Source organism: Orbicella franksi, chromosome 10, assembly GCF_964199315.1.
Source record: "Orbicella franksi chromosome 10, jaOrbFran1.1, whole genome shotgun sequence".
Lineage (NCBI taxonomy): Eukaryota > Metazoa > Cnidaria > Anthozoa > Scleractinia > Merulinidae > Orbicella > Orbicella franksi.
Window position 1 is genome coordinate 18134435 of NC_138154.1, and position 132647 is coordinate 18267081.

A 132647-nucleotide genomic window follows, 5' to 3' on the forward strand; every position below is an offset into this window, starting at 1 on the left:
AGAGAAAGGAAGTTTGCCAGCAATTAGAATGTTTTAAAAATGCATATGTATATTGGTTACGTCGTATCAAATGAAATCTCCCCAATTGGTTAGTTTTACGTAACACTCCCACCCCCCCCCCCCAAACAACAACAACAACAAAAACCCAGCAGCAACAAAGAATAGAGCAAAACAATAATAATAATAAAAAACAAACAAAAAAAAAGGCAAACATAAAACAGCAACAACAAAAATTACACTGAGGATGAGTCATGAAAAGGGAACACATAGGGGGCCTTTCCCTTTCACAATAAAAAATCAATGAAGTCACGCCGAGTGACAAACTAGTGAAAAAAAGGCAAAATTTTTGATCACACATTAATCATACGCTCCCATCAAACTCTCAGCTACTGAAAGACTGAGTTCAGGTTGCGATTTTAATTTCGAAGAAATTTAAAGCAGTGAACAAAATGTGAAGTAGAACAACGTCATAACAAAAGTGAAACACTTTGGGGTTTCCCCCTTCGCAACTGAAGTCAATAGGGTCACGCAATGTAATTTGGTTCCTTCTCTGTCGGTGCGCAAATGAGCTTTTTAAAAAGGAAACGTTGGAGACAGATTTCAAGCGTATGTCGCTCGTAAATTCACATTCTTTTTAACACTGGGCTATCTTTGATGAAGGTATACACTTGAATGGAAAATTTAAATTTCCTCCTTTAAAGTTTTCACAGGTGGCACAAACACCTCTTCCTAGCACCAAGGTCACCAGGGCATCAGTGAAGCTTGTATTATGACGCGCTCATTTAACTCTTAGAACTGAACGCCTCAGTGGATATATCGATTTAAGATAGAACAATTAAATTTAAAACCCTCAACATAACTGAACGGTCGAACCAAAACGAAAATAATTACGTTATGTTGGAATGCACAATGTACTCATGTTTTGGTTTGTATATTTGACTATTTGTTACTTTTAACATTACACTAAACAAAATTCAAAAGCTCTTTACCCCTGAACACATTTAATTTTATGATAATATCTAATGACGGGAATAGCTTGCAATCCGATCACGCGTTTTAAGATGGTACGTGGTCAGCAGCGAATTGTGAACGGCAGTCTCTCGCACACGGTCTATCCGTTTAAACCGCCAACGAGTTGTCTACTTGTGACTTCAGTCTAGTTCTATAACATTTTGCTTAAGTCTTTGACGCACGCGCAATCGACAGTATGTCCCACAAGGACACGATACTCTTGCCAGGACAATATAAATATCTCACTTCCACATATTATCGACCGAGGACCGGACGGTTGAGGGTTATCAATCCAATTCTTTGAACTACCCCTCTTCCACTCACTTGACCTCAAGCCACTTTTGTTCTCGTAAACAACAATATTTAGTTTTTTTATTCGATAAAAAAGATTATTAAACCTTCAATAAATATCCCCTGTGATTATAAATAACTAATGAACGGAAGGTCCCCTGAAAGCAAGATACATTAAAGAAGAAGAAGAAAAAAGATTATTGATTGGGTAAAGAAAGGTTTTAGAGCGTTGAATTAAACAAAGTGTAGTAGTAAGTTATCTTCACTGCATATCTATTGTTGCGATCACGTTAGAGTAAGTTATGGGAGGAACCCGCGACCGCCTAAGCAAAAGATATGTGGCAAGGCCGGGTAAACTCCGGGTGAGAGGTGGTCACCGCCACCAGGGGAGGAGGGAGGGGCGCAAAACGTCTTCCCACGGTAATCTCGTCAAACTGCGAAATTTCGCACTGCGCAGTCAGATTTTATGTTCGAAAGGCCGCGAAGGATCATTCTAGACGCCACTAACCTAGACCCTTGGAATTAGCGGAATGTAGCGCGTTATCGCGATACGCTTATTAGAAATGCAGCGAGAATACTGCGAATGATTCCCTGCAGGTATACATGCATGGAAAGAATAATAAACCAAGAATGGTTTCACGGCTCGATGCATATGCTCGATGCATATTGGAAAGCAGGAAAAAGACATAACAAAGGTGAAACACGTCGAGGGATTCCCCCTTCACGAAAGGGTCAGTTGATATATATAAGTCACGCAAAGTAATTTATCTCGTTCTGTCTCGGTGGACAAGGGGAAATTAAAAGCACACAAAGTTAATAAGGATTTCTAGGGCATACTGCTCGCTTTAACAGTGGGCCATCTTTGATAACAGTTTACACCTAAATTTTCTAATTAAACGTTTTAAAAGGTGGCACAAGCACCAGGCGCCAGCTCTAAGGTGACCAAGGCTCAGCAAAGCGTAATTATCACGCGCTAATCCAACTCGCATCAGAGGAGGTTGTGATTTTAAATATAGGACAAACTTAAAAAACTCAACAAAGTGAAAGGTAGAATACAACGGAACGAGAGGAGCGAGAAAAGTCAAGTAATAAAATTAGGCAAAAGTAGAATGCCACAGTTTAAGGTCCGGTAATACGGGCAACATTTTTCTTCAACTTGTCTCGCAACATTGTTGCATTGCAAGTTGAAACACATTGTTGCGCGTATTACCACGTTTGTGACCAACTTGTCTCGCAGCAAAATACAGTGTTGCAAGTTGAGGCAACATGCTGCCCGAAGTAGACTCGAGTCCTACTTTCTGCAACAAATTGTAGTTTTGCTGCTCGTATTACCACTGAAGCTACAACTTGTCTCGCAACAAATTTGAATTCAACTCATAGTCTCGTTTGGCCCTTCAAAACAAGCAGCAAAAAATTCGAAAGGCGTGGAAGAACTGTCGCAAAAATACAACTTTTCGCCTAGGTATCTGAAACGACTGAGCTTCATACTGAGAGAACTTCGCTGGCACGGAATATCAAGAAAATGACGTCCAGAAGTCGAAGTGGAAGCTCGTGGAAACGCTAAATTATATGGAAGAAGGCGCCATCTTTATTTACGCACGACTAACCAAGAAGGATTCCGCAGACTAGCGGCACTGTATTTTGCTCCGAGACAAGTTGGTCACAAACGTGGTAATACGCGCAACTGAGGGTTTCAACTTGAAAAATGTTGCCCGTATTACCGGACCTTTACTCGCGTTTTGGCTCGTATATTTAATTGCTTGCTTTTAACATAACACTAAATGAAATTCGATAGCTCTTTACCCCTGAACACATTTTAGTTTTCTCATAATCATATAACAGCTTGGCACCCGATCAAGTGTTTTAACTGACGGTACCAGTTCAGCAGCGAATTAAGAACGGCAATCTCACGCACACTATCCGTTCAAACCGCCAACGACTTCTCGGGTTGTGACTTCAAACTAGTTCTATTCACGTATAACATTTTGGTTAAGTTACTTACGCATGCGCAATCGTTAGTTTAACCCACAAGGACGCGATACTCTTGTGAGGACAATATAAATATCTTACTTCCGTGTAATAGTCACCGAGGTCCGGACGGTTGAGGGTTATCAATCCAATTCTTTGAACCACCCCTCTTCCAATCACTTGACCTCATCCTTTTTTTCCTAATGTGAACAACAGTATTTAGTATTTGATTTAATAATTAAAGATCGGAAAATAACTCGTTCAACGGTCAATACATATCCCTTGCAAATAACCAATTAACAGAAAGTCACCGAAAAAGAAGACACATTAAAGGAAAACATAAGTTCATAGATTGGGTATAATAGAGGTTTTAGAGGGCTGAATCACAGAAAGTGTAATTTCCTGCGAGAGATTCCCTGAAGGCTCAAGGTCAACACTAGAAAACAAAATATAAGGATGCTTTCACGGCTCAGCTCATGTCCAAACAGTAACGCTTTCCCGTTTTTTATTGTTTATGAAAACAATCAAAAGAGAGCTGATGGTTTTTTCAGGAAAAGTTCCAGTTTTGAAAATATCGCGGTCAGGCACGAGAACTCTGCGAAACTCTTTGGAATTCACTTTGTAATCATTTACTTTGTTTACGAACTAATCAGATGTAAATAGTAACCCGTCGGCGAGAGTTCAAAGTGAAACTGACCTTCTGGCTAAAAAAATAAATTCCGTGTTCACTACTAAATTCGACATTTCCTATGTAAATCCGTGGTTTTTTCCGTAAAATCTGGAATCAGTCACTCTACTGTAGTGCTATAGCCGTAAAATTGTATGTGGTTGCTGAACTACATGTGGTTAGTAAAGCCTCGTTTTCACTAGCAAAGCAAGCACAAACGCAAGCATAACAGCTCTCATGTCACAGTGAAAACGGTAAAATAAAAATAAAAAAATAAAAAAAATAAAAATCTTAAAAGATAAAAAAAAAAGAATGCAATGAAGAAGATCTACTGCAGACCTTCTTTACAGCTTGGAAAACTCTGTATTTTATCCATGTGGTAAAAAAACGAATACAGGTATTGCATAACGCGTGCGTAGTACAGTTTCATGAAAAGCCGACCTCAAATTATACAAAGGCGAAAAAAAGTAACAGTGATACGTGTTTCTTTTACGTGCTTCTTACGTGTTTCTTCTATCTGTGAATGGAAAGGACTATTCAAAGAGAAACGGGACAGGTGAAATGTAAAACGAAATACGAGTAGACACTGAGTACCGGACATCGGAAGTGGCACTAATAAAGTCATGCAACATTGAATAAACCCGCGATCGATTCAATGTCTCCTCTTATTCACATGAGTTTGAGCTCAACACTTTTCGATCATTGAAATTTGTATGCCCCTAAATAGAATTCTTATGTGTGTAAGAATTATTGAAATAGTAATGATTATAATAATATTTATAAAAAAGTGTTTTCCTGTCTCATGTAACGGTACTCAAGAAATAATATATTTGAAAGAGGTTTAAAAGGCGAAAAAAAGTAACAGTGATACTTTTTTTTTTTACATAGAAGTTTATCTGTGAAAAGAAAGGACTATTCAAAGAGAAACGGGATGGGTTAAATGTAAAACGAAATACGCCTAGACACTGAGTATTGATTTTAGTTTGAGGCGCGTTTTCATGAGTCTGGGCTCACAAAGAGTTGACAATAACTTGGACCGCGTTCTTGTAAAAAGCATTAAATAATGCTAAAATTGGACATTTTTAATCCCTCACTGCTCCTTAACGAGCATGGACACTCCCCTTTTTAATTTTATAATTAAAGTTCTCATATAATAAATGTTCAATGGACAAAGTTTGAACAAAAATCTATTGGCAGTTTTATTTCAGGAGAATTAATATATCTTGCTCTTCGCTGCTAATTGGATGTTAAAAATGCAAGGAAAACGTTTCTTGATCAGATAAAAAGAGAGGTCAAGTGGATGGAAGAGGGGTTACAACAACCAAGAATTCGCGCCGGAGAGAGAATTCTAAACTGGTAACCTTCGACCGTCCGGGCCTCAGTTTGTAGTGAATGGAAGTGCGACTATTTATATTGTTTGGATTAGAGTCTGCCATCTTTGTGGGAAGGTGTTATCAACTACGCATGATTCGGTAAGCTTAGCAAGAAAGATGTTTTTTTTTTTTAATAATAATAATAATAATTAATTAAAATTAAAAATAAAAACTTTACAACCCTTATAAATTTGTCTATTATCATTTGTCGAAAAAATTTAAAAAAGAATAGTAAAAAATACTCTACACATTTAAATGGCAAAAACTCTACTTTAAAAATACACTGTAACTATATGCAGGTCCACTTCTTGGCTCAGTGTTCGTGGCTTCGGCTAGAGTTCCCCAGAAATAGCATTCTCAATTGCCTTAACGAATATGTGCATGTCCTTTTTCGATATCTAAATCAATGTCCGATAGTTCTAAGTGGACTCTCCTAGGAGCTCGCGAGCCTCCTAAACAAAGTAATGCTGATCTCAGCAGCGCAAAAGATACTCTTGCCCTGATCCATGACATGGTAGTCGCATAACTTTCGCCCTTCTTTGTAGCAACTAACTCAACAAGTCTACTATGGTATCGGTTACATTCCACTGCCATTCCACCCGTCTTGCTAAAAACTAATGGCGTGAATGTAGCTTGCTCTACTTCTAACACACGGCTGGCATACTGGCGCTTCTTCTCTGTTTCGTGCTGCCTGAATATCTGGTCTGGATCCAAATCTCTATAGGAGTCTGGATTCGGATTGCATACTCTGACATAAAAAAAAGCCGACCTCTGCCTCTCCAGAATCTCCTAACAACTATATCCAGCCGCGCATCAGGGGCGGTGTTGGCTCCCCTATTCAACTCTTCTCCTGTGATGTCTTGCAAAACTGGTTCGGTTTCGACACCATTACATACCATGCTAAGCAGGTCCGCCTCCAAATCCCTTAGTTCACTATGGCGTTGGATGATAAATCCGCCTCTTTTGAATATCATAGCGTGGTCCACATTGAATATGTCCCCGCAAACACAAACAGAGGGAGTATCAGGAACTTCCCAGTCGTACCTGAGTTTCACAGCGTCTCGGAACTCACTCTTGTTTAAATCAAAATTCATATCTCTAATTGGCAAAACAGTAAGCCAACTAGAAGCACCTTTCTGAGTGGCAAGGTCGACAGCTCTCAAAGTTTTTCCAGAAATCGAGCCCTTCACCTCATCAAGTTTTTCCTTCAGATACTGATACTTCACTTGGCTCATCTCCCGTTGCACAGCGTGTACTTTACTTTCGTCTGGTGGCTTATGCGACTATGATTTTATTTGATGGGCTAGTGGACCAGAGATGTTGGCTGATGCTGCATACTCTAAAGCTGCTGTTTGGCTCGGATTTATTAGGCCCATACCTCCCATTCTCACTGGCAGCGCCAATAGCTCACGTTCAGTTTCTGTACAATTGTGACCTGTAATGGACGGTATTAGGGCATCAGCTATTGCGCGCTCCAAAGGAGCGAGTACATCTTCTATATCAGGCAGAGTTCTCATAAAGTACGTCCAGCGGTGTTTTAATCCAAAAGTGAATGCTGCGTAGCAAGTCTGGGGCTGCAACAAAGCAAACTCTGCCAATTTTGTCACCTGCCCCACCCATTCTTCGACTTTACCGTTAACGTACTGCTCAAGATAAGACCTGGAGCCCAGCGTCGCACCCAGATGCTTCCGTCCTTCTGTGGTGATGTTGATTGCTGTTTCTTCAAAGATACTCCTAGCGGTCTGCTCCTTATTAGGCTTCGTAACAAGCCAGCATTTCCCAGCATTAGGGTAATATCCTAAGTCCGGTCCGGCCATCGTCAGCTCATCCCACCACATCCGGATGTTCTGTAGTGATCCACATCCTGTCGCATCATCTGCAAACCAGCATTGTTTGGCTTCACTCACTGCCTGTAGACGAGCGATGAGCGGCTGTAGACTAAGAGCATACATGCACATTGGTAAGGGATCGCCTTGCGTAGTACCCTCCGCGGAAATTAGCTCTCTACCCCCCGTTACAAATAGTCGTGCTGGTGCTCGGTAGGTGTTGATTGCAAATATAGCTAACGCTGGACAAAGAACCCTAATGTTATGAAGGGCGGCGGCACGGTTTAGTGTATTGAAGGCGTTTGACGCATCCACTAGCAGTACAGCATCGGTTTCATTGTGCTGGAATAAACTGTTCATTTCGTGCACTGCTGCCTCACTCCCAGATTTGTGTCCAGCGCAAACCTGAAGCGAGCCACTCGACTCTAATATGTCTTGTATGTCTAATATGTAATAATAATAATAATAATAATAATAATAATAATAATAAAAACTGTTTAGATTAAACCACTTGCTTGATAGCTCGGTTATACATGTAAAGTGTATCATTATCATTCCACTATTACCCCTTTTTACGATACTTGGACAGGAGAATGTACAAAATAATAATTATGTTGTCTTTATCATTCGCACGCGCCTTATGCAATCGGTATGCCTTCAAAAACTAGAGGCCGAAATACTAAAATATGGCTAAATAGCGGAATAATAAACCCTTATTCAATGGTAGTAGTCAAAAGCGAAATTTCATATGGTCTCTTTCACATAGTGTCTTTCTTACGCTTTGATTAAAATAAACTTTGAGTAACGGATTACATAGTTAATTAGGGGGCAGAAATTACTCCAGTTAACTCCAGAAACAAGTACGAGACTACCTCAGAGACTTGCACGCTTGTTAACAAGTACTCTACGGAAAAGAAGGAAAACAGGTGAGGTCAAGTAAGTGGAAGAGGTGTGGTTCAAGAATTTGGGTTGACAACCCTCAACCGTCCAGACCTCAGATTACAGTGAGCAAAATAGTGTTGGCTATTTATCTCGTTCTGTCAAGTGGTACACATCTTTGTGGGACGTTCTTTCAACTGCGCGTGCGTAGAAGATGATTTAAAAACGACGACGCCAAGAAAGGAAAACGACTACTACTGTCAAAACGGTTGCTGTTATAGGTCAAAAAGTAGTCAAAAACATTAAAAGTAATAGTTGTTTCGGCCTTACTCCGGTTACTATCACATGAACATGCAGATAAATACATCTCCTATGAACATTTTGACTCGTTATAAAAGATCAGCTCAAACTAACACGTAGGGGCCAAACCACCCCCCAAATGTTTCGTCAGTTGTTGGGTATTTCACATTATTTCGCATTCCTTAAAAAGTATTGACTCTTTCTACACCAAACTTGGCAGATGGGCAGGAGACCTATTGCCAATTATACTCACGTGAAAAATGTCAGTAAATGTCAGAATTGTGACGTCACAGTGATGACGTCATGTTTTTTGCCACTTTTGAAGTTCTTAATATGCATATTTTTTACACTGTGTTCGAAAGAGCACATCAAGGGGAGTTGAAACCTGAAAACATTTTGTCCATATCACAAAAATTAAATGAAATATGGCATTTTTAAATATGAAAACTAACTCTGCAAAATTTGGGGTCCCCCCTTGAGAAAAATCCCCAAATTAAAGCCGTAATTTTGTTCCAGCAAATGCAGCTATGTTGCACATGTGATGTGCCAGATGACTAAACCAAAAATAAAGAAGAAAATCGGAATAAAAATTATCCCTCTAGTGTTCTTGCGTTAAAATTAGTTTTGTTACGTCATAACCTGTGACGTCACCCGTTTTTTACGGTTAATACCATCTTAACAAAGCCGAAAATCAAATTTCTAAAACCATACGATTTTTGACAACGTCAAGCCTTCCAGTTTTCTAGATTATTAGCCTTCCTAGAATAAAACTGAAAAAAATAAACCAGAGAGACTGACATAAGAAGGACAGTATGGTTAAGCAAATTCCGGGGGGGGGGGCAGCAAAAAAATATTTTATTTAGCATATCTCAAAAAATAATCATCATAGCAAAAAAACGGTTTTCGGCATTTTACTCCTCAAGTCAAGGCCTTTACAATGACAATCTTTACATCAGATTTTAGAAAAAAAATATAGCAAGTTTTGGTGACGTCATCAATTATGACGTCATAATCTGACATTTTGTCACAACTTCCAAACTAAAATAAACTGGAGAACAAATAAAGCTCATCTGCCAAACTTGGTTCAGAAATATATAAACCAAGCAAATATAGCCTTCATGAAACATTAGGGGGGGGGGGGGGGTTTGGCCCCTACGTGAATGTATTGTCTAGGATGGTTTGTCCAAAGCTTCAATTGTCTTTCTTACGTCATTTGACGAAATCTGCATCTAGTAGATAACGCACAAAGCGTGAAATAATCGATTGATGAACTGACGTTCTTAACTGAACAGCACTTAAGATTCGTGGTATTCCATTTATCTCATCAGTCAGTCAGATTTTTGAACATTTCATTTACAACCACTTCTCTGCGATAACTGAAATTTTCCTTAGATGGCTAGTTCAACTAGTTCAATTTTTTTTGCAATCAAAATTCTGTTGATCTGGAATTTGAAAGAGCGGTTTCATTCGCTGGAGGCAGCGTTGCCGAGTCGGGCGTCGGATTTAAAATCCGTAGGTCCCGGGTTCAAATCCAGTTCTGACCGCTAGCTGATGTTGTTCTCGGTAACCCCGAGTTCAAATTCTCGGCTGTGCTTGTAAATAGCCAACTGGTCTGCCTCCCGCCAGTTGGGATTCTTAACCTAGTAATTTATTTATCATTGTTTGTTTACATTGGTCCTGAAAAGCCCCAATGGGGAGTGGCCAATTAAGTAAACACTTACATTACATACAATAGTTGTTGAAAAACATATGGAAGAGAGTTGGTCTCAGAAGTAAAACAATTTTCGTTCAGAGAGGCATTGACTGAAAATGAGGTCAAGTGAGTGGAAGAGGGGTAGTTCAATTTTGACTGGTTGATAACCCTCTACCGTCCGGACCTCGAGCCTTGTCTCATTAACCTAACATGTTTATATTATTTACACAGACAAATGCCTTCCTTGTGGGGGACTGTGGGATACATGACCGCCTGCTCATGCTTCAATAATCTTGGCTTCGCTTTAAAGGCACCTGTTTCTGTTTTTTTTTGTTGTTGTTGTTTCAAGTACTCTCAACAACGTTTGGAGAGGCCTACTCAATATAATTATTTAGCCTCAAGAAACCTAACTAAGTAGAATTAGTAATATTTTTGTTTTTTGTTTGAATGAAAATTAGATGAAAAGGCAGAATCGTGTTACCCTTGAAATAGAATGTCTATTTCAGGTCTATAAAATATTTTAACAATAATATTTTTGACGAGCTACGTTTATTTTAATGCTTGTGGTTAAATCAATAACCTATTGTTAAGAAGTACAATTTATTCTCTTACTTCATTGGTTATTGCTATCCTGTTTTGTCTTACGTCACCCCGAAAGCGACAAAAAACTACGAAATTTGCATACGCACATAAACTCATTCACAGCATAGAATAATTCGAGCACAAGGAACAGTCTGAATGACCTTTTGGCATCATAATCTGTTTGTCTCTCCCAAACCTAGCCCCTTTGACCGGCGAGAAAAGCCGTTAGTGGTGATCTCGACCTGCCGAATAGAAGCCGGTGCGTGTTGTTAGAATAGAAAAATTTGAGGACACGCAAAAATGAAAGACCCTCAAGTATGATAATCTGTTTATTTTTTTCAAAACGATTACCGGCGGAAAAAACCACTCGTTCAACCCGGCCGCTGCGGTGTTCTTCACTCAGGGTCATTTCTGTTTTATCCAGAGGAAAGCGATGTGTTTGGGCCTTGATCAAAAGTTTGTCTTTGTACTGTTTAGATTTAGGAAATGCAATATCATTGCCTCGAGCGTGGTATTTGTTTTCTTTAATTTTCTACAAAATTTACTGTGATAAATAAATCAATTTTCGTAAGTGAGGTGAAGTCTGTGGGTGAGGGATCTGAGGCAAAAATTCTCAGTTAATACTTGCAGTCTTAACCACTTCGATGGTTACCTGGCGTCAGCCGCTGGGTTTAGAGAAAATTGCATATTTTATATAGCTCAGGTGAAAGACGACCTTTGTTGTTTGATACCATACGCAGAGAAGACAAACCATGGAAACTCTTATATAATAATAATATGGAAAACGTTTTCTTTTCCTTTCTATAACATCATCAGTGTAAAACTGTCGTTGTGAAGGCCTCTGATCATTGAGGTTATCTCTGTTTCGATCGACCATTGAACTGAGGCTTTGCAGACTTGTTCAAAATGTGACCTGCTTTTGGCCGCTACTTATTTAAAAAATACGTAAAATTATTCTTTATGACAAAATTGAGGTCAAGTGATAGAAAGAGGGGTAGGAACAAATCAGATTTGTTTTGAAACAATGCTAGATTGATAACCCTCATCCGGCCGGACCTCGTATTATGTTAGCCAAAAGCGCGAGTATTTATATCGTTTGGATTCGAGTCTGCCTTCCTTGTGGGATGATATTATCGACTGCGCATGAGCATGCTTCGTGTGTTGTTTCATATTGTCGTCTGGACTTCAACGTGAAACCAATTGAGCCACACAAGACCGATCAGTACGTCTTTCTTGTCAGTAAATCTATGGATTGCATGCTACGGAAGCCACCCCACAGTTTCAGAACGTTCATACACAGTTGGATGATCCTTCTTTTCTGACATTTCATTTCATTTTTCAAATTGTATTTCTCAAATATATTGTAGCGGAAAAACCCACTTAGGGAGCTTCAACAAAGTTTGTATGTATGTATGGAAGTGAAGATTTTATTTGAACTCCAGGATAGCCTGCGTAGCTTGGCGGTTTAAGCAATTTGAGCGCGAGCGCACAAAGCGGCGAAGCCGCGTTTCTCAGTTGTTTCTTTTCCAGGCTGCTCACGGCTTCGCCGCTTTTTGACGCTCGTTATCGCGGCTTCGGCGCTTTCTTAGGGCGCTAAAATTGCGTAAAAACCGCCAAGCCAAGCAGGCTTACTCCAGGAGCAAGGACTAGAACGCTCTTAAATATTGAAATCCCTAGATTTTGTATGTGAAGCTCTGGAGTTTCGCATAGCAAGTCTGGATGGATTAGTTTGTATTAGTTTCCTTCCCAGTCGATTGTTTCTAACAGTTTCTAATAGTTCAACGAGCTCTTCTTAGAATGGCAAGCAAAATATTTTACATGTCAAACTTTCGTAGTCCGGTATTTGAAGCCGTTCTCATGAAACCTCCATTCTGATCTGATGGTTAACGATTAGTTAAGAGCCTGAGGAATATTTAAGATAATTTATTCGAATACAAATAACGCACAAAGCATGAAAGAGTCCCAGGGTAAATCGAGTTACCTTACAGCGTTTGATCATGGCATTTTCGCATCGTATTTAATCAGTCGATCCGGCAGATTCTTCAAAATACAATGTTACATTTCTTATGGAAAATAATTTTTTCAGTGTTGCATGAAGTATGCATTTCAAATTTGTTCAGACGGAACATGTCAACAAATTCCCGTTAATTATTTTAAATTTTACAATGAATATCGACGCCAAAAAACGATATTTCCATGTCATCTTGACATCACTATCAAGTTAGGAATAATAATGTAATAAAGATGACATCAAAACACCATCTTTTAGCGTTGATACTGATTCATCGTCAAATGTGTTACTGAATTTTGGCAGATTATTTTAAAGATAAATAATTCCATTAGGCTGATAACTGTTGGAAAGCAATATGGAATGAAATAAATTAATTTTGGAAGTAACGCTGATAAAAAGTGAGGTGAGGCTGATAAAAAGTGGAAGAGGGGTAGTTCAAATTGCTCTAATCGATAACCTCAATCGTCCGAAACTCAATTCAACTTTGTACAAATTAAAATATTTATATGTTTCACACAGGAAATTGTCCTCTTTGTGGGATGCATGATCACCTGCGCATGAGTCAGTTTCCTTTCACTATTAATGTTTCCGTTATCTACCATTCTTTACAAAATAGCGTAACTGCTAGGTGGTTTGCTTCAAAGATAACATGAAACTGATGAAATTCGATAATTTCGGTGTAAATCTGTTGATATCTTCCACTAGATTTGTGCATCATTCATTCTGCTTTTGTAAATGGTGGAGTGCGCCATACTTGCACTACATTTGGTTTTTGTTACTTTATGTGTATGCCAAAGTTTGGACATGCACCGAAAGGCGAAAGCATCCGTAAAAGGATCAAGAGCTGTTTCCATGGTGAAGAAAATTAATTCATTGTGATTGGCGATTGGCTTAGAGAAGGCAAAGTTTCGGTTTAAGTTTAATTTGCAATGCACTACAAATTACCTTATTACAGGAATATAACGAAGCATGCTAACAACGCGAACAAAATTTACGCGTTATAAAATTAATGCGTATTGTCGAAAAGTTGTGTTTACATACATTTTATTAACGCGAATTTCCGTGTGGTACGTTTGAATAAGACGCGAATTTGATATTTTTCGCACTTATCTCGTTAGAAAACAACAACTTCCATAAAGAGAAAAACTGCTTAGGCGTCTGTGAGAGCCTCTCAAAATTCAAATCGTGCGTCGCCACGCTTCAACAAGAGTTTACATTTGTTACATGGCAAAGCCCAGGGGGGGGCTGGCAGCTACCTTTGATCTCTCCGCTTTTCTGGTTTCTATGATCGCCCCAGTAAAGAAATCTGTCAATCATTCGAGAACCGTAACGAGCATGCGCACAACGCGAAAATAACACGAGGTAACCGAAACATGTTTCGCCGCCATTTTTGTTCAGGGTTTGCCTTCGATTCGATAACTTTTTATTCGCTGTTAGCAATTTTTAACGACAGCTCTGAGGCAATCAGGACTAAGGGAATCCAGGACCAGCTTTGGGCTATTTTCCTGGCGAGCGTGGTTGCATTCTTGGTTGCCTGGAGAGGTTTCTCCGTCTCAGGAAGAAAACGAAGCTGAAGTTTTTATTTTGCTGTGAAAATTTCAAGGTTCATTACTTTCCATCTTCACACCGAGCAATTATTCTTCCCAAATTTCTATGGAAAATACCGATGTCGAACTGTTTCATGTCTGGCATTATATATCGCGAAGCCTCCGAACGTAAGTCTTAATATATTTCTCAACTGTTCAGAGTTGTACATTTAAACTTGAGCTTACATTGACTTCATTAAACAAGCTTTTCTGTCTAAAGTTTTTTCCGTCGTAACTTACTTTCTCATGAAAGACTGCATTTACTGTATGATTTTCCTGTAGTGTGTTGAGTCTGAAGACTTTCTTTCGCGTAATTTAATTTAATCATGAAACTTGAAGGCAGTTGCAGATCAGTCAACAACATTGAAAATAGCTACCAGTTTGCGTGTCTCGATAATGCAGTGATAAATTATGGATGTTTTGAAACCTCCATCCCTTACTGTTCAGTACCAATGTGAACTCGCAAATTTGAAATCATTTTTCCGCTTCTGCATATGGGAATGTCCAAAATGGACTGTTTGCTAGACACAGACTCAATGTGAACCTTTACTGGGTTGAGGTATTTCATTTACAAGTTATTTACCCGTGAAAATAAAGAAAGCAGCTTCTGCTCACATGCTTTGGCATAATTTGTACTGGTGATAAACATCAGTTTTATTTGTGTGGTGGGAGAAAGCTCTGTAATACTTCTGGATATCAAAATAGGGCTGCCATATACTCATCTGCTGAGGGAGATAATTTATGAAATAGACCCAGGGAAGGAAAATGAGGCCATGTTACCTGTAGTTGAGTGGTAGTAATGAGGTAAGCAGGTAAAATGGACATTCATCCAGATTATTAATTACTAACTTTAACTTGGGTAAACCTGAGTCAAAAGAACCTCCACAACAATTGAAATAGGCCAATTTTGAGACTTGGCTTTAAGGCTTTCGAAAATAACAAGAAAAGACGTCGAGCACAGGGATCTGTAACAGTCATTTAGCCCCCAAGTCTATTAGCCCCTAAACATTTAAACTCCAACCAGAAGTCAATAAGCCCCCAACCAGAAATAAAAAAACTGTATATATTTTTTTCCTTAAGCATGAGTAAGGGGCTAATCGGCTTGTGGTTGGGGGCTAACTGGCTAGGGGCTAATCAAATGACCGGTAACCAAAGCATTTGTTTTATTCCTCTAAGGCAAAAAGATGAGTAAGGATGTTAATATATCAACTCATGATTTGGCCCAACGTGTTGATTATCAGTGGCTTGTTCCTGTAGTGGAAGGATAGCTAAATAAGACAATAAGGCAGACTAATATAAAGTCAGATGAAGAAGTCTTTAATAGTACTTGTCTCAAATGACAATTCTTAGTGCAAGAGAGGAGCATGAACCCTTTGAAAACTGATTGAGAGGTGACATAAAAAATTAGTCCAGAAAGAGCAACAAAATGAGGTGGTAAAGTCAAACTTCCTGCACACTCCCCATGTCAACGACTTGAGTGGACCCATTATTTAAGCCGTTAAGTCAAGAATATTAAAACAAAAGTCTAAGGATTATGAAGAAACAAAAACAATCAATGACGCAACTATTGTGTTGTAACAGCAAAGAGATGGTGATGAATTCTCAATTCTGCCGAGGGACCTATCCAGTATTCGCTTTCATAAATAATGCCAGATGCTTTGCCTGAAACTGAAACAGACCTCTTGTAGTAACGTGACAGAAAAACGCCGTACCCACTGCACTCACTATGAAACCTACTTTAACCCTGTCAGTTTAGTAAGTGCAAACAAAAAGGGTCACGAAGCTGTTAAGAAAAAGCAACCCTTACCATCAGGGAGTCCGGAAATAGAGAAATACTTCAGTTTATCCCGTTGATAGGACACCCAAAAATGCTCGAATGAAATATTCATGCCTGCAATCTGGCTCACACTGTGGAGTTCCCGCTCGCGAGGGCTCACAGGTTTACGTTGGAATATTTATCACCGATGCCTCGATCAAATGTCCAAGATTTAGATGCAGGGAAACTGAAGCTTTTTCGTAGATGTTTGAACGTGAAATATGCACGACGTTTACAAAACTTTACAAACGCATCGCGCTCACGGAAGTCCGCCATGTTTGTTTTCCACAAACCAGTACTTAGTCTTGCTCGGCCAAATTTCTTAACTGGGGCGATCATAGAAACTCGGTTCCAGGCCTCGCTGCTTGCCCCCCCTGGCAAAGCCTATCAAAGTGTTCTTTGATAAGCGCCTTTCAAAGAGTTTCTAGTGTTTTAGTGCATTGATATAGAAATACGAGGCAGAAAATGAACCTGACAAGAAATAATATGAAATAAAAGCGTCATGAAAATAGTCAATTGTGAGTGATTTAGTGAAAGGCAATCTGCGCACGCGCAGAGAACAGCACATGCGACAGGTATACCACAAAGAAGCGACACTATAACCATAACAATATAAATACCTAATTTCCCCCAATGCGTTGACCGAGGTCCGGACGGTTGAGGGTTATCCCATTCTTTGAATCAACCCCTCTTCCACTAACTTGACCTCAATTTTTGTACTCCGCGTTAACACCTTTTTGCTTCTTTTTAATTTAAATATTTTATGCTTTAAGCCAGAAAAAGTAGACCTTGGCCGAACAGTTATCTGGATTATTTTTAACAAAAGGCTGGAGGCTTGCGGGAGAAGAGGACCAGCTCAGGATTATCGTTCGTCTGCTTGTAAGAATATTTTAACAGTTATTCTTTGAAATCGAAGTAAATCAGTGCTCTGCCTTTATTCACCGAGATTGAGAAAAGAAAATATTGATTTTAGTGTATGCACAAGAAGTGATCTCAAAAACAGACGAAAAGGAAGCCATTAAAAGTCGATTTGATCGACCTCGCTATTCATGCGTGGAGAACGTGTAAACGGCACGCAGGCGCGAAACTATTTACAGAATTTTCAAACATGGCAGATCGGCCTGGAAGATCTAGTTAACCTTCGATAAAATCCTTGTCGCAATCTAGCACAATGGTCTTTTAACACGTCAGTTCAAATACGGCAATCTTAATCGAAAGTCTGCTTGCAAAACAAATTCACCGTTCCGTCAAAGTTTTCATTTTCACTTGAAATGAAAATTGAAAGAGCAGTTGGCGAAGGGTCAACCTGAGAGTGTGCGCAGGACTGTGGTGCAAACTGAGTGTTTTCTTGCACAAAGACGTGGAGGTGCTTCGTTGAAAAGCACTCAGTTGATGCTTCTGTAGATGAAACTTGCGGTATTCATTTCTGCCAATGCCAGGTGAGGAGCAACTTGGCGGTCGGGTTTGCTTAGGCTGATGAAATCTGTGATTGCCAAGGACATGACCTGAAACTGCTCGAAAGTCGAACGTCGCTAAGTCTTTTCTTATACCAGTCTTGCAATATGCAGTGCCAGTGAGGCAGGGTTTCCTATCTAATGAAACTTTTACCACAACCTTTTTTAGGCTGAATGCAATATCATCCTGTCAACGTTAATTTGAATTTAAAATGTAGACGTTTTGGAAGCTGGTGGCTAAATCTATTGCTGACAGATAGGACATTTTGATTAATATTTGCTGAGAGAAAGGAAGTTTTCCAGCAATTAGAATGTTTTAAAAATGCATATGTACATTGGTTACGTCGTATCAAATGAAATCTCCCCAATTGGTTAGTTTTACGTAACGCTCCCACCCCTACCCCCAAGCAATAACTACAACAACAAAAACCCAGCAGCAACAAAGAATAGAGCAGAATAATAATAATAATAATAATAATAATAATAATAAAAAACAAACAAACAAACAAATAAAAAACCAAACATAAAACAGCAACAACAAAAATTACACTCAGGATGAGTCATGAAAAGGGAACACATTGGGGGCTTTCCCTTTCACAATAAAAAAATCAATGAAGTCACGCCAAGTGACAAACTAGTGACAAAAAGGCAAAATTTTTGATCACACATTAATCATACGCTCTGATCAAACTCTCAGCTCCCGAAAGACTGAGTCCAGGTTGCGATTTTAATTTCGAAGAAATTTGAAGCACTGAACAAAATGTGAAGTAGAACAACGACATAACAAAAGTGACACTTTGGGGTTTCCCCCTTCGCAACTGAAGTCCATAGAGTCACACAATGTAATCTGGTTCCGTCTGTGTCGGTGGGCAAATGAAATTTAAAAAGGCAACTTTGGAGACAGATTTCAAGCGTATCTCGCTCGTAAATTCACATTCTTTTTAACACTGGGTTATCTTTGATAACGGTATACACTTGAATGGAAAATTTGAAGTTCCTCCCTTAAAGTTTTTACAGGTGGCACAAATACCTCTTGCTAGCACCAAGGTCACCAGGGCATCAGTGAAGCTTGTATTATGACGCGCTCATTTAAATCTTAAAACTGAACGCCTCAGTGGAGACATCGATTTAAAGATAAAACAATTAAATTTAAAACGCTCAACATAACTGAACAGTAGAATATAATGAAACAAAACGAATATAATCACGTTACGTTAGAATGCACAATGTACTCATGTTTTGGTTGTACATTTTTTGCTTTTAACATTGCGCTAAACGACTTTCAGCCCCTGCACACATTTTAGTTTTATGATAATATATAATGGAATAGCTTGCAATCTGATAAGGTGTTTTAAGATGGTACCTGGTTAGCATCAAACTAGTTCTATTTCCCCTGAAGAATTAAATTGAGGGACATTGCCTCTTAAATTGAAATCGTGACTCATTTCAATCAATCTAAGCAAAATTTCGTGTTTTTCTTTTAGAGAAGGTCTTTGATTTTAACCGAGTCAAATTGACAGACTGAAAATTCGAGACGATAGGAAACGCTAACGAATAGATAAAAATCAATAAAAAAGGTTGTCCTGTATAACATTTTGCGTAAGTCTTTTACGTATGCCCAATCGGTGGTATATCCCACAAGGACACGATACTCTTGCTATGACAATATAAATATCTTACCTTAACCGAATATGTAGCGAGGTCCGGACGGTTGAGGGTTATCAATCCAATTCTTTGAATCACCCCTCTTCCACTCACTTGACCTCACTTTTTTTCTAACGTAAACACCAGTATTTAGTATTTGATTCAATATTTAAAGCCACGGAAAATAACTTATTCAATATTCAGTAAATATCCTTTTTAAATAACTATTTAACGAAAGGTCCGCGAAAGGCAAGACACATCAAAGAAAAAAAAAATTATTGATTGGGTTTTCGAGCGTTGAATCAGACGAAGTGTAACTTACTACGAGCGATTTCCTGCAGATGTACATTGGAAGAACAATAAATATAGAATGGTTTCACGGCTCGCCGCAACGAAACAATCCTAACAATCGAAAGCGAGCTGATGAGTTTTGAGGGAAATTTTCCTTTGAAAGTTTCACGGTCAGTCACGAAAACGATGCGGTAGTCGCAATCATTTCGCTTGTTTGTGAACCATTTGGATGCCAATAGATAACTTGTCCGTGTGTCAGAAGAATAAAAGCCCGAATAATAGATTCCACGTCCAATACTAAATTTGCTATTTTCTCTGTAAATCCGTGGTATCTTCCGCCAAATTCGGGTATCAGTTTTTTAGTTGGAGTGGCCGAATATTGCTTGTCTTGTCTGTGATTGCTGAACTACACGTGGTCCGTGAGGAAGCGAAAAAGGTGCTTTATGTTCACGTCAGAGCTATAGCTAATTAGAAAAAATGTACCGAACCGTGAAAGTATTAACAAGTCAGGCATAACTGGTCGAAAGTTTGTATCAACCTAATCTCAAACTTAAAAAAAAAAAAGAAGTGTAGTTATGAAGAAGGTTCGAAGGGAACCGTCTCCATAAGTGGACAAAATGTCAGGTCCAGTCAATGCAGTGAATTTATCGCTTATTTAGACTGCTTCAACCTCCGTGTTTAATCCATGTGGTAAACGGCGAATACAGGTATTGCATAACGTGTGCGTGGTACTGTTTCATGAAAAAACGATCTCAAATTATACATAAATATGTTTTTTTTTTTCTTTTTAACGCGGAAGTTCATCTGTCAATGACATGGACCGTTCAAAGAGAAATAGGACGGCTTAAGTGAAAAACTCAATACGACGAGATGCCAATTATTGGAAAACGGAAGTGGCATATTGAAGAGTAGGAATGAGACATAACAAAAGTGAAACGTGTCGGGGGATTCCCGCTTCACAAGAGGGTCAATTAATATAAGTCACGCAAAGTAATTTATCTCATTCTGTCTCGGTGGACAAGTGAAAATTAAAAGCGCACAATTTTAATACAGATTTCTAGGGCATACCGCTTGTTTTAACACTGGTCTGTCTTCGATAACAGTATATATCTCTGACGGAAAATTTATATTTTCTAATTAAACGTTTTAAAGGTGGCACAAGCGCCAGGCGCCAGCACTAAGGTGACCAAGGCTCAGCGAAGCGTAATTATCACGCGCTAATCCAACTCACATCAGAGGAGGTTGTGATTTTAAATATATGTCAAACCTAAAACACTCAACAAAATGAAAGGTAGAATACAACGGAACGAGAGGAGCGAGAAAAGTCAATACAATTACGCAAAATTGGAATGCCTGAGCTTGCTTATCTTTTGGCTATATTTAATTGCTTGCCTTTAACATTACACTGAACGAAATTCGATGACTCTTTACCCCTAAACCCATTTAGTTTTCTCATCTTGACACCCGATCAAGTGTTTTAAGTCAACAGAAAATTAAAAACGGCAATCTCACGCACACTATTTGTTCAAACCGCCAACGACTTGTCGAGTTATGACTTCAAACTAGTTCTATTCATGTATTCATGTATATCATTTTGCTTAAGTTACTTACGCACGCGCAATCGATAGTTTACCCCACAAGGACGCGATAATCTTGTGAGGATAATATAAATATCTTACTTCAGTGTCACACTTCCCCGAGGTCCGGACGGATGAGGGTTATCAATCCAATTCTTTGAACCACCCCTCTTCCACTCACTTGACCTCATTTTTTTTTCCTAATGTAAACAACAGTATTTAGTATTTGATTAAATAATTAAAGCTACGGAAAATAACTCATTCAACGGTCAATAAATATCCCTTGCAAATAACTGACCTTCTGGTGGAACAATAAATTCCGTGTTCACTACTAAATTCGACATTTTTCTCTCGTAAATCCCTCGTTTCTTCCGTAAAATCTGGCGTCAGTCATACAGAATACTATAGCCGAAAAATAATTGTGTGTGGTTGCTGAACTACATGTGGTTAGTAAAGCCTGGTTTTCACTAGCGACGCAAGCACAAGCGCAAGCATAACAGCTTTCATGTCACCTTGAAAATGGTAAAATAAAAACGCTTGTGCTTGCGTCGCTAGCGAAAATTAGGGACAAGAAAGCCAAAAAAGGTACTTTATGGCCATGCTAAAGCTTGGACGCGCGCCGAGCCTTGAAACTATCCGTTTTACGAGTAAGGCATAACTGAACTGCGTTTTCATTAACCTTTAAGGTGAATCTCAAAAGAAAATAAAAAAGGAAGCTATGAAGAAGGTCTACTGTAGACCCCTACATAGCTTGGGTGAACCTCGCAAGGATGCGAGATCCGCTTGTTTCAAGGTAACTATTAGTTATTTATAGTACTTAAAACTCTGTGTATCATCCATGTGGTAAAAATCAAATACAGGTATTGCACAACGCGTGCGTAGTACTGTTTCATGAAAAACCGACCTCAAATTATACAAAGGAAAAAAAGTAACAGTGATACGTGTGTTTTTTTTACGTGGAAGTTTATCTGTGAATGGAAAGGACTATTTGAAGAGAAACGGGATGGGCTAATGTAAAACGCAATACGACTAGACACTGAGTACCGGACATCGGAAGTGGCACATTGTATGGTTATTTTCCCTAATAAAGTCATGCAACATTGACTAAACCCGCGATCGATTCAATGTCTCCTCTTATTCACATGAGTTTGAGCTCAACAATATTCGATCATTGAAATTTGTATACTCCTGAATAGAATTCTTATGTGTGTAAGAATTATTGAAATGGTAATGATATTAACAATATTTATAAAAGATGTTTTCGTGGCTCATGTAACGGTACTCAAGAAATAATATATTTGGAAGAGGTAGCCTGCATGCATTATTATTATGACAATTATTCACATCACCGTAATGTCACTGTCCATTGTAATAATTTTACAGGCATGCAAACAACCATTTTTAGCATTAATTAAACCGAGCAGCACCTGCTTCTGAGGCCGACTCAACTCTTGTCAAATTTTCCCCCTCCGCAAATAACTTGAATTTCACGAAGGAAGTCGGTCAAGAGTTTAACAAGCTTGACTGTGGCTACAACTGACTTCAATTTCGTTTCTGTTTTAATTCAAGCTCTTTCTTTTATTGTGAAAGCCAAAGAAGGCCTGTAAATTAACAATCAATGTTTTCCTTTTATTTCCATGGCTGCTGGGTTAAGGCTATTAATTATTTAACGCGAGGAAACATTTGCATATTTTTGCTTGTTTTGCAGACAAGAAGCACTTCGCGAACGAAGGAAATTATGTCCGATATCTTTTATTCTTCTTAAAGATACGAATTTTGTCAATAACTTAACTCTAAAGAAAATGCGGATCTCGCTAGTGGTACTTTTCTGCCTCTGGAAGGTAATTTTGACTTCATTTATTTTAAAAACTTTCGAAGCACTCCGGTTAAGCATTTTCTAATGTGAAATGAGTAACGGGGTTTTTAATGTTCACATTTTATAGGCTGAAAAGGTACTTTCTGACGCAAGCACAATTAGTGGTAAGTCAAGATGGTAATGGTTAGAAATTTAACTACTTAGTTTAAAATACAGTATTTTATTTATCCGCAAAACCCACTGTTATCAAGACCGCTTTCAGGCATGAAGAGATAACACTAATTCCACTAAGCCACACGCTTTTAATACAGAATAAAAGTGAAGTACTATAGAATGAAATAAGGACGTATAGCGACAATTTTGTTTTAAGTTTAACTTAATCTTGCAAGGAATAAACTGCTTCTAAAAATCTAATTCTTTTTCTAGTTCATACATTTTGGTTGTTGCTATATCAGTGGTTTTGCGGGGTAAATAAGTTTCCGCTTATTATTCATTATTAGCTCTCGGTTGGTTATCGCGGAAAGCTTTATGACGGACAGACCGGACGCTATGTCAGGCCTGACCTGCCATAACGAAGCACAAGTTTACCCTTTTTTCTTATTTTCACAAACCTTGGATTTTTTGTCGAAAACAGCACGGACGTAGCGGAGCAATTGAATCCGCGCTCCACAACGAAAGCGAGTTAAAAACGGTGTACAAATGTTACGTTTCCTGGTAGCAAGCTGGTATACTATCAAGCTAGATTAATCACGAATAAACGTCTTGCAAAATAAATATATGGAGGCTGACAAACCTAAGAAAGACTGATTGAGGATTGTTATGTGATTACGAACGCCATCCTGAAAATTCTGAGCATTTTCTCGTGTTCAGGTGTTTTCAAAATTATGTGCAGTGTCGTTGCTATGCATATGTCCTTGCGTTATATCTAACGCATATACCTCGTTTTCCCAGTAATTTTTTAACCTGCCGTTTCCTGGTAACTCTTTTCGGCCCGATTCTCAATACAGCGCTTTTTCAAATTGTCGCTCTAATGCATTACAATTGTTAGAAGAGTTTGCTCAGTTTCAAGCTTTTCTCACTGTTAAAATAGACATATCACCGGTTAAGACATACATTAAGGCCCCGTTTCCCAGCTGGGGAATAAGCAAACATTTTGCATTTGTAAAGCAATAAGTGTGAACTTGCAGCTTTTGTGTTTCTCCTTCCATAGTACTGCCAACTATGCCCATTCTAACTTTATAAGCGTATCTTCCACACATATCTTGATACAATTAGACATTGCTAGTTGAGGAAATGTGGTGACACATTTAGATAAGACTGATCCCTGTTCCATTTATTTTTTTTAATTCTCTCTTCATACACTGTCTGCTTGAAAACATGTCTCTCCAAAAATGACGATAAATGTACATGCCCTAACCAACATCTTGAACATTGTTTGTGTTGTTCAAGAAGACATATTCTGTGATATCTACCTGTAGCATCATCATATACGATCTTTGCTGACGTAGAATCCTATAAAGGGCCGACCTAATCTTGATAAGTTACACTTGTTTTCAGAGAGCTCGATCTCAGTTTCTCCGTCAAGTTCCTCGGCCAGTCTAGCATCAAGTGCTTCAACGAGTATCTCGGTTGGCCTAGCAACAATGACACTGGATCTGAGTTACTCCATGTTCAATAATGTTCCTAGAAATACCATTGATCCGACGGCAACTGCTAACCCCAAACAACCCTTACAGACTATAAATTCGTCTGAGACGGGTAAGCTTGGAGTTGACTCACATTTTACGATTTACTCTCTGTATATAAGCTCTATCAATACTATTACCTAATGAACTATTGGGTGTTAACTTTCACAGAACGTAAAATATTCTAATGAAATTTTCGTTATAACAAATACCATAGATTCTGGATAGCAGTGTTTGTGCCAAGACATGGCATCAGAATTCTTGTTACGTGACACCAATACCTCGTTATTCTAAGTTTTATTGCGTTACATTTACACTATTCCAGGTAACGTCACTTCCAGGATGTCACGCCAACGAAATGTTCACTAAAGCAAAATTAAAGATTTTTGTCGTTGCTTAGTTTTCCAGTCCTGTCAACTGGAGACAATTTTGACGACACTCCACTCTGGTACTTTTGGATTTTTCAGAGTTATTTAACAGGGTTATATTGTATTTGTCGTGTTGTTCATTTCCAGTCACTCCTAAAAAGGATTGCAATGACATCAACTGGAAAAACGCCCAATGCGCTGATACAGAGTGTATAAAGGTAGGTCAGCAAAAATAACGAAATGCAACGCTTTACTTATTGAACGACAGTGCTTTCCTAGAAATAAAATCGCCAACACTGGATTATGAGAATTACCAGAGTGTCCCGGATGCCGCATAAAAGTCATGCACATTTTTGAAAATGTCCAATAGGTTACTGGCAGCTCATTTAAAAGAGCTCAATCACAGTATTTTAGGGTTATTTTGGCCACGTACAAAAATACCTTTAAATAGAAGGAAACCTGATAATAATAGTTTACTAAGATAGGAAAACAGCAAAGAGATAATAATAAACCACGAAGGAAAAAGGATGGTTTAGGATGGAGAAGACTGACATAGATTACAAACGACGAACTTGAAAACTTTAGGCTAAACTTTTAAAGATGCGCAAACTGCGACGTTGCTCCTTTAATTATGTTCCTTGCGCTTTCAGAAAAGTTCTGAAATATTCAGGTATCCTCTGAAATAGGTCGACTATTTGGCATGAAAAACAAATTGGGTTATGAGTTAAAGTGGAAACAACACATACATTCAAGTGTAGAGAAGACTACAAACAAGGAAACTTAAATTGCCGGAGGGCTGGGGGCTCGAAGGTTAAACTTTAGCTAACGTTTCCCGTTAAGAATTCATTGATAATGCAAATTTATGTTTTTTGGCGCACTTTCTCCTTAGGAGCTGATAAATTCGATGTCGACCTGCATCAAGGTAAGATATGAACCACACTTTATGGGATCCTTATGCACCGGGCTGCCCGGGTCGTGTTGAAAAGTTCCATATACAATATACTGTACTTCGTGCATATACAATGTACTATACTTCATATATCAAATTAATTGGGCACACAAACGTATATGCAAACGAGCAAGAACACCATGAGCAAAAAGTAAAAACAAGACGATACTGGTCATATTTTTTATGCCATGCTTGGAAACACACTTTGAACTAAAAGATACATAGAGAACTTTACATGATATCGTCTGAGTAAATCAACAAATAAAATAACCTGAATATTGATGTAAGAACTGTAAAAAGAGAATTTCCCCCCCCCCCCCCCAAAAAAAAATGAAAATAAAAAAAGAATTCGTGGATTCGTGGACCCTATTACCTTACTAAAAATGTAGTCAGTTATTGCAATGCATACAACACAAATACAAGAAAAGACAACCAAGAGGTTTGGATAAGGTTCAGTTAAAACCTCTGAAGTTGGCAGATTTTAACCATCAGGTGAGAGAGTCTGATTTGAAAATGATGAAATGAGCTGAAATTTTACTGGTCGCTGAGAAATCACCGATTTCTGAGTTATTGCTGATAACTTAGATTCCTGTACTCCCATCCAGACCCTACAAATGAATACAATTACAAAAACAACAACAACAGCAGCAGCAGGAACAGCAACAAAAACAACAACAACAACAACAACAACAACGAAAGAAACAAGAACAACACGATTATTTTGTATTTATAGGAAAAGCCAGGAAATTTGTCATTCTCAAACATGGATATTCCTAAACAAGCCATGAAACTGGGACGGTCCCTCGCTGAAGAAATAAACAGAACACTGGAAAGCGGTGACCCTAATGTTACTGCCACTGCGGTTATTATTACAGAAGGAATGGGTGAGCCAACTGAATTTTGTATTTTGATTAAAAGATATACGTTAGGAATTACCACGAGACGGGCAAAACAAGTATTTTCACTGTTAACAATAAATTTACTTAACGAAGACAGAAAGAAATTTGAATGTTGATGTTTGCTAGCCAAGGAGTCTTAATTAAGTTTAGTATGACAGAGTATAGTACAAACTGTATGTTTTTATATCTTGATCACTCTGTCTCAGATGTCGAGGTGCATACTTGGCATGGTGCCTCGGGCGCTTTTTGGATGCTCCCCTCTCCAATCCAAGTTTAGACGGTTCCTGTAATTTTTTACTTGGCATTTCTTATGTTGTGTGGAGTAACAAAATAAAATAAACAGGGAAAGTAATTTGGAGGAAAAATCTAAGGTGTGTAGTAATAAATTGTTGTCTCTCCTGGAGGATCTGGTTTCCCTGCACTAGCACTGTCACTGAATCTGGGCCTTACTAACTCTGCATAAATCAGGGTAAAGATATTCTGTTGGGTTCAATGTTGCATCTGACTGGTTGAAAAAGCTCTACTGCGATTGGCTAGTCTTTTTTTCAACCAGTTAGCTGAGCCAGCCACAAAGAGTAGCTCCTAGCTTGGCAGCTAAGGGTCACATCAGAAAAGTCTCACATCATATTTTAATGGCCTTGTCCTACCACACCTAGATTATGCAGATATTGTCTGGGGTGACCAGCCGGGTCTTACAACACAGATGAAACAATTACAATCTTTTCAAAATCGCTTTGCGAAGAAGATCGTTAAGTCGAAAATGCCATCAGCAGAGGCTCTGACGTCGTTGCGGTGGGTGTCTTTACATGCGAGGCGGTTTGGTCATCGGTGTTGTGTTGTGCAAGATGCAATGAAAGGTAGCATCCCCGAACATTTCGGTGTATTCAGATCCACCATGAACTAACAACACGGTTATAATACCCGAAATGGCTACATGCCCAAAGTCAGTAGGCCAAGAACGGAATGGGGAAAAAGCAAAACATTATAAAGCCATTAACGACTGGGCCACACTACCAAGTGCTTTAAAGAAACTGATGCCGAAAACTATATTTAAATACAAACTGAAACAGTTTTTATTGAACCATTTTAGCCTTAGTTAGTAGTATTTTAATTCTTGTTTTAGTTTTTAATCTTAGTTAGCTTACCGCATAGGTCTTTGTCCTCTTTATTGTATTTTAGATTTTAATGTATTTCAAAGGTTTAACATTTATTTTCTCAGAGGACCTTCCTGAAAACCACCTTATGGTGATTGGAGGCCTCCTCTTAAAATATTATGTATTATGTATTATGTATTATGTATTATGTATTATGTATTATGTATTATGTATTATTATTATTATTATTATTATTATTACATGAACTGTTTTTCATAACCATTCGATTATCATCTCTTAAATTTGTCAAACATTTGGTTCAATTGACTAACTTGCTATTTCCATCATTCTCTTTTTTCTTTCAATTTCCTGTATTTCTAGATACGTTTAATCATAGCACATATGCATAGTATAACAATTTACACGTTCTACATGACGTCTAACGACAAAGGACGTATTACTTTGAAGAGTCACACGAGGAAGCTGTTCAGTTTGTGTAAAACACTAAAGCGTGCTAGATCGCTAGAGTCAGGCTTATTGATTAATGAACGCTTTTTCACTTGCAGCAATGCAAGTCGGTGTTTTTGATAGCGCAGACTATGTAAACAACGCCAAAATGAAAATGCTCACTTTTCCAAACTACTCGGACCCAGCCTTCACCGAAAAGTGGAAGAACATGGGCGACTCTGTGGCTTTCCCGGTGGAAGAATTGCCTTCAGAGGGTGAGGAAAATAACATCCATGTTTTAACTTGGAGAGTTCATATGAGGGGAACACCGAAATGTGTTTATCGCGTTTCAAAATTGAAACTGTTTTTGGGTAATTTTTACACGTATTTTATAAATTTTATTCATCTGCAATTTGGGGTATTCTTGGTTTTCATGTGACGTAGTCATATTCCAAAATTAGAAATTATCCTTCCTTCTGAGGTTTTAGTTTCATCAGATAAAAGGCCCTGTAGGAACGTGACGTTTGGCAATGTTTTAGCTCGACAGAGTTCTTCTTTTTCTAACAGAGCACTCCAAGCTTTTGCGTTGCGTGACATGAAAATGGCGGCCAGAAAAGACTGTCGCGTAGGTCAAAAGACGAGTTATCGCTTTAGTTTTTTGTTAAATAAACGGTGCTTGCACTAGAAGAAACATTTATTTCAATGTGTCGGAGCACTAGAGTAAAAATGTTCGTTTCAATAGCAAAACTCAAGGACGGATGTTTTTGTTATTTTACGGTCGCCATGTTTGTGCCCCTCCGAAGGGCACAAACATGGCGTCTCCATACAAAGCTCTATAAATTTGGATGACACGCTTCTGCGAATAACGGGCGAATGAACAACAGCAGAAACCTGATTCTTGGCGAGGTTGTTTATATAGCAATCATCTATCATATCCTAGATTCTTGAATTTATTTATTGAATGGTTACGATTTTTAGTTTTGATCACATGACTGATGAAAGCCAAGAATAGTTCATCGTCAAAACATTTCCTTAGAGCCGCTTATTTTGTCTTTCAATCATATTGGTTTAAACGTTTTCTAAGGGAATCCTCGGACAAATATTGAACTTGCACAAAGCTTAAAAAAGTTCAAGGCTGAAAACCTAAACTGAGTAAGATTTGCCTTTTTCGTATACAAGGCCATTCTGTTGACAAAAAGAGAAAGACACAGGATTATAAATTACAGGAGACACGTCTTAATCTACTTGATGGTTCCGCCCTTAATTCCTGCTTGGCCGGACACCTGCATCCGTGGCGAAATCACTGTAAAGTAAAATAACGAGTGGACGCTTTTCTCTTTGCAGGAAAAGTCCTTTACGCTGTCGCCATTTTACCTGATGTACTCGGTGATAAATATCTGGACAGAAATGAGATGGCCTGGCACGAGAAGTGAGTGTCGATTAGTTTCCAGGTTCAATTGGTTATCAGTAACAAAAAAGCCGCCATCTTAAATTTCGTTGGCAAACAATTGTGAAAACTTACGTAATTTCAAAAGAATATTGCAGACTTCCAAGAAACAAACAAACAAAATACTACAAATCCTACATGTTTGTTTCTTCATTAGTTTTAAGCTAATCACTTGCTTCCTTTAAATTTATTTCATATCGCAAATATATGATTTCAACTTAACATCTCATCATCCAGTCGTCTCGCATTATGGGGCACACCTTTAAGGCGGAGTGTCTTTCATTTAACACATGCAGAATTAATTGAGTAAACTTCAGTATCTTGCTATTACGTAGATTGCAAGAAGTAGATGTAACAAGCTCTTGTTGTTTTTGTGCATCACCAGGGTAAGCGGAAGTATAAAAGCAGACTAATTTCTCTAACTGTTTTGACTTTTTGTCCTACCCTCTATCAAGCCACATTCCAGATTCAGACATATCCGAGCTGTACGTTGTTGGTGACAAGCTCGAGACTCGTAAGAAGGTTCCCAAGAAGCGAATCAACAGCAACTTGTTAGCAGTGGAATTTGTTACAAACACAGGACTCCAGTTGAAAGGACCACTGACCCACCCAGCAGTGATCACTCTGAAACACCTTCATGTAAGCTGTAACAAATGTGGACTTACTACTCAAGATTCTGATTTAGACTAAGTTAGACGCTCTCTGTTCTCGAAAGAAAAGCATCACTTGTGAGACGATGGCAGCGGGAGAAATAGAAAAAAAAAACTACAATATCATGTGTTAACAAAGACGAAATTGCCAGTTAGGTACCGCCAGGGAAAGGACTGGAAACCAGGACAACAAGGGAACGGAAGCGAAAATTCAGATACTCACTCTCATCCCACCGGAAACTAAATCAATGAGAAACGTAAATGAGCTCTTGACTGAACATGATCACTATTTTTATGTTGGTGAATGGCGTTTTCTTTTTTCCTTTTTTTTCTCAGGCGGACCAAGACCATTTTGATCCAGCTTGTGGCTACTGGGACGAAAGGTGAATTTTTCAAAAGTTGAGATGATTTCAGGATTCAAGATCATCATTGATATTAGTAATTTTACGCACCTGCGTTGCCTTAACTAACGACCCGTCATCTATACGAATTTATTCATTCTTTTTAATTCTCTTTTTCGTTCTCAGCATGTGGGCCAAAGACGGATGTAAAGTCGATGAAACTAGCGTGTCAGAAACTGTCTCTAAATGCACACATTTTTCAACTTTTGCAGTGATAATGAAAGTGGAGAAGAAGGTAACGCAGTCAAAAGGCCATACCTGTATTCCCGGTACTGGACTGGAACTAGCTTGCAAGTGAGGCTAATGCGGGGAGTCTTTTCAAATGCAAATGACTTTAATCTCTTTTTAATGATATTCCTCCGCATGAGCTTCCTTTACAAGCTAGTTCCAGTCCAATACCGAGAATAAGAACATGGCCTATTCTTGCCTATGCCATCAGCGGTTGCTCCGTTCAATAAAAACAATGTTCAAATGTTTTTGATAGCGGTAAATGCACTTAGCTACACCTAGCTACTAGTTCATAAGCATGCCATTTAAACTGAAATAAACAGATATATCAGCTAAACATAATAGGCTTAAAACTCCCAACTGACGAGAGGCACACCAGTTGGCTATTTACAAGCATGACTGTGGAGCTGAACAAGGGTCTACCGAGGAACAACTTTCAGTTCGGTTTAGTGGTCAGAGCGGGACTTGAACCCGCGACCTCCGGATTTCAAGTCCGGCGCCCTAACCACTCACCCACGCTGCCTCCTCAAAGCCATCTTCTGAAACTTTCATGGCGTTAACTAATTGAACCTCTGTTGGATGTTTTTCACTCAGGTGGATGATTCAGATCGTGAAATGGTCGTGACTGTGGCTACTGTGTTTGGATCATTCTCCATTCTTGGTCTTCTAATCTGTGCTATCGTCGCCATTGTTATCAAGTAATTTAAATATCAAATAATTTATAACGCTAATACTTGGAGGCTAGCTGTGTAAAGTGCGCATGCGCATATAAAGATCACTTCTCAATGAATCTTCACTCTAAGGCCTTAAGAGCAAGCATGTTTTTCTCTACAACCTCGAATTAGTTAATAATTAGCTCTTATTAACCGGGCAGGAGGTCTGTATTGGAGAATCTTGACCGAGGTCGTGGGTACAGACCGAACGCAGTGAGGTCTGTACAAACGACGGAGGTCAAGATTCTCCCATACAGACCGATTTAGCTCGGTTAATAAGATATTTATTATATGGCAAACAAGAACAATTTAATTCTTTGAATGTACTAACAGACATTTTGCTTGCGAACAGCGATGAGCTGGACTTAATTCTGCCAAAGTTTGCTTTTTTCTCATCAGGCTTTTTGGCACTCCATGAATAAATATTGTTAGAAGAAAATTGTCAATAGTTTTGCATTTTAAGTTGCAACTTTTTCTCCGCAAAATGTAATCGGTCTAGATGCCGGTCTAGATGGGAAAATCTGGACCGCTTTCAATATCGATTTCAGCCAATCAAATTCGTGAATTCGGTAGTTCCCAGTCCTTGTGAGACATAGCCATATAATAAATTAGATAAATTAGCAGGTTTAGAAACGTTTCATCACAGTTACTATTAAGCTCACAGTATTATTTTTCAGCCACACTGGAATTTTTGTAGTGACGATCATTTTAAGGTGACTAAGCGGAAAGAATAGTGATATAGAAAACAAGGTTTTGCATTCAACACTCTATCATTAACTCATACAGAATTCGAAGACAGAATTTCGCAAAAAATAGAAACATGTTTTAAACCATGATACTTCTTCAATTTGACAATAGCATTGGAGTTTCATTATAAGGCTTACAACATGTGGGAAGAAGATCGTATGTAGTTTACAGGAATATAATTAGTATCCTTCTACTAATAGTGCCCTGTCAATTGCTTCAAGTGTGGAGCTTTTCTCAATTCTTACTGAAATACCTAAGTTAAAGTAAAACACTAACCGCTCAATTTGCCATACTCCTGTTTTTCAGTTATCACCAGAAAGACCACATGCGTATTGCTTTGAACATTGACGTCGCTCTTCTGCTGAGCCAGTTGGTTTTCTTTATCGGATTGTCGACAGGCGATAATATGGTGAGAAAGTTCGATTGCTTCTTTTACCTATCAAAAGTGTGAACAATCGCGAGGGGTGACGGGTATAGATTTCTTTACATCCTTCGTTTTCAATCTACAAGCCAAAAGTTACAGGCACGTCACTATAACCAATTTGACGCCTTGCGTACTGGATGGCACGGCATAGCATAGCCATAGCCATAGCGTGGCATAGCGTGGCATAGCGTGGCATAGCGTGGCATAGCGTGGCATAGCGTGGCATAGCGTGGCACTGCGTGGCACTGCGTGGCATAGCAGCTGTATTCGCCGGTCAGCTTCCACACAGTGGCAGAGTGTCTGAGATTATGCCAAAAGGCTTCAGCCCCGACTCCTGTCGCGAGAGATGGAGAACTAGGACCATTTGTTGAGTATCTGATACAGTTACTCACGCGTAAAATTACTATCCAAAATTTCTACTGTCACGTCTGAGGTGTAGTTAGTAACTTTAATCTAATTTGATCTCTCCTAAGTTCTTCTCCAAGCCCGAAACTTGTGAAGTCGTCAATCCATTCGTTCATTTTTTTGAGCTGGCGGCTCTAACTTGGTTGCTGATGGAGGCATTGTACTACTACTCGACCCTGAAACCGCTGTTCAACGAGAAAAACACCGTACCCATTGTGTTTTACTTCGCTGTGGGGTGGGGTGAGTCAGTGCAACTATCCCATATATTTTCATGGCAGACGCATCATTATAAACAGTGAACGTGTGAATATTTTGTGGAAGAGTTGCTTTGTGTTTGGAACCTAGCCTTACTTCTGTGAGAAACCTTACGCTTTATGTTATGCTCATATGAGAAATCTTCGGAAGACACTAATTGCCAATAAGGTTTTTCAATTTTTTGAAGGTCTTTAACATTTATATACTGCCCTTTAAATGATTTATCACGTAGTTGCTTGATGGAGATATCTATGTAGAAGCTGATTAGTTTATTAGAAGTTATTTTTTGTCTTTTTCATATTTCTCAAACCATCAGGTTTACCCGTAGCGTTTGCAAGCGCATGCGCAGAGTATGCCTATCCTCACTTTGGCACTCCAGAGAAGAGCGAGTTGTAAGTTAATAGACAGCTTACTGTTAACAAACAAATAAAAGAACGAACAAAGAAACAAAGAAACAAATAAACATACAAACATGCAAATAAACAAACAAACAAGCAAAGCAAACAGACAAATAAACAGACAAACATGCAAAAAAGAAACAAACAAAACAAACAAACAAACATGCAAACAAACAAGCTAACGAAGAAAAACAAACAGCAACACTGAACGAAAACAACCAAACAAATCAATAAACAAACAGGACACTAGATTCTCTAAGGAAACAAATGTGCATGTACACGGTAACCAGACATTTAAATTGTAAATGTTCCTCATGTAGCAGGAGCATGCAGTTTAATATATTGGTTTGTTCAAAGATTTTTTTAAATAATGACTTCAAAACTGCATTTTCCTGATCTTTAACCATAATTAGTCATGACGAGAGCTTTCTAGTTGTGGTTCACAAAAATTGCGTGAACAAAATATGTTTAATTTGGGTATCGTTATGCATTTTGGGTGTAAATAAATTGTAATAAATAATAATATGATTTTCTTTTGTTTGATTGGCCACAGCTGCTGGATGTTTATTGGTGGAGGTGAGGCCTGGTTCTTTGGAGGACCTGTCTTGATTCTTGTACTGGTAGGTCCATAGATTCCGATCAAAAACGTTTTTTCGTTATGATACCAAGAAGACAGAGTAAAGAAATCATCAACCAGAGGATATTGTCTTGAAGTCACCAGTGGTAGAGACCCCATGAGGTCCGATCCAAGATCTTAGCTGTCTCGTACAATTACCTCCAGAATTAGGTTTTGATGTATTTTTAATCATATACTTTGCTGCCCATCATTTCTACAGACGTATTCGGTTATTTTGGGCAGCTAGTGCCCAATTGAAATTTCCTTTTTCCCGAGTGGTACAAATAAATGTTGTTTTTGTAGCTATTTATTGTATTGTCTGATCAATGCGATATTTTTTTAGCTGAATCTTCTCGCCCGAGTATTTGTCGTGAAAGAGATTGTTTGCTGGCAGGATGACCCCGATGATATCAGGATCGAAAGGGCCAAGTAAGTAGTAATAAGTTAATAATAACAACAGAAGATCAATAAATTATACGAATCTCATTATTTTCTTTTGTAGTATACCTAGCTATCCGGAGCTACCTTGTATTCCGTGAATCTTGGAAAACTTACCCGAAATTTCCTTCTCTCCCTCATCATCCAAGCATACAGTCTGTGTTATTCTTTCCTATAATCTTAGGCATCCTTTGTGGTTTTCTACTATAGTAATCCATCAGCCTGATCTCTCTTTAAGTTCGTAGAATTTATTTATTGAAACGAGGAGCACAATTTGCACAGTTTAGGCCACTACTGTAAGCTAATTTCTTTGATCTGATTTGGCAGAACTCGTCTGATGACGTCATCAGCGATGATGGCGGTGATTGTGTTGACGTGGCTATTTGGTGTCCTGGCAGTGAATCACACCGAGGACAAAATCTATCACTACATCTTCATAGTGTTCTACACATTCCAGGTTAGCAGACTTCACTTCTCGTGAAAAGACGTCTTCTTAGATTGGGTGGAGAAGGGAAGGGTGGTAGAACTCTTAAAAAAGTATTACGTAGCCTATAAAGATGACCTGTGTTTATAATAATCCTGATGAATTTTATTTACGTTGAAGGGTCTTCTTGTCCTGCTCTTCTACTGCATTCGCAACCAAGAGGTAAGCTATGTTTTTGTTTGGCACATAAGTCCCCAGAGATTTTCGGGAGCGGGTAGCTAACATCATCTTTTAATTTCACAGAGCAATGTAATGATTTTCTGTGGTAGAGACCAAGAAAATGACTTTATGAGAAGGCTGGCACAGAAAACATGTTTTAAAACTGAACCCGTACTTACATACGTACATCGCGTTGATCATGTGCAGATGAATATGTTTCTCTTATTATTGTAGATGTGGGACTATCGTAAGGATAAGAGGGACGAAGAAGAAAGAGAAAAGGTACAAAAAGCTTATAAATGTTACTACTGTTTTGAACAAAGCCACGTCATTACCACCGTTAATTTGTTTGTTGTTTTACCAATAGATTGGTTGGTTGATGTTAAAGATTTTCGTGTATGCATTTTGGATGATAGCAGTGTAGACAATTAACTCATTTTAGCTAACTTATCCTCAATTGCGATTTGCGACACACAATCAGTTGTATTTCTGTGAATACTGTCAATAAAAAATACGTGAACCAAACAATTGAACCCGAATTGATTTCCTCTTAATTAAATCACATTGGTCATTTTCTCTTTCAGAACAAAACCTACGACTTCGTGTACCACCCATGAAAGCGACAGGAGCTTCGTGTTACGTCTAATATGCTTACAATAATTAATAATAATTAGAATAGCTCACCTGAAGCAGAATGCACGTTGCTAAGACTCACTAGTTTTCTAGGCCAAACAAGAAAAAACAACAAAAACAAAAAAACAAAAAGCTAAGCCACAGAGTGGTAATTTTGCTTAAACCTGAGATTGTTTAGGTAGGTACTTACGAGAACTACTGTCGAACCTCCAAATGCAAACGCCAGATTTTAACGGATTATACGCGGACACCTCACTTACTGGGGCTCCCTTTCTGGTCCCAAAGGCGTCTGCTTACGGGAGGCCCGACTGTATTTGAGATATCAATGATTAGATAACCAGCTCTGTTGAATGAGAATCTAACTTACTTCTCCATGATATTCACGTTTTATAGCATATGTTCGATCGGGCATTAACTGAACACACTGATTTCATAATGTTAATTATGTGAGTAAGTCTTTAAAGAAGGACAAGATTTACATATAAGATAAGAAAAGAAAAGAACTTTATTAACGTGTCGAAGTCGTTAGCATACAATGTATACTATCTGGGGACACCTATATAGTTTAATAAACTTAAAGCCTAGGAATAAAACGGCCTTGGAACAGTGGCAATTTATAATAATCTCTCCGGATCAGTTAAAAACAGAGGGATGTACGTAGGCGAAGACCTTGGCCAATCTATCAATATCAGATCCACTGATGACTACAGCCAGCCTCGCTTTGGGAAATCTGACAGTGAGGTTGAACTATTGTCCTTAACAAAGAACTCTCGCCAGGTCTCCTGAGTCTTCTGAGTCTTCTGATCATTCTCTTGACCTGGGAAAATGGCGAGCAGAGCGTAAAAGCCGTGATGTAACGGGCAGGGGTAAAACTCGGCGAAGAGCTGGTACGGGTATCCATTTACATGTAGTCATCTGTGCTGCCTGTGGATCTATTTTCTTGGCACTTCTTTTTAAAAACGGAACTTAACATACATCAAATTGTAAATGGCGTATCATGTTTTCATGGACAGACTATTTCAGTCTGGAATTTCATAGCTTTCCTCTGTAGCATCCACATAAAATAACTTGTTTCAGGCTTAAAGTTCAACAAACACATTGATTTTATTGCTATCGTTTAACTTAATCACTTTTATACGATATAATACAATGCAATAAAAAACAGAAGCGTTAAGTGAAGCTTGGGAGCAGATCAGATGGTTATTAACTCAGCTGATAAAAACATCACGACCACATTTCTTGCTGGTCCCATGTCGCATCAAGTCGGGGCTCATGGCTTTGTCATATAAAGAAGTCTCTCGCTCACCGTTGTCTTTTCTAATCCCACTCTCGACAGGAATTTACGTGAGAACGTTTGTGAATTCCCTGCATATCTAACTACCAGCCACAATATTTCGATCGAGACATGGTGGTACTTTACAAAATGCAAGGCACATTTTGTCGGGCTCCTTTTCGAATGGTCTATCGATATGACAATCTATGAGAAACAAAAACACAAACCGCGGTGATAAACATGCAACCAAAACGCATGTTAAACAAAGTTAATTTCCTTGACGTTTCGTATGTACAACATACATCTTCAGAAGTGACCGTTAACTAGATTACAATCGAAATTTAAACGCGAAGAAAAAGAAAAAGACTGGTATCTAATAATATGTAACAAGACTAATAGTTAATAACAAACAGATGAGTCTGCGGGAGAGAAAAAAAAAATTACCAGAATAATGATAACAATACAAAATGCTAGTAAAGAAAAAGTTTTTCACTGCCAACGTTTTCATTCAAGGCTGGCTTTAAATCACGAATTAACAATGTTTCCTTAATTTTACAATGTATATCTGACCTACCAGTTGCTAAGATATCAAAATTGTCCCATTTAATATTATGACCCGTGGAAGTAACGTGATCCGCAATGGCTGAGGTGTGACCGCTTTTAGCAAGGGCCTTAAAATGTTCAGTTTTTCTATCGTGTAGTCGATGCTTTGTTTTTCCTATATAAAAATCATCACAGTCCCAGCAGCTTGCTTTGTAAACCACCTTAGACATCTGAGAACGGCTGAACCTGTCCTTGTACGGGAAAAAAGATTTAATTCGGCGGGTGTTTCGGAAAATTATTTTAACGTTAAAACAACCATAAGTAAAGTAATTACCCAGCAACTTACATCTTGTATCTATAAGTTTTATGGTTGTTTTAACGTTAAAATAATTTTCCGAAACACCCGCCGAATCAAATCTTTTTTCCCGTACAAGGACAGGTTCAGCCGTTCTCAGATGTCTAAGGTGGTTTACAAAGCAAGCTGCTGGGACTGTGATGATTTTTATATAGGAAAAACAAAGCGTCGACTACACGATAGAAAAACTGAACATTTTAAGGCCCTTGCTAAAACGGGTCACACCTCAGCCATTGCGGATCACGTTACTTCCACGAGTCATAATATTAAATGGGACAATTTTGATATCTTAGCAACTGGTAGGTCAGATATACATTGTAGAATTAAGGAAACATTGTTAATTCGTGATTTAAAGCCAGCCTTGAATGAAAACGTTGGCAGTGAAAAACTTTTTCTTTACTAACATTTTGTATTGTTATTATTATTCTGATAATTTTTTTTTCTCTCCCGCAGACTCATCTGTTTGTTATTAACTATTAGTCTTGTTACACATTATTAGATACCAGTCTTTTTCTTTTTCTTCGCGTTTAAATTTCGATTGTAATCTAGTTAACGGTCACTTCTGAAGATGTATGTTGTACATACGAAACGTCAAGGAAATTAACTTTGTTTAACATGCGTTTTGGTTCCATGCTTATCACCGCGGTTTGTGTTTTGTTTCTTCTGAAGCTACGATGGCCAAGGAAAAAGAGTTTTTATGACAATCTATACCCTCCTTGGGCTTATGCTACTTTCACTTTCTTTGGATAAATACCGGCAAACAATGAACTACCATTCACGTGACTCGACTCGAGACGTTACAAGCGCAATCCTTGTGTCTAGCTTGAAACGGAATCATAGTCCATACTGAGAAAGTGACGAACATTTTGCTTTCTACAGTGAAGCGTATAGGCACTTAAACCGGCCCTCAAAGGTAAGAATCCGCAAAGCTCGGTAAAGAAGCTATTAGGACCTTGTTGATCTTAGCTGTAGCTCGGAAAGCATATCAGTGACTTCCGCTTACATCTGTCCTAGTATAAAGCCGTATTATTTGCTTGAATTTCAGAATTCATAGCGCGCTAGCGGCTGCGTTTAAATTCCAAGTTCGGATCATTCGCTATAATACTCGGCACTGTTAGAATTATTAGTGCAATTTTTAAGATAATTTGCCGAGACCCAGTGACGCTTGATCACAAGTATATATCGATACGCTACTCGACGTGATTCGTCAGTGACTCGTAGATAACGCTTATGAGTTTAAGAACGAGTTTCATTTTAAAGTTATCAAATGTTAAGTAACAGGTTATCCCCGAACTTGCGCCAGGGAAAGCACGCTTCGCTTAGGAAAGGCGACTTTACATTGTTATTGGACCGTTGTCAGTATGCTATTACATATAAAGCAACCCTGTGTAGGCAAAACGTCAGTGAATTGAATGGAGCTAATGCAAATTTCTACTGATACGTTTGACTGTGTTATATTTGATTCATTTTACGTACATATGATTCATGCCTGCACCGGACAGGAGCTGAAAACGCGACAGATGATTTGTCGTTATGGTTAGCTAGGTCAACGTCAAAAACGCTGCGACACACACAGTCACAGACACTAAATAACACGCATGTGGTTTCTTTAGAGACAATGAACTGTCGGCAGGACGATGAGCTCTCTTCAATCCACGATGTCTGCGTTGAGACGCCGAGAGGAAACGCGGGAACTTGTTTACAAGAACCAGCTCCAAGGAGAAGAAGATATCTTGTAGTTCTTTGTATTTTATTTGTGGAGCTTTGTGAGCGCCTCACATTCTATGGCGTGACAGTTAATCTGGTATTTTATTGTAAAGATGTCCTCAAGCTTGCCTCGCCGTTACCCAGTACAATCACTTTGGCATTTCAAGGTAAGATGTCTGTTTAGAACATCACGTAGTATAAGAGTATGATCGATGCCTAAAGGCAGAGTTAGAACAGCCCGACTAAAGCTGAAGGCAAACTTGAATAAAATGATTATTTGTTAATTTTGACTTGAATTTAGCGAACTTTAACATTTGAACTGAAAAACAATATTTACATATTTTTTCCTCGAAATTATGTCACATCAATGTATATGATGTCGTAGAAATATAAGTCTAGCGCACTGCTTTTAAAATTAAACGTTCATAGCCTGAGTTAATTAGTCAAGTCTAGCAGAAGTTTAGGATTTTAAAGTAGATTGAAACATCGCTGTTCTTTTCTTAGGAACATGTTTCTTCACTCCTGTAATCGGTGGTTGGCTGGCTGACACCATAATTGGACGATACAACACCATATATGGATGCTCACTGCTTTACGTAGTTGGTACCGGTCTCCTCACGGCTATTACTTATAGTTACCCTTCGGCCTATGGTTTGGGCATGTCGAGTAAAGAAGGATTCCTTGCTGTGTCGCTCCTTTTCATCGCCATAGCAACAGGAGGAATCAAGTCAAATGTGTCCCTAATGGGAGCAGACCAGGTAAACGACGAAGGTCCCGAGATGGTACGAAAGTTCTTCGACTGGTTTTACTGGTTTATTCAGGTTGGGTCGCTGTTAGCTTATACCGTTGTGGCGTACGTCCAACAAGAGGTCTCGTTTTTCTATGGTTTCCTGATAGCCTCAGTCTCTATAGCTTGTGCAACCATTCTACTCGTGATAGGAAGAGAGCACTACATTTTACACCCACCACAAGGAAGTTATCTGGCAGATACGCTCCGCATCATTGGTGGAGGACTGAGAGAAAAACTCTGCTGCAGGGCGAATCCATCTCTGACCCACTGGCTGGATGGAGCTAAAGATTCTGTTGGAGGAAAGTTTCCCGAGGAAATGGTGGAAGGAGTTAAGTCAGTAGTTCGGTTGATCCCAATATTCCTAACCTACATATTCTATTGGACATTGTATGGTCAGGTAAGCTGGTGCATGGGAGGTTTGGGGGATGGGAGGGAGGGGGGGGGGGTGGAATGTCACAATGTTCTCGACTGTACTTGTTTCGATTCACCTGTAGTTGTGAAGCATGGCAATAAAGAGCCTAGCCAAACGGAGTCACAAGTCTACTTGCTACTCTATTTCGGTGGACTCGTGTTCACCTGTATTGACTTGCAATGGCTTATTAAGATCACTTTGATCTTGAAAAGGGATCAAATTTGCATGGCAGTCGACACAAGATTTCCACCGTTTGCATGCCCAACGACAGTCAACAAAAGTCTGCGCTCGCCTTGGAATGGCTTCAGTTTGCAACTTGCGTACACTATATATAGCTAACCGCACCACTTTGCTTTACTTTACAACACAAGTCTGTACGCATGTTCGATTTGCAAGTACTTGCGACTAATTACGATTCTTCAGTCGCAGACTCTTCCTTTCCCTTTTCCAGGCGAGGAGATTGAAGAAGGGGAAGAGGGTGGAGAGGAATGGAATCATTTTTCTCACCCCTTCCCCCTGCTTCTTATTTTTTCGCACTCACTCGCAGTTTCGTTCCCTTCGCGTGCTAATAAATTAGAACGCCTGTACGCAGGCTACCTCAGTCTGTTTTTCATAACCGGCTTTTACCTTTCAGTTACTCACTGTACCGAGCCCGCTACTATGACTCTTTCACATCTGGTACTGAAACCTTTAGTAATGTTCATATATGTTCAAATGTTGAGCAGTAAGTTCATACTGACTTTCGCTCTACCGAAGTGGTTCTTTATTTTGCATTGCTACTTTATAAAGGAATGAAAACCACGCGTTTAGTACTTCATGATGAAGTCGGTTCCAACTTTTAAAGTGATTGATGACGCGAAAATTGTCTGAACCTCGGTTAATCATTGCGATAAGTTTCCTAAACGTTAATGGAAGGCGGCGTGGCCGAGTGGTTTAGGGCGCTGGATTTGAAATCTAGAGGTCCCTGGTTCAAATCCACCACCCCACCGCTATCTGGATTTGTTCTCGGTAGCCCCGAGTTCAACTCCTCGACCGCGTTGTGTAAATAGCCAACTGGTCAGCCTCCCACCAGTTGGGATTCTTAATAGTTATGTTAAATTTGAAATATTTGTTTATTTATTTACAGTGTCCGCAATTAGCACATTAGTGCTAAATACATCGACACTTAAATAAAGTGATTATTATTATTATTATTATTATTATTATTATTATTGTTATTATTATTATGGCCAAAGGCGCCTCATGACTACATGCATAAAATAATGTGTTTATTTGACCTATTCACGCGTAACATTTGACCACCCTTGCTTCTTCCCCCCCCCCCCTTTTTTCTTATAGAGTCTCACCACCTTTGTCTTGCAAGGTTCTTACATGAATTTGAGAATCACAGAGCAACTCTCATTTCCTGCAGCATCTCTCTCCATATTTGGAATCGTGTCATTACTAGTTCTCCTTCCTTTTATTGACCGAGTTGTGTACCCAGGCTTTCTTCGTATTGGCTTCAACTTCACCCCATTGCGGAGAATCAGTGTTGGAATGCTCTTCGCCGCTGGTTCGGTAGCTCTGGCGGGGATCATTGAACTTGAACGAAAACACCATGGTCACGGAACAATCGAACAAGATGTCTTCAATAAGACAGTAAATGCATCTACCATGAGTGTGTTTTATCAAGTGCCTCAGTACATTCTGCAAGGAACAAGTGAAGCTTTGGTGTCTGTGACAGGTATGACAGTTTGTTTGTAGTTTAACTCCCAACCTTGGTAAAAAATAGTTACCCAAAGGGTACATGAGTGGGATACCTCAATTGCATTAACGGACACGAGCCTATGACAATAGTAAAAGCTAGTGGGAGGCGCGGGGATCTCATGGTTAATGCGCTCGTTTCCTGATCAAGTGGTCCGCGTCTGAGCCCTGGCCGGGGACGTTGTGTTGTGTTCTGGGACAAGACACTTCACCCTCACAGCGCCTCTGTCCACCCGGGTGTATAAATGGCTACTGGCGAACTTTACTTAATGCTAGGTGTAACCCGGCTTGCGATGGACTAGCATCCCATTCAGGGGGGAAGAGAGGGGGGTAAGCTGAGCAGTAGAGATACTAGTCGCTTCAAGGTACAGAAACCGGGATAAGATCCGGCCTGATGGGCCACTTGGCTCGTATGCAGACTGAAAGAACTGAGGAAATGTGATGAATGCAAGGAACAAAGAATGTTCTCACACTTTTCGAGAAAAAGACGTTTCAAGCCTCTTGAAACTATTTTGTGTTTGTTTGTAAATGTCTGGCTGTTCAAAGCTTACCTAGTTCTCCTAACTTGGACTAGTCAAGTCCCTGCCGGACTAACCTTGAAAATACTGGATTCTTGCTTTCTTCGTGATGACGTTTTCCATTTTTCTCAGAGTTAATTTGTTATATTTTCAGGTCTTGAGTTTGCCTATTCCCAGTCCCCTGCCGAATTGCGTGGCGTAATAATGGGTTTGTGCTTGGGTATGATTGGCTCAGGATATTACGTGGCAGGACTGTTGGCTTCCATTGTTAAAAACGCTTCAGACAGCAAGTGGTATCCTGAAGACCTCAACAAAGGCGCGCTTGAATACTACATGTTCCTCTTAGCTGGTCTTATGCTGATCAACGCGGCTGTGTTTCTTATCTTAGCAGTTAGATATCGATATGCTGACCATGCGCATCAAAGAAACCCTGTGAATAATGACGACAGCGAAGTCGAGGGAAGCCAAAGCACAGAAGCACCGAGTTCTTTATTTTATTCCGATGAGGCGCATCAACCTCTTTTGAACAACATGTTTTGCGATATCCGAAACTTTGGGCCGTGATAATTCTGGTCCTCACGAGAAATCGAATTTTAAACAATTAAAATCTTTTCTTCTATATACTGACATTTATATAAAGTGAAATCTGTATAAACTGGAATCCGTACCTCAATAAGTCCCAAACATTTTTTCCCATTTTGTCTGTAAAAAGAATCCCGGCGTATCAAGTTTACACTCACGAGAGTCCTGTTAGTGATCGCTAAATACAGACTTTTCTTTTTCTGTTGTCTGGTTCGAATACCTGAACAAGCAGTTGCAAAACGTGGGCACCGAAAAACCCCCTCGGGGCGGGGAAGGGGGGAACTCCCGCGACAAGGTCGCGGATACCGTTCGGAAAATTTGAATTTGAAGTCCCTAAAAGATACCACTCTGGGCATGGTTTGTAAAGGAAACCATTTTATAACGGGGCAACCCTGAACGATGCCTTGGCGGGTAAAAAAATAGTTATATTCTAATTCGCTGCCCCACTCAACCGAATATAAAACATTTATCATGTAATAAGCAATCGCTCGTGGGGTGTGTCAACACGAACCGTGTATAACCCTCTTTATTATGTCTTATCAATCAAAATTACATAGAATTATCAACAATGTAAGCGCAAGATAACAAAAACTAAAAATACAACTGAACAATAACACGTAGTGTATAGTATAAAGTTGACATCAATCCGAACATAAGCTAGTATAATGTAAATACAAAACATGACAAGCCAGTACTTGAAAATACTAAACGAATTTAGTCACTGGGTATTTCATTTAGAGGGCGAAGAGGCGGTCGTATGACTCGAATGAATACAAACTAGACGCTTTGCTGCGTGTACCCAGGCAGTCGTTATACTGAAAAGCAACAGCTTTATTGCAATTGAGCTAAATGTTCTGCATTCGAAGTTGTACGAAATTCAATAGAATTGATGTGCTTAAGCTATTCTGCTTTTGATTGCATTTCTTGGAATCGATTAATAGCTTATTACTCGTTTGCAAGTCTTTAGGGTGTGAAATGAGTCAAGGTCTTTATATCAACCTATAAACGTTTCAGTCTATTTTCCTTAGCCTTTGCCGTTGTTATTTGTGTTTCTCAAGCAAGCGAGACATTTTGAATTTCACAGTTATGGCGATGCGTGACATAGACCTACGAACGCGGTTGTCGAAATCATATACTTATCTCGTGATTTTTAGCCCATTTAGAAGTTAAAGTATTAGGAAAAGTGCTTATGTAAATGCTTGTTTGTTCAGTATAGTTAATCAGTCGCCTAGATAGCCAAAGTAAGTTCCAGATGTTTACAATATTTTCCGGCCGCAATGTACCGCGTACCGCGAAGGTACACCAACATGGCGGTTCCATACTGGTCTCTGTTAATTTGTGCAAAATATTTCGACGAATATCTGAGTTTGGGAAAAAGCACAGACTTAAAAATTCGAGGAGTGTCATCTTTATTAATCTCCTATAACATCACAATTTCTTGATTTTATCCACTAAATGGTTTTCGAATAAATTTGTTATTGCGTCAGGTTGCGTGACAGTGCAAGCCAAGAATTGTTTTGCTGGGGTCAACATACATTAGTTTCTTTCAGCTTAAATGTACAATAATTCGCTACATGAGTTTCACTCTTGTTGAGACACATAACTCTGTTACAAGCAAATAACGAGAGAATATCGTTTAGTTCGAGATTTTATCTTTATTATACTTTACGAAGTTTCTCAGAGCATTTTACTTAGGTGTACTCGAACAGATGAATTCGTAAACAAATTCTCTGACCTTTCTGCTCTTGTTGCTCAGACGTTCTTGACTCGTGCTGGGATTCTGCTTGGTTCACGATCACGTCTAAAAATACGAAGACACTTCTGAAGATGCTTTTTATCAAGCTGAAGAGTTGATATCCCCGGTTGATGGCTCCTCTGGTATAACAAGATTCATGATTCACTCAAAATGTTCGCTCGTAAATTGTTCTCTCGTAAGGCTTGCAGCAACCCGTTCCGAAAACGCTTAACGTCCTTTGGTGTTGGTCTACCTTGAACGGTGTGTTCGTTTGTATGTGATTTCATCGCCCTAGAAATCATGGAATCCGTGCTAACTTTCCTCGACGACAACGTCTGTAAATTCCACGTTCTGTACGCATGCACAGTTGGCGCATGCGCTTTAGAGACCAGACGGCGATTTGTGACTGAACGTGGGACAAAAAAAAGAAAAAAAAAAAAAAAAAAAAAAAAGCCGAAATTTAAGCCCAGGCCTCACTGCCTGGGTAATGAAGACAACGCAATATATATACCGACGCCCCGCTAACGAAGCATTGTGACAAAGTGTGACATAACACCCAAAAGGAGGTTACGTACTCCATGATAAAAACATTGGCGTTTCGTCTGAAACAGTCTAAGTGAGACGTAAGTCCCTGATTTGATATCCCTAATGGAGCGAAGAGCGTCCCCAACCTTTTCACATGAGAGTGCCCCTCCTGGGAGACATGCTATTGAATGTATTCACGAGGCAAACAGATCTTTGCTGTTATGTACAGCACTCCATACAGTTTCAGCATAATAAATGGCTCTCGTTTCCAGTGTTTATCTTTGGCCCCTAGACCCACTCCACTAGTCAAGTCTAACACCAGAGCTGGGTTTTTCAAAAGGTCGGTTAGCGCTAACCCAGTATTAAAAGTTAACTGAAGTATTAATTTTTCTTGTATACAATTGGTTTTCACTGCTCGTGTTTTGTGGAGTTTGAGATTATTCAGACTCAAAACAGCGGAGAAACAATTTAAAGTGACAAACTTGCCGAAAAACTGACATCAAAATCCTTGCTAATCCTACGTTACAAATGTAGCTTGATCTGGCTTTAAACAACCTGGCCCAGGTGTACTCTATCATTGTAGGTTGAATTGTTTTCTGTTGGAGTAGCTGTCAACGCGGGAAAAACCAAAAATTCAATTGCGTTGTTTGTTTAAACTCGATCAATGCTTCTCGAATCTTAGAAACATCTGTAGATGTTGTAAATAATGAAATGGAAAAGTTTCAGATTAAAAAAAAGGGTGATCGAATGTATAATCGTCCATATATAATGGTGAAAAGGAAAGGTGAATAACAGCCCTGAACAATGCATTTAAAGCTGTTTCAGATCATCTCTACAATGTTCGCACGGGTATCAATAATGGACTATTCAATTTGTTAACGAGGGATGCACACAAGATTACCGGTTTTGAAATTAAAAAAACTGGACTTCTGGCAGGCTTTGGCTTCGCCAAATGTTTTTTGATACAAATATATGAAACGCGTGTGAAACGTTTCAAAACGGTTTTCTGTTTTATTCTCTAACAAAACAACTTTACATTGAATCAGAGCGGGAGTAGAATCTAAAGTCAGCTGTTATTACATACACCAACTTATAAAGAAATACATCATTTATTTACTTGATAGTTTTGGGCATGAAAAGGTGCAGAGTATTTTAATAAGAGATTGGTGATACTTCAATTTTGTTTAGAGCGATGTTCTTCCCAGCGGTCAGGCCAATACTGACATCGGCATCTGTCGGTGAAGTCGGATCGGCTCGGCTTTCCGTCGCAGACACATCGTGTATTCGTGTCTCTATTTCCACACACCACAGCAAGGTTCTCGACTGGCTTACAAATTGAACTTTCCTCAGAACGGGGCACGTCTATAATCCTGAGATTATCTTGATGGTAAGGTGGCTTACATTGTCTAATTGCACATGCGCGAGCCCAGATAGGTAGCAGAGGACCCGTTTTGCAGTCGATTTCGCAATGTGCAACTTTAGGATTAATAAGATCGCCCTTTTTACAAGTCCAGGGTCGTACTGGATCACATTGTACTCCATCGTCTATTCGACAATGGGCCATGCTATTTAACACTTCAACCATGTGCTCGACTGTGCTTTTGAACTTAGCTTCGTACGCTGCATCGAGGAGGCACTTTCGAAATTCCACGTTGCAATAACAAGGCCTGTAACTAAATATGGTGCCCTTCTTTGGAATGCTTTCGCCTCCTGCGCACGTCAGCATTCGATAGCAGCACAAGTCTAACTCGTTCTTAGGCTCCACTCCGCCCATCCTGGTGAACGTTTCTCTCGAGATATCACAGTAATGAGTGACTCTCGTCAAATATTTTACAGTGCCCGCCGGAATGCAGGCAAAGCCATCACCTTTTTGTTCATTCCCAATCATCCATCCGACATTAGTGTCGTACAGCTCGATGCACACGTTTCCCTTTTCTGAGCAAAGTCCTGGATTGGCTCTGCACTGGTTTATTCCGGGCCTGCAGGATTTGTCTTTAGCGGAGCACTCACAGCGCAGCTCAGATCCCCACATTTTGCAGTCTCCGTGGTGGGCACAGACTTTCGGGATACGGCAGAGATTCACGAAATATTGACATCTGTCGACATACAGTGTAGGAAACGGATTGAGCACAACTTGAAATGAACCAATTAATACCTTCCCGACTCATGCATAGAGGAAACAACATTTTGTTATAGTTTATGTTGCTCAAATAATGCTGATAGTTTGAAATTAATTGTAAAAATTTCACTCCCTTAAAAGGCCAAGAAACTACTTGCGAATTTTGACAAAACGCGCTTGAAATTATTTACCTAAGCTTGTTTCATTTGTCACCATTTGATTACACATTCTAAGTGGAGTGATCTAACATGTCATCTGTTACATTTTTATCCCCAAGTTCAAATATATATTTCGTATATCGCGCCTTGAATCCGGAATTGGAGTGAATAAAAGGCAGAATTGCAAGCTTAAAAGAAAAACCATGGTTTCGTTTTTTAACATTGATTGTTCAAAGCGTCTTGGCTTTGTCCGCCCCGGGCTTTTTAGGGCTCATAAACAGTGCCATAGTAAAGAGTTTCTTTAATTTGGGAAATGCTCTCTCTCTCTCTCTCTTACCACTCCTCTGTTAACTACCTACCTACACTTATGCTTCAACCATTGCGTTGCGTATTCATTTTTGTCCGCAGGGGCATCACACACACAGCGGGTTCCGTGTTCCCCACAGACGAAGCTTCCATACCGACTAAGGTCTGTCGGGACACACCGGGGCTCCCCGTAGCTTGGGCCAACATTCCGCCTGTGGAATATATCGGGACCTGGAATAGCAGGAAAACACCTGTAGCCATGACTTACTTGGACTTTGTCATCCACCAAAGAGTGAAAGATGTTTCCGCTGAATTCTAAATGACAGTCTGCCACTCTTGGATCGATTAGATCGCCAGTTTCGCAGCTTTTTGACCTCAGAGGGTTGCAACTTTCCTTCAGGGGCAATATGAATTGGTTTTTCATCGCAACGCACTGGATGAGGCTAGGCTTTTTATCGCACACGCTGGAGGATGAGATAAGCAATGGAAAAACAGAGAAAATAGAAATGAGCTGAAGTACAGTTTGCATGCCTTCCTTTTACAATGGCAAACCAAGTCAGAACGTCATCAAACGGATACTGCGCGTGCTCTTGCAAGAGTTTCGCGCGCGTGTGAGAAATATCTGTGGGAACAGTTCTTCCCTTTACCGCTCAATGATGTATAAAATGTGTAAAATTTAAGAAAGCCTTGCATATATAAAACAGCCTATTGTAGCCGGACATATAAGTAAAAACAAACAAACAAACAGACAAACAAATAAAAACAAGCAAACGAAATAATTGCCAGGTTGGGATTCTCTTTAAACAGTAACAACATCAAGCCTCAGTAGCGAAAATTAACCTTAAAAAGGTGGGATTTTCATTTTAACTGACAAACCAGAAAATTCAAACACTGACCAATTGGAAGCCAATTTCGAGACTTCAAATAGTTCAGCAAGTTACTCTGCCCCTATCCCCTGGGGTTGGTACTCCCTTATTAGGGGCATACGGGGACGTGCCGCTGGACCGTTGGGGTATGGTTTTTGGCCTCGTTGTCCTCAACAGGGTATACAATTTTACCCGCCCCTGTCCTAAACAGGGTATGCTATTACGAGCCGAGAGACGTTAACCGCGACCGGCCATTATTATATAACAAGGTCATCAATCAACATCAGATCATTTTCTGGACAAGAATGCTACTGTTATCGGTATCCTTTAATTTAAATAACTTAGAGCTTAATGTTTGATGGCCTTTTGTTTTGTTCAAGTGTGAAGAAGTAATAACTGTTTTTTAGACGCTACAAACTGGAATGGCTTATTAAAGAGTTTAAATTGCTGTAAAACGAGAGAGTGTGTATTTTGTTTCTTGTCCTAAACGGGGTCTTAAAATAGAAGGTGTTGTCCTACACAGGATAGGGTTTTTAGATTATTTTTGTCCTTAACAGGATCAGGATTTCAAACCCTCGGCGGCACTCCCATACCCAAACATGGGTCGAGTAGCCTCCGGGGCCCCTCCCTCCAGGGGTACGGTCACTTCACGAATCTCATGAAAAAGACCAATTAAATATTTCATATAACCTCTTGGTCTTCGGCCATAGTAGCTTGATTAAAAATATGAAACAGATCAATTTCAATATATTAAAATTCAGCCTCAATAGACAATAATAGACCTCAGCACGAGGCTCCGGGGAATAATTACAGAGTTTGAGGGGTTTATTCCCCTGAGCCTCGTGCTGAGGTCTATTGTTTTAGGCTGAATTTTAATATATCAAAATTGGGCTATTGATAAGCTATAAAGAACTTAAGTTACAAACAAAAAACAGATATTGAGATTTTATTCTTGGTTAATCTACTCAACCTACGTCTCACTCCTTTTAACAGAAAACACAGGGTTTTGTGAAGGGTTTGTGCTCAACTCTCTCCAGCTCTGTCCTATGTCGCTATTCCAACAGGCCGAGCTGGATTGAAGGAGACTGGATATGAATGTCAAAAGTACGCATGTACAAGTTTCCCACGTGATGCCGGTAAGAGAAATATCCGAGAGATTTACGACGATTTTGTAAAGTTATTATGGCTTCTGGCGATGAGTTACCAGCCAAAGATCAAAAAGAACAAAGTAAAGAAGAGGTAAGATGTTAAAAGGATTATTCAAATTTATTGTATTTTAATTTGAGCGGATTTCGCGGTTTTATTCTCCGAAAAATCAATGAAAAAGGGCTTGGAATACTGAGTGCATGTCATATGTTAACAGAGCAATTCAGAGCCGTATTCCTTTAATTTCCTACAATGAAAACGTTTTATTTATGTAATACTGTCCACCGATGAAATGAAGTTTTGTTTGTCAACGATTTTGCCGAGTTGCAAGGAACTTTGTTTGTGCTTTCTTTAGATTTTACCGCGATTGTATTTTTTTATCAGTTCTTACAGACGCGATTACTAGTGGGAGTCATTAAGAACAGATGAACAAGTCTTCAACTTATTTTGTCAGAACTTTGTTCGCTTGAGTTATGTTATATCCGTTGGCTGAAATAACTAAAAGCGATTTTCCCACATGAGGTAGTGATGACTCTGATCGACGCAGGTCTTCATAAACTGTGTAAACTTGTGTCACGTTCATCAATGGCATGTACTTTTTTTTTAGCAGTTTAACCTGATATTGTGTAACTTTAACTTGGTTGCATAATTGGAAAGTCGTTTTTTTTACACTGAACTAGTACACTCCCAGCGGAAATATACTAAGTGACCATTACAAAATTCAGATAGTTGTGTAGCAAAGGGATTTTTAACATTAGGGATTGTGTGATCTGTTTTGAAATTAACCTGTGTGAATTATTAGTACAGACGTGTAAATTGGTCCTGTTAGACACCACTATACAGTGTGTTTTATACACGGAATGGTTTCAATCAAATTATCAACTGCAATAACTGACTTGCACATGTTCCGTGAGAAAGCGAAAAAGGCACTTTATCCCCAATAGCTTTCATATGCATCCATCCATTAAACCATCTCTTTTCAAGTTTTATTGCCATAATGTAAAGATGACATTACACAAGGCAGAGCAGTGATGTAGTGGGTTTCTTTACAATGTTGCAGTAAAATTATAGTAATTCAAAACCTTCAACATTGTTGCCAACATTTTAGATGCAACACACTGTTGCCACAGCAACACTTGTCAGTCTGTGTTGGGCCAAGTAGTCCATGCTCTTGGGGCTGTTTTATTCAACAACAAACTCCAGTTTGTATTTCCGGAAATTCCCACTGGGGAATGGAATAACATTGTCCCCAATTTCTGGAAGAGAAGACATCTGGGCAGGCTGTGTGCAAATTTAGGATCATTTCTCATCAGGAATGGGTTTTCACACCAGACTTTCAGGAATTTTCAGTTGAATGGTTTGCATTTTGGAAATTTATCAATTTTCAGTTTTTCTGAAACTTTCCAAGAAAAATTGCCATATTTTTTGCCCCCACTTCAAAAGTTCCAGAATCTTTGGTTGAATGGAAAGCACCCTTGGAGCTTATATCAGTTTCTGTAGTATTCAACAAGTACTATATAGTGTCTCGACTCCCCCTGGTTGAGAAGTTAGTTCATCGCAGGGTTATACCCAACATTTAAATTAGTCTGTACCCTTTTAGATTGTCCTTGGTAGAGGGGGGCACTGCAAGAGTGATTTGTTCAAGAACACAGCACAATGCCATGGTGAGGGTTTGAACCCTTACCACTTGATTCGGTGTCCAGCATGCCAATAGGTCACCACATTTCCTGCTAAAATTAAGCTAACATTTGGGATTTTCACAACCTTTTTTGTTAATTGGTTAATAGCTATATCTTGATAGACTGGCCCGCCTAGACTAGCACTAGCTATCCACAGGCCAGTCCAACTGTAAAGTATAAATTAAGAAATAAAAATGATTGCTTGCTTGCTTGCTTGGTTGATTAAATGAGTCCAAAAAATTGTCAGCTACAAAAGCCATTTTATTAAGTCTCAGTAGTTCCTGATTTACTTCATTCTTATCAACAGTGGGCTTGATAACTTACCGATTTTGTAAGGTCAAACTTAACAATTGATTCATGCGTTACTGTGTGTATGCAGGAAATTTGCAGAACAAAAAAGAAGTGCAACAGTTGCTCCAGGCACAGCTGAGAGCAACTCTAGCTTCTTGAGTGTTCTCCAAATCTCCCAAGTGGATTGTAACTTGATGAGGCACTGCTATAAAAGCATGACATAGCATTGTCAAGCAAACATTGTCAATGAAAATAAGTTTCTCTTGCATTGCGAACCATACTTGGTTCACACCATGAGTGTTCATCATTGGATTATGATGCCAACTTCCCTATACTGTTTTTGATAGTGCTGCTTTACTAGCTATGTTGTGATATTTATTGATCCCTGTTTTGTTCTTCTTTTAGCTGGAAAAAGCTAAGGAAGGTCAGTCAACAGATGATGGTGCTGTAGCTTCAGCTGGACCCGGACCCTACATTAAGCATCCCTTACAGAATAAATGGTCTCTATGGTTCTTCAAAAATGACAAGGCAAAATCATGGAAAGATAATCTTCGTCTTGTGACTTCTTTTGATACTGTATCCTTTATGTTATACTATGCTAATGTACAATCTAATAATAAAAAGTTTACGTATGTTTGCCGAGTTTAAAAAAAGCTATAATATTTTAAACAATAGACTCCATTTGGCATGAAAATATGCACCGATACTTGTCCACTGACATATTTATCTGTTCTGAGAAGTGACAGTTTTCTGAGAGTGTAGCTCGAGGAAAACTGTGAGCTTTGAGGAACATATCACTTCCAAGGACAAATATCTGAGCATATTTTCTTGCCAAATAAAGGCTATTGTGTTTAAAATATCCTTCAAATATTTTTTGCAACACATGCATTTTTGAAAATTGGGCAATGGCACTGAGATATTCCTCAGTTTTAGCTGGGGAATATTCAGAAGTGTTTAAAGGAATAATTGCAAGTGAGCGAAAATATTTGATGGATTATGAGTACAATGTAGGATTATCTGAAGCAGTGTTGTCATTCATTTTGGGAAAAGGAAATCAAAAGTCCACGATTTGATGCCGTTAACAAAATGCAGAGATGACAAATGATTACATGTTATTCTCCTTATCAGAGGTTTAAAGCTCAGTAGCCCTTGCATGAAACAACATGAAAAAGAAAACTTAAAATTCGTGCAGGATCCCTAACATGTGGAAGGGTGGGATCCAAGCACTCCATTTTTCAAAAACCTAAACACAAATGTTGATAGTGCAGAAAAATCTGCCAGTTATTACCAAATTAACTTGTTAACGTTTGGGAGAAACACTACCATATCAGTGACTAGTTGATGGCAAACCAATACTTCTGAGAAAATGGTTTGCTAAGGGTATCCACACATTCCCCAGCATAGACTTTGAATGAAAATGGTCCATAGTAGTGTACAGGTGTAGTTATTTGTACTCTGTATTCCTCTGTTTGTAAATTATCCACCTTGAATGATTTTGTAAATTGACCTTCACTTGCTCTACTACTGATAACAGGTTGAAGATTTTTGGGCGTAAGTATTCTTTTTTGTTTTGTTTTAGTCACTGTTCATGTGTTATCATTACAATGTATATATGTAAAAGTTATTGTGTATATAAACATATCCATGTTATCTTTAATGTATGTTGTTCCTGCTCTCCTATTTTTTCTGATTTGAATGTCCTGAATTAAATATGAAAACCTAGGAACAAGTTTTGCCACAGTTGATAGCTGACCAAGGTTACTGATTGTAATGTCTTGTCTGTCAAATTTATTGCGAGACTGAAGTCACCTCATTGTCTACCAAATAATTGCCTTATATAGACATCACTGTGCATGTATCTGAAAGCTGCCACCTGACAGAGGAAGTGATCTTACTGTTTTGATTTTAATATGGACTGCTTCATGCTTGTACATGTATATTAAGGTTTAACTTTCTGTTATTTCAGGATATATAACCATATCCAAGCTGCCAGTAGATTACAGTCTGGATGTGACTATTCACTGTTCAAGGTATACTTTGCCCACTTTAAACAATATTGGTAGCAACAGCATTTAATTATTTTGAAAATTGAAGAACCATAGCCAGGACCATAGCCTTGAATTGTTATCTCAATTGACTGACAAGGGTTCTTTCTGTATTCACAAGATGCTACTGTAGAATCATGGCACACCACTTCAATAAATCATGGAGATAACAGTTCAAGGCTGCTCCCTGATCAGTACTCTATTCTTAAAAAAAAAAAAAAATTACACGAAGTTTATTGACTGTTATATTTTTTTCCACTTTAAAACATTCTTTTTTATGGGACTCCCACCTATTTTTGTATAATTTATATTTGTAGTTGTCATTTTTTCCATTTTTATCTATGGAAGGCTGTAGTCTGATAGCTGAAAGCTCAAATGTTTTAACTTTATATAGCTAGTGAACATTTAAATTATGAAATTTTTAAAACATTTAATAATTATACTGATATCTAGAAATATATCTGGGACACAAGACCTATGTTGGGCTTTGTAGAATCAGCAAGTAGGTTTTATAATTTTGATGGCATCAAATGAAATAGCAAGTTTATTTCTCTCTCAAGTGTGTGTGATAAATTGTTCTATTTACAGGAAGGAATTCAGCCAATGTGGGAAGATGACAGAAATAGACAAGGCGGACGCTGGCTAGTTAACACACAGAAAAATTTTAGGCAACAAGAACTTGATAGATTATGGGTTGAGACTGTAAGTTTTCTCTTTTTTAAGAAATAAAACATAGTCTTAGTGTTTCTGTTTTAAAAGTTACAAATTGAAGTCCAATATTGGGAAAACTAGAAATGCTGTGGGAGCATGAGTAATTTTGGGAAAGTATCGAGAGGAAAAACAAATGTAAATCACTAATTTTTTCCAATTATCAAGACAAAATTCTCTATTTGCTTGTTCTACAGGTACATCTTTACAATACAACAGTACTATAACCCTTATTATTTCATCTCGCATTTAACACAGCAAGATTTCTAATATCTTTGAGAAATAAAATAATAACAATAATAAGATGAAGAACATGAAGAACATGAAGAAAAGAAAGAAAATGAAGAACATAATGATAAAGAAATGGAATTACAAAATGTATGATTTTGGGACAAGTTACATGTAAAACCAATTACAAATAAGTATACAAATGTATAATATATCTTATATTATTACAAAAGGCACAGCAGACATTATCAGGTAGTTCTGTGTAGTCCCATGTTTCTACAAAGTAACAGAAATATACCTTTTACATGTAGCATGTGTTTTATTATTATCATAAGTCTTCTATTTATGCATGTATGCTATGTACATATACACTGTAATATTAATTACTTCTAATCAGTGTCTGGCATTGGTACTATTCAATGTTAAAGGTACATTTACCCTAATATGGTGGCTTAACAGGGCAATTTGTAATGTCAGCTCTCTCTCAGATCTCCTCGTTAGCATATAACTGTGTCAAAATGTACATGTGGCAAACTTATCAAGAGTCTACATTATAAACATCACTATCTCAATATTGACTGAGTTGAAGGGCTGGACAAGAAAATGTCAAGCGAAAATCCACAAATTATGTATGATGTTACTGCTCTCTCATGTGCACCACATGGCTTACTGAATAACTTAAGTGTGCAGCTGAAAACTGCTCTGTTTACTTACATGTATGTATGTATGTACATTGAACTCGGCAACTTTCAAACAGCCTAGCTCTGTGTTGGCTAGCTATCAAAGTTAAAACTAGACCAAGTTGAGTCAATGTTGTTGCAAGTTCTTTTCTTTGTAATTTACAACTGGTTAAATAAAAAAAATTACAATATTTGTTTGTAGCAGTTTTTTTTTTTTTCATCTTGATAAATGGAAAACGTGAAAATTATAATAGCACATGTAGTAGTAATTCCAACATCCCTATTTCCTTTGTCTTAGAAACTACACTAAAGCTCCCCTTAATTGAGATAAATTTATTCTTTGGTAGATGATGCTTCTCATTGGGGAAATGTTTGGTGATTTTTCTACAAGTGTATGTGGAGCAGTAGTTCAAATCCGTACTAAGGGAGACAAGCTGGCAATATGGACAAACAATGCGGCAGATAAAGAGGCCAATCTTAGTATAGGGTAGGTGTTGTCATTTATTTAGAACTATGTACAGAATGCCTTTTTATATTAATGATAACCGTAAAATCACTCAAGTGTGATAAAACGTGATATAATTTATCATTATTATGACATCTTGAAATAAACTAAAGAGGGCATAAGTTGCACTAATATGTAACTGGAAAAAGTTGTATTGTGTTAATTTAGCTAACCAAAACGCCTGTTTGGTGTGTTAACATCCAGGTGGTTTTAAATAGATATGCGTAGTTTCCCTTTCAAGAATGCTGTCAATAAGATTTGGCATGAATCACTCACTAGAATGTTAATAGTTTTCAAAAACTCGCCCTCAGGAGGAAGTTTCAGTGGGTCACTCTCTGTTTCCTTTAAGAAGTATTCTAAGCCTTGAATTTGGATCTTAGGGCAGATAATCAGAGATAAGAGTGCGGAGAAAACCATGTTTTGAGCTTGCCCTTTGGGCAAGTTCTAACTATGATGTACTGCCCCAAAAGTCATTCTCACTAACCCCCCCTTCCCCCCCCCCAAAAAAAAAAAACAACAACAGCAAAAAAAAAAAACCAGACAAACAAACAAACAAATAACAACCCCCCCCCCCCCACCCCCCAAAAAGAGAAAAGAAACAAAACAACAAGGATATTAAGAAAAAGAAACTTTGGGCAAGTTGTAACTATGATGTATTACTGCAAAAGTCATTCTTATTACCCCCGCCCCCCCCCCTCCCACCTCCAAAAGGAACAACAACAAAAACAAAAGGAAAAACTTAATGCCTTGATTAGTTAATTCAAAATTGAAATTTAATAATAATTTCATCTTTTACAGCACTTCTGTGTTTTGAATTCTTAATTTACTTGGCATGCACTAATTGGACTTTTTACTTTTGCAGACGCAAATTCAAGGAGCGTCTCAATCTTCCTCCAAAGCTTGTTATAGGTTACCAGGTGTGTTGGCCAATCACATTATTCAGAACATTTTTTCCAGACGTCTACTTGCTTTGTTTTGGTTGATGTTGTTTAGGAATAACCTAATAAAATAAGGTATTCTTAATAATACCACATGTACATTAATACATGTAAGTTAGAGTAAAAATAGCCATCTATACATATGCATGATGGAAGGCATTTGTGACATTGAACTACAGTGAGGAATTCTGTGTTTGTATTTTACAGGCACATGAAGATACCATGAGCAAGACAGGATCTACTACAAAATCGATGTTCCAATTATGATCATAAAAAGAACTACCTTTAGGCAATATCAGGGTTCTCCGATATTTTAAGAAAACTTTAGGATTAATTCTATTTAAGGCAGCTTGCTGGCTTGAAAGCCACAGTCCTTGCTTCTGCAAGGTGTGCGTTCTGACTGTAGTGTGAAGAGACAATGCTGCATACTTTAATAAGTACATTTATTTCAGGTATAAGATTTACTGTAGAAAGAATTGTGGCTTTTTAGTTGACTAAGGAACACTGTTTAGGTATAAAAAATGATTATTATGTTGCAGCATTTGGTCATTTTCAAATTACACCTGAAAGGGAAATGGTAATAATCCAAGAAGGTTGGTTGGACACAACACACGCAAACATTTCATTAAAAAAAGTTAAAACGTTACATTTTACCAGCTGCTTCAGTTGCTACCCAAAGCAAGTTATCTACAGTAGCGAAACATGCAGTCTGTAATAACTTTCTGACAAACATGTTACCTTTTCCCAAATTTATGCAACTTACTTGAGAGTGACAGGATTATTGAGACTTGCCTCTGTATGTGGCACTTGTTTCTTCACATTATGGTCAGATACTGCCTATTGAACTGAGTTGACAAGGACTCTCGGTACGAGACTGAGAGGTTTGAGGTTGAGAATGGTACAGATGAAGTAAGATGATAACCGACATATCAAACATATATGTTGTCCAAGACATGCAGCATGTTGCAGCACACAGTATTGATGTGTTGCGTCGAACCCTTGCTCAGGGATAATTATGAAGTCCTGGCCTTCATTCTTTTTTTGGTTCGTTTCCTTAAAGGGGCTAGGTCAGAGTAGTTTAGGTAATTCTGTTTGTTTTTGTTCCCTATGAGCTCTAAACTTCAAATTGACAGAGCAGTAGTCTTTAATTGATAAAAGCAGTATAAATGACATGTTTACCTCAGCGAATTGTCACAAACTTGATTGAACAAAATTGCTCTGATGTTTCTCAAGTTTACCCTAATTCCAACCCATTTTAATGATCTCCAATTTTGGCCTATCCATTCCCCGTTTTTGGCTTTTTTGTGTTACAGTTGTTATTGTAATATTTCAGTTAATTCTATGAGCAGTTAGTAAGTGCAGAAATTGCCTAAAATCTGGTGATCTAGCCTCTTTAGTACATGTCAGTGGTACGTAACTAACATCATTGTGGTTTGGTGATTGCAAGCACTTTCTTTGTGAATAGGAAAATGGGTGGACTTGGACAGTCTTGAATGAACTCTCCACGAACAGGCCTGTCTGTGTGCCAGGTAGAAACTTGCTTGAAAGTATTGAAGTACTTTTCAGGTACTTCTAAAGTACTACAAAACTGCGTAATAGGACTGTATTTGTGGAGAAATGCACAGAATTAAGTGAAGTGATGTGTAGTTTTTGATGTGATGTTCTTGTTGTCATGTGTTTTTAGTCCAAGGAACGATGTACGGCGTATCTTACATTTGTTGCAGAGAATTAGAAGCAATTATTATCATTATTTGGCATGTGTAATAAGCTGTGATTTACTTTCCTTACCTAATTGAGACTGGTAGATTAACCTTGATGACCAGTCGGTTCTAAATTTCCTTTTTAAACCCATAAATCGACACAAAAATTCTACTTGCACTTTCAATATGCATTGTTTCTGTCATCTCATGTCGTAATAGTAGGGAGATTTCGCTTTAGAGTAGCCAGATTTTCATCTGGTGATTACTGTAGTTTTGACCTTGTCACCACCTGTACTCTTCATTTTCTGTCGTTCTGTTGGGAGTAATGTGATGTCGATTAAATTTTGAAACGTAAGGGTTTGGAGTCCAAGTGAACCTAAATTACTTTTTGGAACACGGCCGTTTGGTAATTTATCTTTGTATCCAGGCCATGTAAAACGTCACGTGGACACTTGGTAACACAGTATTGAATACACAGTGTATCCCACAACTTTATTATGTAAAAGGTCACGCGATGCTTGATCACGTGGTTTCAATGATTGATCGATGTACCTTATTGTATAGGTGTTAGTATATGAAGTACTGTGTATGGAAATGTAAGGTAAATTTTGTTACCTCTTCAAAGCGAGATATTTGAAATTAACTTAAATTATAATTTAATTGAAACGTGTCATTGTTTTAAAACGCCATATTTGTGTTAAAATTATATTTTGAACCATTGTAGCTATTATTGTTATTATGATATGAGAAAGGCGTTCACTTGAAAATTAAGTGACTCTCAAGGAACGCGATCAACATTGTAGAACTGATTCATTGCTTTGTTTTCTGTGTGTGTTTGGCTTTGTAGCTGAAGTAAGGTTACACGATCGTAGAATTTGCTATTAAAATTTTTAAATAGCTGTGGTTATGTGAGCTTGATTGTAAAATGTTTTTCATGGTTATAGGAATTTGGAAGCTTGGTGTGAAGTAAGTCGTAGAGTGTGAAGTAAGTCGCAGAGGAGGCAATATTAATCCTCCTTGATGCAATCGGTAGCATATGAGAAGGATCTCTTGTATAGGGCTTCGCTGCACCCTCAGGACGCAACCTACTCAAATAGGGCTGCTTGCCGCAAGCCTTATAGTCAATTTTTTTCATGGAAATTCACCGTAGTATGTTCTTATTAACGTGGGCCGGGTTGTTCGGAATTCGGTTAACCCTAACCCAGGATGAAAAGTTAAGCGAAGTTTTAGTTTTTCCTGTATAAAAATGTGTTTTGTGTAGTTTGAGATTACTCCCGCTCAAGACTGAAGGTAACCAATGTAAACCGAAAACCTCACTGAAAAGTTGCAAAACTGAAATCACAGTTCTCGTTAATCCTGGGGTTAGCTTAATCGGACTTTGAACATCCCGCCCCTTTTGTGTTTGATTCTGTTATGTCTTCACATGGTTCCACTGATATTGGGGTTCTTTTCCATAAATTTTACTCTTACTGGGGAAGAGTATCGTGGAGTTATTCTAAAGTTTTGTTAAATCGAGGTTCTACTGTAATCAACAATGAAAATATTGGGGGGGGGGGGGGGGGGAAGTAAGTTTAAGTGATAACAGCTTGGAACACTCCAAATATAGATAGTTAGATTTTTTCGATATTATTTTAATGCTCACCTTCTAAAGTTAGAAAAATGACAAAATGCCTCCTTTGTCAACATTATGCAGCCGTGGCGGAGAAGAGAAAAATGCCTTTACAAAAAAATACGAGGTTTGTAGAACTTGTCAAAGTCAAAAAAAGGATCGCCTATCAATGGCCCCGGAGAAGGGCGTGAAGTTTCCCTATCATAAAATATCAAAATCTCGCTATAGCTAACATATTTTGCCAGTCCCCTGGCCCTTCGTTGCAACGAGGTTTTACTGTATACGCTTTTGTAAAAACAAGTCAAACAAAGGTTCTAAATAGAGGTTTTGCATGGCAAGAACAAAGAAGATGTTTTCTATTAGAAAGAACATTTTTTTCCCATAGGAAAAAAATCTATTGTTTCTACCATGCAACATGGCTGCCGTGTAAAACCTCTATAGAGTAGGATGATGAAAGCATTGAAAGGGTTAACACATTTTTTTCAATCTTGTCATTCGACAATTTACATGTAAATCAGACAAAATACTTTCGAGCGGCTTTCAATTAAGTGTTGGGAAAAAAATCCCTCTGGCCAATCACAAATAACACAGACAATCCAGAGAACCAATGAAAACTTGAACCAAATACACGAGGCCGACACAAAGGGCGGGAAAACGTGTACGAGGCGAGTGAGGCGATTGGTTTGGTTTTACTTCTGATTGGGTGAGAAAGTGGCGCGAGATTTTTAAACCGATCACAAAGCGTAGTAAAGTGAAAACAACACAAAAGCGAAGTACCTCCGACACTCAAGTGAAAAGCGCTCTATCGACTAAAATTTGGTTTCTCTTGATAACCAGGATAATAATCAAGGTGGATTTGATTCAGTTCCGGATATCTTTAAAAATCTTTTTACGCACTAATTATTAGACTAGTTATTATGAGTCTGGTTCTCCTCTGTTGCGACTTCTTTCGCGGTCGTCATGGTTTTCAGTTTCTGGGGTGTTTTGATGCGCATGGTCAACATATCGATATCTAACTGCTAAGAAAAGAAACACAGCCGCGTTGATCAGCATAAGACCAGCTAAGAGGAACATGTAATCTTCAAGCGTGCCATCGTTGAGGTCGTCAGGATACCACTTGCTATCTGAAGCTTTCTTGACAATGGAAGCTAACAGGCCTGCCACGTAATATCCTAAGCCAATCATAGCCAGGCACAGACCCATCACTACGCCACGCAGGTCGGAGGGGGACTGGGAATAGGCAAACTCAAGACCTGAAATGAAAACGGTTTCAGTCCACGTATGTTACTTTGACTTGCAAGTAAAGCCTCGTCTGTTACTCTTTACTCTTGTCTGCGGGCAATGGTCCTCGACTTATCAATTGAGAGTTTTAAAACATTTCCATGCCATCTCAATTTGGCTCGCTGCAAATTAAGGGTCATCCTAAATCCTATATAGTGCAAACGCCGCGTCAAAAAAAAATACGTCATTTGCATGGAACGAAGTTTTTATTGAGCAATTCAACTTTAGAACTTTGCCGTGCTACTTTCATGGTTCACGACTGACCGACCCAGGTACTGTCAAGATGCAAGACATGCAAAAATGCAATAGCCTGGAGAAAAGAATCATTAACTGTACAAAACTTTGCATCAGGGCAAAAGATCAGGAACTCACGATTTCGTAAGCTGGGAACGATGAGAGGGTGAACTTAAATTTGAAAAACATGCAGACAAAGAAAAAGAAAAGAATCGGTTCTTGGTTAGTAACAAGACACAAGACAGGACACAATAGAACACCGCCTCACAAACCTACTGTTTTTTTGTTTTCCTTGTTCTTTTGTTCTTTTGTTCTCTATCGTTTTACGTCAACTGTCTTTTACACTAAGTAATTATGAGAGCCAAAGAAACGCTGCAATTTTAAAAGCTAGAAGTTAAACTATGTCCGAGAGCCGTTACTCACCTGTCACAGACACCAACGCTTCACTTGTTCCTTGCAAAATGTACTGAGGCACTTGATAAAACACACTCATGGTGGATGCGTTTACTGTTTTATTGAAGACATCTTGTTCGAATCTGCCGTGGCCATGTTTTCGTTCAACTTCAATGATTCCTGCGACAACCACCGAGCCAACAGCGAAGAGCATTCCGACACCGATTCTGCGCAATGGGGTGAAGTTGAAGCCAATACGAAGAAGGCCTGGGTACACAACTCGGTCAATGAGAGGAATGAGAATCAACAAGGACACTATCTCGAATAAGGAGAGTGACGCTGCAGGAAATGACAGTTTCTCTGTGATTTTTAAATTCATGTAAGAACCTTGCAAGACGTAGGTGGTGAGACCCTGCATGAAAAAATAATATGAAAAACGATAGGTGTCCACCATTGAACGATACCAGGGAATTTTTAAAAGGAGACTGGAACGTGCAGACTTTGACTCCCGACTCTGTTTTACAATACACGCAATAGAATGGGCACACACTACAGAGTCAGTACAGCCGTTTTAATTCAAGGTTTAAAACTGAACAAACTAGTACAACTTAATGAACAACATTGCACGAAAGTGCTGCTCATTAACTCTTATCAGAGTGGTCTCCCATTACAGTGTCGTCCACACGACGCTGTACTGTTAGAAATACTTTATATAGAAAATAAACGGTACAGCATTAAAGTACTGCTTAATAGCTTTTATTTATATGACCACATACTTGGAGCTATCCTAGCAACATAACTGGTAGAACGACGTGGACAAAACCTGCGAGGTGTGTGTGTGGGATTCAAAGGGATAAAATTAGTAGGAACTAAAACAGTGAAAGGAAGTGAGAGGCTTGGGGAAGGCAAACAAAACGAAAAAAAATGTCAAAGACTGATCGGTCTCTGTTAGCAGCTCCAGCTAGCAGCTACCCACTTACATTATCTGCCTGCCTGCCTGTCTGTCTGCCTGTCTGCCTGCCAGTCTGTCTGCTACATGCTTGCCTGTCTGTCTGTCTGTCTGTCAGCCTTTTTGTCTGTCTGTCTGTCTGCCTTTCTGTCTGTCTGTCTGTTCGCCTGCCTATCTGTCTGCCTGCCTGTCTGTCCGTCTGCCTGTCTGTCCGTCTGCCTGTCTGTCCTCCCGACTGTCTGTCTGTCTGCTTGCCTGTCTGCCTGCCTACTTGCCTTAATTCTGACAGTCAGCCAGTTAGTCAATCAGTCAGTTAGTAGACCAATCGTGTATCATTACTAGTGATTTTTTTTTACACGCTAGCTCCTTGGAGCTGAAGAGCACGTCTATTAAATGTACATATGCTAATCTAAACAGGAATCTTTTTTAACAGGAAATTAAGATAAATATGTTTCATTACATACCGTCTGTGATAGGTTAAACAAAGTTAAATAAAGAGCCAAGAACAACCGGGATCCCACTAACTCACCTGACCAAATATTGTCCAATAGAATATAAAGGTTAGGAATATTGGAAGCAACCGAACCACTGACTTAACACCCTCTACCATTTCTTGAGAGTACTTTCCTCCAAGAGAATCTTTAGCTCCATCCAGCCAGTGGGTCGAGGATGGATTCTTCTTACAGCAGAGTTTGGCCCTCAGCCCTCCACCAATGATACGGAGCGTATCTGCCAGGTAACTTCCTTGTGGTGGGTGTAAAATGTAGTGCTTTCTTCCGATCAGGAGTAGAATAGTTGCACAAGCTATAGAGACTGAGGTTATTAGGAAACCATAGAAAAACGAGACCTCTTGTTGGACGTACGCCACAACAGTATAGGCAAACAGCGACCCAACCTGAATAAACCAGTAAAACCAGTCAAAGAATTTTCGCACCATCTCTTCTCCTTCATCCTGTAGTTGGTCTGCTCCCATTGGAGACACGTTTGCCTTGATTCCACCTGTTGCTAAGGCAATAAGGATGAGTGAAACAGCAAGGAATCCTTCTTTACTTGAAATACTCAGAGCGTAGGCAGGTGGGTAGTTATAGGTAGTGGCTGTAAGGAGTGCGGTGCCAGCGACGTAAAGCAACGAGGATCCATATATGGTGTTGTATCGTCCAATCAATGTGTCAGCCAGCCAACCACCGATTATAGGAGTGAAGAAACATGTTCCTAAAGGAAAAAGAAAATTATTTTATTTTACTGAGGTGAAATTAGCGACGGAAAAAGAAAAGCCACTCTTAAAGAAATAACGTCCAAAATTCGTGTATTTTTAAGAGGGGCAGCTTGATCACGCTATTTGTGTCAACTCCTGCAGTTTGCATCAGCTATTTAAGAGATAATTTTGGATCTACGCTGTCGGGATCTACGACCTGACATAATTGCCTAAACGATGGCAAAATTTTGAAAAAAAATGTATTCCGGGCATTTTCGAGAAAATTGCGGTGAAGTTTCAGGGTGTCAAAATACAACAAAAACAAAGATGTTTTTAAATGTCATTGCAAATTATTTCCAACTCAATGGTACTTTGGTCTTAAATCGATCTTGTAACATCTAATTACCTCGAGTAAAAATCACAGAGAGATCGTTCCATTTGATTTTCAGAAACATTGGCTTGAATATCATAAATGGCTGCCAATTTTAAGTTGTTTTGCAAGCATTTAAAGTAGCTCACTAAAAGTCGTTTGAGAGTAAATATTCGTTTGAATTATCTACTCAAAAACGAGGTTATTCAGGCTAATTGTAATACTTACAAAATAGTTTATAATTGGCAGCCATTTATGAAAAGGGTCATGGGATGTTATTTTACTTTTTATTAAAAAAAAAAATTGACCCTATAATTATTAGCTCTTTTTCAGCCAAGCAAAAAACAGGCAATATTTCCACATCATACTCTTTATTTTATATCTCACCAAGTATTTACAGCAGTAAGGATTATATTATGGTCACCATGGCAACCGATGCAAATACGTATCATTTAGCGTCGCTTTCGCAAGAACTCAATCACTTATGAGCTTAAATCAAAAGTTATTGAGCACTAGGCTTTCAGTAACGACTAAAAACATATTATTCATGAAATTTGCGACATCCAAACCCAAACACGACGACGGGAACAGCATTTAGTGCCATTTCGTGTTCATATTGCGAACATGTGACCGAACAAAGAAGACATCGTTTACCTTAGCTGTCGCTTCTGTTTCCGAGCTAGCTGTCCAAATTGCTTTCCAAATCACTTTAAAAACCTGTCGGATTGTTCTCTTTCTTAAATAACATCTTCAGGAGCTCTTCAGATCGTTCTAAGTGATTTCTAAGTTCGCCCGACAGTCTCCATCGCTTCGCACGGCCTATTACGCATACTTAAGGTTTGAACAAAGAATCGTCATGTACCTCACATTGAAGTGTCTACGCTAAAAATCGGCAGGTGATTGGCTAAATCTTTCAACTTCCTGCCCTCCAAAAATGGAAAAAACGGAAGTAACGCAAATTTCCTACGAATTTTCACGGCCCGCAGTGCAATCACACCCCGTGGCGGTGCGGCGGCAGTTAATGAGATTAATCAATATTCAACGTAATTCTTGAGTTTCCAATTAATTGAAACATTTTAAGACCGCTAATTTTTAGCCTCAACTCAAGAAGCTTTTGGGCCGATTTTCAGTCATGTTGTTACCTTCTTTACTCTTTTGTCTCGAATCACCATGCATGCTATCTACATTTCTGTATGTCATGAATTCAAAAAACGCGGCCGGATTCAGTGCTCTGGTCGCTCTAAGTTGAAAAGTATCGTTAACCAAAAATCCGATATCAGAGCCACCTTAAGACAAAGCAAGCAAAAATCACTCGGATGAATCCACTCTAGTCACGGATTCATTGCCCTCTTTGGTGCAATATGATCCGAGTGATCCTGAATCGGATCATCGAAGAGGAACGCACCCTTATTTATCCATGATATTACTTTGTCTCCAAGAGTTTAAAATGTAGTACAATTATCTTTATCTAGGCTTTAATTCAATGGAAAACACAGGCTCTGCTCTTAAGCAAACATCGAAGTCATATAAAGTTCTCAACAGACATCTTACCTTGAAATGCCAAAGTGATCGTACTGGGTAACGGCGAGGCAAGTTTGAGAACATCTTTACAATAAAACACCAAATTCACTGTCACGCCATAGAATGTGAGGCGCTCACAAAGCTCCACAAATAAAATACAAAGAACTACAAGATATCTTTTTCTTCTTGATGCTGGTTCCATTATATCGTGTTCATCGGGGATTAGAGAGAGTTCATCATCGTGTTTGCGAGATGCCATTTTGCCTGCAGGAAACAAAAAGTATAATAAGTAGTGTAGGTCGTGTTGCGTTGTTTACATTGGGATCCAGATTTTTCGACTCTTCAAACCAAGTCTTTTCCCTCCGCTCAGTCCAACACTAATTTTACCGCTGCGATTTCTCGAACTACCTAATTTTTCAAACCAATTCTTGTTCTTCTCGGAGTTTCGAAAAGCCGAGATTCCACTGTGCATGTGGAGTCGATTTTGTTTCGCATTCAGTCTGGTTGCTACAGTCCAATGAACTGATTGATTCAGCAGTTTCGGATACAATCAGCTGAGCGGAACTGAGTCCTCGAATTTCTCGTAGTTCGCTGAAGTGCGTTCAGACCTCTTCTGTTTTCCGCGTCATTTGAATCCATGCCAAGAACGAAGAAAAAGAAAAGAAAAGAACTATCCAATTCAAGGCTAACCGATGCGCCTTTAATAGCTTTAAAATGAAACAAGGTAAGATCATTGACTCATTATTTACGAATCACGAAGAATATAAACAGTTAACTGAAGGGGAACGAAAGGTGAGCGGAAGCTAGTGTCGTACCACGAAACTAAATATTTTTCAAAAGATAAGAATGACGCATCACTCACACGTAATATTGAGCAGAAAGATTCCAACTTGTGCTACAAACGAAATTCAGTAATACGAATTCAATGGAGGAAGACGATACAAATATTGGCTTAGGAGCCGGAAATATGGATGCGGAAGTTTTAAGAAAGAGAACTGTCGTTACATTACGACAGATTCTTACCTTCGAGCTTTCAGGGCAGGCGTTTCGAATGAAACAGTCTTGCCGCACGTCACAAAGCGATGCGATTCTGCCTGAAGTCTTTTCGAGTGCTTTACTCTAGATCACGTGAGGAATGGTTTGAGAGACATTGCTTACGCACATGTTTGCCAAGGGCATTGCAGGTCAAACTTAGCGTGTTCCCTATTTTTACACGGGATAATGACGCAGTACTTATTGTTACCGGGTACGGTTTAAATTAAGGGCATTGTGTATGTATCAATATGCCAGAGAGCACTTAACAGACATAAGAAGGGAGAGACTTTGTGATAGGCAACAAGTCATCTTTTAATGGCGGGAAGATCACACTTTTCGCCCATCCGGGAATCTCTGAATACGGGTTTGACAAATAAGGGCATGTCACGCAACATGTCACAGTTTAGGCATATAATTTTACTGGTTTTTTTATTTGATACATGCGGGATAATGAAGCAATACTTAAAGGATTCGAGATACGGCATATTTTGGGATCGACTTATGCATAGAAAAAAGTGTATCAAAGGTAAACCGAGAAAAAAGACGTGACTGAAGGAAAATGAAAAATAATTTAAAAAAAAAAAAAAAAAACCAGCGCGCCATGCTCGGAGGACCTTACCTTATCGATTGGTATTTGGTGCTTGCTCAGCCAATCCGATGGCAAGTTTGCTGCATCTTAAAACTGTAAGGCTGAGTCACGAATAGTGGCTCTTCGCTCGTGCCGCGGTAGACATGGTAGAAATCTAAAATACCGGGGATACTTAATGTAACGCATATGTTTGCCCTCGAATTGTCACAATTAGAAACTGACGACAAACAATTCAGAGGAGGATAAAATTTTGAATAAAAAGTGAACAGTTCAGTTTCGCCGGAGGATATTCTGTCGCACTCGCGTTTCATTAGATACTTTTAGATTCACGTTTCCCGCAAACGGCAAACCGCTAGGGGTCATGTGACCAGAGTCAGACGTCATGCACGTTAGAAGTTTTCGAGTCCCATTTTGAACGTCAGGAGGTGGGTTTTCGCGTAGGTGATCTACCTCATCTCAAGCTTTATTGCCGTGATTTTTTTTTATGTCAAGTACAAATGCTGAAATCGAATAAAGTAAGCCTTTTTCTACAAATTGGTTATAATATATAGGGAAATAAGCAATTACCTAGCCTTTTGTTGTTGTTTGTAGAAAGGCACTGATCCTAAGTGGAAATCCAATATGGCGGCGGCTTAAGTCTTAGAAAGCTACACATGCTAGAAAGCACACAATTTTTTCCACATCGGCGTTATATTGACAATTTCCATTGCATTGACAGGATGATTCCTATAGCTGGTTTTCACATGACGTCACCAAAATTCGAACTACAAAACTATTGGTCTTCCTGAGATTTTACTTAAATGAAGTATAAGAGCAGCTGAAAACTAACATTCATAAAAGTTTTCGCTCCGAATGGGTTCTTGGTTTTGTGATACACTACGCTTGAATTTCTAAGCTTTTACATGACGCGGCATTTACATGACGGCCTAGAGAGCTGTCATGATGGTTAAAAAAGTCTTATTTTGGGGAACTTGGCTATCTGAACAGTTCATGTCTTAGAAAAAGTATTATTTAATGTTTTAGAGTTCCTCGAGGGATAAATTCACGCTTTTGTAGCAAAACTCAGTGACAGATGTTTCTGTTGGTTTCCGGCCGCCATGTTGGTGCCCATACGGATGGGCACCAGCATGGGGTCTCCATACAAATCTCTATAACTTTGGGTAAAAAATATCTCCACATATCTCGCATAAGAAAAATTGCTGTGACCAGAATTTTGGCGAGAGTCTTTGCATATTTACCTTCTTTCATTTCCCAGATTCTCGACTTTATCTATTGACCTGTTTTGATTTTTATTTCGATCTATTTTGAATTGCGTGACACTGAAAACCAGCAATTCGCTTCAGTTTACTCCAATCTCAATCGACTAACGTGCGAACAGCAGTGAGACGTTTGCGGTGAACATGGATCCAAAGGTCTCTATGGGCTCATGTCACACGGTCAATGGTGCGTCTTATGTATTCCAGCCTAGTCATCCAGTCGCTAAACGTCCATCAGACTGAAATATCCACATAAGGCCGGATGATTTGTATTGTTATGGGAGTTGCAAAGCCCACGAAGTCATACCGAGGTTAACCTGCGTGCATAAGTGACATAAGTCTACTGTGTGAAAGCCATCCTCGTTCCTAGGGTCTCTTATTTTCCCGCCCTTTGGGAAGATGAGAGACCCTGGGAAGTAAGTTGTGTGAAAGCCCAGCACCGGAGTAAGTTAGTGAATAATTAACTTGAAAACAGAGCTATTTCATCCTCGCTTGTGGGCGTCACGCGTGGTTTCCTTGGTTATCAATCATCTCTTATTCACCGCTGACCCACTGGTTTGCACTCATGATTGCAAGTTGAAGGTTTTTACTGTTAACAAACCGATTTACTCTTGAGAGTAGGAAGATGAGATGGCTCATAATACATCAAATAGTTTCGCGCGATTGGTCTAAATGCGTAAGGGACCGTTCATTTTTTATGAAGGAGAGGGGGCTGGTGGGATTTGGGAAGCACCATTTAAAAATCGCATGACCACCCCTCAGATTACCAATTTTTTCACATGGCCCCCCTTATAGCGGTCATTTTTTGGGATAACCCCCCCCCCAAAAAAAAAATTCAACAAAAAATATTTAGATTTCAAATTTTTTAATATTTCTCTATTATCCCCCTACTTCACGTTATTGTGCTCACTATGAAGACAATATTTACAATCCCTATACTACAGAGAGCTGTTGTTTAAAAAACAAATCAAACGAAAGAGAAGTCAATTTCGGATCTCCTAGTTATGGCTCGCCCTGAGCGTGTGGCATTTGGCCTCTCATTGGTATCTTCCTCATCTGAATTGATGAATGCAAGAAAGACATCACTTGAGTCATCTTCTCCCCCAGAGTCAATGGCATCACTGTCATACTCATCATTGTCACTTTCATCCGTTTCACTGCTGTCAGCACTTGCCCTGTTGTCATTTTGTGTCAATGTCCTGGCATTTCTCAGTGTTGGTTGGCCAGCTCTGAGAGGACTCTTCTGCCGCAAGCATGAATGTCTTACAATTGCCTTTACTTTCTCACTCTTGCTGCTTTTCAAATGCTGCTTCAGCCCGTGGTGGTTCAAGTACTTGTTTTGTTCTGGAACACGTTGCTTTTTAAGCTTGGTTAGATCTTCGCACAACTCAGTCCAAGGATAACCCTCATATGATTTATCTTTTGCGTCCCTACTTAACTTTGCCTTTTCTTCTGCTCTCCTTTTCCTTTTAAATTCCAGCACTTCAAGATGCTGAAGATAATCCACCACAAACTTTGATTTGACAATAAACTTATCTGCAAATAGAGCAACGCTCTCTGGGTCAGATAAAACCAGCCTGCCACCTCCATGCTCTTTCTTCGCTTGGACCCTTGGCTGCCAGTCATCTGGATCACGCCCTTCTTTTGGGGTCTTCTGGTAGGAGAGGTAGTGGTATTCCGGTAGGCAGGAATGGTCAGGAACTGGTTTAGGATATCTTTCTATGGGTGATCCAGTCCATTCACAACAAAAAGAACAAATTTCTCCTACCTTTTCTTGACAGGACAACTTTAGAAACTCCCTGTAGTTCTCCCCCTCCTCATAGTGCTCATTAATAAACTTCTCAATCTTACGGAAGTAACAGTGGCCTGGAACAGAGTCTTTCCTTGCTCCTGCATTGTGATACTGAACCAAGTACGAAGTGTTGTGAAAAAACTGGAAATCTGTTGATGTGTTGTGTGAAACACATTGTTACATTTAATTTACAGATGTCTTTATTTGGAAGGTTTTTACCTCAACTCTAGTGATAGGCATGTATAAATGTTGCCCTGTGCAGGTAAAACAAAAAGCTATGAGTGTTCTCAAATCTTGCAAATAGTGGATTACTTTTTATAAATTTTAGCATACTTGTTGTGGTTTAAATTTATCTATGGTTTAAAATTTCTTAATTTTCAAGGTAAAACGGGGTTGACTAGCCTACACGACTTTTACGGTTCGTGATATTTGTACATTTACCGTTCTCTGTTCGGTCACTCGACCTTTCTTGTCGCTTCACTCGTGTTCATGAAGGGCACTTCATGTTGTGTAATAAGGAGGAATTTTAGTGGAGTTGAGCCGTTAGATCGTGCTATGGCAAATTTTTATAGGTCATAGGTCTGCATGGTTTCCGCTGTTATCTGCATGTCGACTCGTTGAGTTTGACACCTCTGTAATTTGCCATGTGTTTATGCATTGTTTAGGCTCATTTCTATTGCAAGATATGCTTTTAAATCTCCATGAATTTGCTTTTGAGGGACAAAATATGAAATTTACCGTGAACATGTTGCTTACTTGCATTCTATATTGTGACGCCGGGCCCGGCTGTGATTAGAACTGTTTGCAAGCACAGTAGGTAGATCCTTATCACGGATATCATATTTGTTCTCCTACGATTTCCTTCGGAGACGCCGTAGCTTTACTTTGAGAAAGCTATACGTTTGTCTTGAGACATTCCTATGTTTCTTGCAGCTATCTGATCGAGCTTGTGTTTCTCTTGCTCGATGTATAGGTTTATTCCTCCTTTTTATTTCCTCCTCTTTTGCAAACCCCGTCTTTAAAATGGGGTTGATGCTATACGTTGAGTGCGTATTTTTGCTTTAAGCTCCTTGACGTTAGTTGAATGCTGCTATGTCTTGCACGATGTAGAACGGGGCACGTCCATAATAATCATGAAAGAGGCTCATTCCAAAATGCGCAATAATGGCGAAAGCGACGAGTCATTTAAGAAAAGGTTTACAGCTGAACGATCCAGGCAGTTTGACATCTTACAAGCAAAAGAAGCAATCTTTGTAAGTGCGGTGGCTGTTCAGAAAGCGCGAGTGAGTTTTCCATGCCAGGGTACCAGTTGAAGCCCAGTGATGGAAGAAAACCGAACTTTTCCATCAAAGAACACAGAGCAATGGTGGAAAAGTTGAATGCCACGATTCCACACTCTTTCAGTCCAATGGGCTTGCTTTAAAGCAGGACGAAGAATTTGTCCACAGTTTTAATGTAAAACAGATCAAATTTATAGAAGCTAAGTTGACGAAGGTCACGCAGGACATGGAAGCACTAGAAAATAAGAAGAGCAATTATAACAGCATATTCAAGGGCATACTCAAACAGCACATCAACAAAAGGAGAAGGAAAAAAGAAAACCGCAGAAAGTCAAATGAAAGAAACAGGAAGCAGACTGAAAACAACGTCCAACGAGTTTATGGAATCTGTGTTGGAAACCCGCTAGGAAATGATCTTCCACAATGCCTTGTGTACCCTCCTAGAACGGCCGTCCAGGAAGAGTGTATTGAAGTTGAGGATGTTGCCACGTCGTTATTTAGAAGAGATGGGCCATACATCGCACAGCTCTTGGAAGGGAATTATTTCACCAATGCTGCAAGAAGCAGAATCACCACCAACCTTGAGCAGGAAGTCAGAGGTTATGTTTACACCTTCATGTACCCTGAAGAGTACACTCTGACGGAAAGCATTGCTGCTTCTTGCAGCATTGGTGAAAGAGACTCCCATAGCAGCACAAGCGGCGACGAAGAACTCGACGACAGCGAAGATGAAGATGAGTGCCAGTGAAACTTGCATTCGAAAATAACAGTGTTAAATACTTCTTTTCAGTAGCTACAAATGCTTTTTGTCGCCAAAAGTTTTTTTAAAGCAAATGGGAAGTTTGTAATAAATTTGTATCCTGCCCTCTATGTTTATTCTATAGCAATTTTTTTGATATTCAAACATCATGCCATTTTAAAGTTTTACTAAAATATTCCATGTGACCCCCCTTTTCCCCTTATTTTTTTGGGATGGCCCCCCCTCGAAAGCCATTTTTTTTCGCATGCCCCCCCCCCAAATCCCACCAGCCCCCCCTACCTTATAAAAAATGAACGGTCCCTAATATGTCTCAGCTAAAACTGGGGAATATCCGAGTAATATTCCCCAGTTTTCAAAAACTGCTCGTGTTCAGAAAACTATTTGAAGGATAATAAACGCAATAGCCTCCTCAGATATTTGTCCTTGGATATATTATCCCCACAGTTTTCCTCGAGCTAGGCTCGAGGAAAACTGTTCGCTTTTCGGAACAGATTATGTCCCCGGACAAATATTGAAGTATATATTTGGGCCAAAGGGAGGCTATTATTTGCAAAGAATAAGTAAAATAAAAATAATGCACTCAAAAAACAAATCCATCTGTGAGAAGAGAATAATGTCATGGACTCAGGGAGAGAAGTTAGATTTTCCTTCAATATATGGTCACATATATTTGTAATTTACAGCGGTATAAGTAGTGTTTGAGTGTTATCCGGCGTAACAGTAAAGGTCAAACAAAATCAATGCGATTTTTCCCAGGAGGATTTTTGGCGCTTGCCTTTACTTTTATAAATTTCATAAATTTTCCGAATGTGTGGCTGAATGGTAAGCAACCAGTCACGGCCTTCCGACCTGTTATCATTGATCACGTATTTTGTGGATTACATTATAACTGATAATGGCACTCGGCTTTTTATCGAGCAGTCTTACGCATTAAAAAAAAAAAAGAAAGTAAAAGAAAGAAAGAAAGAGAAAGAGAAAGAAAAAAGGAAAATAAAAATAAAAATAAATAAACAACAGCCTCCATTTGGCGCGAAAGTATGCTCGGATATTTGCCCGTGGGGTTTATCTGTTCCGAGAAAACTGTGAGCTTTGAGGATATCCTTCGAATGTTTTTCGCAGCACGCGCAGTTTTGAAAACTGGGGAATATCAATTGGATGTTTCCCAGTTTTAGTAGGGACATATTCAGTCACGTACGTGGTACGTTTAGATCAATCGCGTGCGAGCGAAAATATTTGGTAGATTATAATTCTTAGTATTCTTATTATTACATGGCAAGGTAGTCTTGAGGTAAATACGAGCGCTCTGATTGGTTCTTTCTTGGTCGAAATTTTGCAATACGGACCGTTTACGGACGGTGAGAAGCTGTGTATTTCTTCTTTCCGGAAGTCGGCAAATTCAATAAACAAGCATGTTCCGAGCGCTATTTAATTAATTACATACTAACCTAGCTTTCTCGAGCCGTACTGAGGAATATTGGCCCTCGGTGCGCTCGGCCCATACTGTCCTGATCTGGGGCCAATATTATCCAGTACGGCCCTCGCGCTCGGTTAGTAGGAGGTTTGTTTCTCGAGAACATGGTTGACCACCAGAGACGGTGTAAAATTCATCTTTAACACATATTCCAGCAAAAGGATCGTTGCTTTTTTATTTCGAACGAGGTTATTGAAACCTACCTATTTATCAAAAGTGGTGACTACAGTATTGTGCAACACAATGCGCGAAGTTCTCGCTCTCTGCGATTGTAAATATTGAAAGAGATATATTTCAAATATTAAGTGGCACACTAAGTGCCTCAACATGACAGTATCGGAAGAGTAACCGGAATAATAAATCCCTGCGCGACGAGTTCAAACTTAGCACAATTTTAAAACAGGTCTGTGATCTCAATACAGAGAGATCAGAAGCAACCGGTTGTACTACGTAGTTAAAATGTCGACTAAGACTATAGAACAGGTTGTGTTTATCAATATTTCGTGCTACCTGCCTTTTTTAATTGACCTGTAGTCTTAAGTACAAGTCATGGTGTTGTGTTGATAATGATTATATGGGCGACCTCTGTCCCCGTTATCGCTTTACCTAAACAAAGAGTGTGGTTTACCTACCTGAAAGGGTGAACAGGTTTCTGTTTTGTCATCAGTCCGGGATCGTTATCAGATGTGATAACCATGTGACGTCACAACATGGCGGCCATTTCAAAAATCGGGAATTTTCGTATTCACTTCGCTTTGCTCGTTGTTTGGTCGATTATACTCGGGTAATTTACCCATAATTCTATTCGATAATAACCAGAAAAGAAGGAGCCTCACGTATTTTGAAGATGGCGGTTGAAGACCAGCGTAAACGATGTAAAATACTACTCGTAAAGTGAAACAGCGCTTGCAATTTTGCATCCAAACCAGGTATGTTCTTCATTTTGTCATTAGATTTAAGTTACTTGCAGATTTTTGCGAAAATCACAAAAATCATGTCGTTAATCTTCACGCCATATTCTTGGGATTTAGCGTATTTTTAGTGTTGTGCACGATCTGTGAAAAAAGTGCACGGGTGTATTTTGATTTGCGATGTGTTGTTTGTAACGACGGCCATATTTACAGCTGTAATTGATGCGTTCCTAGGTATTGAGATGGCGGATGCTGGTACCCATAGAATCAAAATAGCAAATTTATGTCGATTTTGTGGATATAGCTTGGTCATTACATAGGGTAGGTTTATTGTTGTCGAGTTTTGCAGCATAAAATTTTCGTTTCTTTTAGGCCTGACAGACACGCACCATTCAACTTTAAGAATTACTGGTGGAAAAATTAAGGGGTAGGTAAAAGTAACTTACATAAATCATTTAAGCCCCTTCAGAAAAAAATTATAGCTCTTAGTGAGTCGCTCGATTCATGGTACGGCAGTCCACGTGGTCGGGAAAGCACTTGCGAATCTAACATTAGTTGCTTATTTTCTTTTGAAGGGTTACCATGAGTTCAAAATCAAGGGGCCAGAAGGAACTCCTTTTCATGTCCTTCCTGAAAATTGGAAACAAAAACTCGTTCGCACTTCGTTGTGTTTTGCCAGAAATTAGAGAAATACCCGAGACACTTCTAGACGTGCCACAGTCTGGTATCAAAGAGCGCTAAGAAAAATTACACTTTGAGAGAAGTTGCTGGAAGACAGATAGGCCGGGTGCAATACTTCTTAAACAGGGAACTAAAACACCTTTCGGACTGCGGGAAAATCGGCAATCACATTAAAGGGTAAGTTGCCTATATTTTAGAGTCCAAGAATCAATTTCAACAACTCGCGGTCCTGAAATATTTTCCGGAAATGCCGGCCTAACTAGGTCAGTTTTTTGGCACACCAGTCGTTATATAATGAAGCTTATTGTTGGATTTAGCGAGTGAACTATGGTACGAAAACATATTACTTGAATTATAGGTTCTTTTATGTGAACCGGTCATTAAAAGCGTTTTTCCATATCACCGAATGCACAACAATAGACTACTGATCTACAACTAAAACAATTTTTTTCCGGAAATGCCAAGACTTCCAAGTTTACTGTCACATCTCACGACATAAAGTGTTGCATGTACCCATTCCACTGAACGGAGGTGTATCACGAATTAAAGTAAATATACCTGCTATATTTTTGTTGTTGTGCCAGAACCATATCAGGCGAGCCCACAACGACAAAGAGAACTCCGGTGCGTCAAAGATGGAAACGAAATGTACAGCACGGCGGAGGGGATTGGATTAGCAATCGCAGAAATGGAATTAGGCGAGGGATGGGATATGGCCATCGAGGTAAGCTATTCTATCTTCAGTATATCTGGACAGAGAGTCGACAGAGGGAGGGTCGCGAACTGTTTCGATACTGTTATTTCCATTTCATAGTGATGAATCATAGCAGGAGATGTTTCGGTCCTAACCACGCTTCGCTCATGCAAATTGAACGAAATTCTGTTACAGCTCTCCGCTTGGAATATAGAAGCAACTTGTTTAGTGTCGATTTGTAAACTAAAGATGTATTTACTGTTAGTGTTTCGTTTATATTTTGTACAGACTGTTGAACAAACAGCTTCGCCAACTACCAAGAAAATGAAGGCTGAGTGAAAATAGAAGCTATCATATTAGTATCAATAAACAACGCTTTTGTGAACAGAATAACTGTTGTCTACCTTCGTGTGTTTTTACTCGGAACAAATATTATACGGTGTCTATCTGAAAGTGAAACTTTTCGCAGTAGCTTTTGGACAAAGACAGTTTTCTTCCATACATCTTTGTTTCTATTCCATAATCCAGTAACCTGTTGTGAAGCAAACATACAATTAATTAAATGAAATTGCATTGTGATGTTGTGAAAAAAGTAACTCCTTTCAACGCAGCGCCCCGTCGACCGCCATATTGAATTATACACTGTTGCTACCAAATAATGTCACGTGAACGAAAACTGACGATCGAAGAGAATAAAGAGACTTATCGAATGCGGGGTGTTTCTTTGATTTAACTAGTAAAGAAGTTCTTAGGGCAGGCTTTCGAATGGATGTACGAGGAAGATTAATAAAAAGAATTGGTACATGTATTGGGAAAACATCAACTGCTGAATTTGGCAAATTAGCAGTATCGGAGTTACATTGTTCCACTGGCATTCGTTAGGACCTTGTTACAATTAGAAACAGTCCTAAGATGAACTGACTAAATGATTTATGGAGATTAGTTATTCTCGATTCAGTCGTCAGGGAATTTGGAAAACAGACACACCCTCAAGCTGCAATCCGAACGTCGCCGGAAGAGCTTATACTATTGCCAGCTTGGCTTTTGACTCCGGTGCCGTGCCTTTTTGTTGCGGGGAGGCTTGTGTACTCTTTCGACCCCTGAGAGCTATGCTTGCTAGAGCCATGTAATATTGGGAAAGTCTATCATTCCTAGTTTTTCTACGGGATAAGGGTTGAATAAAGCACCCTGGTCCTCCAGATTGGGAATTGCGAGTGTGGCTAACGGCCTCAACACGTTAAAAAGTTCTAACACGACACGAATGGTTTCGGGAGTGAATTGGGTATCTCAGATCTCGGGAATTATGACGGATGACTGGCATCCTCCTTAAAACGTAAAATTAAACTTAAGCTTAACTTGCATTTACTGGAAATTCCACGAGTGGCTATACGTTGGACTCCAGCTGGTAAGAAAGCAAATAAAGGAGCTAAGCAAAGGAGACATGGAGACGACCGGTGGAACGAAAGATCGTTTGGCTGGGTTGGAGTCGGCGTCAAGTGTCTTAGTTGGCAAAGGACAGGTGTCAGACGACCTTAAAGAGGCTCAGTCGACACGGTATTTTGAGTTATTTTGGCCACGTACAGAATTGCCTAAATAATAGTTTACTAAGATAGAAAAACACTAAACAGATAATAATAAACCATAAACTGAAGGAACAACGATGGTTAAGGATGAAGAAGATTGACTCGGATTACAAACGACGAACTTGAAAAATTCAGGTTAAACGTTTCAAGATGCGCAAACCAGGAGAAAGCCCTTTTAAAATCCTTTAAGTGCGGAAACGTTCGACGTGGATTGGCTGATTATCTTGCTGGTTTTCTTATTTGGCAACGCCTGCAGTAAGTTGATTCAGCGATTCAGCGGATATCGACCTGAAGGGTGTTGGTTTGACGCATCATACCGCGTCATAGCGAATGCTGCAGCGCAATCTTGCAACTGCGCCACTTTTTGCGAACCTGTAAACGCAGGGAAACAATTTAAATACATTCGTTTACTAAGACTATCCTCTTTCAAATTTTACTGTGCCTATCGGTTTAAATGATGTAGGGTTGAGCACCAGTTGTGTCAAGAAATGTTCTACAAAACGCTTTGATCCCATCCAGAGTTGTCTAAATCAATTAATCGGTTCTTCTCAGATAGTGAGTCGGTAAGGATTGAAATGGATGAACAGCCATCTTGTTTGTTGCCAAAATCAGTTGTATAATTATATATCCTTGAGAAACATATCGTTACAGGTTTTATAAGATGAAGTATAACATTAAAATACCGACCTTAATCGTCGCGAATAAAAGCTGCTTCAAAGTGTTACAAATTAGCGCGTGATCCCCAATTTTTGATCAAGCTCCACTCACTTAAATCGTCTGCACCATTATAAATCCTTACGAATTAGTAACAATAAAGTATCAGTGCATAAATTCTGGTATTTCCCTATTGAGATGTTATTGAAACCCAAGTAGACGTAAAATGTTCTTCTATTTCCAGCGTCCCCACTAGAAGTATTTTTTTTTCTGGTTGATATTCACATGTAATTTGTTAGTCAAGTTTTTCGTTATTGAACTCATCCTTAATTTTCTTGAGAATTGTGAAATACATTAATGATCTCTCATGTAACAAGTTACCTTGTTTACAAACAATACGCCTATTAAATAAGTCACCATGTCAGACCGATTTCAGTGTTTGTCTTTGCCGCTTTGAAAAGTGAATCTGGGGAGTTTCTTTGACCTTGGAAATTGAAACGAGTTCTCAGTAACCCTTTCCTGTTCTTCCTTGTACGCAAGATGCGATAATTGTATGTTAGGTTGATTCGATGCGAAAGTTTTAAAGCAGGACATTTCTCGCGGCTAAATGTAAGGTGTCATTTCAGCAATTGTGGTTTTGAAACCAACTTTGAATTCTGAAATTAAAGAAAACCCGAATATGTATTAACATGAAAATGATTTTTTTTCGGCGTGCGTGAGCACCCATTTTTCCAGTCTCATTAATTTAAAGGCGTAATCTGAGATGCTGATTTTCGCAGCAGTAGGGATGGTTTTGAAGCTCATAAAATCTGCTAGAACAAACGGGGGTCCAGAAAAATAATATCTAGAAAGCCATTTAGGTCAGTTACGACACCTGCACCCTAATCTGGCTCATTTTGTCAAAAAAAACATCGATGCTTCTCAAAGCCGGCCTATGAATAATCTTGTGGCTTTCGCCTACCCGGCTTTGAATTCGTGAAATCTGTAGATTATTCATTGTTTAGGAAAACTTATCACGTTTCAATGAATATATTCGCACAGCACTGCACTTTACAGCATTTTCGCATTCGTCGAAACAACAAGGCAAAATTAGGTACAATTTATTTCGAACACAAGTATTAGACAATCTACACCAAACTTCAAATGAGTATGATTCCGAGCTTGTGGGGCGTTAACGCTTAGCTGCAAGTAAACGTTCATTATTTTGAATTTGAAGAAATAAAATAATGTTATTCAAAGTAACTTATGAGAACTTCATCTTGAAAGTAAAGACAAAAATGTACCCGGAAAATTGCTGTCGTTGTCAAAAGCTCTACGGGATACAGCAAGAAATGGCAAAACGACGGCTCCTGCACGTTTTAAATTGTTAAAATGATTTTTGTTTCGCCGAAGAATAGCAAATCAGTTTGGATTGATGTTATCAATTTAGGCAAAGGCGGAAGATGAACAATGAATATGGAAAACGTGTTATAAAAATGAGTGAAGTCTACGTAAATCTTAACCAAGTACTAATGAACCCAGAGAATAGAATCCGTGCCCAAGGTTTATTTACCAAAGTGGTTTTAAGTCTAGTGCAGCATTGTCTGCCATCCCAAAACAACGCACGAAGTTGCTTAATAATTAATTACTCGCCGAAGAAGTCCAGCATAAAATGCTCATTTATGAAAAGACTGGAGAGATGGGTTCATTAGCAAACCAAAACATTGCGGTCACCAGCTGAGCCTTGTAGTAATAAAGCCATCGCAGCTGCCACCTCGCCAAAATGAAAAACTCAAAATTAACTTTCTTTTTTTGACACTCGCTCATCAAGGGACCAAGTGGCCATAATTTCAAGTGAATTTTCCTAATTATTTCAGAACGTTGTGCTTCATCACTCGGAAAGATTGGACTAAAAAGGCAATTGGTTCGAAGTTGGTTTATAGTATTTTTTTTTTTACTATCGTACAATAACCGGTTTTTCATGTTTCGTCACACGGCTAACCCCAAAGTGACCTCGCAAACTTTTGTTTGACAGGTGGTTTGTATCCGGAGGGGGGGGGGGAGGGGGGGGGGGAGATTGGAAAACAAGCATTAAAATATTATTTCCATAACCATAAATCTCATCCTAACTAAAGCGGCAATCGCTTTTAGAAATTTCCAAGAAAAAGGGAAACAGAACGACAGAGGATTTGACTGTCTGAATCAGGGAGAAATGGTTTGCTGCTTATAGATACGACAATTTATCTTCGTTCTGACTGTGCTTAACAACCTGTTGTTAACCAATCAAGTATGTCTCAAGTAAATAATAACAATAACCCGAAACATGTTCACGGCACGCGCCGATTGGACACAAAAGAATTAAACACTGATTGTATTAACACATTACTGCCATTTGAAGATTTAAAACCCCGTGCAGGCACGGGCGGTTCATTTGAAAGGTTCTCGATTACAAGGGAAACTACGAATAACCGGATTACAAATAGAGGCACACTCTCAATTCTTAACCTGAAAAAAAATTCTTGGAAGAAAATATAAAATAATTTTGAAGCAAGCGAAGATGCCCAAGTCATTCCTTTTGCGGCGCCATTTACGACAGGAATGGAACAGCAGAGAAGAAGCTTATCCAACAACAGGTCAGTAAACTACGTATGATATTCTCCTTTCCATGAGTTTTCCGTCATAAGATTGTAGATAAACCCGGTAGAGAGTAATTTTTCGATTAACGTGTGGAAATAAAGCTTTGATGGTTCTTTTCTTACTCGTGGACTGTGCATATTCCAGGACCTTTGCAGTTTTCCCCTTGGGATGGTTTTTCTCCAGAATCAGGCTTTCTGAAGTTAAGTTTCCAGCGTCAGAATCCGACTTTTGAAGAAACATCAGAAACCAATGAGAAGCAGTTGGAAAAGAGTGGACGCAAAGTGGAATACTTTGACAGACAACACGATTACACCAGTGATTTGGCGCCAAATCAAAGTTATAAAGATAACGAGCTGAAGGCAGGTAAACTTAAAGACATATCGAGGGTAGCAGAAGCGGAGTACGTCGGTTCATTAGCGAAGGATAAAAAGCAATCGGGGAAAATTTCGAAAAGGTCTCAATACCGAGGTTTTGAAGAACCAAACAACCTCCGTGAAGGTTCAAAGAAGCTGCCTGCAGCGTGCCAAACTGGTGGAATCAAGCAGCCGTACAAGTGCGATCAATGCGGCAAAATCTTCAAGACGAAGTACACCTTGACTATTCATCTGAAGATGCCATCCCACACGGGTGCCAAGCCGTTTGTGTGCGCCATATGTGGCAAGGGATTTCGATTGTCAAGCACACTCTGCCGTCACAAAATAATCCACACGTCAGAAAAGCCTCACAAGTGTCACATCTGCGACAAGGCCTTTAATAGGTCTTCCACGCTCAAGACGCACATTCGCACCCACAGCGAAATGAAGGAGTTCATCTGCGACATTTGTGGCAAGGGCTTCCATCAAAAAGGCAATTTGCGCAATCACGTACTCATCCACACCGGAGAGAAGCCGTATCGATGCAATCTCTGCGAGAAGGCCTTCAACAAGCTGTCCAATTTGAAGTTTCATATGCACATTCACACGGACAACGCTCCTTACCGCTGCCGTTACTGCAAGACGTGCTTCACTCGAAGATGTGATCTCAAACTTCACATTGCCGATTGCAACCACCAGAGTTGAAGAAGGAAAAAAAACAGTCCAAGCGATTAGGTGACAGTTAATCGCCATTAACACGTAAAGCAAATGGATGGTATGCTGATCAAATATTTATGGCGACAACGCCAGAGATTTGATGAACTTTTCTTGCCAAAACTTTAGTGTTAGAGAAATAGGAAATCGTCTAAACGTTCGTAAAAGCGAGCCTGTATTCTATAGCTAGCCAGGTTTCTTATTCTGATAGGAGACAGACTGCAAAATTTGATTTGAATGTAATAGTAATAAGTTTGATTTTAGTTACCGCAACGGACAAGCTAAATGCCACATTACTGGAAATTCCATTTGCTTGAATTTTGACTTTTTTTGAGACTAACTTTTTGCCAGGGAAGGAAGTATCGACTTTCGTATACTCAAGAATATAAGTGCAAAGTGTGGCATTGAAAAATATTAAGCACTGTATTCCAAAAGTAGAAATTTTTGTAAAGTAAAACACGACGCACAGAATTTATCATACTACCCTACAATGAGGGCTGTGGCACTTCGATAAAAGAAAACGCATTTAGTCGGCAACAGTTGTAAATCGAATGACCTTGAGGGCATGTTTAACTTTTCTGGCAAAGGTATCAACCTCTTTATTATACTCTTTTCTTCGTTTTGCCTTCCAGATATTTGTTTCCTAGTTCACGAACAGGTAAAAAGAACATGTAAAATATCTAAGAAATGCCTTCTTGAGGCCGCAAAGAAACTTATAACTTATTAACAAGTGTCAGACCGTCTCATTAACATAACTAGACGACCGCAATGATAAATCCTTGCGGCAGTTAAAGAAAAAAAATGGCTGAGGAAAAAGACAGAAAGACTCCTTATCTGGAAAAATACATCAAATCAGCAAATCGAGTTGCGCTGGGAACATAAATTCTTTATTTTCTCGGATGTTTATTGCTCGGAAATGAGAACCACAATAAGATGGGGATTGAAACTTTGTTTTCCTAAACGATCTTCACTTTGTGCCAAAACAAAACTGAAACATTTTTGAAAAGTTGGCTACGGAAAATCACAATAACTCACTTGACCCTACCATCAAGAAGCTTGGATCATGACAAGATATTGAGAGAATTGGTAGAAATTTGTCGATGCGTTCATTGCTTTAATTTTACCCACTGGCTCTTTCCCGAATATTTTTTTCTCGCGTTATACCTTAGCAGATCATTTGCGTCTTATCCATTACTTAACAAAACCACCTGAGTCCAATATAACATGGATGTCGATCGGCCCTACGCAAAAAAAGAATTGATATCAGTTCCACCGAGTAAAATAAAAGGCATCATAGCAGACAATTGAACATGATCTCAGAATCGTTTTCAGTTTGCTTCTGTGCCAGTGTACTGTTTTCTGTTTTCGTATGCAAACTGTGCTCAAAACAACGCAGGTTGTTTGTACAGTATTGTTAAATCAATCACAAAGGATTTTAATTATCAACAATAACAGTTCACCAAGGGACCAGAGATTTTGCACTAAGTGGTGAACTCATTTGTAGTAATTAACACTGGTGGCTTTTGAAAAGAAATCATAATTGATGGAAACAGGTGGAATCAGAAATGGGCCGCTTGCTGATTCTTTCAACCTTGCGAGACAAAGCAAGAAGGCAACAAGCGGGCCGCAAGTAAATCAAACGCTTTGAAAATATTGAAAATAAAACTTTTCACGCTGGAAGAACTAACCATCTTTTTCAGAAAGCCAACAAGCTCTGAGATTGTTACAATTTTGCGATGCTTTTCAGCCATCAGCAATTTAACTTTTGTTCGGAATATCAAAAACACTGTTTAGTGAGCCAATTTTTACCTCCGTGGAGTCGCTCTCTTGTGGAGCACTATTCTTTTTCATGTAACCGCTAACGGGATCAGAGACATTCTCAGCAGATGAGGGCATGCTATTATTTTGTTGTAAGTGAACGTTTAATGCGTATTTCTGCACTAACAAACGTTCAAAAATATTGAGCACCGAATTGTTCTACTGGAAAAGATTTAGGACACGGATAGAAAAACAAATGGTATCTTATTTTAAATTATGCCTTTTCTGGGATGATCTCGATCACAGCTGAGACATGAATGGAGTCTTAATCTTTTGCTTTCGCTCCCCGGAGGGCGGCACGATACTATATGGAATGCACTTGCAAGTAATGTGGTAAAAAAAGTTTCCGACAGAGAACACTTGAATATGAAAATTACTGTGAAATTTAGCCAGACGTGGGCGGCAGGGTCACTTAAATCTCCACACGGTGCTTGCCAAAGAAAAAAAGCGAAAAAAATCTATAATTTTGGCCTATTCCATTCATTCAAGAATTCTCAAATGTATCATCAATACGTGACTAGTCTCTCACTTTGAAAAACGCCGTGAGAATACTATTTTGGTGTTTCCTGCACAAGTGATCCACAGGTTTGAATAGAAGACACTTTCATTGGGCTGCTCACAGTATGATATGAGGCAAAACAAACCGAGCATTTTCTTCGTCAGTTGCGTGTCATTTGAGAGGGTGTTTGTTCAAACTGTAACTCGAATTCTCGAAGACAGAGCTCATTTAAAGCTCTTGGATTAAAAAGATTTGAAAAGGTCTAAAGAGAAAAAAAAGATGCTTTATCTACTAGCTTATTTCATATGCAGTCTATAAGTGGAGTTTGAAGCATGCTTTCAAAAGGATAATTGACTTCTTCTGTCTAGAATACCTGTCTTCAGAATTGATTAAGGTGGGCTTAAATTTGGGGGAAAAAATATAAAAATTCATCTTTTGAAATATCATAATAGAAGATTAATCCCTGATTCAGGAAATTGAAAGCACTGACTAAAGACGGTTTATCTTGAAAGGTTTGCAAATTGCACATTGTGCTTTTCATATGAGAAATGTGAAACTTTCAATTTGTTCAATTTGACTGAAATCAAATTTCATAATGGTTGTTAGACTCTGTTAGCTGAGGAAGGTGTCTTCATGGCTTCATATTACACTCCAAAAATAAATCTCAATTAATGGTGAGAAAAATTAAACCTATTCTGTCAAATGAGACTTTTTCAGATGAACGTTAAGGTAGAAATAAATGGTATTCTCGGCAAAAGGTGCATAAAAAAAATTCTCCTTTGCAGTCAGACTAAACAAGTTTGAATCAAACCATTAAAAACATTTCAATGTACTAACTTTTTGGCATCCAAAGATACCCAAATGAATAAAAATTGTTTGAACAATTTGATTTGTTGATCGAAGCTGATGGTCTTAATCAAAACTGGTGCTAGATCAATCTCTGTGGAAATCACTTATTTGAACAGCTAATGTCTGCTCAAGAAATTCCAATAAAATAATAAAAAAATATTAATTGTACCTATACGCTTTTTACAGTCTTTAACCGTCTACACAAGCGCCATTCACAATTATTTCTGTGGAACGAATAATGATAACTGATTTATTGTCTTGTGTTAGTTATAGGTCGCGTCGCCGGCATTTCCATATAAGCTTTGAGTAATAACAAATCTGAGGTAAAACACTTTGCAAAGACTGGGTCGCATAATTTTTTCGTCAAGTTACAAAATGTCTGTATATTTTTTGAATATACTTAAATCTCGACACCAACTTTCTGGATTTAGTGTGGAAAAGATTGGAGTACGAAAATAACGTGCTACAGTATTTTTCTCTAAGATACATTAATTACCAGAATAGCGGGCATGACAACCAATTAAACTTGATCGGGAGACAACAAGGTTTATCAAAATTGAACAATGCTGAGACATTTTCTAAACTCAAGTACTTCTTCAGTTTTAACTTTTTTTTTTAGTGGCATGCAAGTCATACAGTCGCAAGTGATTGTCTACAGCAACAAACAGCTGATGGTGTCGGGATCAGGCGCTACTGATTTTCAGATGAGATAATCTGATGCATCATTAAAACCGTAACGGATAAGAGCCAGGGGCCCGTTTCTCGAAAGCCCCGGAAACTTTTCGGGCCCGTAAAGCCATTTTTAGACCATCGGTATCTAAAAACGGAGAAGTGTATACGCCTGAAACTTCTTGTATGAAGGGAACTTCTCTTCATATTAACAATATGTGAATAAAACAGCTCTGTAATCGTAAGGTTCGAGATTCTGTTATGGCTTTACGGGCCCGAAAAGTTTCCGGGGCTTCCGAGAAACGGACCCCAGAAACCATTCGTGCGTTTTCCACTTAAAGTGCGTCAGACAACACTTGCGCAATTAGAATAGGAAGAGTGAATTCTTTGCAATAGTATTCTAAACCTTAATTCAACTATTCACTCCCACGCTCACTATGTTTCGCGAAGGCTAAGCGTTCTCTAGGCAATGGTGACCGAACTTGTCGAGTTTTTAGTAACATCTGTGACAAAGACCGTTGTTTGATCTTTTGTTGATGACTCGGAGAATTTCCGATTCTTACTGCCCAATCAAATAATAGCACGAGCGCTAACGAAGTACTCTTAACTTGTCACCACGAGATAGCAGTTCATCCTATGAAAAGAGAAGTTAATATCGAGACATCAAAGGCAGAAACTTACTCAAAATAGGAGTACTCAACGAGAAAATTTCCAAAATTAATTCGTTTCCGACCAAAACGATTTTTTAACAGTCACCGAGTGCTATTCGGTTGACAATTGACTATCGTGGGAAAATAATATCCGCTCCTCAGAGCCAGCCAGACGAAGATAACAAAATTTATTTCTTTCTCAAGCATCAGGGGCGGGCCGGATTTCTAAATCCTCGCATTTGATTGGCTAATCATACGCACGTGACCGGTCCAGCTTTTTACGATACGGCCCACGGGCCGGATTTTCTCTTCGCAGCCTAAATCTCGCTCCTAAAAGTTGGCGGTAATCGTCAATCTTTTGCCTTTTTTATACATCCATCGACGATTAGTCAACGCAAGTTTATCTCTGTTCACTTTAAAATGGCAAGGAAAGTCACTGTAAGTAAATTCAATTGAGTGTTTTGAAGTTGTGAGAGTTTGCTTGTTTGTAGCTTGGCGCTGTAATGGCGCGTAATCCTGTGTTTTTCTCGCCATAAAATTTGAGTCAATTTCAGTCGAGTTTACCTCTCTGATCGTTGCTGTAGTTAAGAGAATTTCTGTGGAATACACTTAACGAATTTCCTCGCTTTCTGCTATTCAATTTACGGTAGAAAAGTCTGATTTCAAGTGATTTTAAAAGCAACGACTGACAGAAATTGTTTTTGTAGTAAAACTTCAAACTTCGCACGAAATTTCACACCGCAAAAACAATTTTGGAGAACTTAACTGGTGAAATAAATGCAACTGACACAAAGTAGTTCGAAAAAAATCTGTTTTTTTAATACATCTTTCTTTGTCTACTATCTGAGTTACTCGCTCGTTGCCGAGATTTTTTACAAATCGTTAGTAGACAGCGCGCAAGCCGGTTCAATGACAAGAGCTGAGTAAACCCATTTGTAATCTGCAAAACCAATTTACGGCAGGAAAAAAAAATAGACATGTTATTTGCCGGCTTAGGGTCGGTCCGTATAGTGAAAAACTGTGACCTCGGGCTTGAAAATGCCGCCCTCGGCCTGCGGCCTCGGGCAGCATTTTCAAGACCTCGGTCACAGTTTTTCACCATACGGACCTCCCAGCCGGCAAATAACATATATGTACTTCCCAGCCAGGAGTTGTGTCGGAGATCTTTTTTCCCAGCCAGGAATCTTTATTTTCTACCTTACTTGCCATCAAAATAAAATGAATTTAAATACCATGTTACTCTGTTAATATATACAGACGTTTTACAGAAATAAACCGTGTTCTATTCGAATTACAAACAATACAAATTTTATTGGACAATGAGAATAGAAATTATATAGCAATTACAAACATGTTTTATTCAAGCCTACTTGTCGTGAAGTAGATTTGAACTGAAGTAGGAACAATTTGACCGGTGCACTACTATTGCAGTTGAATGTTGTTCAAAATACAAATCGCAAAATAATTTATTAAAGAAATCCACAATTATGATATGAAATATAACTGAAAAATGGTTAATCAAAGATGAAAGCCGGCCGACTCCATGCGGTTACCAGTTTTTTTTTAATGATTTTCAGTTTTATCTTATGTGTGCTGAAGTATGTGTGAAAAATCCCCTTGTGTAACTAAAGGCAGGTCACTTTAAAGTACTATACCGTGGAAGCGAAGCTAGAGTTGACTTTGTTTTAACACAAACCTTTCCACCTTTTTAATGCAAATTATTCCTTTATCATGTTGACTAGTTTCTAAGCTCTCTTATCGCAAGGTCAACCGATCCTCGCTCTCACACAGAGGCTCGGTTACATTCTACAGTACGGTAGGTTGAGTCTGCCCGCAATAACATGAATTCGCCGTTGCTCTAAATGTAAGTGGACGGCTTGCTGGAATGTTGTTTTAGAGATTCCTGTTCATTGCCCTCGTTATGTAAATCTCGTTTGGCTCCATCCTCGGCTCCCTCATCAACCTCACATTTTTCTGCAGCTTCTTTGACAGCAGGCAGCAGTGACTGAAGTTGTTGTAGAGCAATATTCCAGTTAGTCTCGGCATTGGAATTATAAGTGTAGCGAGTTGATTTTCTCCTTCTTTTGCTGTTCCAAGACCTTGCAAGTCTGTCTTTCAAGCCTTGTAGAATGCCAGAGACCTTCGATAGAACAATACAGATAATTTTTCTTCCGTCTGTAATAATAGCCATGGAACTTAAAAGCTTTCCTCAGCAATTTTACCCTTGGTACAAACCGGAATTCTCCTTTGTTTTGGCGTGTGGTAATATGTGAAAATGAGTCTTAGACGCAGATTGAGCCAAGGGTAAAACTGATTTTGCACTTTGCGATGTAAAACACTCCTTCAAACCAAAATGCTTCCACATCCAAGCAAACAGTACCAATTCATTACTGCCAGATTCTTTTTTTGAATATTTTTTATTGTTTGGTAATCCATCTCTTTTACCTGACTCGCTTGTTACTGTTATTTTGTTTTCCATTCTCATTACACTCCTGGATAGTTATGCATTGTCATTGCGAGGAAAGATAAGACTTGTCGTTGTTTTCTAATTTACAGGTGAGGCAAAACAAATTAAACTCGTTTAACTTCACAGCAGCAGATTCGATGGAAATATACGCAATACAGAAATGACAAATTCGATCTACGTCATATAAAATAATATAGATAAGTAAGAAAGTAATAAATGTACGCTCCACCTGATCGTGTTTCTTGTCTTTCCTCGCCGCCCAGGTCAATTCGCAGAGAAGTGTAAATAAGCTGACTACAAGGCCAAAAACGACAGCGTAAAATACACCAGCCATGTCGTGAAAAAACAACACGTCTCCTGATGAACTGAAGGAAGTTTCTAAAAGAAATAATACGCATTAGACTACCGTAGATGAGTTAATTTTGCAACTGAAATGTTGTTACGTTCATCGTGAATGTGTCCCTGGTGGCATGGAGGAATAGAAATGCCGGTGGAGTGCGACAAAACTAAGGGACAAGAAGGAGAAGGGAAGAGAGCAAGCGATAAATGGAAGAGGGGATGTTGTTATAATTAGATTTGTTTTCTTGATGTAAAAAGAGTTCTCTGTTATTTCGGTCTTATTTAGCACTTCAGTACCTCCTGATTCCTGCGAAATCTTTTCACATACTCCATGAAACCACCTTTCTGTCAAGAGTTTTACAAATCCATTCTGTCGCAGCTCTAGAATCTTCACACTGAATTGATGGGTGAAGGGTGAGTTCTTTGGAAGTCCAAACCCATAGCCAAACTTGCCGAAAACTCTGCATCGAAATAAAATAGTACAAAAATGGTAATACTGATCAACACACCATATTTTAGATTTTTGGAATACACGCACGCAGAATAATGGCTAATTATAAAGAAAATTTCAATTACTTTCCAATAGTAGTCAAGCTGTTGCAAGGTTTCTGTTTAGCGTAATATTCCAACCCTGTTGAATCACTTATAAAAGCATAGCCACCCTGTCTTGCTTTTCTGACACCCTCTGTCACGTTTTCCACTAGAGTGTCGTGACGCATCATAAATTCCCACATCTTTGCATACGTTGGAACGCGTGACATTTGAAAGAACTCCATGGTGTGGCTATTTTTCACGCAGCCATACTTTATTGTCGTCTGCGCAGCTAAGTCCTCAAGGCTGTTTATTGGTGTCTCGAACAGGTCCGTGACTAGAAAACTGGCCAAGTTTGCAGTGTATGAAGCACCTGTAGAAACATCAAACGAAAAACAAGTTTAGGTGAAAGATCAGTTTGAAAGAATTCGTTAAGTTTTCTAGATTCACTGAAATAAACTAGAATTAAAACTCCATTTTTTAAATTTGTTTCAGCCTCCAGTTGTTTTATTGCTGCGTTTTAGTCACAACCCTAGTCAGCTGTGAAAATAAGCTTCAACTTCACACTTTATTCTCAAATTCGCAATCGAGGCTGCTTGGAAACAACTATGGAAATATGGGAACATTCGTAACTAGTTCTTGTTTGCAAAGCTTTTGTCAGTATCCCAAACAACCGCTTATGTTTACAACTAATCGGCAAAGAAATGTGTAATTAAATGAAAGCTCTTGAACTCTTTTCGGAAACTGAATCGGTAACTACTGATTGTTATTTACTGACTCGACATCTTACTTATTATCAACATGGCAAACCACCAGAACGCGACAACAACTCTCCCGGATGTAGACTCTGGATGTGCCACATCGGCTCCCTGTCCAGCTGCGTAAGAAAAAGATGACCAAGTTGATTCAAAAATCCGCAAGCATTCCCGCGTCCGCCAGTGATCCTCTCTCACATTGTTACGATCACGTGACTGCGCTATCCTTCCGTGATAACCACGTGGACTAAACGTGGCGTGTAACCACAAGAAGAAACCAACCAAGATGGTGCTTACAACAATGGCTATCCAGAGGTCTGTGTTAAAAGGTTTAAGGAAGGAAAACACTTTGTAATCCTCGTTGATGTTGTTCTCTATGAGAATTGACAGGCCGAGGTCCATGAATGGCTGAGTGAAATCCACTGCTGTCTGGCGATGTGAGCTGATGGTCAGGGGAGCAACTCCCACGTCAGCTTTCTGTTGAGAACGAGATTGCAGTAAGAGCAACGATATTTAGACGTACATGCAAAGTCAAAGCCAGCCACTGACTCCTAGGGATTTCCTTATTACAAACACCTTAAAAGTATTGTTACTATCCTTTATAAGAATTAACATCTTAAATTGAAAATACAGAGAGAGTGGAGGCATCTGTGCCTTAACCTTATTCAGACCGGAGCTGGCGGCTTTTGAGAACACCACCAACCATAAACAATCGTAGCTTTAAAAGCATCGAGGTAATGAGCTCCAAATTTGTGGCATTTCCTTAAGCGATAATCTGTGAAAACTGGTAAAGTTTGCCGGTAGGACATACCATTGCTCTGGGGGCTTGATGTCTCCATCGCGACTTACTAAGCTCAACAAAGAATGGTGTCATCGCCTACAGTGTATTTTGACAGCCGTCTCCTTTTTCACGTTTAACTGTGTCTCAGAGAGTTTTTAATATTCAGAACTGCCTTCTCTATCGGTTTTGACTATTTCTGAGCCATTCTTGGTGTTTTTTGACGAAGCTGTAAAATTCATAAGATCTTTGATGGCGGATCCAAGATCGCTGCTGTTCGTGATTAATGACATACATTTTATACCATGTGACGTCATCATTCCATGGTATGGACTCCAAGCGATGTATGGACTTGCTATAGATATCTCAAGGTTCATTGTCATAGCTTTATTACTTTAATAACTACGGGACGTGAGCCCAAAAGCCTCCCTCAGCTCCCGACCCCTTACCCTTAAGCTTCAAACTTGGCTGACAAAAGCCATTACTAGAGACAAAAAAGAGAGGGTTTCACGATTCCCATGTCTCTAAATATTTTGTTCACTTCTTATCAATGTCATCGCTTTAAAAACCCGATATGTAGTTCAGTAATCACATGCTATGGTTAGTCGTAGCAGAACGACGGGTGACCAAAGTTTTGAGAAGATTTCAGTGGATTTTACCGACGCCGTCGACCGTTGAATAAAGTGTTGACACGTACGCCGATTTATTCTATGGTTGGTGACTTTACGGCTATTTGCTTACGATTGGTTCATAAACAATGAAAAACTGGGCCTGTGCCAAAAAGCGTGCACAGGTTAAGCAATTGAAACATCGAATAGCATCATAACAAATAAAGTCAAAAAAATGCTTACTCTCTCAACTAAATATCTTATCAGTCCATTCCACTTTTGACTGAAAATGTCCCATGAACCATAAATATTCTTGGGTACAACTTCAATTGTGTACTGAAACTTCATGTCTTGCTGCAGTCTGTTAAGCAGGTCGATACAAAACCCTGTGTACACTATTTCTCCGGTCTTAGTGACAAGTCGGTCAATAAATGGTGGTTGCTGGAAACATAAGGGAAATAGGTCAGTGTTATATGGAGCGGGTTTTACTGAATTTAATGTCGTAAAACCAAAACTAAAGTTATCACCCTCCCTGGCCAATGACAAGGAACACAGAAAACGCAATTAACCAATCAATACTCGAGGTAAATACACGTAACTAACTGATTGGATGACAAAGTGGCGCGAGATTTTTACGCCAATCGTGTAGTGTGGCAATGCAAACCAATTACTTTTCAACACTCAAGTGAAAACAGCTCTAATCTCAGCTTAACCCGTTTGCTTGAGAATTTAAGTAAAAAGCTTCGTAAGCTTGCTTGTGCCGGTTGTGTAAAAGCTGTGATGGTTGTGATAGTCTAGTTAGATAGTTAGTAAGCATGTCAGATCTAAATTTAAGAGCCCGATTGCTCGAGACCTCATGTTTTTGTTTTAGGGAAACCACAGAGTTCATTGTTATAAAAAATAGTCTTGCTAAAGAAACCTGGCCATCAATTAAAGTAAGAGTAAATATGCTCAGAAAAATTTCCATCGTTCAAATTGATTTTGGATAACTGCTGAACATCTCTTAAGATCAACATACTATCGTAGTGATGACACGAACACTGATGTTTTCAATTGTGCCAGCTCTGTCACGTGGGGTCTGAAGTGACTGCGACAACCATAGAACCGGTTTTTCAGGAAACATGACAACTCCTTGGGATGGACTCCATTTTCCAACCTTGGAATTGAAAACAAAATATAGTATTATTACAGTCATTATATGCAACCTGCGAAATTTGAGCAACGTGACTGGTCATGGTCACTATAAACTTTATCAGCATGAGAGAATTTATTCGAAATACTATAATACCTTACACGTACAAATTCGTCAGTGTCACGAGAGATTTGAATAGTGGAGGCTACTATAGGTACTAGCAAGTGTTCTAGCGTTGAGGATGATGACAAAAGTACATTCTATCAACATTTCCGGAAAGGACTCGGAAAGTGAGTGAAGAAGTCGTAACTTTTCACACACTTGCCAGGAATATTAATGCTAGTAGCTTACCTCAACAAAACCGGTTCTACCCAAATTGACAATGTCGTATTCTTTAAATGTTGGCGAACCATCCTCTTTAAATTGCAAGTCGTTCATTATACCACTTGCATTGACCTATAAATAAAAGCTCAGCACTTTTAATAGGGAATTGTATTGTAGGAAATGTTTTCCCCTACTTTTCAGTTATTGTATAAGAAAATTAAATGGTTACTAGCATGGACGTTAATAAGGGGTTGTTCTCTTTTTATATGGTATCATTTTAAAGCAAAGATGTATTTACTGAACGATTATTCCCGCAGAAAAATCTGTTTAGAGCTTGAAATAGTCAATGTGTTTAACGAGATATTAACTGTTTTCGTCTGTTTACAGATATTTACTCTACCGATTCTGATCACTTTACATCATCTTGGCCAAGTGCTACTGTTATCAAAGTTTTTGTCAGTCAGCCAAATGCGAAGAGCACAAGATAAATTGAGGGTCGTTCATTGAGCGCTGCCTGAAGGCATTAAGGACGTTCGCGCCTAAAATGTTCCCACGTAAATATGTTTTCATACTTGCCATGCAATAGGGTAAAGATCAACTTTTCCCAAAAACGGAAAAGGGGGTCACCGTACTCGCTTTTTAGATAAGGCGCATTGAAGACCATGCGTTCTTAGAAGCTTTCGTTACTTTAAGAAATGAAATTTAGATCAGGTAAACGTACCCAATCTAACACAACTAAGTCTTCTCCACAACATATGGTCCCCAGATATTTTTAAAGATATTTCTTGCCTTTTTTATGTAGTTCATCAGGTCTGCTCCGTTTTTCCAAGGCTCGACTGGTCCCTCGTCAAAGTCAAAGCCGAGCTTCACCCCTCCCACGTCATAACCATCTAGAATCATGAGATGAAGAGCGGTTGCCAATGCCAGGACAGCATCATATGTCTTTCCAGCAACAACCTGCATGACAAGTGTAGGGGACTAAGCTAAGTGATTCTCGCTTGACCACAGCTGCAGGTATCGGGGTTCGTGAGTCTTGAACTGATTTTGTCAGAGTTTAATCGACTACTACTACTTCTTCTGCTTCGACTACTACTTCTACTTTTCATTAACACAGCTTTACAATGCACACACTTTTATGCTAACTCTAGCTACGCCCGGGACTCAAGCCAAGGGTGAACCAGGCGGTATAAAACAACGTACTCGAATGTTAATCTTAAACGAACGCTGCTGACTTGATAAAGCAAGGAGAGATTAACCACTTGAAATCGAGAAAAATATAATAATCTTCAGCAGCAGCTAACCTTGGATCTCTCTAGAGGAAGTAGAAGCCCAGATCGCAAGAACGACACAAACATGTACATAAACTCCAAACACAAAGTTCTAGAATGAAACGTTCCGAATTCAAATGGAAGTGGTTTTCAAGAACCCCGTGTTCCACATACTTGAGTTAACGTGCGCTTGCCAAAACTAAAACGAAATTCAAATCTGCAGGAGGTGATCCTGATTCCGAGCTTTCATTTAAATTCAATTCACGGTGTACAAGGTAGTAAATAGCAATTGCTAAAAGTCCAACCTGGTATTAATGAGTGAACGCGATATCTAACAGCAGAGAGAAAAAGTAGCAGTTGATGGAGATTTCTGGCAGGGTTTCGATTGGGTTAACCGGTAGCCAAAAAACGTTTGATTCCTGGTTTCAGAACAGTGGTATCTCACTTAATGTTTTATATTACAAGTTTTGTTCTCCTAAATATTCGTGTTACCTACATACGTACGTCTAGTTCGCCATATTGGTAACTCTTCCATTGTCTTGAGACCTCTTTGTAACGCGAGCCTTCGCCAAATGCCAGTCGTGTTCCTATGACTCCATAAAACTGATTGACAACGAAATCATCGCCAAGGTCCTGCCAGTCCTATGACAATGACAGGTGATTTTTAGAGATAGACCAGAACACACTTGAAAGGTGTGGAAGGTCTTGGCCGAGATACATAACCGACATTTGTGGTAGTAACTCCTGCAGCTAGCCAGTGTGGCTAGCGAGGATGCCATCGATGAGTTTTATGGTCGCTGCAGCAGACCCAGGTTTCACCAGTATCTATACCCAAAGGTGATGTATAGAGCTCATTTATAATCCTGAATCAAGAAAGATACTGCTAGGTGAAGTGACTTCCTTACGGAAACTACTCAGGGTCCCTAGGTATTATTTTACACGACCTCTGAATAGAGAATCCAACGTTTCAAGACTATTACTCATTTAACTACCCGATGCCACTCAAGGGAGCGCTCTCTTAGGACACAGGGACCCAGGAAAAAAAATTACCCTATCATGGATGGACTCTGGATCGAGCGGCCCGAGTTCAAGCCCTGGATGAGGTCACCGCGTTGTATTGCTGGCCAAGACACTTTACTCTGATAGTGCCTCTATCCACCCAGGTGCGTAAATGGGTATCACGCAAACAATCCCTGTGATGGACTAGTCATAGTATCACGTCAAGGGGGGAGTAGAAATCAACTCCTGTAGTATGGAACACTTGTAGTATGCAGGAACGCAGACTTCACTTCCTTAAACCCTTATAAAGTGAACATACCGTAATCATCCTTTGACACAAGCAGTGCAAACTGGCTCCAGTTGTAATGCTCAATGATTCCCGCCAAAGCCTGACACTGCACTGTGTCACTGGGACTCATGCGTACGAGATACGGAAAGTTAACAGGTGTGGAGGAGAAGGTTGGATCAGTTGCCACCGGAGCAAACTGTGGAATATGGAAACCCGAGAAGTATGGTTGAGTATACTTGACACCCGACGACGTCATGGGACCAATGACGGCCACGACACCTTGGTCGACAAGGTACTGAGCTGTAAAAACAGAAATAAATCAATGGATCGAATAAGTGGGCACGAACTTCTGCCCCGGTTTAAAATGGGACGTCTTTTACTCACGTGACCAGTAACCATGCAAATTTATTGGAAGAAATAAACTGAGTTTACACAGGAACAGAATTCAACTCAACTATTTAGACACCAGTATTGCTATCACACGTCAGGTGAAACGGGATCTATGTCTCATTTCAAATTAGATGAAATTGGGAAGCTGACAACATTCAGGAAAATTATCCTATTTATTTGCTAATTAAGAAAAATAGGCTTTTCGATTAGTCGGAAGGTTGAAAAAAAAAAGGGATTCAACTGCAGTTTATAATTTTCTACTGAAGAGTGTAACCGTCTGACGATTGATCGTTTTTCCCGCATGTAAATGTAATTTGTCTAGATCATTAAGAGCATATGATAGTGAGAAGTCTTACCTGCTTTTAAATTATCAAAGGCATTCATTGGCTTGGTTATGTTGATGACGGCTTCCAGCTGTATTCCAGGGAGAACATTTGGATCCTTGTTGATGTTCGCAACGGCCACCAGGAAAGGGCTAACTGATCTTGAATGCTCAAAGATGGCTCCTTTAAAACCATTAATATGAAAAGGAAGAGAGATCAAGCTCCTAAACACAGGTAACCTGAACGTAATATGCTATTAATAAAATATGCTATTAATAAAATACTTCATGAATTGGCGAGGAAATACGTAGGGATGGATTTCAAGGCTGCATCAATAAAATGCATTTAGGTTAAGGTCAAAGTGAACTATATAGCTATTCCATAGTGGCGGAAAAGGTGATAATATAAGTTTATATAACCTTGTTTTCTTTCAGAGCTACTTTCTGTTGACAAAGTGTTACAGTTGGTAACGCCTGCAGCTAAATTACCGTTTAAAAACTCTGCCAAGTATTTCAAGGTGCATAAGGGTGCGAACATAGCACAATTTTCGAACAGTGGATAAGGTGATGTCGGACTCCATCGACTGAAAGTATTTGTATGGAAAGTTAATTAATTTGATAACATCTTCAACCTACCGACTTTCAGCACTTGAGCATTCAAAGCGTGATTTGATAAACTTGAGAAAATCACGAAGTAAATGAGCAAATAACTCATTCTTCTCTCTAAATCCTGAGTGGTATTTCCATCTCAGATGCAAACACAAAAGAAAAAAGAAAAAAATTAAGAAATTTCACATGAATATGGTGAGCAGTTCTCAGTTTTTGCGTGCAGTTCTTTGGACTTGCAGTTAAACTGGCGGCTATATTTCCTCTGGATATTGTTCCACGCACAGCAAGCTATATGACTCATAGGTAGAACTAAACGACACTAAAACCTCTTTTTTGTTTTCTACACAATAGGATGTACCAGAAAATATTTGCGGCGAACGCAAATTTAAAATTCAATTTGCTAACAATAGACCACATACTGAGAAGTTAATTATACCATTAACTGCTTGTTTTCTATGGCGGACTTTGAAATGATCTTTTTAAAAACAACATCGCATGTTAGAATTGTTCAGTGAGTGGACGAGATAAATGTGTATTTACCCACATAACGCTACCTTATTATAACCTTAGAAAGAAAGAAATCCAGATACAACTTTTGTACTTTTGAAAAATGCGCTCCGTTAAATATAACATGTCCTTAACTTCCTGAAACGTTCACGACCCAGCGCTATCCTTGTTAACATTCTTTCTAATCATGTGGCGCAATGACAGTACTCGCAGCTCGCCCCATACCTTCTCACCGCTCGTCTATCCGACCTCGTTCCCAGGGTTCCCGCCCCTCTAAGGGAAAAGCCCTTTGAAGAGGTAGTCGTCTATACCGTTTTTCAGTTTCACGGTTTGCTTAAGTACGCTCGCGAGAAAATTTTCCAGTCGATAGATTTTTCTTTTAGTTTTTAAATTACTGCAGGTCAGATAATGAGTTACTTGTGTCAGAAATGCCACACACCGACTTCGTTTCAGAGAGAAAGCGTGTGGAAAACTACCCTGATTTTGAAAAATTGGCGCACAATTCAGTATGATCTAATGGGGTTTTTAGTAAAAAATATCGAAGGTGAGTCTATGGAGGCAAACGATTTTAGTCATATTTTGTAGAAGTGGGTCTGTTGCGTAAATAATTCTAATTGTTACCAACGTTTTTTCTTTTAGACTCTAAGAAGCGAAATCGTTATCTTGTTTAAGTCAGACAAAACTGAAAACTGCGTCGCTGCTAGGGTCACTTATATGAAAAAAAAAAAACAAAACAAAACAAAAACAAAAACAAATAAACAAACAAACGAACGAACGAACAAATAGCTAATCAATATCCACGTGCCTTTACAGAAATCCTTATATTTATGATTCTTTCATTTTGTATTTTTTTACCATTCTTTTCATCTTTTTCATTTAATTTTTTGGTGAAATAAAGGTGGATACGTTTGTCTTTATCAAATGAATAATAGACCCTGCTTTAATAAGCCAAGATATGTTTTATTTGTCAGCATTCAGCATTGTATAGAGGCAACCTAAATCCTTTCTAGTTTGTAGTCATTTGGTACTTTTTGCACTTTAATTTAAATTTAGTGCTTATAAATGTTCCACTCCTGTTAGGTTTGATTTATAATAATCATTAAGCAGAAAAGCATCAGTTTTAGTCACACAGCTGGCTCAAGAAAAATAAACGAAACTGTTGCTAAATAGTGGAGTTTCGACTTTAGGATCAAAACTGACCATCATCAACTGAAAACCAGAAATGAAATGTGTTGTAAATTCCTTAACCATTCGTCAAAACCCCAATATTCAATCTGATTTGACATTGGTCTTTCTTAGGATTAATGAGGTAAATTTGGATCCGTTTCGGTACTTATGCAATTAACATTTCAAGCGGTAGCTAGCCTGTTCAGTCTGTACATGTTCGTAGTGACGAACGGGTAATGCTCCAAACTAGAAGAGGTTTCGTTGTCAACGTTGGCCAATTACTTTTATCACCACCGCCCCCTCCCTCCCCAGCCCCGAAGACGAATAATTGCTGTTTGAGTCTGTTTTTTTTTTTTTCAGTACTTTTTTCCACAATGACGAAGGACGTTACACCATCGAACTTCTTCTGTACCCTGGTGTACCCTCTTCTGATTGCAGTGCTTTCTCTTTCCATTTGTTGACAAAACCGTTCAGTTCACCACTTTTGCTCTTCTCCAGGTCTTCAACGCATAGTTCGTCAGTGAAATTCACATTTGAATTTTTTCTTGTTTGAGGATTTGCCTTCGGTTGGACGGATGATGGAGTAGGGCGACTCGGCCCTTTGTATGTTCTCCAGGATGTCAAAACGCGCCACTTCAGGGCTTCAACTCGAGCCTGCAAGAAAGAACATTTATTTGCTTTTTTTCTTAATTGTCTCAATTAACACCTATTTGTTAAGACTGACATGATAACAACAACAACAACAATCAGCAACGACAAAAACTTTTATTGCACCCCCAGAAATTCTAGACTAACAACAAAAATGATAGGGGTACTGCCTAAGAGTTAAAAATGCCAGGCAGCCAGTTAAAAGAAAAGATATTTTACATGTTTAGGGCACGAACACAAACAAACAAACAAATAAACATAGAGACACACACAAAATAGAAGAAATATACAAAGTTAAGCTAATGATAATGTTCGGTAAGCGTTGCGAAGTAGTAATTTGCAATATGAAAGTTTTTTTTTTCAATTTCCAACAGCCATTTTTTCATTGACAGGCAACACGTGAATTTTGCAAACCATACATTTCGTATAACGAAGTCTCACTCTTCCTTTTTTCTGTTTCAGTTCAAGTGACTCTAATAGCTTTATCACTTTATTAGCTTTCCTGTTCTTGAATATTGGAAGCTTATTGTATTACCTCTTTGTGGTTTTGCTTCGTATCCTTGTGGGCCTCAATCACTAGTTCCACGAGTAACACGAGCAGGCTGCTGGCCATGCCAAACAGCACACAGTAAAATACACCTGACAGGTCAGTGAACGTCAGCACATCTCCTGATGTATTTATTGATGAAGAGGCTTCTGAAGGCGGGGAAAAAATGGAAGAAAATTGGAAAAAATCTTTGAGAATTTAAACCAAAAGCAAGAATTGAATGAATGCATGTGCTCCATTTATCTGCAACTTTTGACACTTTGCATAAATGGCGCGTAAATTTTAATAACAATACTTCACACATCTTAAACCTCGTGTTTATGTTTTCAGACAAATGATATTTGAACGTGAGGTTTGAAATAGTTTGTTTTTTTGATATTTTCCCTGCAAGCATCAAATAACTGTACAACTATAAAAACAAAGAATCCTTGAAAGTATTGATACGTAAACCAAGTAAACTGAACTTACGGGAGTCTGTTTCATCGTTCTCGCACGTCCCAGTTAGCCATTTGCTTTTCATTGTCTCCATGTACCCCTTTTGTCTGAGTTCCAGCACATTGATGCTAAAGAGATGCGTGAATGGTGAATTCTTCTGAAGACCAAAGCCGTAACCAAACTTGCCAAATACCCTGAAGAGAACAGAATAAAGCGCATCATGCATTATGGTCATTACTAGTTATTCTCAAGCAAATTGATCAGCAAACCTACTATAAGAAACAGGTTTGGAAAGTTGTTTTCTGTTCAACTTGTCGCATGTAAATGCGTATGCCGGGATTATGGGTTGGAGTAATGGGTAGGGTCACTTAAATGAGCAATTCAAGCTTCATCCTAGGATAACTAAATATGTTTTACTTCATGCTAGTGTACCTTCCCACTGTGTACAGTGTATCACATGGTGGCTGATGTACGTGGTATTCAAGCACTGCGGAGTCAAATATGAAGGCGAAGTTTCCCTCGCGGACTCTTCTAATTCCCTCGGTGGAATTTTTAAGTATGTTACCACTGGACTTCATGAACTCCCACATCGTTACGTAGGTTGGAATGGTTGACATCTGGAAGTATGTTTGTGTTTGCCCGTTTCCGGGAATTCCGTACTCGATCCTGGTTTGACGAGCTAAATCCTCCACGGATTGCACTGGCGTTTGAAACCGTTGGACGATTAAGAAGGATGCAAGATTTGCTGTGTACGTGGCCCCTAAAAATTCAAGGTAAAAACGTTAAGTCTGTATAAGAGCCAAGTGGCCCATCAGGCCAGCGCGTGTTCTCAGCCAAGCGGCAGTAACAGTTCTCGTTCTGTGCAGTGGAAGTGAATTAATTTTGCGAATAAATTTGGAATTTCAAGGTATAATGAAAGTATATCTAATCATTAAAGAAAACCCTAGCGAGCGGTCCTACATGTAGGTTAACTCTCGGTTGTGCTCCTAGACATGACACTTAATTCTAAAATATTTCCATCAAGGAGTAAATGGGTACCCCTAGGAAGCCTGACGTACTGCTGCAACTGACGGGCTATCCGGCTATCATGAGTAGTAGCAATACTCCTTCAAGTTACGTCAAGGATCTGGCCCCAGGTGTTCAAAAAATGGATAACGTTATTCACCGGATAAATCACTATCCAGTGGATGGGTTAAACAAACAGACCACGCTGTCCACTGGATAGTGATTTATCCATCGGATAGCGTTAACCACCTTTCGAACAACCCGGGCCTGATGGGTTTGACGCGCAATAGACCGAATACCACGTAGGGGCCAAACCACCCCACAAATGTTTCTTCAGTTCTTGGGTATTTCACATTATTTCGCATTACTTAAAAAGTATTGACTCTTTCTACACCAAACTTGGCAGATGAGCAGGAGACCTATTGCCAATTATATTTACGTGAAAAATGTCGGTAAATGTCAAAGTTGTGACGTCACAGTGATGAACGTCATGTTTTTTGCCACTTTTGAAGTTTTTAATATGCATATTTTTTACAATGTGTTCGAAAGAGCACATCAAAGGGAGTTGAAACCTGAAATAATTTTGTCCATATCACAAAAATTAAATGAAATATGGCATTTTTTAAATATGAAAAATAACTCTACAAAATATGGGGTCCCCCCTTGAGAAAAATCCCCAAATTGGAGCTGTATTTTTTGTTCCAGCATATGCAGCTATGTTGCACATGTGATGTGCCAGATGACTAAAGCAAAAATAAAGAAGAAAATCGGAATAAAAAATTATCCCTCTAGTGTTATTGCGTTAAAACTAGTTTTGTTACGTCATAACCTGTGACGTCACCCGTTTTTTTACTGTCAATACCATCGTAACAAAGCCGAAAATCAAATTTCTAAAACCATACGATTTTTGACAAGGTCAAGCTTTCTATTTTTCTAGATTATCAGCCTTCCTAGAATAAAACTGAAAAAAATAAACCAGAGAGATTGACTTAAGAAGGACAGTATGGTTAAGCAAATTCCGGGGGAGACAACAAAAAAAATATTCAACTTACCATATCTCAAAAAATAATCATCAGAGCAAAAAATGGTTTCCGGCATTTTACTCCTCAAGTCAGGGCCTTTCCAATGACATAATCTTTACATAAGATTTTCCAAAAATTATAGCACGTTTTGGTGACGTCATCAATTATGAAGTCATATCTTACATTTTGTCACAACTTCCAAATTGAAATAAACTGGAGAACAAAGAAAGCTCATCTGCCAAACTTGGTTCAGAAATATATAAACCAAGCAAATATAGCCTTCATGAAACATCAGGGGGGTGATTTGGCCCCTACGTGACAGGCATTACCTTCACCTAATACTATCGCTGTGTAAGCTCTCCTACCATTTTCTTACCAATGATTAACACGGCAAACCACCACACGCCCACAGCAATTCTTCCAGACAGCGATATAGGATGTAAAACATCCGGGCCTTGACTGACGTAATACGCAAACGACGACCAAATGGCGTTAAAAAACCGTAAGTGGTCCTTGGTTTTGATTTGATCTGTCGTGACGGTTCTTTTGTCCCTGGCCTGTGCGACTCTTCCGTGATATCCGTACGGACTAAACGTACTGTGGAGCCAAAGAAAAACGCCGACGCTTAGCGTTGTCGACACTATGGCCAGCCAGAGATTGAAGTCAAAAGGACGAAGGAAAGAGAACACTTTATATTTGCTGTCCTCTTCTTTTCTCATTATGATCGACAAGCCAACGTCCATGTAGGGTTGAGTGAAATCGATCACTGTTTGTCTACTTGAGCTGATTGTGAATGGACCGATTACGAGATCAGCTTTCTGAAATAAAAGTTCAATGGATCAAGGATTTTCAAAACCCTATCAATGCTAAGGCTGTGTTTACACTTGGTGCCTGGGCGCCGGCACAAAGCAGTGATGCGTTCAGACACGTTGTACTCCAAAGACCCAAGTACCATTTATTACCAGAGTACAAGGTCGAGGGCATTGTGCCCGAATTCTTGTTTGAGTAGTTGGAAAAAGGTGTGTTCACATACGTGCCCAGCGAGAATCGTACTTGAACACCGTACTCGTGCACAAAGTGTGAACACAGCCTTATTCAAGACTTTCATTTCCCTAATTTGAAAGCACTTTATTCACATGTTCTCTGGGGAACTGGTCCTCCTTTATTTGTTGACAAATTATGCAGCCATGTATATCCATGGATACGAGTTTGAGAGAAACCGTTCTCTAGAGTATTATCAAATGATCTCAATTAGATTCAGTGCATGACGCATTGTATTACATAACATTTTATGATAGATCTAAAAATGGAAAATGCCAAACTTACATTATCGATGAGATATCGAACCATTCCATTCCATTCCCCAGTAAACACATCTGGTGCTCCGTACACATTTCCAGGCGATTCTTCAATCGTGTATCTGAATTTCATCTCTTCTTGTAGTTTGTCTAACAAGTCGATGCATAAGCCCGTGTAAAATTTCTGGCCAGTCTTAGATTCCTTAACGAACACAAACGGTTTTTCCTGCAGAAAAGCAAAATCAAATGACATTGCTCATTAACGTGCAACGATTGACTCCTTTCCTCATTGCGCAAATGCAGAAGAGTTCGCAGAAAATTTACTTCTTAGCTCGTTAAGTAAGAAGTAAAATATGTGTTGCAAACGTACAAAATCCCCACTTGTGGGCACCAAACAGGACTACTTGCATGTTAATTCAATTTCCAAAGCACGATAAGGTTTCATACTTACTATAACAGTCATAACTCTTATGGTGGTGTTCTCAACAAGTGTTGATGTATCCTTGGGAATATTAACAGAACCCGAAAGCCAGATGACAGGCTGTCGAGGATCCATCACTATACCATCTCTCGAGTTCCAATAACCCACCTGTGTAATACGTTCAGAACTATTAGGAAATACTGTTGACGCGATTTAACATTGCGCAGCCTAAGCCCTTATTGGAAGTGCTTAAACTTTGCAACGGTTTTATCTTAATATACTTATAACGATTCAATAAAATCTCAAAAACAAAATTTTGATATTAATAACTCTAGAAAGTTTAAGGGTGATGGCATAAATCCGATGAGTGACTAAGACGACTTTAGGCCCACTATGTCAGTATGTATATTGGAGTTGCTACTGACCAAAATAATGAACACACAGGCCGCTACCTATCAACACTTAGTATTTCTTGATGGTTCTCTTGACAGAGCCTACACTACTTTCTAACTGACCTGAATAAAGCCCGTTCTTCCCAAGTTAACAATATCATATTCAGCATAGCCAGGTGAACCACTCTCATCAAACGACAGGGTTGACATCAGACCATCAATAGAGACCTAAGACCAAAAAAATCATGCCGTATAGAATGTCTTAAATTATCTTGAGCTGTAAAGCCTCGTAATTAAAAAGAGAGACGAGTTGGATAGACAGGAAAAGTTTCAATTTTTTAACCAATATATGAAATACACTCTTTTTTGGTTCCGTAGTCCTCAAAAGACACTCTTAGTATATCTTTTCTTGACCCAATCCTGGATACCAAGAGGATAAACTGTTTCCGCTTTGAAAGACCCTGTAATGGATCTCTACTTACCACACGCTGAAACTTATATCGTAGCGATAAATGCGATGTGCATGTAAATACCCTTGCAGCTACAATCATTCGGTGATTGATATTACTTTCCATGTTTCCTATTGAAAGGATTACTCACATTCTTAATATATTCCATTAGCTTTTGACCAGGTGGCCAAGGTTTAGTAGTGATTATACCCCCAAAATCGAACTCAAGTGAGGTCTCCGTCACATCAAGTCCGTCTTTTATCATCTTGTCCAAAGCGGCTGCCACAGTAAGTGCAGCATCGTAGCTCTTGCCTCCAGGTGTCTGTTTAATTAATGCAATAAAACAATTATATTATAATTTACTGGAGCAGTTTTTAATTGAGTGTCGTAAAACCCAAAACCAAACCAATTACTTGCCAATTAGACTACTCAGTCAATCTCAAGCCGTAGTAAAAACAGAACCAAAATAACATTAATTGCATAATTACTTTCGACATGCTATGTTTTTTTTTTTCATAAACAAGTACTTACACTGACTCTATCGTGGCCTTTTGCATTCCATTCTTTACTGAAGTTTGGGTAGAGTTTACCAGTTCCGAATGATGGCCGTGTACCAATCACGCCGTAAAACTCATGAAGTGGATAGTCTCCTGGGATCAAGCTCCAGTCCTACGGGAAAATGCAACAAGAAGTCCAAACTGGTATTCGCGCATGCCAGGTAGCCCAGGCAACACATCTCTCCAATAATATTTTGGATACAAATGTTTTTTGAAACACGGCGAGAACCTCATAAGGACATTCCTCTACATACTGATCATGAACGGTATTATCGTATTTGTTTATTTCTACTGGGATAAATTATAAAACTTCATTGATTGCATATTGTTGGAACTCAATACCAACATGAACTTACTGTGCAAGTAAACATATTAAATATATTAAATAATTTGCAACTGCGATGATCAATGAACTTACAATCTATGAACTTACTGTATTGGTAGATCCATCAGTCACGATCCAGACCCAGTCCTTTAGCATTCCCATCTGCAAAGCTTGTGTTAATATAACAGCTGTGTATCTTGTAAGTGTGTTTAACACAACAATTCGAGTGCGTGTCTTTTGAATCGTTTCCAGCTGGGAAATCACGTTAAGAGTGCTGAAATCACTGACGGGATCAAAGTGCTCGTTGGCAGTGATTTTCCATCCTCTCTGATTTGCCATGTCTTTTAAAGCCAACAGGCCATTTATACCTAGAAACGTGAGTAGATCGGCCTGTTAGAAGACACTGTACTGAAGAATATAGAAAACAAGAAGGAAAAGTTAAACTGTATTCTGTTTAAATGGCTGAAACCCAAGTTAGCTTTATTTCGGGGATGGGCGTGTTAACTCTCAACGGAACTGAATTCCACATGCGTTCTTGCTTCACAAACAGGTTCAGAAACTAATTTAAGTTTGAGCTTACAAGTTTGGCTTAGACTCTGTTCGACCTGGACTCTGTTCCTTACTTAGGTCAAAGAAGGGTGCCAGGTTAACCATCACCTCATTTTCACTAGGCAGACACCCAGGGGGTGGGGGGACTACGATATGAAAAGGTCGGGGATGCTGGTCAGAACATTTGAATTAAACGCCTAAAGGAGATCGATCTGGGAGTGGCTTGGACTCTATTTGACCCCTAAAAGATGCCAATTAAAACGGAATAGGGTCGATTACAAGCCACTGTTCAGGAAAGGATCCCGCGCTTGTAGACCGGCTGGAGATACCAGCGGAAATCGAGCCTAAAAACAGAAACAAGAGCGTTTATTTTATTATTTCTTCGAGTGCACCCTAAAAGATACTTTGAACGCAAAAATAGCGCCATTTCGCCATCAATACCCTAAGTGAAATCAGAATCCTTGATTTATTCCCGTAAGCGAGACGAAGAGCTTCCCCGACTTTTTCATATGTGAGTTCCCACCCCCGGCGCGGAGGGCAAACACATGTAGAATGGTGACAGATGGTGTGTGTTTTATCGAGTGTTTATGTTATGCCTCAATATGTCGAGTTTCCATTTTTGCTTAATTGTTACCTAGAATCATTTACAAGGAAAATTGAGATAACCAAGGGGAAAGAACAACTACAAACCGTAATCATCCTTAGAAGTTAACAAGGCAAATTGCGTCCAGTTATAGTGCGATATCAGTCCTGCCAATGCCTGACACTGAATCGTATCACTCGGACTGAGGCGAACAAGGTACGGAAAATTAGCTGGCGTGAACGAGAAGGTTGGATCAGTTGCCACTGGAGCAAGCTGTGGAATGTGAAAACCGGCGCAGTAGGGCTGGGTAAACTTGACTCCTGTTGAAGTCATCGGTCCAACTATGGCGACCACTCCTCTCTGCATTAGGTACTGGACTGTGAAGTAACGAGAAAAGATTAATAGACTGGCTTTGAGATGGCCTGCATAGCAAGCGTTACGAAGTCCCTTCTACGAGTATAACTGAGCATGACTAGTACTGTCGTTATTCTAAAACTCTTTTGTTTGCTTTTTTTAATTTTAACATTAGTTACATTAAGGTTGTAAGATATTTCATTAAATCATTACATAATTTTGTGACACAAAAAGTTGAAAGTAGTTAGTTATCAAATTTCCGTAAATTTAACAGCTCAGGAAGCATTCAAGTTACTGTTTACCAGAATTCAAACACAATGAGGCGAATAGGGTATTGATAAACCTTGGGACGTGCTGTTCTAAGGACTGTTTTTCTAACTCGATCCCTTCTCCCCTATTTTGTCAAGCTTTGTTGATCCAAGGTGCTGAAATGGGTTACTGTCCACACACATCTGAAGTATTGGGTAGCTATATATAGATAGAACGAGGTTAAGAACGATAAAAAGAACGAGCAGAAAACTGTGGCATGCGAAGAAATCTCAGTTGTCGCGAACGTGCAACATTAAAAAACCTTTGATTTACACCCAAGCTCGAAGGCTTCTTCAACGGTTATTTTCCTTGCGAAATTCTTTTGTTTTCCTTCCATTATTTCAACGTGTGCACGGGACAAGAACAGTTCTGTAAATGCATTAAGTCAGCACACTTGAAATTTGATTTTTTTTTAAACAAAAATCTGTCCAGACATTAATACCAGTATACACACGTACTTATTGATATTATCACAATGCTTTTTTCCTTCAAACCGCACACTAATAAAAATACCCGAATGCAAATTTCCTTGCTAGGGGACATTTGTAGCGATAGGGGAGCCATTTATATGTATAAGCTCGTTATCTTTGATTTCTTGACGCAATTTGATCCACACGTTCAAGGTGAAAATTCAAAAAACAATTTTTACACTCTGAAAACAAAATTGTCCTGTCTCTAAAAGTAAATCATAAGTATTTAGTTTTGCAGTGAAGTCTTTGAATTACTGAAAATTAAGGATTTGTGTAGCTTTTGTTCCTCTAAAATCCATGGTTTACTGGGTTTCTAACCATGCGGCCGCCATTGCCGCGACAAACTACAGCTTATTTTCTTCGCAATATCTATGGTAGCTTACTACCTAAGCAAAAGCATATCCGTTAAAACACTAAAGATGATCAGATGTTATGAGAAACTTTCACTTATTTCCTGTCCTAGATGGCTTTATTTGCCACTTACCCATTTCAATGTTTTTGAAAGCATCCAGCGTTGCAGTTTTGTTAACAATCACTCTAAGCTCCGTATTCGGTAACAGTGACTTGTCCTTGTTTATTGTGTCGATGGCGAATCTAAATGCGGCCTCGTAGTCTGCTTGGAGCTGATCAGAGAACACAGCACCTACGCAAACAAAGAGAAGTACAGTCAGAAAAAAAAAAGAAGTAAAAATGTAAAACATACCAAGGAAATGGATACCAGCCTATTGTAACAAATCTGGGAAGCGAAACGGCTCGACTTATGCCAACATGAACTTCGAAGAATGCAACCATATGGAATGAAATTAAACTGATCAGAACTCCTTTATGCATTTCTTTGACCAAGGAAGATCTCGAAAGATTTATCAAAATAGCCAGAAAAGTTCACTTCTATCAAGTGTTGTAATGTTTAGATCGTTGGAAATGGATGATGTTCAGCATAAAGTCAATTACATGTCGCTGAGCTCTGACATCATACGCTAACAGTGGTTGTGAGCCAATAAATGCTGACAATAAACGCAACGATTTCAAGACCCCGTACTGTCTTGTTTTGCAATTAGCATGGCCATCTTGAACGTTACGCCGTAGGAATCCAATTTCTTACGCTTGATTTCTTATTGTTATGCTAATGCATGGTCTGACTTTTTGATTAAAATTATTAATAACTTTCCTCGACAATACTGTTTTGCAGATTTCTAAAACAAACCCAAACAAAAGACACAGCTCATGAAGGTTTCCTCGGGCAAAGCTGGGATGGTATTACATTATAGGTTTAAAATTATCACATATGTTCCATTATAAGGACTATAAGCATTTCATTTGCCATTTCCATTTCATTTGCAAATGTTCCCAGAGAATACCTATTTCTAGCTATAGAGTTCTCAGTCGTTTTTAAATATATAACAGTTTTAGTGTCCCTTGATTTATTTTAAAAACATAGAGTAAAACAAAGCTAATTCATTTTTTTTTAACCAAGAACGGATATTGATACAACGCATCAATTTCGGGCAAATAAAAGAGCTATTTTGTAATTCGCGTACTTGTAAACCCGTCCATGAAGATAAGTTGTTAGGAAATTTTAACGTCAAAAACAAAAGAAAAAAGTAAAAATAGGCCAGGATTTTTCACATAAGCGATGCTCTCGGTATCTTTTGTAACTTTTACCGTGCGGTTACTTTTAGTCCTAAAGAATATGATTTTTTTCATTTACTAGAAGCAAGATACCCCTTACAACTAAAATGCCAATAGCAGTTGTAATTGAATCCCGAAAGGAACAATTTAATCCGGCGCCATACCTTATTAAGAATGACATCTTTGTCTGACTACTTTTCTTATTTTACAAAATACTCCAAACAGTTCTTAATCACCGCAGCAGGAAAAAGCATAAACTGCCAGTTTGGTTGTTTTTAAGGGCGATCTAGTGGCTCGTTTTCTGTTATCTGTACCTATATAACATCCGGGTTAAATGGTTTCCTTTCAACATTCATGAAGGGGTTTCCCCTCAAAGTGAAAAAATTAACTACCAGCGTAATTTAAAAAGCACTTGATTTTGCAGCTCAAATGGTAAAAAAAAAAACATAATACGTTACGTTCTGAATTTTAACTCTTTCAGGGCATGGCTTTTTTCCTTTCTGGGAGGGAACTGGTGAACCATAGTTAACAGGCGACTACAAGAGGCACCACAAGGCAAACAGGGCTAGTGCACTAAAAATGTCTGTGATTTACTTACGAGCTACTGTTCCCCAACAATCTGCGAGGCGCTGAAGTTATTCTGTCTAGATTTTGTTCTAACTAGATTTAACAATTTACCAATGGAAACATTCCGTAGGATATTTAAGGTCAAAATTATGGAATTCACTAATAAAAAAGCTTACAATACGTCCCTCAATCCGTAAAAAAACGGGTAACCCTAGGTGGCTCATAACGGATCCTAGAGATTTATTCCGCAAAGGTTGCAGTCATGAATTAAATTTCATAGAAGACGGTTTAGTATATGTGATTTCTGTAAATTTTCGTAAGTTTTTCACGTTGACTAAGTAGGTTCAGTCAATGTTTTTGCATTATTTAATTGACGGTATTGGAGTGGTTTTCAATCGAGTGTCGTTAAAGCAAAAAGCCAAACCAATTACTTGCCAATTAGACTATTCAGCCAATGTCAGACCGTGTTTTAAGCTCAAGTAATAGCAGAGCGATTAATAGTCTGATTATTTTCGATTCCCATCTGAAAACGGCCCTAACAGTATGTTGGTGCTGTTTTTCTTTTCTTTGTTCTCACCTTGTACGAAATATATGTTTTTTTCTCGTTTCTATCGAGCCGCAAGTAACGTGGCTAAATCAATTCTAGCTAAGTTTTGTATATAAGCTCAGCAGACTGGTCACAATCTTTCAAATACATTATTTACAGCCCGTTATAGCCAACCTGGACCACGAAGGAAGATTTCAGCAACTCAGCACATTAATTATGCTTTGTCTTATGACATGTTCTCCAAAAAATGGGGTTATGTTGTTTTCCATGGAACCAGTTATTAGGCTAGATGCCCTTTAAAATAGACGCCTATTAGGCTAGATGATGCCTGCTTGGGCTAGATGCCTGCTGGACTAGATGCCTGTTAGGCTAGAGGATGCCTGTTAGTTTAGATGATGCCTTTTGGGCTAGATGATCACTGTTGGGCTAGATGCCTGTTAGGCTAGACGATGCCTGTTAGGCTAGATGATGTCTGTTAGGCTAGATGATGCCTGTTAGGCTAGATGATGCCTGTTAGGCTAGATGATGCCTGTTAGGCTAGATGATGCCTGTTGGGCTGGATGATGCCTGTTGGGCAGGATGATGTCTGTTAGGCTAGATGATGGCTGTTGGGCTAGATGATGTCTGTTAGGCTAGATGATGCCTGTTAGGCTAGATGATGTCTGTTGGGCTGGGTGATGCCTGTTGGGCTAGATGATGCCTGTTGGGCTGGATGATGTCTGTTAGGCTAGATGACGCCTGTTAGGCTAGACGATGTCTGTTAGGCTAGATGATGTCTGTTAGGCTAGATGATGTCTGTTAGGCTAGACGATGCCTGTTAGGCTAGATGATGCCTGTTGGGCTAGATGATGCCTGTTAGGCTAGACGATGTCTGTTAGGCTAGACGATGCCTGTTAGGCTAGATGATGTCTGTTGGGCTAGATGATGCCTGTTGGGCTAGATGATGCCTGTTAGGTTAGATGATGCCTGTTGGGCTAGATGATGTCTGTTGGGCTAGATGATGTCTGTTGGGCTAGATGATGCCTGTTAGGGTAGATGATGCCTGTTAGGCTAGATGATGCCTGTTGGGCTGGATGATGTCTGTTAGGCTAGATGACGCCTGTAAGGCTAGATGATGCCTGTTGGGCTGGATGATGTCTGTTAGGCTAGATGACGCCTGTTAGGCTAGATGATGCCTATTGGTTTAGATGCCTCTTAAGCTAAATGCCTGTTAGACTAGCTGATGCCTGAAGGGCTAGATGCCTGTTAGGGTAGATGATGCCTGTTGGGCTAGATGACTGTACCTGAAGGGCTAGATGGTGCCTGTTGGGCTATATCATGCCTGTAGGGCTAGATAATGCCTGTTGGGCTAGATGATTGTACCTGTAGGGTTAGATGGTGCCTGTTGGGCTATATCATGCCTGTTGGGCTAGATGATGCCTGTTGGGCTAGATGGTGCCTGTTGGACTAGATGATGCTTGTTGGGCTAGATGATCCCTGTTAGGCAAGATGCCAATTAGGCAAGATGCACATAAGGTTAAAATTCACTGTTCAGTAATTTAATAAATAAGATGGTCTAGCTCTTTATGGTATGGTAGGAAAAATCTTTTTTTGGTCTTCTAACTGTCAAAGGCATGCAAAAAACAAGGCAAGTAAAGAGAAAAGGTAAGTCCAAAATTGAGTCAGAATGTAACAATTAGCAAATCCCTAAAACAACAAAGGCACGATCTTGCAAGTCGAATCAAGTTGATATACAGTTTGCAGGTGCTTCGCTCCAGGCTGTTTACCGTTGCGCTGATGTGTTTTGGTAATTTAATTATCTAGAGCGAAAAAATCTCCTATTTGGCTGTATTAGGAATTCTGTGGCCTTCAATTTCCTCAATAAACGGGTAGAAATTCTTGCAGACGGCATATTAAAGGTAACTGGGTCCTCCCACGTTGTACAGACGCAAAACCTGGCAATTTCGTTATAATAAAATGCTAACCTCGGCGCCGACTCTAAGAAATCATTAATTCGCCCCTCAATCCGAGGTAATTTCTTTTATGTTATTCTATGGAGTCTCGTTGGAACTTTTACATGCCGACGTTGACGTATTAGTAAAAACAAGATTCATTCGTTCAATAACAACAATACTTTATTTACTCTTGACAGTTAATACACATTTGCGAAGAAAATTGCAATAACTTCGGGGGAAGATATGTGTTTTAAAACGAGCCAGGGGATAAATGAACCTTGCGGTTTTGAGCATTATTAAATTTAAACATACATTCGCTCACCCCGCGGTGAAAACAAAACATTTTGTCAGCGTTATACAAATTTGGTTTGCACTGAACCAATCAGCGCATACACTTTCTGCTAGGCTACATAACGTCTAAGAATCAGTGTCAATAATTCAAGCCCGTACACTATCTTAGCCAAAAGGGTAAATACAGTAATTAACTGCGGGAAGTGATCGTTGAACGGCTACAAAAACAAAGTTTTTCAAGCTCTTTTAAAAGGAGTAAAAGGTGAGTATTTCTTAAATTGTGCGAAAGTTTCCATAGTGCTTCCACCTTGATTCATTATTCATCTTTGATCAGTACGTTGCAAGGGAAACCCCTCGTCCAGAATTGATAAATGTAAAAAAATAACTCTAAATTCAAGACAAGCAAATTTATTAAATAACGTCCAAAGTTGAAAGAATCCCAGTTTAAATTAATACACAGGATTGTAGTTACTAAAAAGGAGCTTCATCGATATGGTATTAAAGCGGATGATGAATGTCTCTACTGTGGTGAGAAAGACTCAATTGATCACGCTTTTCTTGATTGTCGATTTGTAAAGATTTTCGCAAAGTGAGAACGTAATTGACTGGTTTAACGCGGTCAACAACTCAAAATTTGCTCCAACAATTGAAGAGAAACTATTTGGAATCATATCTAGTCCATACGAAAAAGAAATCAGTATTAAAGAAATTTAATTACACAATCCTATTTATGAAGTACTACATATACACCAGTAAGATGCATAACCAAGCTATTTACCTTTCTGTCTTTGTTAATAAATTTTACTTAAATACAGAATAGAAAGCTTTAGTCATTAGCAACGAAAAAATGCCCCTCGCAAAAGCGCAAAACCTTACATGTAATTAGTTAACTTGTAGATAAAAGAAATGTGAACGTTACTACTGTTTATATGTGATAGTTGTTGTAATTACCAGTAGTGCAGGAAACCAATAAAGTACTTTATATCCCCCTCCCCCCCCCCCAAAAAAAAATAATAATAACGCCCAAAACTATCAAACTGACAAAGTTGGAGCCTCTGTAGCTATCTTCGTCGATAATCCTACTTGGGGATAAATTATTATATCTCAAAAAGAAATGCGGTAAATGTACAGTTGCGACATTGTTTTGTTCTAGAATCAATAAATCACGTATTTGACAAGGAGTCAGAGTACACACTTTTGATATTGTTTTTTCCCCTAAAGGGAAATAATACTTTGATCGATCAAGACAGGTTACCCTAATATCATCTTGAGGATCCTTCATTTTTTCACAGAAGATTGGAAAACCCAGGAACCCTATACAGACCGTGCTGTTTTGCTTATGTGAACATCACTCTGTAACTCCTAGAGCATTGAAGTCATTGAAGTCAATTATCGTAAGTTGCCAAATGTTTGAAGTTCATTACGAGGACTGATGACGTCTCATGACTTAGAAACGACGTCATTATTTCCAATAAACTTTCATTTTCGAGCCGCCATCTTGGATTTCATGACTTTTACAAAGGTCCGAAAATTAAACTACTAGAATGACTATGACGAGATAATCAATACCGATAAAAGAGCTAAGGTTATCTGATGAAATTTACTGCAAGAAAGTTTACAAAAATGCCATTTAAAAACAGGAAAATTGCAAATTTGCAAAACAAGTTGCTTCGTGAGAAATTTAAGAAACAGTTGCAAAGTTGAAGTTCATTGCTTCAGCGCCTTAAAATTATAAGAGTTGTTAGTGTTATAAAAACTCAGACACGACAAGTTCAAGGAGAATTACAAGATAAAGGAACATTACAAAAGAAGTATTTCTATGTTCGACATATCTAAGGTTTCTTTAAACCAAGGTTAGTTGTTTCTGATCTCATCCTAGCTTGCCGCGACCGAGGAAAGAGTACCGTTTTTGGCAATTATTTTTACATGCCTCCAAAAATTGCTAGTTACTCTTTGCTTAAGCAGTGACTGTTGAACGTGACTTCACTGAGCCGACGATAAATATACTTTCACTTGCTAAACATAAAGACATCTACCTGTAAGATAACAGTTTTCTTTTAGGATACGTGAACTCATGTTGCCAAAGTACTATTTTGGTATTCTGGTCATCGTAAATTCCGCGGAGTTAGACGAAGGCTTGAAAAACTGCAAGGAACAAACGAAATCTGCGAATGGTTATTATTTAGCTGGCCATGTGATTTCAACAGTGAAGTCCTCCAGTCTTGCGGAATGCGTAATGTTGTGTTCATACCAGCTGCAGTGTAAAAGTTTGAACTTCCAGTTGAGTGATAAGTCATGTGACTTGAACGGTGCAGACAGGCACACACACCCAGAGGATTATGAACGGAGGGAAGCATCCGTGTACATGGATACTTCTGAAAAACACAGAAAGGTCAGTCTGCTAGACAAACGTTTTGACTCGCGATCATAATAGAAATAAGGGAGAGAAGAAAGGACAATTTTATCCTTTCGTGGTCAAAAATCTGGCTAATTGGCTAGCTCCTAACCTCTGTTTTACGAATATTAGATCCCCCTTTCCCTCAAGCAATAAAAAAGTCAATAAAAGAAGTAAAACGTGACTTATCGTTTACTCACAAACTTAACTCAAAGTTTGATATGGTATATGAAATGATGTCCTTGCACAGAACAAAGTTATAAATAATGGTAATACCAATGAAAAAGATGGAATGTAATAAGAGAAGTTTTACATTTTTGACAAAATATTTTTGTAGACGTTGGTCCAGGTGAAATCTTTACTTTTTTTTTCCTGTAGAAGGGTGGTTTCAAGTCTTACGCAGACATTCACCAAATACTACCTCAGGCCGCAAGTGGCTATTACTGGCTAAAAATTGGGAATAGAGATGCACAAGTTTACTGCGATATGGATAATTATGGTATGTACAAAAACCATCATTTACCAGAGTGAACCTAAGGACATATCCTGCGTGCGCAATTATCGTATGACGTCACGAGAGCGCGCACTAAGAAATACAATGCACAGTAATGGTGCTGGTGGCCGTCGCTATACCTCTGCGTGGATCGACCTCCAATTTTCTTTTGTTAGATCCTTCTCCCTCAAACTCTATTACAACTTTAAAATATCTGCTCCAAGAGCTGAAAATACCATGATGTTTGAATGTTTAAAACCAGTGCCTTTGGAAATGATATTATAAGTAAAAACGCTCGCAGACAAAAGAATTATGTAGTCAATAAATCAAAAAACTGATACTTGCCATAATGGTTCAATTTTCTTGAAATATTTAGGCGGCGGCTGGACGTTGGCTGAGAGTATCAGTTCCAAGAATACGATCACCTTCAAAGAAATGCCAACAATTGCCTTAACTCAATACTGTGTGTACCTTTTGCGGATAATAATGTTACAAACAGGAAACTTAGCGACGAGGATATTCATAAACTGGCACAAAGCGAAGGTAGAGTAACATGGCTTCCACTGGGAGAGACTGAACAATATCTAAACCAACAAAGCAACCAAGAGTAAAAGCGCTTCACTACAAGCGGAAAGGGGTGAAAAAGAAAAGAAAAGAAACTATATTTAATTTCGTATTCCAAAATTCTTCTTTTCACAGAATACAAGCTGCTTCCCAAACATAACTAAGCAATCAATTTCCCGAGGGGTCTTGACAGATTAGACTTAATATCTCATATGCACTGTAAACCTCAAATATTTATATTGACTAGGAACATTTAGAGTCCATGTGTTGAACTCTCAAGTCATTGCCTTTTATAAGGTACGTATTTAGTTAAGTGCTATTGTTCTTTCGCTTTTGTTTTAAGGAACTGTTTTAGAAAACGTCATATATCAGATTTCTTCGTTATTGTTAATTTAAGATACCGAGTAGACCAAAAGATTTCAACTCTTCATGTGCCAGAGGAGAGTAAGTGACTTGTTTGTTTTAGATCCAGATTCAGTTGCATTAATGCGTAGGAAATTGAGGTTGTGAACAAAAGCTCTTATGGAAACAGCGCCTTGCTATACATCATTGACTTAGTTAATTATCACGCCCGCTCTCAACGGACACTAAGATCGTTTTCTCAACACCTTCTGGCGGTCCCAAAAGCGAGATTAAAGACATATGGCGAGAGAACATGTGCTGTGGCGACTCCAAGACTATGAAACTCGGTCCCACTGGAACTAAGATCTAGTGCTTCAATAGACATTTTTAAAAGATATTTGAAAACCCTTCTTTTTAAGCAAGCTTTTTAATTCCTTTAATTTTTAGATGATAGATGTTTCAATATCTTAGAAATTTAGCTAAGTTTTTATTCCTATTATTATTATTTTTTCCCCATTCTATTAGTTTTTATTAATTTTTAATGCAAAGCGTCATGGGCAATTAGTGGAATTAGCGCTGTACAATATTTTTATAATTGATATTTATTACGAACAATGTATAGTGTAGTGCGGTGTAGTTTAGTTTAGTTTAGTTTAGTTTAGTGCAGTCTAGCGTAGGTAGGGCAGCGTAGAGAAGAGCAGCGCAGTGCAGAGGAGCGTGGCGTACGTAGTGTGTTGTGGCGAGGCGTGGCATGGCGCTTTTAGTCGACATCCTTGAGGAACCTTACAGTGTGTAACAGACCACAATCTCTAATTTTAAGTTCCATACCACAGTTTTAAAACATATTACCACATCTGTTGATTCCTGGTTTACACACATTTTGTATCCATTTCAGCTGTCCAAGAATCATCACTTCCCAAAGTTTTCCGCATCAATGGGAGACCAACCCTTGTACCACTATTGATGTGGGATATCGTCTTATGAATTTTTGTCATAGTGGTAAGGAGAATATATCGTTTTTCATCAAAATAAAACTAAACACATGAATAAACTCAGGGATTTTACATTATATGGAACGACACTATCAACCAAGTTATTGGAAAAAAATATTCTGAAATATTTTGAGTTTAGTAATGGTTTGTGGAGTACCTTGGACCACAAACGAAAAAAGTTAATTTTTACTCATTGTAAATTCTATGGCTTCATGGCGTGCCATGATATGCCGCTGAATATAATAAATTTAAAGGTTATCAGTGTTTTGATCTATCTTTCCTTTGGAAGCATGGTAAGTTCATGCCGTAATGATCTGATTAAGCGCTGTCCTTCCAATAAGAGCCCCCTTTCTAATAAACGCTTCCAATTGAGTGCCTTTTTTGATAAGCGCCCCTATTCCAAAGCGCAAGTAAAAGTTAAAAAAAAAGTCAATTCGTGTATATTTTTTATGTCTCACAGTATTTGACGGACATGATGATAGGGAGTGTGGCAATCAGTGGCAGTCATCTGGCTACAGTAAGTATGATTAGCATAGGGTAGTGACCGAATATTACTATCATTGACTGCACAAGGGCGGTCTAATTATTGATGTCAGGCTCTTAAAATGTAAACGCAGAAATCAGGCAACTATAAAATGTCCATGTAAGCTTCGGTTTTGCCAGAGGGTTAAAACGTTAAAAAGCGTCAGGGTTAACTACCAAGAAGGGAAACCGGTGGCCAATTAATTCCTGTATACGTAAAGAAACAGCCCGGGGGGTACTCCAAGAAAAATTGGGTAGCGTGTGCGGCTCGCTTCCCAAAAACTTTACCCTATTTATGACCAAAATCTGCGTTTTTCCCTACTCTACTTATGACCTGTCCAAAAATTCGATACTCTATTTATGACCTGATACAGTTGCCGTAAACGTAATTTGTGAAGGGCTTTTGTTGATGGTCTTTTAGAATGATAATGATGAAACAGTAGCTTCTTCATTAAAAAAAAAAACAAAAAAACATACCCATTCAATACTAGAGTGCAAACATATCTACTATTTATGAAAAATCATAGCTTTTGGAGACGCACATACCTACAGAGCCCAAACAAGAGAGTCCCCCTCTGCCCCGGGGGAAATAGTTCGTTTTGTTCCTCGAGATTCACACTGTCATCCAAGGGAAGCAAAATTAACTGTGTCACTCGGCACCAGTCGTTAGGTGATTAGTTATATAGCCTGACAATTATTAGAAGATGGCCAGATGTGAAAACAAATCTGCGACGGTCAACATTGGCATCTAACTTTTGAAGTGAAACAGATTTGTTGTTCGATGTCATGTAACCTCGATAAGCCAATGAGGGTGCTCGCTGTTAGAGTCAAATTTCAGCTATATTTAACAATTATTCTTTGAAATCGAGGAAATAGTGGCAGAATATTTACTGAGCGAGGTAAACATTCTACCGATATTCACCGAAATTGAAAAGGATAATTTTTTTAAGTATATACATACGAAGTAATCTCAACAACAGACGAAAAGGAAGTCATTAAAAGTCGATTTAATTGACCTCTCAATTCATGCGTGGAAGACGTGCAAACGGCACGAAGCATGCGCGAAACTATTCACAGAATTTTCCAACATGACAAATCTAGTTAACCTTCAAGAAAATCCTCGTCACATTCTCGCAAAATTGTCTTTTAACACCATTCAAATACGGCAATCTTAATTGAAAGTCTGCTTGCAAAAAAATTCACCGTTCAATCAAAGTTTTCTTTTTCACTTGAAATGAAAATCGAGCAGTTGACGAAGGATCAACCTGAAATTATACTGTGTACGCAGGACTTTGGAGAAAACTCTATGTTTTCTTGCACAAGGACGTAGAGGCTCTTCGTTGAATAGCACTTGATGCTTCTGCCAATGAACCCTGCGGTATTAATTTCTGCCAATGTTGGGTGAAGAGCGACGTGGCAGTTGTGTTTGATTAGGTTGATGAAGTCTGTGATTGCCAAGGACATATCCTGAAACCGCTCGAAAGTCTAACGTCGGTAAGTCTTTTCTATCATTTGAAAACTTTCAGGCCAAAATTTTCATAACCTTCTTTGTATTTTCTGGAACAATGTCTTCTCGTATTCGCAAGATTTCAGATCGAGAAACATTAGCGAAACCCAAGTTTACGCCAGCCATTTTGTTTTTGATTGGATTACGCATTATTCACTCATAGCGAACCAATCTTATTGCTTGAAACACCAAGATCACTGAGTGTGTAAATGATGGTAATTGAACTGAGTGGAGTGCAATTTGGTCTGAAATCATACGCGTGATTTCAAAATCGAACTAGCGCGCAGCGCGGGTTCGATTTGAAATCACAAGTATGATTTCAGGCCAAAATTGCACTCCACTCAGTTCAATTGCCAATTTGTTAGATCCATTTTGAAATCACACAATTTTATCGCCTTAATTTTAGCTTTTTGGTGTATTGTTCCAGTAGCCGGGTTTGTTAAAAAGAAAAAGCGGAACCGGAAACGCCTTTACGTCTCATTTAGTACGCAAAACGATGTCATGTGAAGAAAACTCATCCGAGCATGGCAAAGAAACAAGCAGTTTTGAAGTCTGAACGAATATAGTCTACTTCAGGTATAAAAGTTCAATTCTCGTCGCCTGAATCAATGATGGAAGGCCTCTCTTTCTTCTGTGGTTGAGGCTGAGACTTTTCATTGTCTTTGGAGAAGGAATTTGAATGTGCATCCTGCGTAATTCTGCGATGGATTTCTTTTGAGTTGTGAAACTCCCTCGAGTGCACGATGGCCAGTGGATGGTAGGTTTTTTTTCCTTCATACCGTTTAATGGCATGATTTTAAGAGAGTGCAGCTCGTTATCATCTCCATTTCTTTTTGTGACCTCGGCGAAGGACTCAATACTCGGGACCTTGTCAAGTTCTTGCGGCGCCATTTGTTTCAAGATATTTCCAGGATGGCGGGACTTGCACCAGCTTCGTAAGACGTTCATTCATTCACTGTTGTGGAGCGGGGCGTATTTTGACTACGTTTATTCACAGCGACCGAGTTGAGCTCTTTTGTTGCTTCGTTTGAAACTACCGGAAACCTGGAAACATCTACCTACTTGAGATGGCTCTGAATTTGTTGTTGTGTGGTTTTCGTTTGTTTATGTTTTACTGGACTCGGTATCATACGGATCTTGAGCAGATGTTAAAGAAAAATCGCCAAAATATGCGTCAAGATGGACACTGAAAGCTGGAAACTCCCATTAAAGTACGTCTTCAGCCTGAGGGAGCTCATAATCGTCTTTCAGAAACTGTAATTAATTAAATTCGTCAATTTTTTTGGAAAAACAACGATAACAACAAAGTTTTGGCAATAGTACATGTAGTTGCAAAATTGTCCACACAATGGGTTTTTGCCTTTCATTTTCCTGAAATTTTATTGATTACTTTGAACTAATCTTGAAATCTGATTGGTTGTTTTGTTTTAATGTCCCATTCTCATTGGCTGAGAAAAAGATGCGATTTAGAGCAAAAAATAGTGCGATTCGCGAGTAAATCGCACCACTGAGAGCCAATCAGATTGCAAGGATAACCAGTGATTTCAAAATGGATTTAATAAATACTAAAACAATTTATTATGTAATATCGCCTCATACCTTTAACAAATGACATGTAAAAGATATCCGAGCATATTTTTCGCGCCAAATGGTGGCTATTGTGTTTATTATTCTTCAAATATTTTTCACAACACTCGCAGTTTTGAAAATTGGGGAATATCACTCGGATATTCCCCAGTTTGAGCTGGGGTATATTCAGTCACGTGGCACCTTTAGACCAATCACGCGCGAGCAAAAATATTTCTTGGATTATAACGTAAAATATTTCAACTTGTTTCACGCGTTGTTTTCATACTAAGGAGTATGGTTGAAGGAAATGAATACTTCACTTTTTTTGCGCAACTCCAAAAAGGTACTGACTGCCTGCATCTCAAACTTTTTTCTCAATCCAACCAGAGTCAGGAAAGCGAGCCTTGTATGGTTATCCATGTCCTGAGGATCCTCAACATGATAGTCTTGGACTCTACTACAATAGTGATGGAATGCTTTATGTGAAGTAACTGGATCAACGTTTATGTATGACATCGACCACTTAACAGAATAGGGCCAATTCAGAGAGAATGATAACCCATAAGTGAATTATATGGCATTAAAAGAACATCCATTAAAAGTCGATGAAAACCCGTGTGAGCCCGTTATATATTTGTTGCTATCATTGTAGCTGTTTGCGTACCAGACTACGCGAGTTCCGTTCCCGGGGGTACTGTACAAAGTTCTATACTGGGAGGCTCCACCCCGGTGTCTATCCCCGTACCTTTTTGTATACAATTTGACGGAAAAGGTACTCCCTTTCGTATACCTTTAATTGAAATATGGTACCCCCTTCACATACTTTCATAACTGGCCCGTATTGTGAATAAATCGCCAAAAAAGGAAGTCTTCTTTTCATTTGCAAGCGGTGCCTAATAAATGAAATGATACAGCTATAAAATGCGTCTGTTCGAAATATTTTTATTAAGGGCCCTAATTAAATGAGAGGTTTCCCTACCTTTTCATAAACCTGAACTTGTGAAATCCCTACCTTTTATATTCCTGAAGTCTGGAGGAGGTACCCCTTTCGGGCGAAGCCTCCCCGTATAGTCCATTACAGGGAGCATACCCCCGGGGTTCTTGTTTCTTTCGAGAGCCTGTTGGCTAAGTTCATATTGCCAACCCTTGACTCCTTGAGGCAATGTTGACAAACACGATTTTAACGCAATATATACTCAGTATCCAGTGAGCCTGTCTTTTTTTTTTTTTTTTTTTGGTTTGCCCTGCCGTTGTTTCTTCCTTCTGTGATGTTTCTGTTTTTCACCCAAAATATAAGGGGGGAGGGGGGTCCCCTGGGCCTAACTCCTAGATCCGCCACTGTACGATCGTATAGTATGATCCTCTGAACGATTTTTAACTCAACATCTTATTGTAGCAACATCCTGTTGCCACAACGGTGATGCTTTGAAAGTGGTCTCATATCACGGGTCGGGTAGCCACTCTCTCTGTTCAGACCCACTCCAACATCATAAATAGCCCACTTTCAATTTACCTTGTGCCTTTGTTCAAAAGGAGTTTTTGTGCAAAACCTTTCATATGAAAACGAGTTTGATTTACGTGAAATGAACCCGTAGGCGGAACATTTTCACATGGATTGTTTTGCACGAAGACTCGTCTCAACAGAGAGGCAAAAGGTAATTCTGCATAACCTTTGTTTCCCATTTCTCCTGGGTATTAGAGTCGACCCAAGGGAAACTGAAGACGATGCTTATGAAAAATTTTGGGGGGCAAACAAGGTGTATAAGGGAGATGTGGAAATGGCGAATTCGTGTTGAAGCTCTTTCCTCGTAAGTAAGTTTGCCCCATTTTTAATTGTTGTCTGCCTTGGCCGCGAGCATCCAAACTCTTGTACCAAAAATATACTAAATTGTTAATTTTCGTTTTTTGCTTGACAAAGAAGTCCTACACTTATTACTTATGCTCTAAAAAAAAAGAAGAAAAAGAAGTAAAAGTTTCTGATAACTTTCTTAAATTGTTGTTTTTGGGATCTATATCGATTACGTAAGTTTGCTTTTTTCAATCTGCAAAATCACAGGGAAATTTATCAGCGATTTCCACTGCTTTATACCAGTGTGTATAACAATGCAGCTTTCGCTAAAATGTTCACAGTAATGATTGCGCTCATGTCGGCTAAAAGTCTGAAGTGATTTACTCCGGGATGCGTGAGGGACAATATGCGTGCAATGAATACAAACCCTATGTATTCGGTTAATCTACTAAGCTCTATTTAGAAACTGAGAGACCAGCTGCCATCAACTGGTAAACAGTTTGTCTTGACGTAGAATTTGCTTTGAAACTCATCGAACGACATGACGTTCCCGTTAGAGTTTTTGATATCTTGAATAAAGTAGTTTGGTTGTTCAAATAAAAAAAAAAAAACATGCTACTTTCGATGGTTATAACCTTGCGATAATATGTGAAATATTTATCGCTGCACAGGCTACTTTTTAGAGAATTTCTTAGCGGTTTATCTAATAAAGATTTTCCCAAGAGTTTGCAATCTTTCAAAAGCCGCAATGACTTAAATTAAGTCAAGTTTTTGTAATTTCAAATCCATTTGAGGGGAGAAGTTCCATTCATTATTTTTATTTTAACAGTAAGATGGAAGAGATCCAAGAGCTGTAATTAGGTCTTTTTGATATTTTGGACTTGCTATGTTTCTGCATAGATACCATATCGCTTTCAAAATTTTCTTTTGTTTATATAATTTAATTAACGTCCAGAAAGGCATGCAGATTAGACTTTGCACAAAGGCCGCCAAACCGGCGAGTTCAGTTGTTTACAGGAACTCACGCAGAGAGCTCAAGGGAAAAAAAAAAATGTCAAGGTGTGTATCAGTTTCGTTATGATCCATAACAAAGTCTTCTTGTACGAAACTTATCTGTCTACGACAGAATGATGTTTCTGAGAGTCAGTTCTTGTTATTAATAAGGACCAGCTGCCTTAAGGCGTTTAATGACGATTTTACGTTCAGAGGAGTGGATTGTGTGCGCTGGCGTCAATGGGCAGTAAGTCGTAGTTGTTGCTGTTGTTGAAGTTGTTTCAGTAAACGTTGCCTTATCAGTCTTCACCCTTAACAGATCACTGGCTCGATAGTCTCGTGGCTTTTGTAAAAGTCTGGTCATCAATTTTCCTCAGATTTGGACAGCTTGCTCTGCGCCTTACCAAGCGCTGCACTGGGTAAGACAAAGCAGTAAAACGTACTTTTATAAGTGATACCCCATGCATGTTTATATTCAATGTGTTAGATTCTACGAAACACCGAATCATTGCAATTTAAGGCAGTTAAAAAGACTCTAACAGACACTAACGCGCCTCCAATCACCCTACAGAAGTAGAGAATTGAAAATCAATTGATCACACATGTAGATGATTCAAATTCGTTTTCGGTTTTTTATTTGTTGTTTAACAGTGCATGAGTAAGACGTAAACGAGAAAACAAAAATATAGAGTGACCCTCCCTAAGATAAGGATAATAGACAATATGCTCTGTGCACAAAACGAGATGAATTTACATTGTGAATGATTGTTATAGAAACCTTAAAATCTGAAGGTGAATAGCTGCAAGAAAATCATTTTTAAAATATAATTTATTCATTGAAGGGACACCTGCACAGTTTTTTGACATCCCATATATATTTGAGCGAAGAAATGAGGAGAAAAAGGAGTTGTTTTCTATTTTATTTTTACATCTATTTAATTAGGAGAGTTATTTAACCCTTGCTAGGTATTTCAATGTTTTGCACGTTGAAATGTTCAAAGCGAATAGTAAAACCAATGGTGCTCTCGTTGATTCACAGTACGTTTTAACTTAAGTCCACAGAAAAGACATTCTATTTGCTTTACACAACAATTATTGCTCTCCCTCAAAGTTAAATCCGCTTCCCTATTTTATCAGGGCGCTTGGTAGAAATGCTTATGCAGGTGTGTTTCATATCAGCATTGAACAAATAACAAAAAGTGGTTCTAAATTATGAGGAGAACTCTCTTGATTTCTTGATTCCATGCGGAAACTAGACCGCGAGCAGTCTCTCGTTTGCTCGAAAATCTTCGGGGAAGAACACCAAAAAGAAATAGAGGAGGGCGAGCCGCGAGTAGCACGGGCACCTGAAGACGAGCGAAAAGAGAGACTCTCTTTTCGCTTGTATTCCGACGCCCGCACTACTCGAGGTTAGCGGTTTCGCCGGTCGCAGTGTGCCTCTTCCTGTTTGCTTGCGTTTCTCTCCTCACGAAACTCCGAGCTAATTAAAGAGAGACGTTTCGCAGTCTAATTAGAAACATGTCTCAGTCTCTAACGTTTTGTGACGGACTTTCAACTTTGATTTGACTTTCAGTTCTTTTAGCACATTTCCGGCAACTACAAGCCTTTTTTGGTGAAGAAACTAAAAATAAAGTTCCTGCTTCTAAACTAATATGTTTATTTTAGGGTATTCAATAGCATGCTGCAACATTACTTTAGCATCCTCGTCATTTTAAGCAGTGCAAAGCTTCACGCTGCACTGGAACACTGCACTGCCTCAACATACTCAGTGTATGGTCATAACTTGTCTAGTCACGTGATTTCAACCAGAATTTCCTCCAGTCTCTCTGAGTGCGTTATGACGTGTCGAAATGAATTCCGTTGCAAAAGTTTGAACTTCCGTCTGAGCGATAAGTCATGTGACTTGAACGATGCAGATCGATATACTCACCCTGAAGATTATGGACCACAAGAAGGATCCGTGTACATGGACACAAGTGAAAAACACAGAAAGGTGGGATGTTATAGGTTTTTTTTTTGTCTTGATAACAGAATTCTCAAGGCAGCTGAAACGCAGATAACTTTAAAATGCTAAGAGTACAATACTACTGATTAAATGATAAATAAATGTACCTGAAATTCATTACAGAAGGCAATCGCGTTTGCACATTTACACCTTACATATTTTATTTTGCGTGTTTTGTTTTGGGCACTGAACTGACTGATAAATAATTCTTTTAGAATAGTATGGAATAGAAATCGAAAAAAAAAAAAAAAAGAAAGAAAGAAAGAAAAAATTAAAAAGAACTTCTTATATTATATGTTGACTTAATTTACGTCTCTGGTAAGCCCCAAGAGGCAATTAAATAAAACAGTGATGAACAATTATTGGTCGAGCTTGAGCAAAATACTCTGATTTCTCAGCGGATAGCTGATCACTTATTATTAATTTGATCTGCAAGGCACTGACAAATCCCAATATTTTACGATAACTGAGTTTAATACTATTTTATCATTGGATCAGTAAATTTTCTTTTTTCAGATCACTCAATTATTTGAAGGCAGTTATTTGCAGGTCACGTGGTGGGCTCTCGACCATTGAAAAGGAAGGGAAAAAAAGTAGATCGGATAATGATAACATTTAGTTTTACCTCACGGAAAAAAAAAAAGAACATGAATCCTACAGCATTACATGCCCAAAATAATTACCTCTTCTCTAGATACGGTCTCTCTTTGTTCTCTAGAGTGGTGGTTTCAAGTCTTGCGCGGATATACTCCAGGAATTTCCTCAGATTGAAAGTGGTTATTACTGGGTAAATTTTGAGAATAGAGATGTCCAAGTTTATTGTGATATGAGGAATTATGGTGAGTACAAGCTATCACATTAATTCCAGGTCCAAAGTGTAAGCTGTCGAAAACTTCGCACTCTTTATATGTTTTGATACGTGTCCTTAAAAAGATAATCCTCGTCCCATTACCCGTGACAGGGGGCTATGGCAAAAAGTGAATGCGAAGTACTTCGCGAATACGTATCCTGAAAAATGTTGTCTAAACTTTTTAATTTTGCCGTACCCAATCCTTCTTTGCAATCTTCCACAATGCTTGTATGTAACTATTCTACAAGATAGAAGCCTGATCGAACGGAGCCCAGATTGTGACCGCATCACAACAAGAAGATTTAACTCACATCATTTAACTTCAGCAATCGTCCAAGTTTATGCCTCTACTAAGGATGCCGAATCGGATCGCAAACGACGACTTTTACGATCAGTTACAATCCGCGTTGGAGTATGTGCCAAAGCAAGATCTGTTGATTGGGATGCGTGAGTGGAACACCAAGGTCGGTTAAGTAGAGGAGGCTATGGAAGAAACTGCTGGAAAAAATCCGCTAAAGAGGGCTTAGGAACGATAATGTAGAACGGTTTATCAACTTCTGTGCCATGAACGACATTGTAATAACATCAGTTTTTTGCCCACAGAGATATACACGAATATACTTGGGTATATCCTGATGGCAAGTATAACGTTCCATGACGGACGCCACAACATACAAAGGCGCCGATGTAGGACGTGATCACGACCATGTCCTTGCCACAATCAAGCTCAGGCTTTGCAGAGTAGTCAGACAAAAGGGTACAAGGAAGAGAGACGATCGGTGTTAGCAAATTGAAGAATCCGGAGATCAGCAAAGAGTTCGTCCTAAAGCTTAGAAACAGGTTTAGTTGCCGGACAACGGAAACGGCAATAGCATAAAACGATGTTGGAACGACGTCAAAAGAGCTTATGTCACAACTGCCAAAAAGGTATTAGGCTACAGAAAGAAGAATAACAAGTCCTGGATGAGTATGGATAGCTGGAAGGAAATAGATGAAAGGAAGAAACTCAATCAAAGATCAATGATTCAAAATCAAGAAAGACTGAGAAAGTGGTTGCAGGACGAATGCCGGGAGTAATACACAAGCTGGCCAAGAGATCCCCGAGAACAGAATGGGCCAATGAAATTGTCAAAGAGGACGAAAGCACCCCAAACCTAGAAAACATAAAAGGAGAGTTTATGATTGCGCAAAGAAGCTGTACAACGAAAAGCCAAAGAACATGTAGCTACCATTACGCACGTTGCGCGGACCTGTGTATGACGTGTCGTCTTTGTATCACGTGTTATGAGCCATGCGGGTTGTCTTTGATTTTTCGATCCGCCATGTTGTTGTTATGGAAGAACTTTGGACATTTGTACTTGGAACGAAACAAACGGTAAGGGTCACATTTGTACAATTTCACTCGTTTGGTTCCCGTATTTACTTAGTTCACTTTAATGTCTGTAGAAAATCTGGACTAGCTGAACCTGAATTGCTTAAATTGGGCTGATCGAAATGAACCAAGCTTGCCGCAATGGTCGTGGATGTTTGGATTAAGAACTGGATGAATTATAGTTAAAGTTCTGAGTTTTCGACGTCTATTTACATGTAATATAATGCGTAGTACCTGGGATTCGTAACAGAACATCATAATTTTGAAAGAAAAAGAAGGTAGGTTACTAACAAGAAAGGTTGACATAAAGAAAAGGTGGAGAGTGATCATTTCAAGAATACGAGAAGGGGTCGATCAGAAGGTGAGAGCCGAGCCAGCCGAATATAGAAGCGGCTCAGGTACCATTGAACAGATAATCGTGCTGCGCAATATAATATTGTCGAGCTGGTCATTGAGTGGAATTCATGCCTCTATTTATGTTTTGTAGATTTTTAGAAGGCATTTGAGAGTGTTCATAGAGAGACACTATGGCGCTTGTTGAAGAGCTACGAAATCCCAATCAAGTTAGTCGACGTGTTTAGAACTGCCGTGATAGATAAGACCAGTCATCCCGAGTGGTTTGAGGTGTTTTCAGGAATAAAACAAGGCTGTGGTATGCCCAGCTTCTTATTCATCATTGTCATTGACTAGGTTATGAAGAGAACCGTAGAGGAATGCAATCAGATGTAAACTGACAACAACCCTTGACGATCTTGATTTTGTCGTTGACTTGGCACTTTTGTCTAGTAGATGGAGAAGAGAAACTGAACCAGCTAGACGGTACCAAGTCGGGAGAAAAGTAGGTCTAAAGATCAATGTAGAGAAAATCAAAGTTTTGAAGTACAACCCCGGCAGACTGGATCCACTAACCGTCGAGAAGAGTGAAGTGGATGATGTGGACAGCTTTGTATATCTTGGTGCCAAATTTGATAAGCAAGGAGGTACAGCTAACGATATAAGAGCCCGACTGGGGAAAGCAAGAATGGCGTTTAAGAAGCTAAACAAGGTATGGAATGTAGCATTCCTAGTCGGAAGACAAGATCATGATCTTTAAAACCAATGTTGTCGCCGTTGTACTCGATGGTTGCAGACATGAACAACGACAAAAGAGGACGAATCCAAGATTTACGTTTTCCAGCACAAATACTCGAAGGAAATCCTGAAAGTTTACCGGCCGATTGAGGTCAGAAATGAATAGATTAGAGAAAGATCAGGGACGACGACAATCGATGAACAAATAAGAACTAGGATATGAAAATGGCTGGGCCATGTTCTGAGAATGTCTTCTTACCAAATTACCAAGAAAGCACTAACATGGCAACCGAAGGCAAACGTCGAAGAGGAAGGCCAAGAGAGACGTGGCGAAGAACGATCAACAAGGAGAGAGAATATCTCGGATTCAAGAGGGAGGCTGAGGTGGAGGTAAAGGACCGAATTGTTTGGAGGAGACGGATTGATGGCCGCATTCTCCACGAGGAGAGAAGGGAAAAATGTTTCGACAGTGTGACTAGTGTCTTTCTAGTTATGCATCACTCCGATATTTTTCTGTTTTTCTACGTGGTCGATGTACAATTTTTGAGAATCTTTCGATGTCTTTTCCATTACAAATCACGAGAAAAGCTTTTCTACCTCCTAGAGATAACGTACATGTGTTTGTTGAGGCATGGAAAACGGTAGCGTTTTCGTATTATTATTTCTAGTGTAGCTGAAGTTAATTAAAAAAAAAAAATCTTCTGACATTTTTGGAGGAGGGTTTCATTTCTGGGAGGTAGGGCTTATTGTTAAAACCTCCCGGTAATACATTACGAGCATCTTAACAATGTCCCCCGCATGTATTTTGGCTTTTTATCATTTTGTCGAAGGTTTTATTTTTCCAAAGATGAAATGTCCTGATCCAAAATCCCGCATGGAGAGATGCCGTCTCCATCCTGTCACTTTTTATAACCTAGGGCAAGAGATTAGATCATTCTATCCCGCCTAAGGGTCTATGTTACATGGTGTTTGTACCAAATATCCGTAAGAAACAAACAGTACCGCAAGCCGCTAACAGCAAAACCAGAAGGTGTCTTGTAATCCGTAGGAGTTTTGCAAGGCATAGAGGAGAGAAAAAAAATGAGCTCCCCTACCAACTTTGATCTTTTTTAATTGCCAGGTGGCGGCTGGACTTTGGCTGTGAGCATCAGTTCCAAGAATAA

The 132647-nt window shown here is 39.0% G+C and overlaps 9 protein-coding genes and 2 pseudogenes across 10 annotated transcripts in view; 6 read left to right on the plus strand and 5 right to left on the minus strand.

Moving 5' to 3' along the window:
- Positions 1–5202: 5202 nt before the first annotated feature.
- LOC145499913 (uncharacterized) lies at positions 5203–7589 on the minus strand (annotated as a pseudogene).
- A 14808-nt stretch (positions 7590–22397) lies between these two features.
- Positions 22398–38344, plus strand: LOC145499440 (adhesion G protein-coupled receptor L3-like). Its single transcript, XM_081478953.1, has 21 exons — positions 22398–22810; positions 22913–22949; positions 24343–24543; positions 24986–25056; positions 25728–25760; positions 26521–26671; positions 28347–28502; positions 29572–29656; positions 30130–30313; positions 30661–30707; positions 30852–30960; positions 31548–31651; positions 32720–32822; positions 33311–33482; positions 33814–33889; positions 34449–34515; positions 34855–34940; positions 35277–35406; positions 35554–35595; positions 35827–35874; positions 36177–38344. Exons 1-21 carry the CDS (start codon positions 22772–22774, stop codon positions 36207–36209), a joined length of 1974 nt encoding a protein of 657 aa, XP_081335079.1. The 5' UTR covers positions 22398–22771; the 3' UTR covers positions 36210–38344.
- A 129-nt stretch (positions 38345–38473) lies between these two features.
- Positions 38474–46707, plus strand: LOC145499442 (solute carrier family 15 member 4-like). Its single transcript, XM_081478954.1, has 5 exons — positions 38474–39309; positions 40010–40270; positions 40608–41290; positions 42644–43028; positions 43721–46707. Exons 2-5 carry the CDS (start codon positions 40015–40017, stop codon positions 44128–44130), a joined length of 1734 nt encoding a protein of 577 aa, XP_081335080.1. The 5' UTR covers positions 38474–39309; positions 40010–40014; the 3' UTR covers positions 44131–46707.
- Positions 46708–47461: 754 nt separating this feature from the next.
- LOC145499321 (uncharacterized) lies at positions 47462–49951 on the minus strand. The gene is made up of 2 exons (XM_081478822.1): positions 49045–49951; positions 47462–48504 (listed from the first exon to the last, which is right to left on the minus strand). The coding sequence occupies exons 1-2, from the start codon at positions 49518–49520 to the stop codon at positions 47583–47585; spliced, it is 1398 nt and encodes a 465-aa protein (XP_081334948.1). The 5' UTR covers positions 49521–49951; the 3' UTR covers positions 47462–47582.
- Positions 49952–50933: 982 nt separating this feature from the next.
- On the plus strand, positions 50934–61316 carry LOC145499320 (eukaryotic translation initiation factor 4E-1A-like). Its single transcript, XM_081478821.1, has 8 exons — positions 50934–51096; positions 53379–53549; positions 54508–54524; positions 54940–55003; positions 55607–55720; positions 56982–57121; positions 58002–58056; positions 58285–61316. The coding sequence occupies exons 1-8, from the start codon at positions 51040–51042 to the stop codon at positions 58342–58344; spliced, it is 678 nt and encodes a 225-aa protein (XP_081334947.1). The 5' UTR covers positions 50934–51039; the 3' UTR covers positions 58345–61316.
- Positions 61317–61341: 25 nt separating this feature from the next.
- LOC145499322 (solute carrier family 15 member 4-like) lies at positions 61342–68645 on the minus strand. Of its 2 annotated transcripts, none has more exons than XM_081478825.1 (5): positions 68353–68645; positions 67360–67593; positions 64773–65455; positions 63325–63706; positions 61342–62639 (listed from the first exon to the last, which is right to left on the minus strand). In XM_081478825.1, exons 2-5 carry the CDS (start codon positions 67586–67588, stop codon positions 62302–62304), a joined length of 1632 nt encoding a protein of 543 aa, XP_081334951.1. In that variant the 5' UTR covers positions 67589–67593; positions 68353–68645; the 3' UTR covers positions 61342–62301. The 2 variants fall into 2 exon arrangements, with proteins under 2 accessions (XP_081334951.1, XP_081334950.1); XM_081478824.1 differs by lacking the exon at positions 68353–68645 and adding an exon at positions 67738–68110.
- A 13438-nt stretch (positions 68646–82083) lies between these two features.
- On the plus strand, positions 82084–86444 carry LOC145500579 (uncharacterized). The gene is made up of 2 exons (XM_081480098.1): positions 82084–82647; positions 82796–86444. Exons 1-2 carry the CDS (start codon positions 82572–82574, stop codon positions 83707–83709), a joined length of 990 nt encoding a protein of 329 aa, XP_081336224.1. The 5' UTR covers positions 82084–82571; the 3' UTR covers positions 83710–86444.
- A 1359-nt stretch (positions 86445–87803) lies between these two features.
- On the minus strand, positions 87804–98986 carry LOC145501707 (glutamate receptor ionotropic, kainate 2-like). The gene is made up of 14 exons (XM_081481119.1): positions 98895–98986; positions 98440–98630; positions 97724–97993; positions 97214–97230; positions 96910–97047; positions 95927–96094; positions 95165–95269; positions 94700–94837; positions 93925–94122; positions 92331–92772; positions 91586–91913; positions 91307–91470; positions 90900–91048; positions 87804–90343 (listed from the first exon to the last, which is right to left on the minus strand). The coding sequence occupies exons 1-14, from the start codon at positions 98984–98986 to the stop codon at positions 90062–90064; spliced, it is 2682 nt and encodes an 893-aa protein (XP_081337245.1). The 3' UTR covers positions 87804–90061.
- A 1758-nt stretch (positions 98987–100744) lies between these two features.
- LOC145501708 (glutamate receptor 4-like) lies at positions 100745–110753 on the minus strand. Its single transcript, XM_081481120.1, has 13 exons — positions 110537–110753; positions 109027–109296; positions 107896–108155; positions 107437–107574; positions 107057–107227; positions 106580–106684; positions 106095–106232; positions 105672–105869; positions 104722–105163; positions 102751–103078; positions 102352–102512; positions 101872–102032; positions 100745–101342 (listed from the first exon to the last, which is right to left on the minus strand). The coding sequence occupies exons 1-13, from the start codon at positions 110751–110753 to the stop codon at positions 101076–101078; spliced, it is 2856 nt and encodes a 951-aa protein (XP_081337246.1). The 3' UTR covers positions 100745–101075.
- Positions 110754–117174: 6421 nt separating this feature from the next.
- Positions 117175–120806, plus strand: LOC145499679 (uncharacterized; annotated as a pseudogene).
- Positions 120807–127858: 7052 nt separating this feature from the next.
- LOC145500264 (uncharacterized) overlaps positions 127859–132647 on the plus strand; it is an 8546-nt gene continuing 3757 nt past the window's right edge. Inside the window, exons 1-3 of the mRNA XM_081479766.1 lie at positions 127859–128179; positions 128910–129030; positions 132605–132647. The exon at positions 132605–132647 is cut by the window's right edge and continues 125 nt beyond it. Coding sequence (XP_081335892.1) covers positions 127865–128179; positions 128910–129030; positions 132605–132647 — 479 coding nt within the window. The 5' untranslated portion in view covers positions 127859–127864. The remainder of the gene's footprint in view (positions 128180–128909; positions 129031–132604) is intronic.

Bases quoted from the DNA above. Each gene is read 5' to 3' on its own strand.
- LOC145501708 (XM_081481120.1), bottom strand. From the start codon at position 110,753: ATGTTTTACATTTTTACTTCTTTTTTTTTTCTGACTGTACTTCTCTTT. The intron at 106,233-106,579 runs GTCAGTTAGAAA...CGTATTACACAG, and splicing joins GAAGAACGGGCTTTATTCAG to GTGGGTTATTGGAACTCGAG. The intron at 102,033-102,351 runs GTAAGTTCAGTT...CCCCGCCTTCAG, and splicing joins GAACGATGAAACAGACTCCC to AAGCCTCTTCATCAATAAAT.
- LOC145500579 (XM_081480098.1), top strand. From the start codon at position 82,572: ATGCCCAAGTCATTCCTTTTGCGGCGCCATTTACGACAGGAATGGAAC. The intron at 82,648-82,795 runs GTCAGTAAACTA...TGCATATTCCAG, and splicing joins AGAAGCTTATCCAACAACAG to GACCTTTGCAGTTTTCCCCT.
- LOC145499321 (XM_081478822.1), bottom strand. From the start codon at position 49,520: ATGCAAACTGTACTTCAGCTCATTTCTATTTTCTCTGTTTTTCCATTG. The intron at 48,505-49,044 runs GTAGGTAGTTAA...GTATGTCGACAG, and splicing joins TGGTTGAAGCATAAGTGTAG to ATGTCAATATTTCGTGAATC.
- LOC145499322 (XM_081478824.1), bottom strand. From the start codon at position 67,801: ATGCACAGTGGAATCTCGGCTTTTCGAAACTCCGAGAAGAACAAGAAT. The intron at 67,594-67,737 runs GTAGTTCGAGAA...TGTTTCCTGCAG, and splicing joins GAATTGGTTTGAAAAATTAG to GCAAAATGGCATCTCGCAAA. The intron at 63,707-64,772 runs GTGAGTTAGTGG...TTTTTCATGCAG, and splicing joins ATTGGACAATATTTGGTCAG to GGTCTCACCACCTACGTCTT.
- LOC145499320 (XM_081478821.1), top strand. From the start codon at position 51,040: ATGGCTTCTGGCGATGAGTTACCAGCCAAAGATCAAAAAGAACAAAGT. The intron at 51,097-53,378 runs GTAAGATGTTAA...TTCTTCTTTTAG, and splicing joins AAGAACAAAGTAAAGAAGAG to CTGGAAAAAGCTAAGGAAGG. The intron at 55,004-55,606 runs GTATACTTTGCC...TTCTATTTACAG, and splicing joins GTGACTATTCACTGTTCAAG to GAAGGAATTCAGCCAATGTG.
- LOC145499442 (XM_081478954.1), top strand. From the start codon at position 40,015: ATGAACTGTCGGCAGGACGATGAGCTCTCTTCAATCCACGATGTCTGC. The intron at 41,291-42,643 runs GTAAGCTGGTGC...TTTTTCTTATAG, and splicing joins ATTGGACATTGTATGGTCAG to AGTCTCACCACCTTTGTCTT. The intron at 43,029-43,720 runs GTATGACAGTTT...TTATATTTTCAG, and splicing joins AGCTTTGGTGTCTGTGACAG to GTCTTGAGTTTGCCTATTCC.
- LOC145501707 (XM_081481119.1), bottom strand. From the start codon at position 98,986: ATGGAGTCCGACATCACCTTATCCACTGTTCGAAAATTGTGCTATGTT. The intron at 96,095-96,909 runs GTACGTATGTAG...CTTGTCATGCAG, and splicing joins ACCAATATGGCGAACTAGAC to GTTGTTGCTGGAAAGACATA. The intron at 91,471-91,585 runs GTAATTGAAATT...ATTTCGATGCAG, and splicing joins AGCTTGACTACTATTGGAAA to AGTTTTCGGCAAGTTTGGCT.
- LOC145499440 (XM_081478953.1), top strand. From the start codon at position 22,772: ATGCGGATCTCGCTAGTGGTACTTTTCTGCCTCTGGAAG. The intron at 26,672-28,346 runs GTGAGCCAACTG...TTTCACTTGCAG, and splicing joins TATTATTACAGAAGGAATGG to CAATGCAAGTCGGTGTTTTT. The intron at 34,941-35,276 runs GTAAGTAGTAAT...CTGATTTGGCAG, and splicing joins ATCAGGATCGAAAGGGCCAA to AACTCGTCTGATGACGTCAT.